At 49.2% G+C, this 142779-nt stretch overlaps 7 protein-coding genes across 10 annotated transcripts in view; 3 read left to right on the top strand and 4 right to left on the bottom strand.

Moving 5' to 3' along the window:
* The window catches only part of LOC122363201 (CRISP/Allergen/PR-1-like), a 7112-nt gene extending 2881 nt beyond the window's left edge, over positions 1–4231 (top strand). Inside the window, exons 2-6 of the mRNA XM_043332174.1 lie at positions 1425–1896; positions 2308–2395; positions 3084–3237; positions 3604–3709; positions 3970–4231. Coding sequence (XP_043188109.1) covers positions 1795–1896; positions 2308–2395; positions 3084–3237; positions 3604–3709; positions 3970–4107 — 588 coding nt within the window. The 5' untranslated portion in view covers positions 1425–1794 and the 3' untranslated portion in view covers positions 4108–4231. The remainder of the gene's footprint in view (positions 1–1424; positions 1897–2307; positions 2396–3083; positions 3238–3603; positions 3710–3969) is intronic.
* A 7451-nt stretch (positions 4232–11682) lies between these two features.
* Positions 11683–14214, bottom strand: LOC122363188 (scoloptoxin SSD976-like). The gene is made up of 5 exons (XM_043332154.1): positions 13581–14214; positions 13130–13217; positions 12617–12767; positions 12165–12270; positions 11683–11944 (listed from the first exon to the last, which is right to left on the bottom strand). Exons 1-5 carry the CDS (start codon positions 13992–13994, stop codon positions 11807–11809), a joined length of 897 nt encoding a protein of 298 aa, XP_043188089.1. The 5' UTR covers positions 13995–14214; the 3' UTR covers positions 11683–11806.
* Positions 14215–36771: 22557 nt separating this feature from the next.
* On the top strand, positions 36772–50095 carry LOC122363185 (endochitinase-like). The gene is made up of 11 exons (XM_043332150.1): positions 36772–37447; positions 43758–43867; positions 44154–44377; positions 44647–44812; positions 45167–45389; positions 45739–45862; positions 46121–46394; positions 46570–46748; positions 46981–47310; positions 49020–49144; positions 49491–50095. Exons 2-11 carry the CDS (start codon positions 43768–43770, stop codon positions 49648–49650), a joined length of 1905 nt encoding a protein of 634 aa, XP_043188085.1. The 5' UTR covers positions 36772–37447; positions 43758–43767; the 3' UTR covers positions 49651–50095.
* Positions 50096–50231: 136 nt separating this feature from the next.
* On the top strand, positions 50232–63474 carry LOC122363187 (2-amino-3-carboxymuconate-6-semialdehyde decarboxylase-like). Its single transcript, XM_043332153.1, has 8 exons — positions 50232–51299; positions 52625–52822; positions 53192–53285; positions 53614–53756; positions 61538–61760; positions 62152–62291; positions 62862–62954; positions 63144–63474. Exons 1-8 carry the CDS (start codon positions 51243–51245, stop codon positions 63204–63206), a joined length of 1011 nt encoding a protein of 336 aa, XP_043188088.1. The 5' UTR covers positions 50232–51242; the 3' UTR covers positions 63207–63474.
* A 69-nt stretch (positions 63475–63543) lies between these two features.
* On the bottom strand, positions 63544–67537 carry LOC122363186 (actin cytoskeleton-regulatory complex protein pan1-like). Its single transcript, XM_043332151.1, has 3 exons — positions 67013–67537; positions 66435–66624; positions 63544–66169 (listed from the first exon to the last, which is right to left on the bottom strand). Exons 2-3 carry the CDS (start codon positions 66622–66624, stop codon positions 64557–64559), a joined length of 1803 nt encoding a protein of 600 aa, XP_043188086.1. The 5' UTR covers positions 67013–67537; the 3' UTR covers positions 63544–64556.
* A 597-nt stretch (positions 67538–68134) lies between these two features.
* LOC122363182 (ubiquitin carboxyl-terminal hydrolase CYLD-like) lies at positions 68135–133813 on the bottom strand. Of its 4 annotated transcripts, none has more exons than XM_043332145.1 (17): positions 133610–133813; positions 131606–131963; positions 84627–84747; positions 83057–83147; positions 81305–81581; positions 78527–78741; positions 78077–78269; positions 77573–77724; positions 76906–77065; positions 76433–76598; positions 76007–76108; positions 75172–75266; positions 74634–74821; positions 74140–74248; positions 73702–73817; positions 71359–71578; positions 68135–70345 (listed from the first exon to the last, which is right to left on the bottom strand). In XM_043332145.1, the coding sequence occupies exons 2-17, from the start codon at positions 131685–131687 to the stop codon at positions 70155–70157; spliced, it is 2478 nt and encodes an 825-aa protein (XP_043188080.1). In that variant the 5' UTR covers positions 131688–131963; positions 133610–133813; the 3' UTR covers positions 68135–70154. The 4 variants fall into 4 exon arrangements, with proteins under 4 accessions (XP_043188080.1, XP_043188081.1, XP_043188083.1 ...); XM_043332146.1 differs by having other exon boundaries at positions 77573–77721; XM_043332148.1 differs by lacking the exons at positions 131606–131963; positions 133610–133813 and adding an exon at positions 91942–92246 and having other exon boundaries at positions 77573–77721.
* LOC122363184 lies at positions 104999–107178 on the bottom strand. Its single transcript, XM_043332149.1, has one exon. The coding sequence runs from the start codon at positions 107077–107079 to the stop codon at positions 105778–105780; it is 1302 nt and encodes a 433-aa protein (XP_043188084.1). The 5' UTR covers positions 107080–107178; the 3' UTR covers positions 104999–105777.
* Positions 133814–142779: the final 8966 nt, after the last annotated feature.

Genomic DNA, 142779 nt, shown 5'->3' with positions numbered 1-142779 from the left:
GCTACGTCACCCTACTGGTGGATCCAGGCGGCAGGGTCACATTTTAGGTACCTAACGATCCCGGCAACGTCCGAAATCGACGAAAATTTCTGGCTTTTCGACTTTAGAGAATAAAACAAAATCCCTATATTATAGAAAAAATTGTATTAAACGGCACGCAGTGCGTCAGGAATCTAACCAACCGCTAAAAGTGTGAGGGTCAATCTTTCCCACTAACACTGGAATCCATTAACCAACCTGCCTGAAAACAGCTCACTATCCTAAAAAGCTACCTGCCTGAAAATGACTTAAGAAACAGGCCACAGGTCAATAGTAATGAAGGCTAGGACCAGGGTCATTCCAGGAAATGTGCAGCCAATTGATAATCACAAGAATACTAAAAGTTTTGCCACGCTGGGCCACTTTTTACGTGAGTTATTTACGAAAACCTGAGGGGTGGGTCCATCTAACGGCTAACCCCTCAATAAGTGTGAGGGCTTATTGCTTCCAGTCCCAAACACCGGGGAATAAAAACTTTTCCCGTGCTCCGCCGCGTTCTCATTTGACCGTAGCAAGATTTCCTCTTCAAGAATGAACCCGTCTCCCGAATAAAATAGTCCTTCTCCGTGTAGAAGCGTGAGCGTTTGACTGATTGAGAGGGCGACCTTCCGGGACGCTTCCTTCTCAAAGGAATTCATCAATGGCCATGCCCCGTTCGGGCTTCAGTCGGTGTTCGATTATAAAAACTGCATTGTCTGACCTCATTCCGTGGCTCATCTTAGGCAACATGCGGATGTGAAATGCTCTTTGTAGATAAAAAAACAACTGTAGGTATAAGAAAACTAAAATTAGTAACGTGGTGATCGTGGAGATAGTCTGGAATCTGGATTGTTTGTGTGGTACGCTTTTAGTGAAATTTCCTCATTTGTCTACATTATTGGTTTAACTGTGTGGCCCCCCCAGTGACGCGATTTCAGCTCCACTGGGGGGGGGGGGGGGCCGCGCCCCCCCCCCCCAGTTAACATGTTAGAGGAGGCCCTGACAACGTCTATGAACTTCCTGTGTCATGAGTCGACGCTGGATGTTCGCAAGCACTGCTGCCTTTTTCTGCGTCGATTCCAAAGCTCTGGTTCGAAAGTCGCTCTGGGTCTCTTCGCAGCATCCATAGCCGCTTAACTTTACAGAAGTTTAGCTATCCTTTTGTCTGATAATTAACTACTTGCGGCATGATCCACAACCAAAACCGGCCTTTCGGCTTCTCCAATGAGCGTCCGTTTTTCGCAGGACCCGCCCGCTGCCAGCCAATCACAGGCGTTTGCGTCCACCCCATAGCCAATCGCCGATAATAATGGCCGGCTGCCGACCAATCAGATCAACTACCTTGGGCCCTCCCTGGGGCGTTCCAACAATGCGACCCTCTTTTTTCGTCCCCCATTTAAATACAGCTTGGTATCGTCAGTCATCACTCGGGTTTGCCTAGCCCGAAACTGGTTACTCTCGGCCATGACCCGCCCCGAGTGCCTTTTGACGCTGCTGCTGCCAGCGCTGTGCGCCCTGACCAGCGCGCAGATGGACAACCGACAACGTCAAGAGATGCTGGCGAGGGATAGGATGCAGTAGCAGCTGCACCGCGTGCTACCCGACCACCAACAGCCGAAGTTTGACTCTGACGACGGAGGCGACCACTACCCGGCCCGCACCAGCGACCACTACTGCAGGCTGTACGGAGGGCATTCGCTGTGTCGGGTGCCGCACACCCGGCAGAGCTGTGGCTTCGTGCGCCGCCGCCGGCTCTCTGTGGATGAGAGCGCCGCCATGTTACACAGGCACAACATGGAGCGCATGCTGGTGGCCCAGGGCCGGCGGCGCGGTCGGAACGGACAGACCCTGCCCAAGGCCGCCAACATGATGCAAATGGTAAGTAAATATTGCCTGCTTCCGTGGGACGGAGACGGGACTGTTCATTTGCGTTTCTTTAGCTTGTTTCGTTGTTGAGCGTTTTTAGCTTGTTTCATATTAGATGTTTCCTTATTATTTTTTTTTTTTTACTTTGTGAGTAATCGGGATATGTGGGGTGTGATTGATTAGGTTTTTAACGGTTTTTGTCTTTGTTAGTTTGTTGCAAATTAAACTTAATTCTTAGCGTCACGCTAAATTTGCTTTATTTTCAATGTTCATTCTCTAGGCATTGCTCGTTCAAGCCCATGTCTTTAGTGCGTGGGTACCTACCGGCAAAGGCCAGCACGGAAAGTTTTTAAATTGAACCTGCGGCTAACCGCCTTGAGCCTTTCCCCAGCTCACTCCTCATTTCACCCCTTGTTTCCTCAGAGCTACGACGTGGAGGTGCATGACGTGGCCCAGGGCGCTGCCGACCGCTGCTTGGGTGAACACGACTGCAGTCCATGCCGCAAAGTCGGTACGTAAAGAATTCAGCGATTGATAAGGACCCTTCTGAGGTCCTTATCAATCCAGCGAGACTTGTAAATTGACCACATTTAATGTCATAACAATGCCACTAAAGCTGCAAATTTTGAACGGTTTAGGGAATAAAAGTAAATCACAAAAAGTGATGTTCAAATCGTGGCATTTTTTAAGTATCCCATGTAAATGTAGCACTGGCCATGGGTGTCGTTTTGTAGAGGCTTGGCAGGGCTAGAGTCCTATACCAAAAATTTCATAACTTTTTATGGCGTTGCATGATAAGGATCTTTTTAGAATCCTTAAGTTGGAGTAGAACCCACCAATAAATTTCGGAAAGTTACACCGCGACATTGGCACTTGTAGTTTGCAGAATTTGATAAGATTTTGCCGTACGTCAACTTAGCTGGAGCAAGATAACTGAAGTCGAAGACGGTTGATATGCTATCTAATCTAATGTGCTATGCTATATAATGTGCCCAAAATAAGGAGCATTTCCTATGTACTTGAACAGGCATTTTGTTTTTGACTTGACACCACACAAATTGAAGCGTTGCACAAAATAGTGTTTTTGAGTTTGGTTTGGTAATTACACATAGGTATTCCTCATGTGCAGTGGTGGCACACCATTTCTGTCCCGCAACTGTGATACAAACTATGTATTTTTTATGTGTGTCATATTGCAGAAAGAGGAGATCTCGGGCAAAACTTTGCCGGGCACTCGGTGTTTATAAGCCCTTCCTCGCGAGAGGGCCTGCTCAAGATCGAACTGCCCCCATTGGACCAGACAGGCGGCTGGTTCATGCAGGCCGATCGTCTCAGCCCTTCAGAAGTCCACAGGTCAGTGCAGCTGAGCGGCCCAGGCTATCCTGAGCATCAGCAGCATTGCTTCGAACATCTCAGGCAATGATTTATCCTAGTAATGGGGTAGGATTCTCTCAAAGTGCGTGGTGTCTAAATTACGCAAGGGAGAATGCATTTCTCTTTAGTCGAAATGTATGCAGGTCCTGCAATATTACACGTCGGTTGTCTTAGGGTAGTTTCTTGGTGCTTGTATTTCCAGCCAACCCAAGGGTCTAATCAGGCTGGCTGGGTGTCCCATAAGACCCTCCCTCGCCCGCCCCCACGCCAATTTACCTATCAGTGCAGTGGTGCGTTTATGCGTTGTGGCCTCTCAGTCTGATCTTGTCCTCCGATCTGCGACAGGTTCCAGGGAGGCCACGGCGCTGGCCACTACACCCAGGTGCTCTGGGCCACCTCGGAGCGGCTCGGCTGCGGCTGGATAGAGCACGAGGAAAGGGGAGGTCTCTCGGTGAGTGATAGAATTAACCTATGAAGCATATAGGGTAGCGCTCTAGAATCGTAAATTCTCATCATTGCTTATGCCTCGTCGAATTTGAAGATGAATGAATACAATAATCGAATAGTTGTAGGTATTGACGATCACTTTGCAAACGCATGTAGCAAAGTCATTGCTTCAGATAAAATAACGAGTTTTCAAATTGTGTAGGTACTTGTACCTCCGTAGTTCTCAGTTCAATGTATTCTAATTCCATCTTTGTTTTGTTACAGGTCAAGCTGTTTTGCAACTACGGGCCTATCGGCAACATTATTGACCTCCCCGTGTATGTGGCTGGTGAGCCGTGCTCCGCCTGCCCGCGTGGAACAACGTGCTCGAGAGAGTACCCGGGTCTGTGCAAGCGGCTGTGAGCCGCCGAGCACGACTCGCCAGCAGCTGTCTTCTTTTTTATATTCGTTGCGTTTCGTTACTTGTAGGTACTGTTTAAATATGCCCTAAAAATTGTTTCCTGAACAAAATAAAATATTGTTTGTATTGAGATGTTTCTCGTGGTTGTTGAAGCACTACTATAGAGTGAATGACTGAAGGGAAGAGACTGGTAGCATACGCACATCAGCAAATAGTGGATTAGAGCGTGCGTCTGAAACTTATCGAATATCGCATCGCAACTTTATTCTTGCATCTTTTACTCGTGCTGTATCGAGGGTGGGAAAATGGTTCACTTCAGACTGCTTAGAGATGGGCGTCAATGCTTGGTCATGTGTTTTTGCCTTCATCGTATAGCATCCATGGTATAGCTGACTGCGAAGGGTGACACTTGTAATATTCTGAGAACGAAAGCAAGAAGGTCGCAGATGCATAATACATGGTGCTTTGAAAGGAGAATATTCATGCTTACCGCTATGCTTACCGCATCTTCAGAATTTAACGCTGCAATTGCTTCAAAATTGAATATTGCAGACGGTAATGGGTTTACTCACAGCTGATTAGATAGGCTGATCAGGCCATCCAGTTTGATAAACACTGCACATTTACCTAAATGTACCGCGGATACATGAGCCGAGTAAATGCGTATTATAAAGGGATTAAAATAATTATCAGCGAATAGGGTAAATCAGTTCATGATGCGTACTGCCTTCATTATTCATCAATGACCGTGCTGTCGAGTGTCGAGCATTTTTTTACGACTGAGCGTCATGTCAGCTAATACTCCTTTCAGAATTAGGGCAGTTTATTGCATTGAGGCTGATTCAAGCACGCTGGGACACGGGGTAGGGAAACATCAGCATGACAACGCACTTCTCCATACCTATCAGTACCGGTCGCAGGTACACCGCACTCTGGCAGCCAGAAACCGTAGTGGATTTTAGAATGTGCGTGTTCGATGGGTGTGATTGGTTTTACCATTATGCTTAAAATATTGCTGATATTGGGAATGAGTTTATATCACTTCAAAACCCTGTAGCAGTAGTCGTATGTCAAGAGCGATTCTCTTCATTGAGAGGAAATTAAACACTCACTTGCTCAAAATGGGTAATGACGTAAGGCAACTAACTCATGGTATAAGAAGATTAATGAACATATCCCTATCAGGACCAAGGTAAACGGCTACGTTCCATTGAGGCGAACATTGACATTTACCGGCAAGCAATATAAGCGCTCGGGCGCTCGCAATGGTGTGCCCTGTGATGTGTGTATGCATGATAAACATATTGTAACGGCAGTTTGTCGACGAAGGGGCGCCATTCACACTGAAAGCAAAGTGGTTGGGCGTGCAAAAATGTCTAAGAGTCCTTAGCGATTCTGGAACATTATGTCGTTCAATGGATGTTCATGAGCCTAAGCCGCGGACAAGTGCTTACTCCCACGTGTGCACGATATATGTACGCTGCCGATGGTCGTGTGACATAAGCAACAAGCACGCAATCGCTTGTTACATTTTTAACCAGCGCATGAATGGTGTATTTTCCATGGCGCTGGTGACCATGGGAGGGGGAGGGGCTCTAAAGAGCCCCACTCCTATATTCGAAACTACTGGACTGATTTTCAAAATACAAACGGCATTTGATAGCTATGGAAAAACTGTCGAATAAAACATTATTTTATTTACCTCGAAGTCAATAGTGATATCACAATGGGTAACAGTAGGTATGCAATACAAATCATAAATATTTTGGCTTGTTCACCATTTGGACGGTGACCAACGGCTTCCAAATCAGATCACTCATTTTTGTTTACGCCATAGTCAAGATATGTCTAAAATACTCGGGGCTACCGAAACTGTACTTATAATTTTCAGGTTACAGCTAGGTCATTCTAGGTCACAGAAATCTTACATAATGCACTGGTCACGTTATAGTTACTTACGTGTTTAATGTTCCATTTCGGCCAAGTATTTCGAAATAAGTGTCGTTGGTGTCATCTGAGGCCATTTTCAGCTGAAATAGCTAAGGTCATTTGTATGCAAAAAGTTTAAGTTTGAAGCAGAATCTAATCTACAAAAAATGCAGTATGAGCTCAGAAGCACGATTTTGCTATATTTTCCTTTGGTGTGCGATGTCAAAATTGTATTGAAAATGAACTTGAGTTATTGATAAGACTGAAATAGTGACTAGAAAGCGTTCCAATAACTTAACTATTTTTGAAGACACCGGGCTAAAACATTTCTAGATTTGATCATCGGTATGTGCTCTAAATCAAAATCATTCGTTTTTTAGTCAAATAGGTACTCAGCCCAATAATTCGAATACCTAGCTGATAGCTAATAGATTTGCGATATTCTCGAAAAATCACAAGACGAGTGATAAGACCCCTCCCCCCAACCCCCCAGCAGGGCGCAGTCGCTAACACGGAATACTGCCGCAGTAAGATTGTGGAAAAACAAGGACTTGATACCCTGACCCATCCTGACCGAATGACCATATACGTCATTCAGTTCGGTTCGGTTTATATATTAATCGGGCCATTTAGGAAGCCAACGCTGGTAAAAGTTCAAACTTGAGTCGCGTCATGTCCAGGTGTGGAAGTGCAAGTGCAATACGTATACGTCAAAAGCAACGCAAGTGGCGTAAAAAGATGTTTTAAGCCCCGGTGTGTGAGATTCGGCCACTGCTCCCCCATTCCTCCTCCCTGTGGGGATCCGGTGGGCGTCGGGCTGTGTCAGCCTCCTCTCCACAGTCCACTCCCTACTCATCCTCGCGGACCCAGTAGAGGACGTTCCCTGACTGTGGCGCGAAGTCGCGCAGCCACGGACTGTGCGATAAGTCGACCCGGCTGACGAGCGTGCCCCAGAAGGCCGAGTCGTCGCTAGTGGTCAGCACGTACTCCAGCTGCGGCGCTGTCGAGAAGTAGCCCAGGTTGATCCACGGCAGTCGGTCCTCGATGGTGTTGTGGTCAGTGGTCCATTCGCCGAACCGGGTCACCAGCTGGGTGGGGACGTCCGGCGCGTACCGAACCAGGGAGCTGACCCGGGGCGCCGACCAGATGCCGCCCCACTGCTGGCGGCCCGTCTCAGCCTGACCCTCCAGTCTGCGGGGAGAGAGAGAGAGAGAGAGAGAGAGAGAGAGAGAGAGAGAGAGAGAGAGAGAGAGAGAGAGAGAGAGAGAGAGAGAGAGAGAGAGAGAGATGGTGAGAGGATCCTTTTGCTCTGGGCACAGAAACAAAAGTAGGTAGCTTAACCCGCGCGGGGCTGGGGGGGTAAATTTTACCCCCCCTCGCGAATTTTTGCGATATCTCAAAAACGGCGGCGCGCAGCGCCGCCAAACTTTCAGTACCTTTTCTTACATCAATTTGACACCTTCCCTGAAAATTTGAGCGAAATCCGTCGGAAAATTTTTGAGAAATTGACGTTTTAGTGACGTCATGTTCGCCATTTTCGCCTCAAAAACGGCAAAAGTTCAAACGCCGCTAACATCTTCATTTTTAAAGGCATCAAGACGTAACAAAAAAGGTTATACGTAATTTTACTTTGTCTATCAAATGGCTATCTCGGTTTTTTGAAAATTTTGGATTTTGGCCTAAATTTTTTCAAAAAACTGATTTTTTTGGGAAAATCATTATAAAATCCAAAATTTTGAGTCTATCGAAAAAACCGGAATATATGTCAGAGAAGTGGTCTATGTGCACCTACATACCAAATTTTAGAAGAATCGGTTCAAAAATGTGGGAGTTATTCAAAATTTTATGACGTCACGACACACAAATTTTTTGATAAATGACTTTTTTGGAAGTTCTAGACCTCGTACGGAAACAAAAATAGCACCATTCGATTTGCCGTGAAAAACTGCATCAGATAGACACCTTTTTAGGCCTTAACAACCAACTTCAAAATTTGACCTCACTTGACCTGACCTTGACCTGACCTCGACCTGAAATTCATCCAGAGGTGGTCCATATCACTTATTGAGTGTGCCTATTGAATTCTATGAGTAAAATGACCCATAAAACATGTGTCGCACATGCCCTTTTCTATATTTTGTTTTTTGGTGACCTGACCTGACCTGACCTGACCTTGACCTTGACCTCTGAATGATATTGTATGCAACTAATATTGTCTTGGTAGCCTAAGAACACGTTTTGGGCGATCAGTCTCAGTCCATGACTCCATTCTTCGGCAACTACGGTGCAAGGCCGATACTGTAGAAACTTGCAATTTGTACCCTTGACCTGACCTTGACCTTGACCTCAAACTTTAAATTAAGTACATGTTTTAAGTAGTTCGTGATGAGAGCTTTCGATTGGCGTTTGAATTTTCCAAATCGGACCATTAGTTCGGGAGATAACAGGGGGGGTAAAATTTACCCCCCCCCCCCAGCCCCGCGCGTTCGGCTGGAGACCCCAGCCCCGCGCGGGTTAATATTAACTATAGTTTTCCGATATTTTCTGCGAACGGTTAGTGTAAAACGAAGTGACTGACAGGCGCTGACCTGTAGACGAAACGGTCCCCCGTCCCGAAGCTGAGGAGGCGGTCGCCCAGCTCCAGGATGGAGTAGTCTGTCGAGATGTTGGGCTGCTGCTGGTTCCTGCCGGTGACGAGGGTGACGGTGCCGTCCTCGGTCCAGGTGCTGGACACGGAGGACAGCACTAGCGTCCAGCCGCCGCCGTCCAGCTCCTGGTCACAGAGCACCGGCACCGGCCAGCCGGCCAGCTGGTACAGGCCACTGGGCGCGGCCGGCTGCTGGCGCAGCACCTGCAGACAGGTGCGCGGGCAGATGACGCCCAGCTTGGCGCCCAGCAGAGGCGCGCCCCCGCCCGGCGCGCACAGCTCCATCGTCTCCGGCAGCAGCTGACACACGCCGCCGGACACGTAGTTGAACGCCCAGCACGAGAGGTGGCCCTGGCAGAGCAGCGCGCAGTGCGTCACGCTGCGCACGGCAGCCTCTTGCAACGGTGTCGCAGAGGCGGCCACCCGATCTGGCGTGATGTCATAGCGCGGCAGGAGGCCGGCCAGCAGTCCCTGACACAGCAGCAGGGCGACCTGCAGCCGGAGTAGTCGGCACCACGCGGCAGCCATCCGCCGCTGCCGGCCGATTGCCAGTGGTTCACCCGAGTCCTGAGGTCTCCGCGCGTGAGTTCCGGCACCGGCCGCCAGCCGCTGTGGTACGGTAGCGCAGATGGCGGCGGCTAAAACTGGAGAGCGCAGTTGTGTCGCCTTGCCGACTTGCCTTTGAGCCGCCTGTTTTCCGGCACAAATACTCCTTTTCACTCCTGACCAGAATGCTGAACGGAAATAAGCTTCACCGATCTAAAGGTACTTTACTATACTGTGTTCGTCCAATGTGTAAGCAAGCACAATGTTCAATAATTGTTCATGCACCGTGAACGGTTGGCAGCCTCGCAGAGACCACGCCACATGCGACGCGCCCAGTTGCGGCCCGCGGACTGCATGCGGTGGATACTTTCGCCTGCGTGTGCGCCTGCGGGTATAGACCCAATATTCCCGCTACTGCCCGACGTCAATGGTGGACACCCAACAGTATCGCGTGCGTTACAACTGCCCAACTGAAACTGGCTCAAATGCTGCCGGAGGGAGCGTGCAGTGTGTGGGCAGGCGGGCACAGGCGACAGGCGTCGGAACAGGCGTGCTTGATAGTCACCGCCAATGCAATGCGGCCATTAAATTATGTGCTTTATATGCCTTCAGCCCAACCAGACCAGCCCCAGACGTGCATGCAAACTGCTAGGTACTTATACAGAAATGACGCTCGGTATGAGGCTTATGACAGATGTACCTATCGACTGAAAACCAGTGCCAACAGCAACGGCAAAACACTGGACTCATAGCTGGAAATGCGTGTAATGCAGTTTCAAAACCAAGAGTCTGGGCTAATAGGTATGTAGGTATGTCCAAAGGTACATATGTTTTCGATAGGCTCATGTGCCCATGTTAATTGCTTATGCATGTTATTGGGGTCAGATATGCCAGGTGCAATGCATGGAACCGAATGATGGATCGTGTTTCGTTGAACCTCAAGGCAAGCTAAAGTAACATCACTGACAGCCTCTTAATCTTCTAATACCATTAGTTTGTCTTCCGTCATTACCTACCTTGAGATATAGTGCGCCGCTCTAATTTCCTTGCAATCCAGAGAATCGCTCTTGACACACGAGAAATGATGCATGGTGATCATTTTGAAGTGATATAAAATGATTTCAAATATAAGTGATGTTTAAAGATGGATAATATAATTAACCACATCCATTGAACACTACCTACCTATCGACTGTTTCCCTATCTTTTTCCATATCCCTATCTTTTCTGGCCGCCCACGTGCCTGCAGCCGGCACTGCAGGGGCCGTGCGTTGTCATGCTGATTTTTTACCTGCCGGGTGATCGCCGTGCTTGATTAAGCGGTTCTAATAGCCCCAATGAAATAAACTGTCTTTATTGTAAAACGAGCCAACTAACATGACCTGCCTTACGGTCAGAGACTAGACAGCGGTCCTGAATGCATGATCAATGAAGTGAGTGTGACCAACAGCTCTCTATTCTATGGGCATTCGATGGGCATTTATCATTTTGAAATACACATTTACTCGACTCATGATTTGCCGATAAATATGCGTTTCGTTTCCAGACTGCGGACGGCTTGACCAGCCCAAGGTATCACCTCAAGACAGGCGCGGATACAAGGGGGGGGGGGGGGGCATGGGGGCCATGGCCCCCCCCCCTTGGCCGATTTTTTTCAAAAATAAAATAAAAAGTTAAAAAGTTAAAAAGCTGAAAAGGGGGCCTCCTGAAAATAAAGTGGCCGAAATCCGATGAGTTTTTTTTTTTACCTACCCACTTAGTTATTTCTTAGAAGAGTAGCTGAGAAGACTTCTTTGTTAGAAGATTGGTAAAGCTTTTCATAACTTGGAGGTCTCTTATACTCACAGAGATGACCACTTTTACAGGGCCTCCTAACCTGCACAGAGGGCCTCCAAGCCTGCACAGATGTTGAGATGTTGCCTGAACAGCTAGATAAGCTCAATAGACGCAGTTTTTTTTTGGGGGGGGGGGCCAACAGGTGGGATTATGGGGGGGGCCTCCTGGTTTCTAATGGCCCCTCCCTTGGAGATTTTCTGGATCCGCCCCTGCCTCAAGAATTATGTTGAAAACACGGACGTTTCCAATGCATTATGTTATGTTTTTGCGAATATTTTGGCTTCCGTTTTCGGAATGTCGCAAGCGTCTCACCCTTGGCAATCAGCACATACCGTAAAGGTAAAAACATTGACCAAAAATTGACGCCTTAAGTTCTTAGCAGTCTGAAGTAAACCGTTTTTGTTTTTCACCCTCGATGCAGCACGAGCATAAGATGAAAGAAAAAAATATGTGATGCGATATTTGTTTAGTTTCAGACGTAGCTTCCATACAATAGTAGGTATATACTATGCACGCACACTCTAATCCCCTTTATTCGCTGGTGCTGGCGAGTTACCATAGTCATCGTCACCCTCTGGATCGACGCTTAGTGCCTCAACAGCCACGAGAAACAATGCAATACATACGCCATTTTATTTTACAAGAAACAATTTTTAAGACAATTAAAAGCAGTACGAGAACCGCAACAAAACAAAGAACCAGGAAAGTTAAGGGACAGTTGCTGGCGAGCCGTGCTCGGCGGCTCACAGCCGCTTGCAGAGGCCCGGGTATTCCGTGGAGCACGTGGTTCCACGCGGGCAGGCCGAGCACGGCTCACCGGCTTGATACACGGGTCGGTCGAGACCATTACCCGTGGGTCCGTAGTTGCAAAACAGTTTGACCTGGAACAAGACAAACATAGAATTAGAATACATTGAGGTGATAATTATGGCGTACAAGTATTAAGCTTAAACTCGTTATTCTATCAGAAGCACTGACTTTGCGAAATACATTTGGATGGCAAATTATATTCCTAATTTCACAGGACTTCAGCAAGGACGATTGAGGTTTACGAATCTAGGATGCTCTCCTGGATGCTACATATAATTATTCATCACTCACCGAGAGAGCTCCTCCGTCCTTGTGCTCTATCCAGCCACATCCAAGCTGATCCGCTACTGCCCAGATCACTTGGGTGTAGTGACCAGCGCCATGACCTCCTTGGAAACTGTTGCAGATCGGAGGATAAGATCAGACTGAGAGGCTTCTTAACGCAACACTGATAGATTTATTGGTGTGAGGCAGGGAGAGGTTGCAGGCTAGAGGACATATGGTCAATCTGAAGAGACCCCCGACCTGGTTGGAAATACAAAGAAACTCCTGACCATTGATAGTGGTATTGCCGGACCTGCATACATTCCGACTACGCTACCATCAGGTAAGAAAGAATCATCCACAATTATCAACAGAACATTCTGAATCATAGCCAACGAATGATTATTCTATATTGATTCAACGAGACTAAGCAATTATACCGCCGCTCAGGACCGCCTGGGCCGTTTAGTCGCACTGACCTGTGGACCTCTGAAGGGCTGAGAAGATGGACTTCCTCAAACCAGCCGCCTGCCTGGTCCATTGGGGGCAGATTGATATCGAGCAGGCCTTCTCGTGGGGAAACAGGCCTCGTAGACCCGGCGAAGTTTTGCCCAGGATATATTCCTGATGCTGTAATATGACATGGGTATGAGAAGAAGCAAGAGTTTGGACGACTTCCAGAACAGATATGATCCTCAACTACCAAAAAAAGTTTCATAACATTCCTCAAAACAATTGGGTTATGCCTAACTTGATACGGTGCTCAAATAAAATGAATGTTTGCTAAAGTAATGATCTGTATGTATTTTGTGAGCACCTATACAAATACGTAAGGAAGCAAACAGTTTTCCGTCGAATCGCGCCATCAACGTTACGCAATATATGTATAATCCCATCAAATGCTAGTGTGCCAATAAAACATCCTTGCTTCAAAACCAGAGAGCGTAGCACTAAACAGTCCTGGGCAGAGGCTTTTCGCTGGATATACGTACCGGCTCGGCGGCATGGGAAGCAGTCGTGACCTCCCAAACATCGGTCGGCAGCGCCCTGGGCGATGTCATGAAGCTCCAGGTCGTAGCTCTGTCGGAACAAGGAGGAAAAGTGTGAGCAGTGGACCGCGGAAAGCTCAGGCGGTCGCAGGTTCAATACATATTTTCGTGGTGGCCTTTGCCGGTGTCCACGCACAAAAGACATGGGCTTGAACGAGCAATACCTAGAGAACGACCCTGAAGAATGAAACAAACCTAGCGTAATACTACGATTTTGATTAGTGAATTTGCAATAGCTACTAGCAAAGACCGTTAGAAACTTAACCGAACATTAAATATACCGAGTAACTACAAGATAACGATCAGAAGCAGGAAAAAGTATATCAAACATCAACTAAGGTAATGCCACAACCAGTCCGTCTCCGTCCCACGGAAGCAGGCAATATTTACTTACCATTTGCATCATGTTGGCGGCCTTGGGCAGGGTCTGTCCATTCCGACCGCGCCGCCGGCCCTGGGCCACCAGCATGCGCTCCATGTTGTGCCTGTGTAACATGGCGGCGCTCTCATCCACAGAGAGCCGGCGGCGGCGCACGAAGCCACAGCTCTGTCGGGTGTGCGGCACCCGACACAGCGAATGCCCTCCGAACAGCTTGCAGTAGTGGTCGCTGGTGCGGGCCGGATAGTGGTCGCCCCCGTCGTCAGAGTCAAACTTCGGCTGTTGGTGGTCAGGCAGCACGCGGTGCAGCTGCTGCTGCATCCTACCCCTCGCCAGCATCTCTTGCCGTTGTCGGTTGTCCATCTGCGCGCTGGTCAGGGCGCACAGCGCTGGCAGCAGCAGCGTCAACAGGCACGCGGGGCGGGTCATGGCCGAGAGCAACCAGTTTCGGGCCAGGCAAACCCGAGTGATGACTGACGATACAGAGCTCTATTTAAATGGGGGACGAAATTAGAGGATCGCTTTGATGGAGCACCCCAGGAAAGGTCCAATTTAGGTAGTGTCCGTCCGATTGGTCGGTAGCCGGTAATCGGTGCCGGCCATTGGCTGGCGGATGGTCGCAAACGTCTGTGATTGGTTGGCATCGGGTGGGTTCTGCAAAAAAAAAAAAAAAACGGACGCTCATTGGAGAAGCCGTAAGGCCAGTGGTGGATTATGCGCAAGTGATATCACTAGACTTTAACCCGCGCACCGACGGGGGGCGGTTATCCGCCTCCCCTTGAGGTTTTTCGTGAATAGCGGGAAAACCGCGACGCGTAGCGCCGTCAAATTGGGCATGACTATTTTTCTATCAATTTTACACATGGCGTGCAAGTTTAAACTTCCTAACTGTTAAGGTCAGGTCACCAGCTCACTTTGAATGACCCAACCTCAAGTCAATTTTTTGCAACTTTGCCAGTGTCAGAGCTACATTAGATGACGGAGACCTTTGAAAGTCGCAGGATGTTATAAGGTCAGTGGTAGCTACAATTTTTGTATCTCGGAATTTCGATATCGATGACCTAAGATCAGGTCAATTTCTCGACCTCCCCATTTTAACCCGCGCGGGGCTGGGGTCTCTAGCCGAACGCGCGGGGCTGGGGGGGGGGGGTAAATTTTACCCCCCCCCCCTGTTATCTCCCGAACTAATGGTCCGATTTGGAAAATTCAAACGCCAATCGAAAGCTCTCATCACGAACTACTAAAAACATGTATTTAATTTTAAGTTTGAGGTCAAGGTCAAGGTCAGGTCAAGGGTACAAATAGCAAGTTCCTACAGTATCGGCCTTGCACCGTAGTTGCCGAAGAATGGAGTCATGGACTGAGACTGATCGCCCAAAACGTGTTCTTAGGCTACCAAGACAAAATTCGTTGCATACAATATCATTCAGAGGTCAAGGTCAAGGTCAGGTCAGGTCAGGTCAGGTCACCAAAAAACAAAATATAGAAAAGGGCATGTGCGACACATGTTTTATGGGTCATTTTACTCATAGAATTCAATAGGCACACTCAATAAGTGATATGGACCACCTTTGGATGAATTTCAGGTCGAGGTCAGGTCAAGGTCAGGTCAAGTGAGGTCAAATTTTGAAGTTGGTTGTTAAGGCCTAAAAAGGTGTCTATCTGATGCAGTTTTTCACGGCGAATCGAATGGTGCTATTTTTGTTTCCGTACGAGGTCTAGAACTTCCAAAAAAGTCATTTTTCAAAAAATTTGTGTGTCGTGACGTCATAAAATTTTTACTAACTCCCACATTTTTGAACGGATTCTTCTAAAATTTGGTATGTAGGTGCACATAGACGACTTCTCTGACATATATTCCGATTTTTTCGATAGACTCAAAATTTTGGATTTTATAATGATTTTCCCAAAAAAGTCAGTTTTTTGAAAAAAGTTAGGCCAAAATCCAAAATTTTCAAAAAACCGAGATAACCATTTGACAGACAAAGTAAAATTACGCATAACCTTTTTTGTTACGTCTTGATTCCTTTAAAAATGAAGATGTTAGCGGCGTTTGAACTTTTGCCGTTTTTGAGGCGAAAATGGCGAACATGACGTCACTAAAACGTCAATTTCTCAAAAAATTTCCGACGGATTTCGCTCAAATTTTCAGGAAACGTGTCAAATTGATTTAAGAAAAGGTACTGAAAGTTTGGCGTCGCTGCGCGCCGCCGTTTTTGAGATATCGCAAAAATTCGCGAGGGGGGGTAAAATTTACCCCCCAGCCCCGCGCGGGTTAAGTCAATGGGGGAAAAATCAACTCCCTGTTTTCCACTAAAACGAGTCAAAATGGCCTCATATACCATACATGACTTCTTATACGATCAACCTTCACTACCTTGAGGCCTGTTTTGCTGTTGGCCAGCTGTAAGGTCATGTGACGTCATCGAAGATCACCAACGGTTTTTGCCAATAACTCCTTACATGAACGAGATACAGCCGCGCGGATGGTCTCATTGTGTTCAGCTCATCAAGGCGCATCGATTGATATACATGATGACCTCGAGGTCACGTGACCTGAGGTCAACCTTTGACCTTGACCTTCCGAGGTCAACATATATATGATTCGATGCGGATTGACGAGAGGATCACGATGATGCCCCTAGTTTGCTCCTAGCTTGACTAATTCGAACGTTATTTTAGAAAACTATCCATATCTAGCGCCACCATTTTGACTTTTTTGACCCCTGTGACGTCATCTTTGACCTGACCTGAAAATAACCCTTGTAAAAAATTGTAGACCTTGTCCGTGCGTACCCCATGCCGTTTACCACTTGTCACTATCCTGCTTCGTTCTCAAGATCTCAGGGGGGGGGGGGCGGTCATCCCCCCGTCGGTTGTAAGTTGGCGCAGACCCGTAAAAGCCCACACAAATTAGTTGCATCACAGAATCGAACCCAACTTCTTTCGGACAAGGTTACTCTGACGTCGACCTATTGGTCGACGCGATAACAGATCGTATTCGAGGCGACTCCTTCGCTATTTCTGTTTTAGTTCGATTGAGTGATAAATCATATGCGATGTAATAGGCGATTTGATATAAGCGTGATAAGATGAGAAGCTGGCTTGTATGATAGACCGGCGGGTGCCGCCCTCGCCCCCCCCCCCCCTATAGGTTTTTGTCGCGATAGCTCCGAACACGCTGGCGATAGAGAGCTGAAACTTGGCATACCTGACCTTTGATTCAAGCCGGATCTTTTGACAACAATCGCATTTTCGGGTCAGGTCAGGTCACTGACCTATGACGTCATAAGTGAACCTCTGCACGGTCTTCAGATGTCGCAACTTCGCAACGCCCTCACTGTCAGAGGAGCTTTTACAGGGAAATGAAACTTGCAGGATCTAGTATCCATTACGAGTCTCACAACTTGTATATCTCGGATTTTTCTTAAAGGTCATATGAGGTCAGGTCATTTTCGTGACCTCATCATTATAAGTCAATGGGGAAAAATGAAAACTGCTATTCTGGCGCCGGGAACGATCTCTAACTATCTCAAGCACACAGAATCGTGATTTGATGCGCTCCTTGCAAGGTTAGATGCGTCACTTTTGCAATGTTGACCTTGCGTGATGATCATATTAGCTTTTCGCCAATAATGTTGCGGGAGCTGAACACACTCAGACTCGATGCTTTACTGTATTATCGGCAGAGGCCCAAACAAGAACCACAGAGCCAACCGCTCGTAACCACGGTCTCCCTGCCTCTCTCGGGCCGCCGACCGCCCAGCCAGCGCCAGCCCTCGACCCCGCCCGAGGGCCACGCGGCAGGGGCGGCGCCGGGCGCGGCCAGCCGGGGAGGCGCCACGGGCGGCGCCAGGCATGCCACAACGGGCGGACACAGCCGCCCGTAACACCCCTCCCCCCTCACGGAAACAATCATACATTGAACAATGCGACACTTACGACACGCTATTTACATTACAACTATATACACAATCACAGCCTTCACCACCTCCACCACACTCATAGTCCCGCCTGGAACCTTTCAGGTGGTCGCGACACTCGGCCTGATCTGGTCACGTATGACATTGGCGGCAACATTCCCCTCTGAGCGACGCCCACATCACCAGATGGGCCAGCTCTCCCGAGTAAGTGCATTAGCGGCACCTCGAGCAGAACGCCATGCTCGTTACCACAGTCGCTCACGGGATCCACCCCCACGGCCTCACCACGTCCATTTGGACCACTCGGATCCTGAACTGGCTGCAAGTCGGTCCGACGAGGGATGAACTCCTTGAGGTCGTTGTGGTGCACGACGCGTGTCTTGCCGCGGACGTCCTGTATCCGGTAGGTAACTTCCTCCCCCGGTGTGCCTCTTCTCTCGACGATGGTCACCGGTCCTTTAAACGGCAGACCCAGCTTCGGTTTTCCTCCCACAGCGGCAGTGTGGTCTCGTACCCACACCTTCAAGCCCGTTGGGTACGCGGTAAAATTGAGTTTGCTGTCATGGCGAACCGCCATTCGAGCAGCTGATTGGGAGGAGGCTCTCCTCACCTGTGCGAAGACCCGCTTCATGTTCTTCAGCCGTTTGTTCAGGAAGGTTTCAGCTGGTATTGCGACTTCATCGGTTCCGTACATTACATCCAGAGGCAACCGAGGCTCAAAGCCATGGATCATGTAGAAAGGTGTGTGACCGGTGGTTTCGTGGAGGGAAGAATTGTAGGCCATGGCGTATGATCTGGTACTTTCGTCCCAGTCAAGGCCCTGGCTGTCGATGTATTTCGACACCATGTCTTTCAGGGTCCTCATGAAGCGCTCCACCATCCCGTCGCTCTCAGGATGATAAGGCGTTGTTCTAGTCTTGTGGATGCCGAGCCTCTGATACAGCTCACGCATCATCAGAGATTCGAATTGAGCGCCCTGATCTGTGTGAAGCCTCTCGGGAACACCAAGCTCCTGAACCCAGTGAAGGAGTGCCTCCATCACCGTTTCTGTCTTCTGATTCGGCATCGGGAAGATTCGTACGAACTTTGAGAAGTAATCCATGATCACGAGCACATATCGGTTGCCTCTTCTCGACACAGGCATCTCCGTGATGTCCATGGCTATTCTCTGGAAGGGTCGTGAGGTAACCTCGGTAACCATCGGTGCTCGTCTTTTGGGTGCCGGTCTGTACCGCCGCTGACACGGCGTGCACGAGGCACAGAAGCTCCGGATGTCCTCATTCATCCCCGGCCAGACGAATCGAGCCTTCACCCGGGCGATGGTCCGTCTGCGACCCATGTGCCCGCTCGATGGATCATCATGCGCCAGTCGGATGATCTCGGCCCGTTCAGTTTGAGGCACCGCCGCCTGGAACTGTCGACCCGAGGCAATGCCGATTACTCCATTCATGACGCGCACCTTGCTCCAGTGTTTTCGCAGCACTCCCCACCCAGCGAACGCTGCAGGCCTTGGCTTCTCCTTCCTCTCGTGTGCTCTTCGGAGAGCCGACAGCGTCGCGTCACTGGCTTGCGCCTGGGCGATTGGAGGGAGGGTCCGTTCTTGGACTGATTGTGACACAGCGACTGATACAGCAGCCGGTTCCTGCGTAAGCCTTGAGAATACAGCAGTTGGAGCTACAAGAGTCACAACCGACTCAGGCGAACCGCCTTCCGTCGGCGCGGCCGAGCCGCCCGCTACTGACCCCACCGTCTCCGTTCTATCTCCTCTCTCTGAGACAGAGCGACCGGGACACCACCCCTGGCCTTGGGCTTGACCAGATCGGACCGCAGACGCCATATCTGGTGGTCTGCGAGACAGCGCATCAGCGTTCCCGTGGGCCAGACCGCTGCGGATCCGAACATTGAAGTCGAAAGAACTCAGCTCGATCGCCCATCGACCACGACGTCCTGTGCCGTCTCGCTCTGCTGCGATCGATGTCGGTATGTTTGCCAGCGGCTTGTGGTCGGTCACCACTTCAAATCTGGCACCAACAGTGTACTGACGGAAATGTCTGATGCCATGAACGATCGCCCAGAGTTCCTTATCGTAAGTCGGCCATCTCGTCTGCTGCTTTGTGAGTGCCTTACTCTCATAGGCGATCACCTTTTCCTCATCTCCAATGCGTTCAGCCAGCACCACACCCACGGCAGAGTTGCATGCGTCTGTATACAGGACGAACGTCCCTTCACCTGTTGGCAAAGCCAGTACGGGAGGCGAGGACAGAGTGGACTTCAACAGCTCGAATGCAATGCGCATCGGTTCGGACCACCTGATTCGTCCCTCCTCTACTGCGGCGTCCCTAAGTGGCTTTGTAATCGCGGCATACCCCTGAATAAACCGCGCGTAGTACCCGCACAGGCCTAAGAAGCTTTTCATCTCCTCCTCAGATGACGGCTGCGGCCAGGCCAGGACCTTGTCCACGTTATGCGGATCTGGACGTATCCCTTCCTCGGAGACGAGATGTCCAAGGAAAGTCACCTCCTTGCGTGCGAATCGACATTTCTGTGCCTTTAGCTTCAGCCCGGCTTGCTGAATCCTCAGGAGTACCTCCTGCAGGGTAGCCAGATGTTCTTCCTCGGTCCTGTTGAACAAGATGACGTCATCCAAGTACACCAAACAGCTTTTGGTGTCAAGGCCTGCGAGAATCAGTTCCATCATCTTCTGGAAAGTGCCGCTGGCGTTCTTGAGACCCATTGCCATGACTCTGAACTGATGGAGGCCTTTTCCAGTCGAAAATGCCGTCTTCTCTCGATCTTCAGCCGCCAGTTCAACCTGCCAATACCCTGTGGCCATGTCCAGCGTGGTAAACCACCTCGCCCTTGACAGGGTATCGAGCGAGTCGTCGATTCGTGGGAGCGGCATGGCGAAGCCCTTCGTCACTGCGTTCACAGCCCTCAGGTCGACGCAGAAGCGGAAGGATCCATCTTTCTTGCGCACCAACACGACCGGCGAACACCACGGACTTTCGCTTTCCTCAATGACACCATCCTGTAACATCTTTTCTTTTTGTTTCTCTACCTGGTCTCGGACTTTCATGGGTATCCGTCGTGGACGTTGTTTGACTGGGACTGCATCCCCCGTGTCAATCCTGTGTTTTGTCACACCTGTACGACCAATGTCTCCCGGTCTTTTACTGAAGACGTCACTGTAGGTCTCAAATAAACCCCGTAGTTTGTTACGACCTCTCTCACTCAAGTCTGTCAGTTCTGGTGACAGGGCTTGCTGCACCTCCGGTTCCACCTCTCCAGGATCATGAGATGGATTACCTCCATCTCCACAGCTCGCCACATTGCAATCGGCACAGTCTGCCCCGGGACACAAAACACACAGGGCGTCTTCACCGCCCCCAAACGCAAGGAACGTCCCGACATCAGAGCCCTTCAAGAGACGGACGCCCTCCGCTCCGACATTCGTCAACCGGATAGGTATGGTGCCATTGGAGGCGATCACCACCACAGCCCGTGGAATCAATAGATCCTCACGCTCCGCCGTGCGGCTTGGCTCCATCATCCCACTTACCGAGCCTGCTGACGTCACAAAAGGTCCCTGGCCATCAAGTCGCTGCACCACTGCTGCTACCGTTGTTACCGAACGACCTGGTAGTGTTACTGCATCGCCAAGAATGACTCTAGCCCGCGGGGGACGGATCTCAGGGTATGTTGGAAGTGGAATCGTCATCCCTTTCATACGGATCACCCCCTTCTCGTCGTCAATGATAGTTCTGTTTTGGCAACAGAAGTCACGTCCAAGGATCACGTCATAGACCAGCCCCGACACCACAGCCAGTCGTGGACACACAATCGACTCCTCCTCCACCTGGATAGGGACATCACGGAGCACCTCAACGATGTTCAGGGGGCTACCACCAGCTCCCTTCGCGGACCGCGTCGGGGTGGTGGCCTGACAAGCCAGTTCCGTTTTCAACCGCTGCTGGAGCCCATCCCTGACCATGGAAAAGTCGGCACCCGAATCGACCAGCGCCCATACTTCGAGGCTGCCCAAGTGGACTCGAATGGCTGTTGCAGTTAATCGGGACTGGATACACGCAGCCGGCTCTTGTCCCACAGGGCCAGCTGCCCCTAGTTTTCCGCCGGCTTATCAGATGGAAGGGCTTCCCTCGACATCAGCCCCCGACGTCCACCCATTGCTGGAGGCCCCTGCTGCAGGCGAGAATGGCATGCCGCCATCCAGTGCCCAGCCTCGCCACAGAATAAACAAAACGGTTGGAGCGGGGTGGCAGCTTGTACAGCCGACTGACAGTTGCTCCGAATGTGACCCTCCTGCCCGCACGAAAAACATTTCACCCTGGTGGCTCTCGGTCCAGTTCTCGGCTGACCACGGCGTACCACCGGGCAGTCACGCCGAAAATGGCCGGGGGCACCACACCCGTAACATTTGACAGCCTCAGGCAGGTGGTCCGTCTTGGCAACGGCGAACGCCTCCAACGAAGACCGCAGCTGGCCGATCTCCTGCTGCAGCTGAGCTATCCTTGCATCCTGCTGCGACCCACCTCCTACCTCTGCATGAACAGCTGACGCTACAGCACCCAGGGGAAGGGGCCCAGTACCTGTATGCGTCGATGGGTTAGCAGCGCGTACCGCCTGGACGACCTCCTGGCGTTTATGCAGCTCTCGGATCACCGCTACAGCCGCAGACAGTGACTCAGGATTACGGTGGCACAGTTTCGTCTGGAGCCACTCATCCCGAAGTCCACATATGAACCGACTCGTCAGGGTTTTCATCACGAACGCCCTCTCTGCATACGTTTCCTCAGGACCTTTTCCCTCCCCTGACGGACCGGTAGAATGAGGGAACGCAGCCCGCCCCAGTCTCTTAATACGGTCAGCGAAGCTCTCAGCTGATTCCCCCGGCGACTGGGAGGCGCGCCCCAGCTCGGCCTGCGCCTGTAAGGGCTCGATTAACCGACCAAACCGGACCCCAAGTCCTGACTTTATCTCAGAGTACGAACTGTCACCCTGATACAGCGAATGCGCATAATCGAGTGCGACGCCATCCAGCAGAGGCAACAGCCGCTTAACTCGCTCAACGTCTCCGAGTCCCACCGTTAACGACTCGAAACGAGATATCCACCGCTCCCAATCATCTGTCTCTATACCCGCAAAACGAGGGGTTCGCGATACCAAAATAGTGTCGTTGAAATCCATGGCCAGCGGAAACAATTCACCAAATTATTCAAAACTGCACCCAGGCGGACCGCCTTATTCCTAACGTTCCCCTCAGAACAGAAAATATCGGCGTTCTATTTTCGAGCAAACCGCCCGCTTTTTGTCGAGCACAGACTAGTTACGATAATCAACATTCATGAACTAAATTTCAATAAATATCATCAAATGAAATTAATGAACTCACCCTTTGTCGTCTTCTGCAGTCCTACCGACCGCGCCAAATGTTGCGGGAGCTGAACACACTCAGACTCGATGCTTTACTGTATTATCGGCAGAGGCCCAAACAAGAACCACAGAGCCAACCGCTCGTAACCACGGTCTCCCTGCCTCTCTCGGGCCGCCGACCGCCCAGCCAGCGCCAGCCCTCGACCCCGCCCGAGGGCCACGCGGCAGGGGCGGCGCCGGGCGCGGCCAGCCGGGGAGGCGCCACGGGCGGCGCCAGGCATGCCACAACGGGCGGACACAGCCGCCCGTAACAATAACTCCCGATCCAATTGAGCTAGCGAGTCGGGAAAGCCACCAGGCTCAGGAAGATCTGCCGAATCGAATGATATGTGACATGACCTATTTCGACTAGCTTGACCTATTTCGACTGCCTGGGCTATTCAGCCATACGCGCCCTGCGGGGGGGGGGGCAGATTCTGCCCCCCCCCCCCAGTCTAACTTCCGAACCGATGGTCGTAGAAAGACGAGGAAAACGGCAATCGAAAGCTCTCAACAAGGCGGATCTTAAGAGCCCAATTTTTTGCTGAAGTAGGTCAGAGGTCAGGTCAAGGTCAGGCCAAGGGTACAAAATGCAAGTTTCTACATCATCGGCCTTGCACCGTAGTTGCCGAAGAATGGATTGAGACTGATTGCCCAAAACATGTTTTTAGGCTACCAAGACAATATTCGTTGCATACAATATCATACAAAGGTCAAGGTCAGGTCAGGTCACCAAAACGAAATATAGAAAAGGGCATGTGCGACACATGTTGTATGGGTCATTTTATTCATAGAATTCAATAGGCACACTCAATAAGTGATATGGACCACATCTGGATGTATTTCAGGTTGTGGTCAGGTCAAGGTCAGGTAAGTGAGGTCAAATTTTGAAGTTGGTTGTTAAGGCCTAAAAATGTGTCTATCTGATGCAGTTTTTCACGGCGAATCGAATGATGCTTTTGTTGTTTCCGTACGAGGTCTAGAACTTCCAAAAAGCATTTTAAAAAAATGTGTGTCGTGACGTCATAAAATTTTGAATAACTTCCACATTTTTGAACCGATTCTTCTAAAAATTGGTATGTAGGTGCACATAGATCACTTCTCTGACACATATTCCGTTTTTTTCGATACACTCAAAATTTTGGATTTTAGAACTATTTTCCCAAAAAAAGTCAGAAAATTGAGCCAAAATTAAAAAAAAACGAGATATCCATTTGATAGACAAAGTAGAATCACGTATAACCTTTTTTGTTACGTCTTGAGTCCTTTACAAATGAAGATGTTAGCGGCGTTTGAAATTTTGCCGTTTTTTAGGCGAAAATGGCGGACATGACGACAATAAAACGTCATTTTCTCAAACAATTTTCCAACGGATTTCGCTCAAATTTTCAGGAAACGTCTTAAATTGATGTTTGATAAGGTACTGAAAGTTTGACGTCGCTGGCGTAACGCGTTATTTCTGACCCCCCCCCCCCTCCCGGCGGGGTGCGGGTTAATAGAACCGTCCGGAGTCGGAGTCGAAGTTGGAGTCGGAGTCGGAGTCGATTTTTGAAGGCGGAGACGGAGTCAGAGTCGGAGTCATCCTAAAATCCATCGACTCCGCAGCCCTGCTCCTGTGTCCTTTTTTACTTTTATAATGTAGACCAGGTTGAGTGGAGTTGAATGCCGTTTGAATTTTGAAAATAGGCTGGTTACAAGGTGTCCCAAAATTACCCGAACATTGTTAATTCGCGTATAAGATAAGACAAAAATAATTGCGCTTTTTCTTTTTGTCGTCCGATATAGCCAACTTATAGGGTACCTATGAAATGGCAAATGGAATGGACACGCTAGTTACAAGATTAGCCGACAATGGTGTAAAATGGCAATCGATATTGGTTTCAGTTGTGTTGCGGGTCTCCCGAAACTGGTTGTAGGCCTGTTTTCTTTGACCTCTTGCCGAAGGATAATGCGATCATTTTATATTAAATTTACATCAAAGTGTTCGCAGACCGTAAGGTATTCTCCCTAACACAAAAATTTCTGGCTACGCCCTTGGCTACGCCACTGTTGCGCTGTTTTGACATATACGGTGAAGTTCCATGCCTGAACATGGAGCGACCTTTGACTCCTAACAGATTTGGCTCTCAAAGAAACCCGTTCATGGCTATTTGGTTCACGGCATCCAGTTTTCGTAATGATACAATATTACCGCAGTAGTACTCTGTGTTAACGGTCGTCTTTGGGGCATCACATGAAGCGGAATGAGTGCACCGTGGCTCGAAATGTCTCACACTTTGATTTTCGACTGGTGCCTTACCGTCTCTGCTGTTGTGACGTCACCATCTGAGGTCCACACCCGCCTTTTTTTTCGAGCGATTCAAAGATCCAAATACCTTCTCTATACCACAAAGTGTGTTTCAACTTACTTTTTTGTGTTGTATATGCTATGTTTTTTGCTGAATTGTAGCGATTTGCGCTGCTTTTCCGGTAGTTTGGGCATATTTTTCATGCGAGGGACCCCAAATTCCAAAATTTTGTAGAAGATTGGTACAAAGTAGTCTGATGTTTTGCAGATAACCCTGAATGCCTGAGCTGTCGTTTAGCTGGTTTTTTAGCTAGTTAGATCGGTGACGTTTATTGTCCATGCAACAAGGCAACAACCCGATTGACAACTGGTCCTTTTTGGCCGCGCCCAGGCTTGTCGATCAGGTTACCTCCTGCTCCCTCCGGCTTCGCTCCCTGATATACCTATAACTGCGCTTTGCTCACTCCTATGCATTGCGCCCTTGGCAGTGAATTTATCCGCAGCCGGATTCGTCACAATCGGATTTAACTAGATTCAAAGTGGTATAGGTCGAAGCTGGAATAACATTTCCACAACTCCGAAACCATACTAGGCCGATGGTTGAGGTAAATCTTTTTGTTGTCTGCTGATATGAGCGTCATTTTACTCCATCGCTAAGCGACCGAATCTGCAAACTTATTCTTCAGTTAGTCCAGATCACTCACTTTTCTAGCAGAGACTGAATTGATGAAAGTCCATCCCTGTTTTAAAAAGAGTGAACCAATTGAAATATGAAACACTGGGAGGCCCCACTGGAAGAATTAGAGCTCTCTCGGACTGTACACTGCGCCGGCCGCTGCGTCCACCGCCACTTTCTCTCCGTTCTGCTTCTCCCCTCTTTCTTCCCCTCTCCTTTCATCGTTTCCGTGTTCCCATACGCCATCGCTTGGCACTAACCAGGTGCGCTCCAGGTACCGTCGGACTCGAAAACACCATCCCTCGCATCTGACGCGGCGCCATTATTGTCTGGCATATTGGGCCGAACTGACCCAGATCGCTGATATATTTAGACCAGTATAACGCCTTTTGGGGCGATTAACGGAGCGAGCGAGAGGGTGGGCCTTGCACGTGCGAAATTGCGAGGGGGTACCCCCTACTAACCGGTCTCTAGCGATATGCCAAATTTGAGCACAATCGGCCCAGCCGTTCTCGAGATCTGGAAGCGGCACCCTGCACGTGCGCACGTGCAAAATGGGTCCCAACTGACTTGTGCACGGCACCCTACTAACTGCTCCGTAACCGTGTACCAAATTTGAGCGCAATCGGTCCAGCCGTTCTCGAGATCTGGAATCGACCCCTGCACGTGCGCACGTGCAGCAGCACCCCAACTCTGGCACATGGATATGTATTGCCTAGTGGGTGCCTACCTACATGCCAACTTTCAGCGCAATCGGCCAAGTAGTTACCGAGATATTGCAACAATTGCAAAACGGACACCTCTTCTGTTTGCACGTGGCACGTGCATAAGGGGTCACCCACATGCATCAGGAATAGTCCAATACTTGGTAGAAGGAATGAAGCTACCCTACAAAAATTACCGCGTGTAAATCGGTCAAGTGGTTGCTGAGATATAAGCCTCGCAAAAGCGTGACCACGGCCGGCCGCTCATACTCAGAAATTTCCGTTAATCTAAGCCTAAGGAAAGACTACGCTCGCTTCGCTCGCTCCGTAATGAGTTGGGGTTTGACGGATAGGCTTTTACGCGTGAGAAAGAGGGTAAAAAGAGTAATGGCGTGATTTTGCGGAGGAAGGGCGCCATTAAGCTGCGTGTTTTTTAACTTCAGATATTTCTGCAGAGTCTGACTGTTGGAGTGTTACATACATGGATGGTTTTTCTCTAAGGCTAGCTGCTGAATGATTGATAAGGCACCTAGCCGTTTGTAACTAGCATGCTGCCGGTTTATCATGCCAGTCATGTACGTTAATAAGTTGCTGGGGATTTTGGGTCTTTGATGGTGAGCAGCACCACCCACGTAGTTTTCACCAGCGAGGGGTCAATAAGCGCCCGAAATGCCGGCAGTGTATGGTGCCATACATGATAAAGATCGAACAGCGCTTGGGTGTGGCCATTACTCCCGCTGTAACGTTATCCACTAAACGTACAGTCCACCGCTAAAGTAATGTGCGGTTTTACCAGTCTGAACGGATGGCTTTAACTGGCGATTTTTTAATGCGGAGTGATTGAAAAGAAGACGTCAATAGATAAAGTTGCAGCTGCAAGGGTGACGATACATGTAAGCAGCATTCAAAGTTTCATTGTAGTCTGGCTAATCGTTCCTAAGCTTCAGAAGCAGAACATACTCATGACTGAAACCGCACATTTCTTCTGCTGTGGACTGTACCTATACGCGAAATTGACTGAAACGCTACCTTGGAGCGGTTAGAGAACACTTCGGAGGGTCAGAAAGGATAATTGTTTATTACAAATCACCATCCCATGTCATTTTCCAGTCTCAGGAGCTTCAGATCTTTTTCCTCAACATCGCAAACCTCCTGCTCGGGTGGAGCTACCCATGGCTCGGATCGCATGCGTACCTATAAACGAAAAATGGATGTTCGGTTATTGCTGGGAAACCTGTTGTCAAATAAAAGCAGGGTTCTTTGTTTGCATATTTGTACATGAACAGTTCGTGAACGTTTGTTTGTTCGTTAAGTTTAGTTTAGTTTATTCATTCAATCACCCACAGGCACACACCCAATGACGGATGAAGTCATAACATAAAACAATTATTACATAGGCTACAATTATTACAATTATTACGTGGTTCGTATGTTATCTGGGTGTGCGTGGCGACCTTACTAGCTATCAATATTTAACCCTATTAGTGGCAGGGGGGGGGGGGTTGTTTTTATCCACCCCTCAGGTTTTTCGGGAATATCTCCGAAACCGCTGAAGCTATGATGCTGAAATTTTCTGACTTTTCCTAAAACTAAATTGGGCACATTCCCTGAAAATTTCAAGTTCATAACTTTACCAGGGGCGGCTCCAGAGCACTGGGAATTGGGGGGGGGGGTCCTATTCGTGAAGCGAGTCATTTGGGCGAAGATCACGATGCTGCACCAGTTTTACGAACAGTGAATGAAAGGCACCATGTGATAACATATACAAAGTTATTGTGCATCCTCTTTTCACACGTTTTTGCTATAATAGGCGGATCCAGGCGTCCAAAAAAGGGGGTTATTTTTTACTTCCCAACATAGGTGCCCTGACACCGCCTATGCATGACCAATACAATTTTAGTCGTTCTCTCATAAGAAAATTGTAACATAACAAGACCATTGCCACCCTTTTTAGAAACAGTACCAACAAAAACCTTATTTACTATACTTTTTGTGTACCCCCAATCTCAATGATCTGTATCCACCTATGATTTTTGAAAATGCATATTTTTAGGATCCATGTGAATTCCTGGTTCATTCTCTATCGATCGGCAAAAGTTGCGTTAAGATTGGTTCAGAAACCTGGCGGCTGGCCGTGATAAACAGTCTAAAATGTATCTGCAATTTGCCCGTTTTTACCCCCCTCTACCCCCCTATTGACATTTTTTGATTTTTTTTATTAGAAATGTAGATCTCGTTGAGCGAAATCGAATGCCGTTTGAATTTTGAAAATCGGCCCGTTAGATCTCGAGATATCAAGGGGGGGGTCGTAAACAGCCCCCCCCCCTGCCACTAATAGGGGTAGCCAGGAGCCTGCCACTAATAGGGTTAATGCATACCCACATCAGTGACTCAATATCTGCAATGAATTTCAATAATCCATCGAGCAGCGCTGCAGGCCGTTTTCGTTCGGAGTCATCGTTATAACGGCAGTGGTGCGCCCCCAGAACGGCAGGCGATCTTTCCCCGGACGGCGGACATTTCGTATAGAGGACGCCACTCCCGGTCAACTCCTCCGACAGCCTTGCCGTGTGCCGGTGATGGAACTCGGGACAATGGATCAAGAACGTAGTAAACGGCGATTTATTTAAAAAGATGCTCTAAAGGAAAACGTTATAGCGTTCCACATAGTCAAAATAGGCGAGAAGTTGCACCACCAACACGTCGGCCCATGAAGCAAATGACAAATCGATAGACTTGTCAGGGATTAGATACTGATAAATTTCATTGTGAATTTGGATTGGTTAGATTGTGTGTGTAGCATTGTTGCATATTTTAGTTCCGATTTCGTCATTTTTGGCGTTTCTCAGAATTGCGAACGGCTCTGCTCTAGCTACGGCTCTATCTAATAACTGGCTCTCACTAAGCTCCGGCTAACTGATGAAGTCAGAGCGGAGATTTCGAGTCCACATTGCCCCAGCTGCGGCGACAGAGGGCGGTATAATTCAACGATCCTGTCTCTCTAAGTCAGCGCACGGACCGTTATGTGATCATCTGCCTCGGGATTATTTCCTCATTCTGCATTATCAAACCGATGACCGCTGGATCATCGTGATTAGGTCAGCGGCCGGTGCTGTCACCGCAGGGGAGTTGCTGGGGGGGGGGGGGGGCGTTAAACGCCCCCACTTTTTTCACCGGGCCATAGAATAAAAACGGCGTGCCGCAGGCACGCCAAATTTTGGGTATGTACCTGTAGGGCATTGTTGGAGTTTATTGTGACAAAGTTTCATAAATCGGTCGGAAATTTTTTTGAGATATCGAGGTTTTAGTAACGTCATGATTTCTGAGTTTTCGACCATAAACGGCATATGTTCAAAACATCATAAATTCACAGAATAGACATACAGACATGCCGTAAACGCCATTAGACTGCCAATAACATCAACAATCAAATGGTTATCTTCGATTATTGATTATCGTTCCGCATTTTCCAAAATCTTGAACTGAATCTGGGCAATTTCTCCTGGCTACTTCACGACCATGATACATGCATTTCTTAAATTGAACTTTTTGAGCCAAACACGTACACATATGATAAAATGAATGTAACCATCGTGTTCTACGCCCTAAATTACCCATAAAACATGTGTCACAGGCTGCGAATATCAGTTTTGATTTTCGGGGATATGTGCCTACCCGGTTGACCTGACCTTGACCCTGACCTATGCTTGACTGACCCCTACATGGAGCTGACACTCTTGTAGGCCTTATATAATGGATTGTGCACCGTTTTGACAGAGTTTATGACGAGAGGCGCCCATTGCGAAGTCCTGAAGTCCATGCCACTGAAAGCCCGATTTTGGGTGTTTGACCTGACCTTGACCCGACCTGTGACCTCAAAATTCAACATTAAAGTACTCATCTAAAGCGTCTCGTAGCGCTCTTTCGTTTGCCGCCTCGTGCGTTTCGCTTCGCCTATTGGTTCTCGAGTTATCGGCTGGGGGCGTTTAACCCGCGCCCCGCTGGGCTATTCAGCCATACGCGCCCTGCTGGGGGGGGGGGGGCAGATTCTGCCCCCCCCCCTGTCTAACTTCCGAACCGATGGTCGTAGAAAGACGGGGAAAACGGCAATCGAAAGCTCTCAACGAGGCGAATCCAAAGAGCTCAAATTTTTTGCTTAAGTAGGTCAGAGGTCAGGTCAAGGTCAGGTCAAAAGTACAAAATGCAAGTTTCTACAGTATCGGCCTTGCACCGTAAATTGCCGAAGAATGGACTGAGACTGATTGCCCAAAACATGTTCTTAGGCTACCAAGACAATATTCGTTGCATACAATATCATTCAAAGGTCAAGTTCAAGGTCAAGTCAGGTCAGGTCAGGTCACCAAAAACAAAATATAGAAAAGGGCAAGTGCGACACATGTTTTATGGGTTATTTTGTTAATAGAATTCAATAGGCACACTCAATTAGTGATATGGACCACCTCTGGATGAATTTCAGGTCGAGGTCAGGTCAAGGTCAGGTCAAGTGAGGTCAAATTTTGAAGTTGTTTGTTAAGGCCTAAAAAGGTGTCTATCTGATGCAGTTTTTCACGGCGAGTCGAATGGTGCTATTTTTGTTTCCGTACGAGGTCTAGAACTTCCAAAAAATTCAGTTTTCAAAAATTTTGTGTGTCGTGACGTCATAAAGTTTTGAATTACTCCCACATTTTTGAACCGATTATTCTCAAAATTGGTATGTAGGTGCACATAGACCACTTCTCTGACATATATTCCGGTTTTTTCGATACGTTCAAAATTTTGGATTTTATAATTATTTTCCCAAAAAAGTCGGTTTTTTGAAAAAATTTGGGCCAAAATCCAAAATTTTCAAAAAACCGAGATAGCCATTTGATAGACAAAGTTGAATCACGTATAACCTTTTTTGTTACGTCTTGATTCCTTTAAAAATGAAGATGTTGGCGGCGTTTGAAATTTTACGATTTTTTAGGCGAAAATGGCGAACGTGACGTCACTAAAACGTCATTTTCTCAAAAATTTTCCGACGGATTTCGCTCAAATTTTCAGGGAACGTGTCAAATTGATGTCTAATAAGGTACTGAAAGTTTGACGTCGCTGGCGTAACGCGTTTAGAAGTTATTGGCGAAAAACGGGAGGGGGGCAGATTCTGCCCCCCAGCGGGGCGCGGGTTAACGCCCCCCCCCCCCCAGCAAACGGTGGGTGGCGAAATACCCCAGTAACTGCTGGGTTAAAGTAACTACTTCCATGGCATTTGACATTTGCAATCAATGCAGTCGATTAGTCCCCGGTTGGCTGCGTAATCTGTTGGTAAACTATTTAACGTTTTTGATGTTTCATGGATATTATTAAGGCATATTTGGGGCAAATGCTTTCATTATTTTGGGCAGGACCACGCTGATGCCTTATGGCTATACCTGATCCTAAAAAATGTAAAGCGACCTTGGGCGGCAGACCAGTGTAACACTCGTATGCCGATTAATTATATACGCATACAGAGTGGTCATTTATGATGTGTGGCGCAATCAGTAACATTATTGGATGTCGCGTTTGAGAAATTGTCGAGAAAATTGAGAGGCTCGTAAAAATGCGGTCCTGGCTCGGCGTTTTAAATCGCCTTATACGGTCATCCCCTCCTTTGCGAATGGCATTTTGCTCGAACGCGTCAGGATATTTTTAGCGCTGGTGAATGGCACCACACCGTGGGACAAAACCAGTGAAAATACCCACTGGCAGGGAGGGGAAGGTTTTGAAGAGGGGTGCTCGGGGAGGGGCGGCGGAGGAGAAAGTGACCTGTTATTTTAAAAACACTTTAAAAGGTAGGAAGTGGGTCGACGCCTGATCTGGGCACGGAACTATGGTGAAAGGGTTGAAACGAGCGGGCAGCGGTGTCGTGCGAGCGAAAACACATTGGAGTGCTGGCGCTGGCCCCAGAAAAATGTGTCTGCTTCAGTGATCGCCACTCACCTGGCTTATCTGCCAATGTGAAGCTCACCGAAACTACGAAACTATTGATTGTTCTCTCTCTCTCTCTCTCTCTCTCTCTCTCTCTCTCTCTCTCTCTCTCTCTCTCTCTCTCTCTCTCTCTCTCTCTCTCTCTCTCTCTCTCTCTCTCTCTCTCTCTTTCTCTCTCTTTCTCTCTGTCCTCTCTCTCCTTCTCTCTCTCTCTCTCTCTCTCTCTCTCTTTCTCTCTCTTTCTCTCTCTCTCCTCTCTCTCTCTCTCTCTCTCTCTCTCTCTCTCTCTCTCTCTCTCTCTCTCTCTCTCTCTCTCTCTCTCCCTCTCAATCACTCACTCATCTCCGTTCTTGCCATTTCTATTTCCTTCCCTGTTACACAATGAAATACTTCTTTTCCAAATGGAATATCAACATTTTAATTTATTCTCGCTGCCAAATGCACGAACTCACTGAAGCGTCTGTTTTTCCCGACACCGGCTGTGTGGTAAGTGATCCACGAACTGCAGGACAGCACCACACACCGGTGACGGGTGCACCTGTCCTCAGACGACCAACACGCTGAGAATGCAGTGGCCCTAACGCGCGGCTGAGGACCGTGCAGATCTGCTCGCTAATAGCGTTGCAAGGATAAACCGCCCAAAGATCAGATACCATCCACAGGTAAACATGTGGCGAGGGTGCGTGTTGTTGGTCGGAACTGGAATATACTTCGCAACAAAGGACGTGTCAGTGCGGGAATGCTGGGTTGTTTATGCGAGAAGTCACAGAACCTTTACACGAGTAGAGCTTTTGTCTTTTGAGATTCGTCCCCAGCCCCAATGAGCTCCAGCATTGGGTACGCTTCGTGACCTTTCCTGGCGGTGCCCTCCCCGTTGTCACCTTCCATCAGCTGCCCTCCCCTCCTCCCCCACCCCTCACTTCCCTCTCTACCCGTGGCTAAGCCCTCCTGCCAGCCACCTCTCCCTCTCCCCACCATCCCTCCCCTCCCCTCCCGATCGCTCTCCCCAGTCCCCTCCTACCCTCCCCGGCTGACGGAGTGAGCGATTGTAGCCACAGATAACGTCTCTCTCGCGGCGGCCCGCAGTGCCGCTGGTAAAAAGACCGGCTCCACAGCCGGCAAGGTCAAGTTCAAGGTCAGTGACCGCGGTGGTACGGCGGTGGCGACGGCCCGGCCGGTCAGGCCGCCGGCTGCGGCCGAGACCGGCTCGAACTGTCGTGATTAAATATCTACTGCGGTTGGGAAGGGAATAATTCTCTTCCGAAGTCAAGCTAACTATGTATGTGAGGCTTGGCGTGAATTTTGAAACGACCGAGGTGTAGAAAACGTATGCGAATGCTCACTTCTACAATATTTCCGGATATTGGTAGAGCTACGCGAAAAACACGGTGTGAATAATTTTGGAATTATGTAATTGGTGCAGTTGTTGTACGCGAATATCAGCTGAGCTATAGAAAAGACGTGCTACAGCTTACGCCGCTAGAAACCTTCTACCACTAACGGGCAATATTTATTACGGCAATATTATACAAACATTGTCCATATTTCAATGTTCCATGATGTAATTATGTTGTTCACAAAAAGGTCAAGATAAATATTGACCTGAGATTAAGATCATGACCTGAACGGATGGAGAAAAGGAAAAGGCTGCAATGACAGTCACACGGTGTGACTGTAGCTTTACGATAAGGAAGGAAAAGGCTGCAATGACAGTCACACGGTGTGACTGTAGCTTTACGATAAGGTGTGACTCACACCTTATCGTAAAGCTAATAATTAGCCGGTCCCGGTCCCGTAAAGTAAATTAGCCGGTCCCGTAGCTCAGTTGGTAGAGCGTTGGACTCCGCGTGGTGAGAGCACGCGTTCCCGGTTATAACAGTCCGGGTTCGAAGCGCGACGGGCACTTGACATTAATGAGCCTCCTGCCGACAGGTATGGTTGCGGTTGGTGGTAGGCCGTAGCCAGGCGAAGTCAGTGAGGGGACCGGCCGTGCGCGGATATTGCGCACGTTCAACTTTGGACTCTAACTTCTGCCATAAAACCGGAATTTCACGATCGGAGGGTAGAGGGCAGGGTCACTGCAACAAGCTTCGGTTAGCGCCGGCTCTGTCCTTGTGAATCCTTCCTATCAAAGGGTTCGGAGTTCGGACTAAATTTATTTAAAAAAAAAACTGAACAGTCAACAGTGAGCACTCAAAGGTGAGCACATCTATAAAGTGGCTTCATCGCTCTATCAAAAGCTATTGTCGAAAAACAGCTGATGATCTTTTATGACTTGAAATGACCTTGGGAATTAGCCCCATCCCCCCCCCCGGGGCAGGTGCCTCCACTAAGGTTTTTTTCGTAATTGCTCGGAACACGCCGGAGAAAGAGTGCTGAAACTTAACACATGACATTGATACCTGAGCTTTAATTCAGGCCGGATCTTTTGACACGAACTGCATTTTATTAGGTCAGGTCAGGTCACTGACCCATGAACTTCGCAACGCCCTTAGTGACAGAGAAGCTTTCACGGGAAAATGAAAGTTACAGGACCTAGTTAGCTCGAGAGGTGTCACGAGTTGTATACCTCGGATCTTTCCTAAGGGTCACCTGAGGTCAGGTCTGTACGTGACCTCACCTTTATAAGACAATGGGAGAAATAGGTGAGAACTGTTATTTTGGCGCCACTGGAAAGATCTACAACTATCTCAAGGACACGGAATCGTGATTTCATGCACTCTTTGCAAGGTCTGATGCTTCCATTTTGCATTGTTTACCTTGCGTGATGCCATTTATGACGTCACTAAGGTCGTATGAGTTTTTCGCCAATAACTCCCGATAAAATTGAGCTAGCAAGTAGAAAAAGTCGCCAATGAGCTCGGGAAGACCTGCCGAATCGAATTATATATGCCCCTTCTGACCAGCTTCGTGACCTGAAGGACTCTGACCTGACCTTGACCCGAGGTCAACTACTTATATTGACCTCACTCGAGCAACAAGAACAAGTATACCATTCGACGCGCCTGGAGATGGAGAGCGCGATGGTGCGAAAATCGCGGCTCTGAAACCATTTTAACGAAGCTATTTACCAAAAACCGAAACCGTTCCTTGGGTCAATTGACCAGACCTCAGAGGTCGCGGGTTGACCTGAATTAGGCCAAATTAGATCTGTAATGTTTGCTGAACTTGTATTGCAGCTCGTCTCAGACTCTCAGGCCCTCACACGCCCGGCGTTCAGGCACGCCCACAGCTCACTGGCCGGGCGCAGCCGGCCGCGCCCGGTGACCGGGCGCACCGCCTCAGGGCGGATGACGTCACGCAAACGTGGTCACGCGGGGTGCGGTCTGGCGGGCCGCACCACGCCGCGGCTGCTACGCCGAGCGCTTAGCACAGAACACTACAAGAGTCAAGATCAAATTTCAAAATGGATATTTTTGCATAAAAAAGATATCGATTCGATGCAGCTCCTCACGGGGAGTCTAATAGTGGTCTTTGTTTTGCGCTAGGTGGTCTAGAATTGCTAAAAAAAAATGAGTTCAAAAATTTGACATCAATTTTGAACAGTGTCGTCCCTATAACTTGGCCAAAAAGGGAGGTAGGTTGAACTTTCGTATGTTGATAGAAGAGCGCAGGAACTATCATATATATTCCGTTTTTTTCGAAATTCGAAAAAATACTTTGGGATTTTTTTTTTGTAAGTTGTGATTTTTTATTTTGGAGGTCAAAATCACAAAATTTTGAAAAATTCGAGATAACAGTTTTGTAGCACCGTCTTTTCTTTACACGACCACATAAAGAACTTTGAAATTGCTTGTTAACTGTTTTTGCTCATTTTTGCTCGAACATGACCTCAGTTTGATCTTAATAACTCCTGACTTAAGGTAAACTAAGATTTGAAATTTTGTGTGAATGTGTCAAATCAATTTCCGTGAAGGTACTGGAAATTTAGTGGCGCTGCGCGTCGCCGTTTTCTTGCTATTCAGGAAAAACCACAGGGGGGGCCATATTGGCCCCCAAGCGGGGCGAGGGTTAAAATGGGGTACCTATCGTTGCGTCTCCTAACGGCGCACAAGCTCGTTTATCTGCGAGGCTCTTAATTAGGGGTGAAACGGCAAGGGGTGTGTAGAAAACCAGGCCCGACGAGGGTTGGCCTGGGATAAGTTGTATGCGGGCCAGGCCAGGCCAGGCCTGGAATAAGTTGTATGCATCCTGTCACCCTGATCAACCGTTCAAAGTTCTTACCCACCACTGTCTGAGGGACTTACCTACCACGGGGGGGGGGGATTCGACCCAACATCCGGATTTCTTAAATAACTCATAAACTGCTTCGGCTATCAGCGTGAAGCTTTTAAAACTTTGTCGGATATTATTTCGGCGTCTTTTTTAAAAGATTTAGGCAATTTAATCAAAATTTTCTGACAACATATGATTTTCGTCAAAAATGATATATATATGAAAAATTGCAAAAATCGACATATTTCAAGCTTATCACAAACGAAAAACGTCAAAAGAATATGCACCTACACCAAGGCTTGAACATGGTTTTCTCGGATTAAAAAGTTTTTCGACTCTAGAAAGTTAAAATCTACTGTTCGGCCAGCAAAACCGTCAGCCTCCCAGCCCCACCGCTCCCGTCAGAGCGGTGTCACACCGGGTCGAGCTACCGGGGGTTCGGGGAAGTGCGGGCGTCGGGACGTCGGGACGTCGAGACCGGCCTGACCGGCGCGGGTCGCGCAGGGTCGGCCGGATCACCGGCAGCGGGGGAGTGGGGAGGGTACCGGTCCAACCAGCTAGCCCTCTCTGTGACGGAGCGTCGGAGGGACGGTCGTGCCGGGTCGTTCGGTCACTGACCCGCCGCTGGAGCCAGTTGGACAAGAGGCTGCGTCGGTGCCGGGGTGGCATCAGACGCCACCTGGCCTCGGCTCGAACAGGTGAGTCTCGCAGCTCTCAGAGCTCTCGCGGGGGCTCGGGGCTCTGGCGTGAGCGACGCCGAACCTCCCCGCCCGGTCAGTCAGACCGTCAGTCAGAGGTTGGACAGAGGGCTTAAGGAGAAAACAGGAGCGCTTCTCCTCAGCACGGGAAAGGGAGAGACAAAAAGTGGACCGTGACGGGAAACATTTCAAGTTGCTTTGAGAGTGATCAGAGGTTGTACTTAAATCTTTGTAGTGGGACGTCATGATAAAGTAAAAATATAAACATGGAGACGTTCTTAGGGCTCAAAAGTAATGTTTTAGAAGTTCGATTTGCCGATCACCTAGTAGGTTACGTCATAGCCTTTTGGAAAACTTAAATCTTTACTTATCTAAAATTTGATTTTGAATTAATTGATATTCACTGTCAGCAAACTGCAAATGTAAAATATTAACCAAAGCAAACTCACAAGGCATCCTATGAGCTTTATGGCAGGTCCCGTTGCTAACAAATGTTTCAAGTGATTTATGTCGACCGATAGGTCAGATGATGCCTTTGACCTCCCCCCATCCTGCATTGTAAGTCAATGACGTGATATATTTGAATGTCGTTCCATACTAAACTCTTTGGATTTATTCATCCATTCCTTCTGCAAGCAATAACACAACGAGAGCCTCGCTGCATGATAATACCCAATGCATGAGTGCCAGATATTTCGACTTAGAGACGTTTTTCCAGAAAGGGTTGGTCAATGCCGTGCCTATTATATAAGCATCATCGGTAGCTAATATCGAGAGTGGCCCGGCTGAGCTACTACAGCGTAGCGGCACTTGCGTGACGTGAGAGATTGAGGGTTCCTAGCCATTCAACAGTTCACAGTCATTTAACACGCGCAGTGGAAGGGTTGCGAGTACTACGCCCAGTGGAAGGGGGGGCGGATGTCGCCCCCCCTAAGATCTCAGCTCCCAGTGGAGCTAGGAAGCCGAAATTTAGAGGGTAGGTGAAAGCCTTGGGGACCTCTGTTGTGTGTGAATTTCATGACCCTAGGTCAATATCTTCAAGGTCAAATGAGGTCAAATGTGGTCAAATCTGCCATATTAGCGATTTTTTGCGCTTACACGCCGATAACTCAAAAAGTTACCGGCCGATTTTCTTTTTTCTTTCACTATACGAAAGACCATACATTTTTGAGTATGTATGGTGAATTTCTAGTTAATCCAACAATAAATATGGCAGCTAGAAGCATGGGCGCCGCCACCGGGGGGGACGGGGGGACGCGTCCCCCCCACTCTCAGAATGGAAGGGGGACGTCCCCCCCAAACTCATTACGGAGCGAGCGAAGCGAGCGTAGTCTTTCGTAGGTTAACGGAAATTTCTGAGTATGGCGTGGTCACGCTTTTGCTAGGCTTATATCTCAGCAACCACTAGACCGATTTACATGCGGTAATTTTTGTAGGGTAGCACTAGATTCATTCCTTCTAACGAGCATCGGACTATTCCCGATGCATGTGAGTGACCCCATATGCACGTGCCAGTGCCACGTGAAAAACGAAGAGGTGTCAGTTTTGTAACAATTTCAATATCTCGGCAACTACTGGGCCGATTGCACTGAAAGTTGGCATGTAGGTAGGTATACCCAAGGCCGTATATTATATCCACTAGGCAATGCATACCCGTGTGCCACAGTTGGGGTGCTGCTGCACGTGCGCACATGCGGGGGTCGATTCCAGATCTCGAGAACGGCTGAACCGATTGTGCTGAAATCTGATACATGGTTAGGGACCGGTTAGTAGGGTGCCGTGCAAAAGTCAGTTGGGACCCATTTTGCACGTGCGCACGTGCAGGGTGCCGCTTCCAGATCTCGAGAACGGCTAGGCCGATTGCGCTCAAATTTGGCACATCGTTAGGGACCGGTTAGAAGCGTGCAATGCACAAGTTAGTTGGAGGTATCCCCTAGCAATTTCGCACGTGCAAGGCCCACCCCACCCTCTCGCTCGCTCCGTTGGTCGCCCCAAAAGGCGTTTTACTGGTTTTTATCCTACACGAAATTTGATTAGGCCCTTCGGTCCAATGAGACCATTTCAGAGCCGCAAGTATGAAAGAATTAGTGGGAGACATTGGTCGGGGCAGCCACCCCAGTAAGCCACTTGGGATGAACCCGACCAATTGAACCGGGCAGCCCAGCCCACTGGACTCACTGCACCCGGCAAAGGACTATAGCTCCAGTGGAGCCATTCCCGCATGGGATAGAGTTGCCCGTCCAGCCCGGAGCAGAAGAGATGGAACGGCCGGTGCCGAATCTGAGAGGGTCCAGGAGGTTTAGATACTCAGTATATGGGGTGTGGGCCTACATGCATTGGTCTGACCCCTGCCACCTCGGCCAACAAAATCTCCAGCTCTTATCCGACCTGTCATCGCGGAACCGCCGATTTTTTATATCGTGATCAACGTGTGTCGTAAAAATAACACGACTGGCCGAACACGGGCCTAATATATTTCGTCTAACCAGCCAAGAGCATGACTTTACACCAATCCGACCTCGAAGTCAAAATCCGAACATTTTCGAAGACTTCAACTCCGACTCTGGCCAAAACTGGCCAAAACAGTCAACTCCGACTGCAATTCCGGCTCCGACCCCACACTTCTGCAGTCCCGCTACACTAAATTTCCAGCTTCTAAGAAATAAGCTATACGGTTGACAGGACCACAAAACATTGAGGCGACTTGACTACTTGACTTGGTTTTCCTGACCTAAGGTTTTCTGGTATCAAGCTTGTTACACGGGCTGCAAAATTCGTATTTTGGAGCAGTTTTGCCTGATGTTTTTTTGCCAATTTTCGCGGCGCTTCGCGCCGATTCGTGCACACACCAAAAAGAGAGATTTGTGACTATACAACGCCCCCTCTCCCACGCTGGTATGCAATATGCATTACCTATGCAATATGCATTATCGATCATATTAGTGGCATACATCAGCAGTTATACCGTGATAGAACACGAGGCTTTGCCGTGTCAAACTGAATCGAACATAAGATGTGTATATAGGTAGGTACTCGGTGGGAATGTGGTCTATAGCCATTACTTTAAGGAAATACCTAAAGTCCACAGCATAAGTAATGTGCGGTTTCAGTCCTGGGTAGGTATGTTCTGCTTCTGAAGCTTAGGAATGATTAGCCAGACCACAATGCATCTTTGAATGTAGCTAACCTGTTTCGTTACCCTTGCAGCTGCAACTTTTTTTTGACGTCTTCTTTTCGATCACTCCGCGTTAAAAAATCGCCAGTCAGAGCCATCCATTGAGATGGGTAAAAAACCGCACATTACTTTAGCGGTGGGCTGTACCTAAACTACTTTCCTCAAACCAGTTGTTTTGCCACAGTTTTATGAGTTTTTAGACTTAAAATGGTCAGGAAATAATGAGTATTTGCAAAAGGATTTTATATTTATTTTTACATCACTATTTACCATCCTTCGTAGAGGCTACTTACCTATATTGCAGCGGAAGCTGATAACGCGCTGACCAAGCATAGTACGTAGTTCAAACCAGCTGAATGCTGATTGGCTAGCATTTTTCCGTAAGGGAATGGATTCCTCGGTAAGAGAATGACAAAGTGTAATCTATGGGTATGACTTCAGTCTTCAAACCTAAAATCGATACCGATATATTTGGCTAGGGTGATCGTTGGGCCATAAAAGCTCCTGATTTGTTCTCGTCTCAGCTCAAGCTACAAAACTGTTACTTCAGTTCAAAACCCTATGTTAAAAGTGGCATATTTGCTTTAAACGTTGAATGCATCCGACCGAAAAAGCCACGGAAAGAATGTCCAGTTTTGGGTTTTCAGTCGGTCAGTCCGTCCCCCCCAGTCAAAAATCCGTGGCGGCGCCCCTGGCTAGAAGCCTGCTAAGAGTAAGATATCGCCGGCTGAAGCGGAATCGGCCGACGCGGGAAACGCGGCAATCACAATTTTGTGTTTACACACTCATAACTCAAGTTGTTACCGGCCGATTTTCAAAACTCTTTGACCATGAGATTGCCTGTACATTTCTTAGTCTTCTCACCAAATTTGACGCGAATCGAATATAATCAGCGGTAAGGAGCGCGATGTAAAGACGGAACTGTCCCGCCCCGGCACAGTCTACAATTCAGGCGGCGCGTAACGGCTAGCGCCGGCCGCCGCGCCGCCGCGCCGCCGCGGCGGCAGGATGTTTGTTGACTTTACACCGCTGTTACTAGAAAAGTTGTGAACCGATTTTCTTATTTCTTGCACGAGAAGATCCGCTATTCAATTCTGGACAGGTAGCCAAAATTTCACATTATTATCATGTTTGCGGCGCGAGTTATTGGCGAAGAACAGGAGGGGTGGGCGAAATCCGCCCCCCCTTCCACTGCGCGTGTTAAGTTCCGATACTTCTCTGTTATCACTACCAAAGAGCAGGGGACATGAAACCATAAGATATTTGACCTCCATACCTTGGTTGAGAATGCATTGAGATAAATGTGTTCCTACTTAACACGCGCACCGACGGGGGGGCGGATATCCCCCCCCTGAGGTTTTTCGCGAATAGCGGGAAAACCTACGCGCCGCGAAATTTGGTACGACTATTCCCTCATCAATGTTACACAGGGTGTGCAAGTTTGAACCTCCTAACTTTTAAGGTCAGGTCACCAGGCCAGTTTGAATGACCCAACCTCAAGTCACTTTTTTGCAACTTTGTCACCGTGCCAGAGCTACAGTAGATGTCGGAGACCTTTGAAAGTCGCAGGATGTTATTAGGTCATTAGTGGCTATAATTTGTATATCTCGGAATTTTGATATCGGTGACCTAAGGTCAGGTCAATTTCGCGACCTCCCCATTATAAGTCAATGGGGAAAATTCAACTCCCTGTTTTTACCACTAAAACAGGTCGGAATGGCCCCATATACCATACATGACTTCATATACGATCAACCCTCACTACCTTGAGGTCTGTTTTGCTGTTGGGCAGCTGTAAGGTCATGTGACGTCATCAAAGGTTTTTTTTGCCAATAACTCCGTACAGGAACAAGATACAGCCGCGCGGATGGTCTCATTGTGTTCAGCTCGTCAAGACGCATCGAATGATATACATGATGACCTCGAGGTCATGTGACCTGAGGTCAACCTTTGACCTTGACCTTTCGAGGTCAACATATATATCATTCGATGCAGATTGACGAGAGGACCACGATGATGCCCTTAGTTTGTTCCTATCTTGACTAATTCGAAAGTTATTCGAGAAAAACTCTCTCCATATCTAGCGCCGCCATTTTGACTTTTTCAACCCCTGTGACGTCATCTTTGACCTGACCTGAAAATGACCCCGGTAAAATTTGTAGACCTTGACCGTTCGTGTCCGATGCCGTTTACCGCTTGTCGCTATCTTGCTTCGTTCTCGAGATCTCAGGGGGGGGGGGCGGTCATCCGCCCCCCCCCCGTCGGTACGAAGTTGGTCGGCAGACCCCCGTCGGTGCGCGTGTTAATATGTGGACATTATCACACTCCATGGTATTGCTAGCTAGTTGTCGTCATAGCGGAAGTTGAGAGAGAAAAAGGCAATGGCCTACCTACTCTACGCTCTGATTGGGAAGTGGGATACCGTGCGCTGAGGTCTATCTTACCATAATAGTCTCATGCTTTTCTATTCACGGTATTTAGTAACATTTATATAGTTGTACGGCAACGGTGTTGAAAACTGCATTAATCGGTCAACGAAACATTTTTTAAAAGTTTTTATTTTTTAATTATGGTCAGACTATTTTCAGATCCCACTCGCCGAGACCACACAATGCCAGGGAACGTCCATATACGTTTGTTTATTGGGGTTTCAGGGCGCGCCGAATGCCGATACAAGGTCAATTTGCGCCCAAACGTCCATAACGGACGAACTGATATGCGTAACTACATTTAGTATTCAATGGCCTTTTTTGCAGCTGAACTTCAGCCTGCGTTGCTAATCCTTTTGCAGGAATTTTAATATTGAGTCCAGGCTCATCACGATTCCCGAGCCGCCCTGCTGTGACCTTATAATGACTGTCTAGTGTCTGGCGCACCATACTGCTCCTGATGGCTGTTGGCCGCGCTGCTGACCCTATGACGCCCGTCCTCTCGCAGGTGGCGCACGATGTTGTACTTGTTGGCCGCCCTGTTGACCCTCTGACGTCTGCCCAGTCCACCCTGTGACCCTATGACGTCTGTCCTTCCGCAGGTGGCGCACGATGCTGTTCCTGTTGGCCGCCCTGCTGACCCTCTGACGTCTATCCTGCACCTGTTGACCGTCCTGTGACCCTCTGACACGTGTACTGTCTACAGGTGGCGCACGATGCTGTTCCTGTTGGCCGCCCTGCTGACCCTCTCGGGGGTGCAGCCCACCGCGCTACCAGCAGAGCCACGCGAGAGCGGACGGCTCTCCGGCGCTTATGGTGAGCGATACAGGGTTTAATCGATAAGGAGATAAGGACACAAGATTAGGACAGATAAGGATACATAACTCGTATGTACCAAAAGATATGTAGATCATAAGAAACGAGACATGGATCAAAATATACAGAACAATCATATTAGGTCGATTAATTTCTAGAAACGATTTGCCGAAAATCGTTACACTACACAGTTTCTTCTTCTTTATGTCATACGTTAGAAAAGAAAATACCGACAACATATCTACTTGGAGATCAGCTGACATTCTTCCGATTTCTTCCCCGACAGGCGCCCTGTCTCATACCGTCCGTGACCTGACCTCGCTGCCGCGCACATACGGCGAGGATCGATCGGCGCGCATCGTCTGCTACTTCAGCAACTGGGCCATCTACCGCGAGGGTCTGGGCAAGTACGGCCTGGAGGACGTGCCGGCCGACAAGTGCACCCACCTGGTGTACTCCTTCATCGGCGTCAGCAACGTCACCTGGGGCGTACTCGTGCTGGATCCCGAGGTTTGTGCAGCCTTCGTACCGCCTTCGTCGTGGCTTGATAGAGCTGATATTTTCCTAAATGTGACACAGCTGATCCATGCGGGATGTTGCGATAAAAGGGATTTTAAGAGCATGGTAATAATCTTATTAGTTATCTAGGTAAGACGGCCAATGGTTACATCTGGGAGTATGAATGTATATCAGAAACGTCGGCCATGTCTCAGCGATGAGTTTTTAGTACACGTGGCTCTCCCGAATGTGGAATGATCATATTTCCACTGTCATCACAGGTGGACGTTGAGCAGGGAGGCTTCGAGAAGTTCGTGGCCCTGCGCGAGAAGCACCCGGGTCTGAAGCTGCTGGTGGCGGTCGGAGGATGGGGCGAGGGCGGCAAGAAGTACCACCAGATGGCCACCAACCCGCAGTACCGGAAAATGTTCGTCACATCGCTCGCCCGTAAGTCAGGACATGAGGCTGAAGTCAATTGATCTATTACCTCTTTTGTGTTTTCTCGGAGGTCCTCCAAATAAAGTTAGAGGGATCATTATCGAACAGCACAAGATCGTAACAACTTGACATATTCAAATAGACGTTACAGTCTATGCGCATGCCAACTGGTGATTTAAAAATGAGTTTGAAACAGTCTATTTTCTTCACACTGTCCTTCATAATTTCTTAAAGATTCCAAATAGCTAGCAAGGCTTTTTCACTGCCTAGTGCCCCATACCTATCTTTGTATCATGGTTATGCGCCTCCTCCGCAGCGCCTGCAGCTACTCTAACCCCCCCCCCCTCTGTCCTTCGTCGGCAGAGTTTATGAACAAGTACAAGTTCGACGGTCTGGACCTGGACTGGGAGTACCCGGGCGCCACGGACCGCGGCGGCGGTTACTCGGACAAGGACGCGTTCCGACAGTTTGTCGGAGAGCTGCGCTCCACGTTCGACGCCATCGGCAAGGGCTGGGAGCTGTCCATGGCAGTGCCGGTGGCCAAATTCCGCCTGCAGGAGGGATACCATGTCGGTGACCTGTGCAGGTGAGCAGAGGAGGTCGATGGTCGGACGAAAACCTACCAAAAGTGACAAACCGATGCGCGTTATAGGAGAAACTTTCCAAATTTTTAGAACAATGGGTATCAGAGGACCGGTTGAAAAAAAAACTAAGGCGATCTCTGAATTGTTAAGCATGCTTGATTACGTTACCAGCTTTTGTCATACTCGTTCATTGTCTACGCTTCTTCATAATCTTCTTGCCATCGGCGCCAAAATTTAAACAGTTTATTTTCGGTCAGTTTTAAGAACGGTACAATTTACGTCCTTCTCTTCTAATGCTGCACGAAATACCACATGCACCTAATTTCACGCTGTTCCTTCTACCTCCCAAAGGATGATCGACGCCGTGCACGTGATGACCTATGACCTGCGCGGTAACTGGGCCGGCTTCACCGACGTCCACTCGCCGCTCTACAAGAGGCCCTTCGACCAGTGGGCCTACGCCACACTCAATGTGGTAAGTACACCAGCTAGGAGAGTTGGCAAGCGAAATGAATCTAAATTTCTTTTCTTCAAGCCCCTTGCATGTTCTTACATATGCGAACTGCAGTCTCATTCATAACCCTTCATAGAATGAAAATTTATCGGCAGAAATCATCAGCTAATGCGCCCAGCACTCCATGTCATCACATGCACTAACTGCTTTGCCGTCCACATTCTCGCAACTATGAGTTATACGATATTTCTAACCCACTGTCCTTCCACCTCTCCCCAGAACGACGGTCTGAAGCTGTGGGTGGCCGAGGGATGTCCTCCCGACAAGCTGATTGTCGGCGTGCCCTTCTACGGCCGCACCTACACCCTGGGAAGCAAGGAGTCCACCGGACTGCGGGCCGGTATCAAAAAGTGGGAGGGCGGTGGCAAGCCCGGCCCGTACACCAACGCCAAGGGCTTCCTGGCCTACTACGAGATCTGCACCAACGTGGGCAAAGATGGCACCTGGACCAAGAAGTACGATGACATCGGAAAGTGCCCCTACGCGTACCATGGTGAGTAGTTCGACTTACATCGACCGATGCAAAAATAAATATTTACATGACCCTTGTAACATTTACACAAATAGGCGTATTTTATCCAGCTGTAATTGAATTAAAAATGCAGCATTCTTTGTGCGATGAACTAATCTCCGCACGATACACCAGTGACAATATCCGGCCTTTTCAGAGGACCTGTGGGTGGGATATGAGGACGAGGACTCTCTCCAGATCAAGATGGACTTCATCCGCGACAACCAGTACGGCGGCGCGATGGTCTGGGCCATCGACATGGACGACTTCCACGGACTCTGTGGACCGAAAAACGCCCTTATTGAAGTATTGAACCGCAACATGAAGGACTACAAGGTAAGCACTGCATAGCCCAACATCATCTCTATTGTTCCAACTTCTTGACACCGCCTTCACCTATACGACGTTTATGTATTTGGCCCATTTGTGCTCCCTTTTCAGTATGATGCCACAGGCAACGAAGCCCTCATATGATAATAGATGTCCAATACAAATTGCAAGAGCAATGTTTTGGGCTATCAGTCTTCCGTTGATCGAAGTATAACCACGCGACCTCCGTCTCCTTCAGGTGCCGAAGCCGGTCGGGTTCGTTCCGAAGCCGCCGCCGAGCTGGCAGGAGCCGTTCACCATGCCGGAGCCTTTCGACGTGCCCGGCGTCACCCAGGAGGGCGCCATCGTCACCGAGGCCACGACTCCCGCCACGACGACGACGACGAAGACGACGACCACCACCACCACCACCGCTTCCTCCGCCCCCTCGGGAGCGAGCGAGGTGGAGGCGGTAGCTGCTGCTCCCGCTCCGGCACCGGCGCCCGCGCCCGCGCCGGCGCCAGAGGCCACTGATGTGCCGTCCTCCTGTTCGGATGGAGACTACTTCGCTCACCCAGACTGCTCCAAGGTGGGTCACGACACATTTCCCAGGTCACAAGATTGCGCCAGGGTGGGTCACTTCACCACAGAACCGTTCAGTGTGAGTCACTCCGTTGCTTGATTGTTTCACGGGTTGGCCATTGTCCTCCATCAGCTTATTGCTATGTGCAAAGGGTACGATTGAAAGCGTTGAGCAAACTATGTATACTTAGATGTCAACCCAAATGAAATCATTTTTTAAGATGTAAGCGATAATATAATTCATAAAACATTCTCAGCTTTAAAAATGTAAGTATATCTTTGACGCATTGACTTACTAGGCTATTTGAAGTAGACCAGGTTGTCACCACATCAGCCAATTACATAGAATAAACACTAGGTTGACCCGCGTGCTCCGCAACGCGAAAAGGGATATTTTCGATCGGCGGGTGTTCGGTTGTTCTTGTGTCGGTTGGGTTATCTATCCATTTCGGTCGATTGCTTTTTGACGGCTAAACGTTTTGGTTTGTGGAAAAAATATCCACCGCATCGAGGTGCCCGTGTCTGATAAGCATGCTTTCCACTTCAGAATCTGTCAAATGTGCTTTATAATTTAGGCGCGTAGTTTTATGACAAATTAAAGGCGTAGATAATTTTCACCAAATATCGTTTTGCAGAGGCTTGAAACATTTATATTTTTAAGAATACTGTTGCTTGTCATACAAACGTGATGATTGGATCTTGGAGAGAATTGAATGCTCTTTCCAATGATAGCATTTTCAATTGTCAAATGTATCAGGTTAAGCAGCAAAATCCGTGTACTTATTTAGTGGCACATTTTGGACAAATACCATTTAATTCAGCGATTTTTTCCACATTGTTTTTGATCAATTAGCTTTTCACAATTTTTCCATGAGAGACGGTACATTTTTATTGCTAATAGGCGCTGTTTCAACTCATTCCGTCTGACGATCACCTGAAATTAATATAACTATTCCAAAATCCGTCCAAAACGTCCATTTTTCAAAAGAAAGTGTCCTCCCCGGTGCACGTGGCGCGTGCCAACCCCTGCACCGCACACCATTCGATAGCCCGTTCGATTCTCTACACGATGCTGTTTTCCCCGTGCCGATCGGGCGCACGGCTACCGAGATATTGCACCGGGACCGGACCCGTGTCGGGCAAATTTGGCTGTTTTCGCCCGTTTTTGCCAGCCGATTAATACATGTAAAGTCTATGACGCGAATTTGCACTTTTTGGGCACGCGCCACGCGCTCGCTATCGATCCGATCGAGCTGAGACCCATCAAAGGCACGTTGTCCATCCTTGTTCTATGAGTTGCGCAAACTTCAGCGCGGTAGGTGCAACGGTGTGACCTGTAACCCGCGCTACGTAGCACCATGTCGCGACCTTCGTAATAGACAGAAACTACGTCACCACAAATAGTAATATAGATATCAATGACCTTCAAGCTGCCGTGCAGAGTGTGCAGCCATTGCCGCTCCTTTTTGCATACTAACCTTTTCTTATTATAATTGAATGAGGACTTTCGAATTGTATTACAAAGCTCCGACCGGAACGATTTCTTGTGGAGTAAAGTCCTCATTCAATTATTACATTAGCAAACTCCACATCATGTCCTTTAGCTAACCTTTTCTGTTCGGGTGTCCCGACAATATTACTGGTGCGCAGTCGCACGCAGCTCATCCTCGTCCCTTTCTGTGCACTAACCGTTCCTATTTTGATGTACCCCCACAGTACTACTGGTGCGTGCACGGCGAGTTCCAACTGAGTGGCTGTGCCGACGGACTCGTGTTCAACTTTGCCAGCAAACAGTGCACGTGGCCGGAGCTGGTCGGCGCGCAGGCGCACTGCGGGGCCAGGTGAGAAGGGGGCGCGGCTGATGGGATGGGTTGTGATTGATGGGGCTGAGGGTTGGGCTGATAGGACAGACAGGTGGGACTGATGAGAAAAGAGAGGAGGGACTGGCGGGATAGAGAGGTGGGACTGGCAGAACGATGAACGTGAGTGCGGTAGAGAGTTGCAATGGCTGACTAATAGAGAGAAATAAAAAGATATATGGATGTAGGGTTTGCAATGATAGGACGGATGATTAGAATTCAAAGATGAGCTGTCTGTCTGTCCGAACATGATCTGTCTTCATTGCCCCCACAGCATTGAGTGTTCAGCTCCAAACTGACCTCTGCTAACCCTGCTCTCCCGTATCAGGTCGGCAACTCCCTCCAACTCGGAGTACGTGCGCGGCAAGTTCTCGCCCTCGTACTCGCGGGACCCGTTCTACAACCGTGACGTGGCCGCGCTGCGAATCAGTCAGGACGTCTACCCGTCACCCGTCAGCGTCGATGAGAAGAACCTCAGGCGCTACTGAGAACCAGGTTCCGCTGAGAACCAGACTTCGCTGAGAACCAGATGCTTCTGGGCACCGGGTGCTGCCGAGAGCCAAGTGTGACTGGGCATCAGTTGCTTCGAGGAATCGGGCGCTACTGGTTTACAGGCGTTGCTGAGATCAATCTCCCGTAAGTGAAAGCAGTCGCCTGCTGCCATTGAGTTAGGTATAACGTGACGCAATCGGTTGATGTTTCCCGTTGTTGCTCAAACTTCTGTTGAGGCATTCTGTTGTTGACGACGATGTTACTCTAGGTGACGAACGATAGGGTCGGTGTTGTTAACTTTAACGACAAACCAATCATTCCAACGGGAATGCAACATGACGACAACTGATTGTTGAAAAGAAAATGTTGCAGAGACAGCCCCTTGGTTTTGATGGTGTTATTTATCGGAGTGCAATAGTGACAATACGATATGAAAATACTTATGTGTGTGTTTACCCCCGAGTTACCCGTTTACCTTTCCGACATGCTTGACGAGCATGCTTGATCAAAAGTACAAAAAAAAATAGCACGGTTCATCTCATGATCGAACAAAAGGTTATGGGGTTGTCCGGTCCTTTAGCTTTATAGCTCCTTTAGCTCAACGATCGCTTGACGCTTCCGTCGGTTGTACTGAAGATAAACGAAAGAGAGGCATGAGGAAAAGGTAGGCAATCATCTTTTTGTCAAATGCCGTATTGCGTATACTTTTTACGGCAAATTAGACCCTGCATAATCGGTTATCGAGTCATAGCAATTCGTGAAAGCCTAAATGACCGCTAAACGGCTCTTTCAGGGCACTACACTCTGTGAATGGGAACTTTGTAGACTTTTGAGGTAAACTTAACGTTATTTATTAAACACAGCGGGCTCCATTCCGAGATCTGGTGCACTTCCCGTGCCTGAGTGTCACTGTCATCAACAATAAACATAGATCAGAAGGTACGGGCTCTGGCGAATAGAAATGCAAAACCCTCACAGTGATCACACTACAGCATTGCTTCGCTATGACAAATCGCTATAACAACCCTCTTCGAAGTGTTGTGCGAGCCTTGTAGGACGATGCTGACGGATTCGGTGACATAGAAAGCTATCCGTATGCGACGTCTTCAAGATATCAAGCATAAATGAGAATGGGAATCAGACACTTTTCTTACGGACCAATGCAGTACAAATTTATGCTTTGGCGTTAGAAGCGTCGCAGGTCCTAAATCAATTTTAATGCATACGATACCAAATAAGCGTATGCATGTGGACTTCAAATCTTCACTGCTTTGCATCACCAGTTCCAGTGAAATGTATCCGTCTGGATCTGTCGTCTGGAGGCCTGGCCCGTCGGCCACGCCCCCAGCACGAGCTCAGACAGATGCGGAGTCGGTCTGGGGTCAGTTGTCCCAGACGAGAGGACGAGATCCAGCTGTGACTGGGAGGGAGGGAGAGTGGCGTGGACAGTGGGCGGAACGGACAGAGTGAGAGGGAGACGGTGACGGAGGGAGAGAGAAGGAGGGAGAGAAAGCTAGGGTAGCGGGAAAGTGACCAGTGGTTGGAGGCGGATACTAGAGAAGAGAAGAATATCCAAGACAGTGCAAACATGAAGATCGACATCCATAACCACATTCTACCGAGGACTTGGCCGAACCTGGCGGAGGTAAGGGTGATAGCACGAATGGGGCTGTTACAGGGTGTTCCAAAAAAATGAGCTTCCTAACTAATATTGCTTATATCTCCAAAACCGTATGTCCTGGGCTAATGAGAGGTCCCTTGTTGGAAAGAACGGTCAATTTCGGTTATAATAGTCTACTTAGTGTGACTCTGAATTAATACGTATTACACCGGCGGGAACGACAAATGTGTCGCGAGATCGGGTGAAACACGGCGACGGCGGTAAACGTGCATTGCTGATGGCAACGCACGACCCATATTGGAGTGTTGAAATACCTATTGGTTGAACAAGTTCACCCATTCAGTCTTCAATTTTCGTAATAAAATTCACGTGCGAAGAATGAATAAACATACGTGAACTGAAATATGCAGACAGATGTGAAGAAATTTCAACCATATCCGATACCGCTAAATGTTTCACCAAGAATTTGGTATCAAATTGTGCTTTTTACAATGCTGGCGATTGTGCTTTTTACAATGTTGTGCAGGATAGGTAACGGAATTACGGCCTATATAGATGTAATTTAATTGCTCTTTCTAATGAGTGGCTTCCTAAAGCTGTAGGATGCACGGTTGCCGAGATACAGTCGATCTTAGTTGGGGGCTCACTTTTTTGGAACACCCTATATCTTTTACCACTGGTTAGGGTGCTAACGTGATTAGAGCTATTATCTTTTATGGCAAGGGTGCTGGTGTGTATTGTGTAAGTCTGTTATCCTTTACGACAGGTCGGTAAGTGTGCTAGCGAGTGAACGTTTATCTATGCGATTGTGTACATTAATTCTGCTTGATTCGGGTTAATTTTTAGATTCTTCAAGTCAGCATAGTCAAATGTTAACTACAATGCGTGACAAAAAACCGTAATGGTACCTATGTGAAGTGTAAACACTGAGAGACTAGCACGCCAGCGAAAAACCGTGGCCGCCGTCAACATTTTTAACGTTGCTTCATTGATTATATCCACCCATAGGTAAATATCTAGAGATGCGAAGCCCGCATAATGCGACCTATTACAAGTGATCTAGGATAGTCAAATGAGCGTCCGGTACGAGTATATTCGTGAGACATCGGCTTTGGATGTGCACCACCACGTCTAGTAACATGTAGTAATGTTACCGTATCACGATTATGAGCCACACAGTATGCTTCGACAACACGACCTAAGCTCTACATGCATATTAATCGCCGCCACCCCTCACATCATTTCACAGTCCCTTCACTCCTCAGTTCAGTGCCAGTTCCTTCAGTCGCCGAACTAAACCACATCACCCTGCTGAAGCCTCTGTCGCCCTGCGCTCCCCCTTCTCACAGAGGTACGGCTACGGCGGCTTCGTCCAGCTGGAGCACAGCGAAGAGACGTCCGACTCAGCCCGTATGATGAAGGACGGGCGGCTGTTCCGGGTGGTTCAGGCCAACTGCTGGGACGCAGAGCGACGGCTGGCAGACATGGACCAAACCGGTGTCACCGTGCAGGCGCTCAGCACGGTGCCCGTCATGTTCAGCTACTGGGTGGGTGTTCAAAAGGGATAAAGGACCTTTATTAGGGGCATTCGAGAACTGACTGGCGGGCTGGCAAGTGTCAGGATCCTGAGTCAGGACAGAACGTTACTACTTCTTATTCATCAGCTGGTGTGATAAAGAAGGCTGGGCAGTGGGCTCACTGATCTGATCGATTAGATAACATGTCATATGTCTTAGTGGAGGTTATAGATACCTAGCCATCATTTTCGTTTTCATTTTTGTTCATTAGATTTCTAAACGGTCCGTATATTCGTCCGTCCAATTATGCACCTAGTCAATGTAGTCATTTATTACAATGCACTGAAAGCCGATGCGTATTGCCGTCGTTTTTCTAGTTTTGGTTATCGGCGATTCCAGGCGAAGCCGGCAGACACCGCCGACCTCTCTCGGCTGATCAACGATGACCTGGCTGCGACGGTGGCGCGTCACCCGAAACGGTTTGTTGGTCTCGGTAAGCATGGACTCATCATGCTTCATCGGGGAAAACTGCGACGGAACACATAAAGCGTGCAGCTATTCGTTACAGCATAAAACAAACCTGCCTTCGATTCAATTTATCAGCGATAACGAAGACGAAGCAGCAGCGTTGAAAGGCCGAATTCTATAGTTCATCCACAGTTTGATCAAAGGTCAAACTTCACCAAGACAAATCGTTTATAAATTACATGAGCTCTAATGATGATGTTAAGTGTCCATTACTAATCGACTCTCCTAGCCCTTCTTCGTGTTTCCTTCCCACACTTTGTCTCACACCCGATCACATCTTTCATCTCCCGCAGGCACCGCGCCGATGCAGGCGCCGCTGTTGGCAGTCGAGGAAATAAAACGGCTCACCACCGAGCTACGTATGCCGGGCATCCAGATCGGCTCCCATATCGGCGACTGGAACCTGGACGCCCGAGAGCTGGACCCCGTCTGGAAGGTAAATTGGGACCTGTCTAAGGCTCTTCGTAAGAGCTTTACGTACCGTCTAGGCTTTCGCAGGAGCTTACTCCCGCATGAACAGTGGATCCACATTCAACATCTACGTCTTTAATCTTACTTCATTTCCACATTCTGACGTATAATATATATTAACACATGGTTTCCCGTGTGTAAATGGTTTTAACGCACGACGTGGATGGATTGGAGCACGAGTGTGTTAATGCACGAGTGAAACGAGTGCATTAACGCACAAGTGCTCCATTCCATCCACGAGTGCGTTAAAACCATTTATGCACGGAAACCATGTGTTAAACTAATTAATACATGCTTAACGGTGCGAATTTAAATTAAAATAAACTTAATCCATGACACTAAATGGGCCTTTTGTGGGAATTCTTAGAATAAAGTCAATGACCCTTCCGAAAATCTTCAATCGAGAAATTCATCAATGCACGCGCGTGCACCAATTTAAATTGGTGCACGGCTACCTTCGAATTAACGCACGGTTAATCTCCAGTGAACGCACCGTAAAGCATGTATTAATATTAGTTGGTAACTTCCGGTTCAGGTGATTCTAATGTTCACTTTTTTCCATGTTCACCCACTCCACAGCAGTGTTCGCCATGGGCCGGGCCAGCCCAATGGGCCATGGGCTGGGCTGGGCTACGGGCTGGGCTGGGCCCTCAAATATGAAGGATGGATGGGCTGTGGATGGGCTGGGCCAGGAACTGTTAAGTGGAGTCAGGGGCTCGCAACTGGGACAAAAACTATAACTACATAGCTTATTACTGTGCAAGACTAAAAAACGAGTCAATAAAGCACGCATGCAATGTGCATTGTGCATGCGGCTCGCAAAATATTGTTTCTTTGCTACCTTTGGGTACCTGTGCGGTGTCAATAATTTTTAACACATTCATTTTTGACGGGCTGGGCCGGGCTGGGCTTTGACGCTTTTACCATGAATGGGCTCGGGCTGGGCCGGGCTGTAAACCCATGGGCCTGGGCTGGGCTGGACTAAGATTTTGCGGCCCGTGGCGAACACTGCTCCACAGTCCACTTCAGGCGTCATGAGACGCCGCCTCGTCCCTCTGCACCGCTCCAGGCTGGGTCACGCCGTCTTCCATTTCTTGCCAGTGACCCGCTTCTCTGCAGCCGTCCGCGCTTTTCACCAGGCGCTGTTCCACGAGCTTGTTTCCGGCGGCGACCAGCGAGAGGACAGAGGAACCGAGCAAGAGCCCCAGATAGCCGCCAGTGAAAGCCAACAAGTCCTCCAGGCTGAAAGTGGACACAGTCATCATGACGCGCCTCACTCGGGACGTCGAGAACTTGGCCTGAACGAACTGTCGATCCTTTTTAGGGACACGTCGATGCTTGAGGACCTTAGCTAGTGGACGTCGCAGTGGTTTTCTCTTGGAGCCGGGGAGAGCTTTGAGTGTGATGCGATCCTGTGCGCAGGGTCTTGGACAGTTGCAGGCTGTATCTGAGTCATCGCTGAAAAACTCCGAGGCTCCAGCGCCCAGCACATCGCAGTGACGCGCAGTGCAGAGTGGCATCCCTTTTGTAACGTTGCTTTCCATGCTGCATCCCATCCAGGCCATGAAACATTGGCGCTCGCACGTCGCAACGCTGTAGTCCGGGACTGGGTTGCATGGCTGTCGTTTCAGGTTGAGTCTCTCCTCTCGACTGATCGTTATCTTCATATTACGGTGGATTTTGTTGTCGATGACAAGCATAGCGTGGTCGCTCGGATTGTATCGAAAGAAGTCTCGTTCACTGTGGAATATGATGTAATAGTATATTTGCGCCGATTCGTCCCAACCCTGCACTGTTTCCGGATCAAGAGTTAAGTTGAGTTTGAAACGAGACAGGTCGCATAGAGCCAATGTGACGCCCATGACTCCATCCCCATTAAGGACAGGCCAGGAGGTCCCCTTCGTTCGCCTGCCGTTTTTCAAGGGGCAGAGATCGTTTGCATTTAGTATGGTCTTCATCCATGATTCACTGTTGGATAATAGAAGATCCTGAAGAGATTGATCAGAATCCACGGATTGGTGAGTTATATTTACAACAGGATCTTCACTGTGTTCTGAGGACTCTGTTGACACGCCATCAACGTATTCGTCTTCTCTCTCCTGATGTGCCGTGTAGCAATCAACGTCCACCGAGCCAGGGAATATGGACACATACGGTGGTTTGAAATCAGTATCGAGTCGAAACTGCAGGGTGGTTGGCTCAGAAAGGAAGTGCACGATTTTGATCCCTGTGAGAGTCAGCCAGGCGATCAGCAGGACCAGTTGTACCACGCGCAGCAGCACATCAGAAGGCATGTAACAACTCCAAGCCATAATTACCATGCACTCGATGAAGTCATATACGCATGGATACTTTATCACAGGCGCGATGCAGTTCTTCAGCCGCTGTCACTTCTTTTGATGAACGCGATCACGATGTTGTGTCATACACTTGGTTCCAGGTCTGATGTTCGAGGGTCTGTGTTGCTTGGTCTTTGAGCACAACTTCCAGCAGACCACTAACAGCTCTTGCCACAGCTGGCACCCACCACTGACTGCCCATCGCCCAAGTCACGGATAGGAGTCCATGTCTGAGGCAACACGACATCTTCTTAATTACATCAAGTAGGCCGGCATGGACGCAATCCATTAGAGGTAGCGTGACGAGGCGAATGAGCGGTGTCACCAGTTATCGCATTGCGTGCATATCCTGCGATCCTGCTTACTTAGGTACGTCTCAGCCGTCAGTCATGCGTCCCGCATTGCGGTTGGTTGCTATTACAAAAGGAACTCTGCGCATAGAATTCTTGGAGCTACCCAGTACCTACCACTTGATCTAATGACATTTAGAGATCGTTTTGGCGCTCTTAACCCGCGCATGACCGGGGGGGGGGCTCTAAAGAGCCCCCCTCCCGTTTTTCGGCAATACCTATCTTCTAAACCGCTTGACGAATCAACACGAAACTTGCAGAACCTTCAGCGTCATTAATTTGACACCTTGTTTGTGTTAACCCTCGCCGCACAGGCCATTTGGCGTCCTTCGACGGCACAAGGGGAAAGGGAGTGGTACGACCACGACCCCTTCCAGGGCCTCCTCTAACATACCCACTGGGTGGGCAAATGCCTACCCAGTCACCACAATTGCCCACCCAGTGGCGTCGATTTGCCCACCCAGAAGCAAATGCAAAAGTAAAGGTCCGGTCAGACGTCCGGTAGGAACTACCACTTCGGTTTCCCGGGAAAAAAAAACCTTGCTAGCAGCCAGTGCCCCAGCCCCCAATCACTGCAGTGCAAGTTATTTTTTACAATGGATGCATCTGAATGCAGGGGCGGTAGCAGACTTGGCGTTTGGGGGTGGGGGCAACTTGGCAACTTTGCCAACCCTCGGAGGGGGGGGGGGGCGGTGCTAGCTTACAGGGGCCCATGGCCATAGCGGCCTCAAAGGCCCGTATGGAACCCCAGAGGCCGATGTGGGCTCTCAGAGGCCAGTGCGTGACGCCTAAAGGTGTAAGCCATGGGTCCCCAGCCAGACAACAAAATAGGGCCATCAGAGACCTTACAGGCTGATTGGGGACTAAATAGGGCCTCAATTTGGAGCCATCAGAGGCAAATGTGGGCCTCAGATATCAGTTTGAGGCCCTTATAAGACTGACATTGGTCCTCAGAGACCGGCATCGATCCTTCAGAAGCCAGTACGGGGCCCTCAGAGGCACAAAAGGGTCAGTCTTGGATCTCAGAGGCAGAAAATGGGCCATCAGAAACCGGTGTGGGACCTTTAGAGGTCGGTTTGTGCCCTCAGAGGCCAGTTTAAGGCCCTCAGAGACCAGTACAGGGCCTGAAAATGGCAGTTTGAGGCCATCAGAGGCCGACTTAGGCTCTCAAAGGCTAATGCGGGTCCTTGAGGCAAGGATGGGACCCTCAGGGGTCAGTGTGGCACCCTAAAAGACAGGCTTGGGCTGGTGTTGGACCCCAGAGTCCAGAAAAGGCCAAGTTGAGCCCTCAGAGCCGATGCAGGTCCTTAACCCGGCAGTTGCTGGGGTATTTCGCCACCCACCGTTTGCTGGGGGGGGGGGGGCGTTAAACGCCCTCAGCCGATAACTCGAGAACCAATAGGCGCATCGAAACGCACGAGGCGGCAAACGAAAGAACGCGACGAGACGCTTCAGATGAGTACTTTAAAGTTGAATTTTGAGGTCACAGGTCGGGTCAAGGTCACGTCAAACACCTGAAATCGGACTTTCAGTAGCATGGACTTCAGGACTTCACAATGGGCGCCTCCCGTCATAAACTCTGTCAAAACGGTGCACAATCCATCATATAAGGCCTACAAGAGTGTCAGCTCCATGTAGGGGTCAGTCAAGCATAGGTCAGGGTCAAGGTCAGGTAAACCGGGTAGACACATATCCCCGAAAATCAAAACTGATATTCGCAGCCTGTGACACATGTTTTATGGGTAATTTGGGGCGCAGAACACGATGGTGACATTCATTTTATCATATGTGTACGTGTTTGGGTCAAAAAGTTCAAATTAAGAAATGCATGTATCATGGTCGTGAAGTAGTCATGAGAAATTGCCAAGATTCAGTTCAAGATTTTGGAAAATGCGGAACGATAATCAATAATCGAAGATAGCCATTTGATTGTTCATGGTATTGGCAGTCTAATGGCGTTTACGGCATGTCTGTATGTCTATTCTGTGATTTTATATGTTTTTTTGAACATATAACGTGTTTGGTCGAAAACCAAGAAATCATGACGTCACTGAAACCTCGATCTCAAAAATTTTCCGGCCGATTTTCTTGAAATTTTGTCACAATAAACGTCAAACAATTCCCTAGAGGCACTCAAAATTTGGCGTGCCTGCGGCGCGCCGTTTTTTTTTTTTTTTTTGCTATGGCCCAGCTAAAAAAGTGGGGGCGTTTAACGCCCCCCCCAGCAACTCGGGGGGTAACCCTCGCCCGTATAGGGGGGAGTCGAACGGACCCCCTCGATTTTTTTGCGAATAACTCGCGACCTGTGACCTCTTTTCCGTGACCATGTTTGGCCGAAATCGCGATTCGGCGTATGTCGGCTCGCATTAGCCGCGCGTTTGCAAGCTTTTCGTGATTTCAAACGTTCAAACATGTGATTTGATGTTGCTCCCATACATAAGGGTGGGTGTCAAGGTCACCTGAAGGTCAGGTCACGTCATTGACCTTTGGTGACCTCGGGTGACCTCGGTTCACTTTTTCGAGTTTTTTTCATGTTCTAGGCTAGTTTTTTAGCTGAATTCGAATTTAGCAACCATTTGAACATTTACGAAGTAGTTTTGGTGCCTTCGTAACATGTTACGAAGCTGTCAGAGGCGGTTGACACGTAATACGAATACCCGTCACAACCCCTACCGGTTGACCTGACCTGACCTGACCCGACCTGGTCTAAATGCTTAAAACATCATCTCTGATCAAAATTAACACTATATTCGTGATCAGCACCCCGGAAAACCACACAGCAGCCACACTTTACGACTTTCTAACAGGTCCCGATTTTCCCGGTTTTCGGGTCATTGACCTGACCTGGAAGGTCACCCGATGACCTAGGACCTTAAAATTGGGTATCATCGGCTTCCTCTCGTAACGGGCAACACGCTCGTTTTTTTCCGTGAAGCTCTAGCTTGATCAGGGGCCAAACGCGAGGGGGGGGGGGTCGTGCCGCCGAAGGACGCAATGGCCTGTGCCGGCGAGGGTTAAAATTGGGTATCATCGGCTTCCTCTCGTCACGGGCAGCACGCTTGTTTTTTTCCGCGAAGCTCTAGCTCGATCAGGGGCGAAACGGCAAGGGAGGTCCAACGCCCCCCCCCCCCTATACGAGTACCTACGTTCGCGGCTGGAAAAACACCAATACAGGGGATGGTTAAAGGCCGGCATCGGGTCTTCAGAATCCAGTGCGGGGCCCTCAGAGGCTAATATGGGCCTTTACAGGCCAGCATGGGGCCTCAGAGGTCAGTGTGGGACCCTCAAAGACCGGCATGGGCCAGCAGGGTAGCGCGCTACAAGGCCAAGGATGTATTACAAGTAGATTAAGGTCAATAAAAGCCGTATTTAGATTAAGAGGACGCGCCAAGAGTAAGCTGACCATGCCTCCGAGGCAGCGAGCATCACCTACCTATTCGATTTCTGGTTCAAGGAGCAATCATAGTAAGTTTAACTCTGCACTTTTGCAGTCTTCTTAAAATTTTAAATGTATGTAGACTAGAGATGTCAATCGGATACCAACTTTTTGGTATACCGATACCAAACTGGTACCAACTTGGTATTTGGTATTTTGATCCTAATGTTGTTGGTATTTTGTTGGTATTACGAATCCGGCTAATGTATAAGAGGATACGAATTCGGTAAAAAGTTGGTATTTCCCTCATGTTCCCAAGTTGGTTTGGTTTCGGTATTTTTCATGGTTTTGGTTGGCCTTTGGTTTGGTATCGGTATCCTGATTTTCCGTTATTGATATCACTAATGTAAACAATAGGCATACCTATAAGGTGAAATACACACGAAATACCATATCACACACGACAAACGTTAAACTATAAATGGCACAGTTGGTTGACTGTGAAAGTGACATAGGCCTTAACCCGCCCCCCCCCCCCAGTCGCAGGTGAAAATGGTTGCACCCCAAAACAAGTGACTGGATCTGCCCTTGGGCTGGGGAGCGGCGAAAAATTTTGCCCACCCAGTGAAAAATCCTTAGAGGAGGCCCTGACCCCTTCCCCTAGCGTTTGGCCCCTGATCGAGCTAGAGCTTTGCGGAAAAAACGAACGTGTTGCCCGTTACGAGAGAAAGCCGATGATATCCAATTTTAAGGTCCTAGATCATCGGGTGACCTTCCAGGTCAGGTCAATGACCCGAAAATCGGGAAAATCGGGACCTGTTAGAAAGTCGTAAAGTGTGGCTGCTATGGGGTTTTCCGGGGTGCTGATCACGAATATCGTGTTAGTTTTGATCAGAGATGATGTCTTTAAGCATTTAGACCAGGTCGGGTCAGGTCAGGTCAGGTCAACCGGTAGGGGTCGTGACGGGTATTCGTAATACGTGTCAACCGCCTCTGACAGCTTCGTAACATGTTACGAAGGCACCAAAACTACTTCGTAAATGTTCAAATGGTTGCTAAATTCGAATTCAGCTCCAAAACTAGCCTAAAAACATTGTAAAACTCGAAAAAGTGAACCGATGTCATCACAGGTCAATTGACCTGACCTTCAGGTGACCTTGACACCCACCCTAAATGCATGGAGCAACATCATATCACATGTTTAAACGCTTGAAACCACGAAAAGAATGCAAACGCGTGGCTAATGCGAGCCGACATACGCCGAATCGCGACTCCGGCCAAACATAGTCTTGAAAAGTAGGTCACAGGTCAAAGGTCATTTGGGTCAGGGTCATCAAATTTTCAGGGTAGGTGTAAAATTGAATAACTCGAGGGTACTGAAAGTTTCGTCGGCGATCGACCGCTTTTTACGCGAGTTATTCGCGAAAACTGAACAGGGGTCCGTTCGACCCCCCCCCCCCCCTATACGGTCGAGGGCTACAATACTAAGCAATAATCTTTGTCAAATTACCATGTGCTCTCCGAAACAATGTAATTATTATGGCACATTTATGCATTTACTACATTCTACATATCGACAGTTCAAATTTCTTTATCGTTCACTCCTCAGTTATACTCACCCGGCACATCCAGCACCCGTATACCCACTCCACTGCCCCCCCCCCCCTCTAATCACCCCCAGACGTGCGAGGACTACGATTGCGCCGTGTTCGTCCATCCGTGGGACATGGTGATGGGCGGCAGGTACAGCAAGTTCTGGCTGCCCTGGTTGGTGGGAATGCCCGCAGAGACCGCCACCGCTATTGTGTCGGTGCTGATGGGCGGAGTGCTGCAGCGCTTCCCCAAACTGAGGCTCTGCTTCGCGCACGGCGGAGGATCGTTCCCGTATACGGCCGGCAGAATCGGTATGTGGGGTTCCAGTATCCCTATTTAGTCTCTACTTGGTCCCTACCTGTTGTCGTCAGGGGAGTAGGTAGGAGGCGGGAGCTGGAAAAAGAGGGGGAGACGCTGTCGGAAATGAGGATAGAGTTAGGCTGTGGAAATGCTAACTCGAACGTGTTGCAAGTGCAGCACTACTGTCGTTGAAAGCGAATTACATTGAAAGGTGAGCGTAAAATTAAAAAAACAAAAAAAAAAAAACAAGAAATATACCGACCAGGGTCTAATGTTTAGTTATAATCATTTTCAAGCACGTAGACTGTGGATCATCAAGAATGATTACAGTTAAGTCCATATGTTGTGTGCGGCATCATATTTGTAATCGATGTTCGTTCCGTTTCGGTTTTTCTCCGCCAGACCACGGTTTTCGGTGCCGGCCGGACCTGTGTGCCCAGGAGACGTCAGTGCCACCTAGTGAGCAGCTGGGGAAGTTCTGGTGCGACTCGCTGGTGCACGATGCCGCTGCGCTCGACCTGTTGACAGAGGTGGTCGGGAAGGTAGGTAATGGCTTATCGGGCTATACCGTATTGACCTGGATCGGGGCGAACGTGGCTCCCGCTGCGAACCAGCTGCCTCGGTCGGAATTTAATGCGGCCAGCTGCTGGGGAAGGGCCGGCGAGTGACAAACAGGGCTGGGGCGGAGGGGCAGGGAGGGGAGGGAAGTTTCAGCACTGGCGACAGGCAGGGACCGAGAGTCCGTGGGAACAAACACCGGCAGCGGTTCCCGGGGTTTCAGTGGGTCCCTAGTCGTTCACGGCGCCAGTCGACCCGGTAAAGGTGAAAGTACCTACTTCAGGATCGAAACAATAGAAGCCTTATGGGGCGGGAGATTCGGTGTCATGAGTCGCCAAACGAATTATTAGCATTTAGATTCGGTGAATGAGAGCGTAGATGCTTTTAAAACATTTCGCCTAAAAATGGCATGATCTGGCTTTGGCATCCAATTCCAGACCTCAAATCAGCTGGAACTAATGATTGAAACTATGCCTTTACGCGGTTTATACCTATGCATTGTGCAGTGTGCATCAGTAAGGAGTAACTACAAATGCACCGTTTCTCTGTCGCAGAAGCGGGTGATTTTCGGCTCGGACTACCCGTTCCCGCTGGGGGACCTGCACGGAGGCAAGATCGTGGAAAACCTCGGCGACCCGCAGCTCAGGGTAAGGAACAAATATAAAAAACGGGTATCACATACAAACATGTGTTGTCGGCATACGGAAAACTCATCGGATCCATTATTTTGCCGACTGGCGACTGCAGGTGCCAAAGATGTAGGTATATACAATCATGTAGGTATATATTTTTTGCAGCTAATGTCACATTATAATGACCACTTTCTCTCTTTTCAGGACGACATTTTCGCCCAGAATGCACTGGATTTTCTCGGTCTGGAGAGATCCGCCTTTGAGTAAACATGTCTCGTCCCGTGTGAAGTTGTATTGCGTCAAAAACTGCATCCATAGTGCTCGCTACGTCACGGAAACAGCAAGGATCGTGACAATGAAAAGCTACCACAATATCCACAATATATGTACAATGCATATCTTTCATGTTCCCACAATGAATGCCTGCTTAGGTACGGGCAGCGGACGAGAGTGGAGGCGATTCATACGACTCTCCGCTTGATCTTCGATTCATATTTCGTATAGAGCTCGTTGAAAAATAAAGAGGCACATTTCATCTTTTTGTTGCAAGTTGACTGATTGGGACTTGACTCGCGGCAACAGCAGTAATTACGCGTTAGAAGAATAAATCAAGAGTGCAAACACGTTACAACCACCCACAAATAACGCCAATTCTACATCGAATCTACTACATCGATTTACGCCAACAGACAACCAGGCGAAACGCTTTCAGGCACAAAATCACAACTGCATTTATGCAGATCACACATGGTGAGCTCACTCGCGAGCGTCGGCTCTACCCACTGTCTTTACGGGGAAACAGCTACATCTACTGCTGATTGGTTAACGGCAGAAATCTGTGACTACTTTCGAAACCATTTCAACATACTTGTTTCCTGATAATACATGCAAACTGCAAAGCATAAATGTGTCTTTCGGTTTGCGGCGTACATGAACTTCGACACCCATGCTAGAACGGTTATTATAGTACTGAAAACAAAAGTCGACTGCGCCGAACCGGTAAAGCGTGATTGATCACACGTTATGAGACATAAACCCGATTGCTTGCTGCTGAAACAAGCTCGCCTTGCGTGTACATCATATGTATGTGTGAATTAATTATCAAGGCACTTGTAAAACCATTGCTCGCCAGGGCCAATTCGACTCATTGCCTGCTAAGTGCTAGGCAAGCCAAGATAAGTACCTAATGTCGGCTGCAATTAGCTCCCTGTAATCCTAGAAAAATACTTTCATAGCATAAGATGAGGCAAATGTAGAATGGACTGAAATAGCCCCTGCAATGATTTCTTTTATTGTACTCTATACGTGCCCTCAGCTCAATAGTGACGTCATGCAATAAGTAGCTAACTAGCTGAATAGCTGAATACACGTAGATGTATTCATGAGGCAGAGTTGCCATAGTCCATTAGCGAATTATAATTCAAATTGGCCAATAAAAATTCTAACGCCTATGATTGATAATCATCATTGGTAGGGCAATAAAACTAAAATTAAAAAGTGACCAATTTGTAATTGCGATTTTAGAACAGTTTTCCAATAAAACTACGAAAACTGTGAGGCCAAATCATTCCGAACCTGGCATCACACTCTAAGTACGCCCACCCTCACCTCCCTCTTTTACGGGATCCGGTCGAAGTCAAGGGAGCAGGTCTTGGTGAGCGACAGGCGCCGGTGCTGCGCCAGTCGGCGTCCCTCCTCCCCCGTCAGAGGGCGCCACTCGCCGCGGCGCGGGTCGAACTCCACCGCCGATCCAGTGGGCTCTTCAAACACGGGCGCCGGCTCCCCGTCCTCCTCCGACAGTGTCAGGTACACGAGCCGCCGAAAGATGGCAGCACGGTCGCGCCGGTGAGAGGTCAGCTCACCAGAGATGGACCAGCGACGAGAGGGCACTCCGCGCCCGGAGCGTAGCTGGGGTGGGGTGGGAGCGAGCGGGCGGGAGGGTGCGCTCTCTCCAGCTTCGAGAAGCGCAGGGGAGGTGGATTTTTCGGTGGAGGGGGTAGGGTCACTTGCTGGATGGCGCGGAGAGGACGGAGGCTCCTCCGGGACAGAGTCGAGGCGAGTCCGTCGTGGTTTGATGCCGGAAGGGACGGGAAGAGGACATGGTACTGGCGTGTCCTCGGGATCATTGCTGACCAGTTGGTCTTGTGTGTCACCGGACGATTCGGTTGTTTCTGGCACTGCTGAAATTTCTTCAACAATGAGGTCATTGAGGTTAACTGGTTGGTCGTCTTTCTTTTCTTCCTTCGTTGAAGCTTGGTCAGAAGTCGAAGGCTCAACATCAGCAGATAGCTCGTTGGGAAGGTCGCTTGACGCGGATGCTTTTGGAACCGAGCTGTCTTCTCTCTTTTCCTCGGTAGTTGTCTGTTCAGTCGTATCTTTGTGAGGCTCAGCAGAACTGCTAAGTGCCTTTTCATCATCGTTGTTGGTATCCTGGATGGACGCAGACGTTTCGCTGACTTCTTCAACTTCCAACTGTTTACTCTCTGCATTAGACGCATTCTTCGTTGTCAGTGCCTTCGCCTCAAATACGTCATCGCTTTCATAACCATTCTCGGTGGGTGCTGGAACAGCAGGCGCTTCATCCATGCTGGACGTTTCTGACAGCTTACTCTCCTGAGCAACTCGCTCCACCGCGCTTCGATTAGCATTTTTACATAGCTTCTCCGCTGTTTCTCCATTCACACAAACGCTTTCCTCCTCTTTATCTTCTGACTTCGAATGGCATCTTCCATTTTTGAGGATACCACAAGGAGCATGCCTTTCTGCCACACTTCTTACCTCATCTTCATGCAGAGCCGAGAGACTGCCCGTGCCTCGCGCAGAACGCCAGCCTTCGCGGAATCTCACCCTCTTCTCCTCTGGATGTTCTACCGGCCTGCCGTTCTGCCCCTGCTGAGCAGCCTGTTGGGGGCTCTGCTGGGAACCTCGCTCAGCAGCCAGCTGAATCAGATGATCCAGCAGCGGCACTCCACCCGCCTGCTGACAGCGTGCAGCCCCCTCCCGGTGGATCGCCTGGCTGGTCATCTGAGTCTCGTCCAGCGGGTCGGGGCGCAGGGCGAGCGGGCGCAGCGATACGTCCGAGTGCTCCCGGGACCCGGAGGTGGAGGTGGATCCGGACCCGGACCCGGAGCGGACACGGGATCCGGAGCCGGAGCCGGAGCTGGAGCCGGTGCTGGAGTCGACTGATTCCGGGTCACTTGAGGCGGTCGAAACGATAGAAGAACGTCGATCTATGAACAAAGAAAGGAATTGATGCAAGTTATCAGAGAAACTTTCTGTAAATGGAAAAAACAGCGAAAACATGCCGATTGATTAGGAGATAGTCATCGATATAAATATAGCCGCAGCAGGACTATAGAGAACGACATAATTAACGTGATGATTTTTCTTTGTCGATGTATGCCTGCTCTCACGGGAGGAGCTCGTCCGTGACCAGGGCCATCCTCTGTCAATTCCCTTCCCGTGCCCCAGCCCCTTGCTCCCCTAGCTCCTCACCGAGATTGACGGTGATACCGCGTCGGACCCTCTCCGCAATAATACGGTCATAGGCGCTGAGCCGACGGCCCGAGGAGCGGTGCGGCGGCGGCTGGTTGTCTGAGCTGGTTGAGGCTCGCCGCAGCCAGGCTCGACGCTTCTGCTGCTGGTGCAGCGGCTGGGCGCTGCCGCGACGCTCCTCGCTCGTCATCTGACGATGGAGAGGGGTGGAGGGTTATCTGGGGTCAGCAGGTGGTTATTAGAAGGAACAAATGGCCAGGCTGGTCATCTGGACCCAAAAGTGCTAGGAAAGTTAGATGGGTGATAGGGATTCGAGGATTTATTTGGGAATCAAGAGGGTTAGACAATGGGCAGGTCAAGCAGAGACCAGGTAAGAGTCAGTCTGTCCTTTGAAGATTGAAAAAGTGTCATGATAAAAACAGCTGACTGCAGGCTAACGATGAAGTATTTCAACCCGTGCTCGGTTAAGTGACAGATTCACCTTAGGCTGATGCCTGATGAACCAATGACGATGCAAAACCTTCATACAAAGAGGAGCTATGAGATCAATAGCAGAACCAATCCCCATCACGGCTCACCTTGTCTGTTTCCCGCTCGGCGGCCGGTTCACCAGCTCCCTTCACGATACTTCAGTCACGTCAGTCCTCGGACCACAGTCAGTGTCCCACCACGACTGGGCAATTCAGACTCAGTGACCGCTCGCTGCCACCCACAGCACTCCACAGTGTGCCAACGAACTTCAATAGCCAACTCGCCACAACACGAGGCTTACGTTTTTTTTCAGATACCACTCATCGTAAACGTAAATAAAATCTCCTACACTGGATTTGCTCGTATACTTTCGATCTTTGCAGCTATTTACAGCAACTTCTTACACACAGCCATCCACACAAGTTTTTGCACGGGATTCCCACACGCCGCCACAATCGTTCCCCAGTGGCCCTGTGCCCTCTCGAACGTCGAATGGCCCGTGCCCGCTCCAGCGGCCACCCGTACACACACAGACAGACATACAGGCACCGACAGCCGGCACGAACGGAGCCCGTATCGACCTCGGACTCTGTTGTGGTCGTCGAGCCAGTTCCATCGACCAAGGCGACGTGGCCGCGGTTCGGTTAGGTGGTGACCCCCCCCCCTCCCCACACACACACCTCACCAAGTGACCGGAGCGCTACCGCTTCCCTCGTGGGGGTTTGGTTCGATCGTGTCCGCTCCGTCCCCCCTCCTTCCTTGCTCGCCCGTCACCTACAATGTGCTATGGTCCAATGAGCGCGTGCACTCACTATATCAACGTACGACTGTACCCACGTCATGAGGACGGGAACGAAGGACATACGGAGAAGGATCGATCGGCCGAGAATGGCGAACAATGTGTGGGTGTGGGTGGAAAGGGGGGCTGGGACCCCAGTGACCGAATGCAGGTCAGTTGTCTGGGAATCGGAACAGCGCTACCGCAAATCGAAGGCTCCTCACACCTCAGGTAGTGTTATGAAGAACACCTCAGGTAGTGAGTCATAGGTACAGACTAGCCAATGCTGTCCGTGAGGCTTCGAGGAAAGGGAACTTCATTTATAAGGAACTGTTTTGGCGATGATAAGATTGTATCTACTAGTGTGACATGAAGCAATAACAAGCTGAAGTGATCTCCTCGTCTATGAAGGTCGTTATACTAGTCGCTCTAATGATCGGAAAGAAGTTGATAACTATGCTATATATTTTTTTCCCATAGGTATCACATTCGTACACCACAGTTGGGGTTAACAGCCAGCATTCGCAATCATCTGCCTTACTAAGAAAACTCAAAAGGATTACGGCAGAACAAAAGGGGAGGAGGACACATTTCTGGTCTCACAAACAATTAACGGTAGGTGAAATAACAGAATAATTCTTCCACACGGAGCACTAACGATAAAATCGATTACAACACAACATCGGGGCTCCATAGCGATTTCATCATACATTTCAACACAGCGCTATGCAAGGGACTCGGGTCCACACGAAGGAATGAATTCATCAGTGGCACGATACAATCAGAGAATCCCCACTGGGTCGGGGAAATGTCAACAGTGTCACCACTTTATATGGTGATTGGTGACATGTCACGAGAAGCGGCAATTACGCTCTGCCATTAAACATACGAATAATAATACAGTTTTCACGCCAAATATTACGAGGATGATAAGTATAAATATAAAAAGTGCAACATAACCTTGTTTATCCACGCGTCACGTTAATATAGCCGATATTATTCCATAGAGTACGCATGTTTTGGTATTCCATTGAACAAGGCATGGTCTATGTAGCAGCCATGACGCAGGTAGGTCCCGTTCCAAGATTACGGTCCCGTTCCACCCTTCACAAAATCCGTGGAACTGCGATCAAAGTAGAAAGGGAAGCGCCACACCTGTGTCGGTCAGACAAATCCAACTCCAAACGCTGCAATGTCATGGAAGCCAAGACGGGAGCTCAGAAAGGGGACAAATAATCAGGACACTTTGCAAGGAACGTAGTCATATGACCCACCTACCCCTGTATATCGAAAGATTTATCCAAACAACGTGTCCTTTCCCCAGTAAGCTCCGACAAGAACAGCAAAATATTGCTGGGCAGCCACCACTCCTGAAAACAGCTGCTTTTGTCCACGGCACCAGCTCTGCAGCGCTATGGACATTTCCATACCGGCTACAATACTCCTATTCTTTTCCATCTGAAAAGGTATCTGATTTTTTGACACTATTCAGTTTTGACTGACAAAAGCGGCGGATATTCGTAAATGGCCCCCAATTTCAACTCAACAGCTCGGACCAGTACACATTGTCCGCATCAAATACAAAAAAAAAATCAACGTCTTATTCAGGCTTCTCACCGATCGACGCTACCAGCAAACACGGCCAATTCAGCTCAGTCAGAATCGTTCAGCGCAGCCCATACGAATCCCTTGAAGAAAGGTGTGGGAAGGGGCCAGGCACCAGCCCGGCATAGCTGTCAACGCAGCTCGGTCGAAATTACCACCTAGCCCGGAGCGTGGTTTCAAATCAGACACCGTGCCTTCAAATAAGACACTATGTGTCTACAAATCAGACACCATTGAAAATAATCGACTCATGTAGCTTAGTGTCAGCCTAAGGGTCGAACTCCGAGTCAAAAGACTCTCGGTGGCTGCGAGGTCTGGGGAGGACATCGTTCTCTTCGTTCGAGGGTGGCTGGAAGGGGTAGGATGATGGGTATTGGAGAGCAGGCGGTAGAGCAGGATATTGTATATTCGGCAGTATTGCGACGGCTCACTACAGGCATACTCAGCTCACAGCTGCCTTCATTAGCAAAATGCTCGGTGGATCTTTACGGGCAGCAGCGTGGGCTAGCGGAACTATCTTTATCGGCCACAGAAAATGCAGGTCCTAGCAGATTCTACTGAATTCCACTGATTTCGGTTGTTTCTACTGGGTTCCGTCAGGTCCTACAAACGTTGAACAGAATCTACCGGATCTCGTTAACCTCCGACCGCTTGACAGCTTTACCACATCCTACCGACTTCTACGAGCCCCCACCGGAGTCTACCAACATCAAAACAAGCAACCGACTTCCCATACCACTCTTTACACCCCTCTCGTCAAGTCCAGCTCTCCACCAACCACCTTTAGCCAGCCTTGTCCTTTTCCACTGCCCCTCCCCAGTGTTGATGCACTACATCAGCTCGTCCACCCACCGCTTCCACCACCTCTACCGGTACATCATGACGTCCCTGCTCTGGTAGAAGCACATGTAGCCGTCGCAGAGTAGTCTCCGCGCGTGCTCAGGCAGTCGCTTGTCGTCGGTGACGGCCAGCAGCCCCCGCCGACCTTCCTCGTTGAGCCAGCGGGGCAGGTCGGGCACTCGTACCACCTCCGGAATGTTGTACCCGTGTGCCTCGCCTGGGGGCGGGTGGAGGGGGGGGGGGGGGTGAGTGTTGACCTCTAGGGAAGGGGTGGGAGGGTGTGCGTGGACCCCTGGGAAAGGGGGTGGGTGAGTGTGGACCCTTGTGGAGGGGGTGAGGGGGGGGGGTGAACACCTGGGGATGGGGTTGGCGAGGGGTGAGTGTGGGCCCATAGGTACGGGCTGTGAGGAAGAGTCTGGACCCTTGCGGAAGGGCAGGGAGCGTGAGTGTAGAGCCGTGGGGAGGGATAAAGGGTGAAGTTGTGTCCCGGTGGGCACTGGGCTAAAACTGACGAACAACCGTGGAAGAAGTAAGAAGCTAGCAATTTAGTTCAAGTACGAAGTGACTGTTGAGCGTTGAGCCTGATACAATCATCATATGCGCATTGTGGTAAACATTGGCACAATTGCTGCTCCTAGAAGCAGTGCTATCGTAAATAATTACGATAGCACTGCCCTTTTTTCCATGGCTGTTTCCATGAAATTTGTGCATGGCAACAACGGAAGTTCGCAGTATTCGGGGAATCGCCGGTCGTTCGTGCACAAATGCGGCGACTTGAATATGAAACGTAACTAGTTGCAGCATACATCAATTATTAATCAAGCGACAAAACAGGTAATGCCTTACATAACTTACTATTTCATTAGACAAAATGTCAACTTCGCAGAACACATGGTATTAATAATACACGTGGTCATATGCCACATTCTAGCACGGGCTATGTCCATGATTTTACAGGGCTTTCATAATACTATGTATCTTCAGTGCCCTATTTCTACATTCCTATCGCATGCTTATCAACTCCTTTCATAACTAACTCCTTGCCCTTGCCCATATATTCCCCGTCTATTTCCATCAACCTCCCCCTATCTAAAAAAAACTTCAGTCCCTCCATTCACTCTTCTCACCCTGCCCATCATCCTCCTCTCTTTCCTCTTCTCACCCTGCCCTTCATCATCTCATCTTTCCTCTCTAATCCTTTCCATCTCCCTTCTTCCCTCCCCCACCCACCTTTCCGATCGGCCATCGAGTCGAAGAACACCCATCCAGCATCCGGGCCATGTCCGGCCTTGGTGAAGGTCACGTAGTGAGACGTGTGGATACAGACGACAGCGAACAACTCCAGGTAGGTGCGCGGTATGTGCGCGTGCTCTCGCAGCTCGGTGAACTGGTGGGGCACGCGCAGCGGCTGCCGCGGAGGGTGCGACGACCGGGAACGGTGGTTGTGCGACTGTGGAGAGCGGGGAAGGGGTTAGAAGGGGGAGTCCAAGAGGAAAGCGGGTGGCAGGGTTGGGGGAGGGGGCTTAGTAGGAGTGTGTTTAGCTGACATAACAGGGGAGTGATGTTATGCAATAAGTTAGATCGTCAGAGGACTATTGGAAGTTGTAACACTTCCAAAGATCATCTGAAAAATGGAAAAAGAAAAGTGAAACAGACGGAGGAGGATTTCATGAAGGGTATACGAGAAGAATTAACAAGACAGGTAAAAGTGAGAATAGATGATAGAGCAGCAATTTGGTGCAGTCAAGTAAGAGGTCGGGACGCCAGCGAAAACCATGGTAAAGCGTCGCTTAGCCAGTTTAACCCGCGCGGGGCTGGGGGGGGGTAAATTTTACCCCCCTCGCGAATTTTTGCAATATCTCAAAAACGGCGGCGCGCAGCGCCGCCAAACTTTCAGTACCTTTTCTTACATCAATTTGACACGTTCCCTGAAATTGTGAGCGAAATCCGTCGGATTTTTTTTTGAGAAATTGACGTTTTAGTGACGTCATGTTCGCCATTTTCGCCTCAAAAACGGCAAAAGTTCAAACGCCGCTAACATCTTCATTTTTAAAGGAACCAAGACGTAACAAAAAAGGTTATACGTAAGTCTACTTTGTCTATCAAATGGCTATCTCGTTTTTTTGAAAATTTTGGATTTTGGCCCAAATTTTTCTAAAAAAAACTGACTTTTTGGGAAAATAATTATAAAATCCAAAATTTTGAGTGTATCGAAAAAACCGGAATATATGTCAGAGAAGTGGTCTATGTGCACCTACATACCAATTTTTAGAAGAATCGCTTCAAAAATGTGGGAGTTATTCAAGATTTTATGACGTCACGACACACAAAAATTTTGAAAGATGATTTTTTTTTGGAAGTTCTAGACCTCGTACGGAAACAAAAATAGCACCATTCGATTCACCGTGAAAAACTGCATCAGATAGACACCTTTTTAGGCCTTAACAACCAACTTCAAAATTTGACCTCACTTGACCTGACCTTGACCTGACCTCGACCTGAAATTCATCCAGAGGTGGTCCATATCACTTATTGAGTGTGCCTATTGAATTCTATGAGTAAAATGACCCATAAAACATGTGTCGCACATGCCCTTTTCCATATTTTGTTTTTTGGTGACCTGACCTGACCTGACCTTGACCTTGACCACTGAATGATATTGTATGCAACGAATATTGTCTTGGTAGCCTAAGAACACGTTTTGGGCAATCAGTCTCAGTCGATGACTCCATTCTTCGGCAACTACGGTGCAAGGCCGATACTGTAGAAACTTGCAATTTGTACCCATGACCTGACCTTGACCTTGACCTCAAACTTTAAATTAAGTATATGTTTTTAGTAGTTCGTGATGAGATCTTTCGATTGGCGTTTGATTTTTCCAAATCGGATCATTAGTTCGGGAGATAACAGGGGGGTAAAATTTACCCCCCCCCCCAGCCCCGCGCGTTCGGCTGGAGACCCCAGCCCCGCGCGGGTTAATACACCTAGTACTGGCGGGCTATTTCACTTAAACACGACATCAGACATTCACCATTGCGAAGCCCACGAAATTCTCACTAAATAACTTAACGCATGTTACCGTGGCCCGGGCACTTCACAGAAAATCGATATGCTCAGACGACCAGCACACACGACCAGCGAGTGTTACAGCGGGTTGAACGACATGTTCAAAACGCCCCAGCATCGCTGCACTCGGCAGGCCTAGACACGTACTAGGGTATGAATGACACAAAGCAAAGGTTTGCACCGGGTTATGCAACGCTTAAACGGCTAGGATTATGTAAGGCTGACATTTTGACAGATCGACCACGAGCCTACCAACCAGAAGCTGAGAATCAGCAAAATAAAAATCACAATAACCACACACAAGCTGGCAAAGTCTCAAGTTAGTTCAAATAACGCTAAAAAAAAATCAAAATAATCCCGTCATTCATATATCAAAGCAAATGCTTCCCAACTTCATCTTCCCTTTCCACACCGAGTCTACTGAAACGTCAACGTCGTATTCATAGTATCGGACAGCCCGGCAATACACCACAGCAGCTGCAAGCCCCGCCCGAGCCCCCAACTAACCATGATGTTGCACTTGGAGCAGTAGGCGGTGGTCATCAGCCCCAGGCCGCTCTGGTTGAAGCAGCCCTTGCACTCCCACTCGGCCAACCGGCCGCATACGAAACACTGCCGCGGAGCTGTCAGAAACGAAAGGAGAGGGTTAGACACTGCGCTGAAATTCAGTCAACGCCGGTGCGAGCCATCGGACTCTTAAAGACACGACGAGTAAATATGTCAGGAACGGAGCGTTACATCATGATTTTAAGGACGTGAATTTATTTCAAGAATAAAAAATTTGTTCACAGTCCAAAATGCCCTACTCGAATATTTGTTTAAATCGCAGAAAGATGTCGTGTTATTACCATAACATTATCTAATACAAAAGCAAAAACAAAATACAGAGAAAATATAAAAAACATCGCTACGCATCAGTAGAACACAAACGTGCCGTCGACTCACAGTTCTCAATGACATCTGTCACGTCCAGTACCATACTGGGCAGGATTCGCGAGTACATCTTGTAGTCCTTTCCGAACCGCGGCATCTGGACGATCAGACAGGACGGAATCTGGCGGCCGGAGAGAGACGGGGAGAGGTGGCGTCAGTGGCGGAAAAAATGTGCAGTACATAACTACGGGTTGTTTGAAACAGACAAGCACTTTAATTCGTTAGAAATGTGTTTTTCATTTATTAACAACCGGAGCAGTACTGGGTGGGGCGCGGGGGGGTTGCATATTGTAGAACGGTGTACGAGTGCTCAGTGCAACAAGAAAGCAGATAAACGCTTTGAAATAAGACACGCATCCGGTTTTACCGCCTAGAGTTCCTTTGAAGCCGTTAACAAATTATTCACCAACTAACTGCCCACCACATTCCTATTAATCTCTCAACCTCACTTCACCTAGTCAATCTCACAACTTCTTTCCCTCCACAGCCACCCCGTCCTCCCTCACCTCCTTGAGTTTGATGTCACCACTGCTGAAGCTCTGGTCGAACAGCTGCTGAACGCTCGGTAGCACCAGACTGTCGTCCTTCTCCACAATCAGCTGGTAGAGGTACGACTCCTGGCCGGAGGAGTAGCGGAGGAACGGGTCGGCGTGCAGCATCTGAGCCAGCAGCGACTGAAGAAACTCCTCGGGGTCTGCCGGAAAGGAGAGGGTCGGAGTTAGTTAGGAGACGGAGTTGCAACAATGGCTGAGCAGTCACTGAACATGATATCTTGTGGAGTTGATTTCACGCTGAATGGATGCATTAAACGTGGGGTGACTATCAGCGCCCCTAGCGGATCAAAGCCGAAAACCTTAACCTTTGCTTCAACATTCGCCAACTCACTCAAACGACATTGCCTTTTAGTTTGCGCCCATTTGCCGTCCATTTACCGTCTCTAAGCGCTTCTGAAATGCAATAATTCAGGCATGAAGTCCACCTCGAGCGACTACCCTTGACCGACCCTGCATTACGCTAAAACCTGTAGCGGGGCGCGGCTCTGACCTTTCTCCTCTGATGTGAGTCCACGGACAGAACTGAGAGTCTCCAGCATCTGACGGAGCTTCATCACCCGGTCCGCCCGCACGTACATGGCTGACCTGGGGTCACAGGAGAGATGGGTTAGATGGGGTCACAGACGAGCGAGCCAGGCGAGCCAGCGGTCAGAGACAATACAGCGGTCACAAACGGTCATAGCGAGAGAAACCAGGAAGCAATCATAGATAAGACGCACGAAACAGGAATCACGGACGAGACAGAGGCTATAGAACAGTCAGCGGTCATAGACGAAACATATGAGACCGAACTGTCACCCTACGTGAGAAAAACAGCCGAGACAGCGATCGCAGACTAGCCCCAAATCTTCCTCACTTGTAGGTAATTATCTCAACGTCAGACCACGTCGACCCTCTTTCCAATGATACGTAACACACGATCCATTGAATCGACATCACCGTTCCATGCTTCTATCCTCAGGATACGGAAATCCTTCTCCTCCACGCCGGAGCCCCCCTCCGGGCTGGACAGGCAACTTTATCTCATGCGGACTGCTCCCTTGGAGCGGCACCGCTGCTCCCGAGGGAGCGCACCCCGTAGCCGGGTGCAGTGAGTGCCTTGGGGCTGGGTGGCCTGTCCTCTGGACGGGCTCAGCCCCGGCGACTCACTGGGGTGCCTGCCCAGACCAATGTCTCCCTCTATATCCTACCATCCTCCCGGCTCTGAAATGGTCGCATTTGACCGAAACGGCCTAACCCAACAAAACAAACAAACAAACAAACATTGAATCGAATCTAGACTAGATTAGCATGCTATCTATATGGGCACCAGGACGCCGACCCACCTGAGCGGGTTGACGATTTCCTCTTTCAGCAGTCGCTGTACCTCCGAGTACTCGGGTATATCTCCCGGCCGCCGGGGCCGCTGCAGCAGGCAGTCCAACACACTGCCGGAGATCGGGGAACGGGGGCGGGGTGTCACACGGTGATTTAGTTAGACACGCCTCTGAGGGAGGCTACAAGGCGGGCTTAACGGGGCCAGAGGCAGACGGACAGAATGTTGTGACAATGACTCAGCAGCGTTGACAAAAATGACCAGTGTGTAGACTAATGACAGGCGAGCCTGATCAACTCAAACTAAGGTATATCGGCTCAATAAACCTCTCGTCTCGCAAATGTCCGTCTGAATGTCACTGGACTCTTACTGGAACCGTTCTTTACTGAGCATGAGTTACATGCTAGTTGAACAAAGGCATGCTTTACAAACTCACGGTGTAAAAGCAAACATGGAGAACAGCGTTGCGTCCAGATAGCATGAGTTGAGGTGGCCCTGTATTCCCTTTAGCTTGCCACAGAGCTTCTTCAGCTCCTCGGTAGATGTCACTGAGATCGGCGGCACGTTCCCGCTGATCACAGGACACTCGACGTTCCCAAACGCTGCGAGAACCGAGAGGGCAAGAGGGCACAGTCAAGGAACGGCCATTCAACTGTTCAAAATGTAGCACAAGGTGACTTAGACGAAACATGACATAAGATAGTCTGGGTAAGCGTCGAATCTCTGCCCGCTTCAACGCATAATACCCCAGCTGTCCGGCAGTTACAACCCTCTTCCTCTGACCTCCCACTGCTCACTGCCGTAAGTCGGTCGCATCATACATTCTCCCGCTAGACCTTTCCCTGTGACCCGTTTGACCCCGGGTGTTTCTCTTGCCCTATGACACGGCGGTCCCCCTTTCCCACTCACCGCCGCTATCCGTGGTATCCGCGCTCAGGTCCAGGAAGCGTCGGTCCCTACTGCAGTCGGCCAGGGGAACGAACAGCGCCTTCCCCGGCTGACAGTGGAAGTAGCGGGTGCCGTTGAACGTGCCGTCGCCGTCGCCGCCCAGCGACGCGTCGTCTTCCTCCTGAGGTCAGGCGAGGTCACAGGGTCAATAGAGGTCAAAAGGGATCAGTCGAGGTCACAAGGGGTCAGATCAGGTCACGATGGGTCAGACGAGGTAACAAAGGGTCAGACGAGGTCAAACGATGTCATAATAGATCAACCGAGGTCAAAGGGGTCAGTCGATGGGGTCATTGCCAATGTTTGTCAAACGTGTCAATTCGGATCTCTTGCTCATAAGCACGACCGCAGCCTGAACGCCTCACCGACACGGTCGTTGAGCAAACCTCACGCAGCGCTACGGAATCACGCGCATAACAGGAAATGGGCTCGCTCCAAACAGGAAACAGCTTATCAGTCATCTACTTTCCTTTCACTCGCTCGTATCCGCCCTCAAATCATTCAAGCGGCTGACTCTCCACCACAGCGTACTCACAAAGTAAACAAACAACACCCCTGAGCACGACAGGTCATGGATCACCAATTACCCCCCCCCCCCCCCCCTCCTTCTCACACCCACCAGACTTCTCACCATTTCAACGCCGGCTAGGAGGCGTCGTTTGTTGTCTCCCCGCACGTGCCCCAGCCAGCGTATGACGCCGTAGTGGGGTATGCCGCGGATGTCGACCTCGACTGCTGAGCCCACCGATACCTCCGGCTCGGTCCAGGCGGCGCTCAGCTCTGCTGAAGAAAGGTGGGAGAAGGGTATTAGGGGGAGAGTCAGGGCAAGTAAGGCGTAACAGGGGGCGACAGGTCCACCAAAGGAAAGAAGAGCTGAAATATTGTCGTAGCAACACGACGAACTTATAGTTTTTATTCAAATGTTTTTGCGTGTGGAAAGTGCCAAATCACCCTAGGAGTTAAACAAATACATGGTTTCAAAAGTCAGCATCCCAATTTCACGTCTTGTGTGTAATGTGAAGCTTTATTCTTAAAATTTAGAGGCCATCTTTCGCCTGATTCACTCTCAAAGCATACACACATTCACACGAGGCCTGCAGGTACAAAACCACTAACCCCTTTCGATTCCTCTCACCTTTGCTCTCCTGCGGCGGTGGAGGTGGCGGTGGCGCCGGTGGCGGCGACTCGGGACTGGGCGTGGCGGCCACCTTGTCCCTCCGTTTGGGTCTCCGTCGCTCCAGGGGTGGTACCGTCTGGGAGTTGCTGAGGTCAGACAGGGGCAGCTGACGCCGCCGGGCAGACGACTCTGTCCGGTGTGCCGTCTTCGCCTGGAAGGGACGGGAAGGGGAGGAAGTCAGTGAGTCTTAGCCTGACGGGACGGGAGGGAGGGAGCCAGTTTCAGTCCCTGGGGACGAGCGCTTTATATGGGCAGGATGTATCATATACGACCAACTAAAAGGGAAGAAAATAGGGGTCGTTAAACGAACAAATCTCGTAGAAAGATATAACAGGTAAAACCTACAATTATTCGAATAAACGGCGACCAGAGGTTTTTCCCTTTACCCCTCCCCGCGGCGGTACATACCTGGATGCAGTTGTCATGCTCGTTCATCAGCTGACTGAGAGTGGGCGTGGCCGGCGGGGTGGGCGTGGCCGCCAGCTGCTCGTAGGCCAGCCGGTGGAATGGCGTCATGCGGGTGAGGTCGTCGGTAAACTCGTGGCCGCGGACGGGCGCGCGCGCCGGCGCCGGAGGCCGGTCCTCTTCGTCAGACGTGTGGAGCTCCAGGTTACGGCGGCCACCTGGCGGGAAAACACGGAACTAGGGTCAGGCTGACAGCGAGGTGAGCGATCCGTAAAAAGGCTAAGTGATCTCCGAAGGCTGCAAGCGAAAGTGATGTGACTGGAAAACGTGCAAAACAGTTTCATAAGATTTGAGAAGATTAACATGAGAGTAGTAAAAGTGTATAAGAAACGCAAGATTATAACGCTTTGCAGTTTTCAGAGCCTCAACAGCAGCTCATCCCCTTGCACACACACACACCGAAAGATACACCTACGTCACAATGCGTTCAGCTCAACTACCACACATACCATATCGAAGATCTTACCAACTACCTAACTCACAACCAAGCGCAGAGCGACCACCCACCAACCACATGAGTACCGCTCACATCACATCTACTATGACCTATCACCCTGCAAGGCGCCACTGGGTCGAACCGATAGCCGATAACGGGCGGCTGCGTCCCGATCTGAGTCAGTCGGCCACCTGCGACCGAGCGAAGATCGGCTCTCGACCGATTGGTGACCGGAGCTGACCGAATGTGACTAGCGCTGACTACTGGTGATCGACTGGTGATCTTTGGTGACCGAAAGTGGCCTCTGGTGACTTCTGGTGAACGACAGCAATCTCTTGTCGCCGCCGGTGACAGCCAGTGATCTCCAGTGACCGATAGTGGCATGCATAAACTGTCAGTGACCACGAGTGACCGCTGGTAACGAAGACAGCGCCATCTGTCCACCATATATCTCCGAGATGTACTGACCGTCACACCCCACAGAGAGGCCAGCCAGTGCGGCACGGGCGCCGGGAGGGGCCGGCAGAACGAGGCGAAGGGAGGAGGGACTGACTGGATAGATGGACGGAAACCCCGAATATATCAACCAAGCAGTGAAATTTCAACATAAGTGCGGCCCGTATTGTGTAATTTCTAGCGCAACAACATGCTGCGTGTAGTCCTTTCGGTGTGAAAATTCGCGTGAACAATTTATTTGAATTATCCGAATGCATTTCAAATAAACTTACAAAATTTTTGCTTCAATATTTTGCTCTACGACAAAAGCATCAGCCATTGCAACAGCATATGAGATCACCAGATCAGCCAGCATCAATCGGAACAAAGTCCATTATTTATCTACGCTCGTCGGCAGCCCCTCCCTCTCCATTCATCAGCTGACGCCGCAGCATCTGTTTTGATTAGCTGCACGTCGTTCGGTGGACCGCATTCACACCTCACTCAATGGAGCGTGACAGGCACAGCCGGGAGTGTTCCGCGTTCGATGTCGCGCGGCCGGATGCACCCGTCAACCCGCCAGCTCGCCAACTCGTCAACAGCGCTCTACGGATGCACTGTGTCCGCTAGGTAGCGAGAATCAGGTGACAGAAGTTAAGCGGTCCCTGACATTCCTTTCTCTTCACCTAAGCGGCAGTCCTAGTTGATTGGTTTACGAACCAAGAAACATATAGTTTCTGGCGAGTCAGTAGTATACCTTCATCCCATTCTATAGATTGTTACATAGGAATTATCCGATTTTGGGACGAAGGCCGAAGCCCTAGTCAATGATTTAGCCCCGTGTCTCGGCATAGAAGTCGTGTTTTCTGCTACTGGAGCGCAATCACCCTCGCGGCGTAGCTGGTCGCTGCAAGCTGCCATCACATTACAGCTTACCACGCTGCATTAATGGGGGTCGAACGGCGCGAGTCAGCGCCCAAGGCCGCTACCGGCCATGCAAATGTCCCGAGATGCAAACAGAGGGCTCTCAAAGCGTGCACTGGACGCCATGGAAGAAGCTGTGCTGGGTAGCTGATTTCAAAGATCGTCAACGCTAATTCACGAAGTTTGCTATATTCACAATGATCTACCTATGTCAAAAGTCCCAGGATTTTACGAAGCATATCACCCGCTCCAGCAGACAAAAAGATACGGTCCCACCGGATAAAGAATATTTATTTGAGCAAACGCATTTTTTGCCGGCTTTTCACTCAAACCATCACGCATGCAAAACGACCGACGAGAGCAAGCAACTGACTTTACCTGATGCCGCTCCACATCCTTCCGGACATCAGCCTCTCCAACCGAGGGGCCTAAATCGCATATTCAAACAGTAGGGGATTCTCCCGTGGCTCAGATTGGTCTACTAAGCAGCAACAGGCGCGAAGTTTTAGGGGCCCGTTCCGTGACACAGGCAAATGGAAGAAGTAAACAGAAAGGCAATAGCCAGCCTTGGTATAACGCAAGGCACTGTTACTGACAGTAAAGGTGTGAACGAGGACAATGCTGAGCACAGCACTGTCCCGCCATGCTTAAGTACCCATCTCAGCCGAGCAGGATGTCGCCTCTTTTCTACAGATTGACTACGCAGATTAAGAAACTACGCGAGACCGCTCATGCCAATTTTATACACCACACGCCAAACAAATACCCACATGTACAAGTCCTCATGCTCATGCTCCTCTCGAAGAATAACACCACACACCACACATGCATGCCCCGTCTACATCTACAATCTACATCCATCTACAATCTACACCAATACTACCTCTCCACCTCGCCCTAGCAGAACCTGCGGCGATTCCACCCACCTGTGCCGGCCTCTGACCCTGGCCCACTGCTGTGTCTGGACCCGGCCCTCTCCGCCGACGACGGGGCTAGGTGACGGCCGGTGCCGTTCATTCTCTGAGGCGGCACCGGCGCCTGGACCGGGTCGGGGGTCGGTGAGGGTGCCCCGGTCGGTGACGAGCAGTTGAAGTCCTCGGCTCGGATCAGGCCGGTGATGGGCACGATGGAGGCGTGGTTCAGTTTGGCCTCGAACAGCCGGTGACCGCGGTAGCAGCCGTTTCCAGAGCCGACCGGGTTGTCCTGTGGGAACGCGGGGAGCAGGTCAGGGCCAAGGTCAGGGCGTGAGTAAGGGTACGGGTTACACAGGGCGAGATTTAGGACGCAGTCACAATTCAGCTAAGAACTGAAGTCATACAGCAAAACGCGCTTCGAATACAAGTTGGATCTCACTATCACACCCTCTACGAATTTGCTACGAAGGCAAATGCATGTGTCGCAAATTCGACCTCCCTTCATCAAGTCTTTTCCCAGCCTTTTTTTCTTAAACGGGGCCGCCCGTCGGCGATAAAGTAAATAAACTATGCATCATGGACTCTCCTGCTGCAGCTTTCCCTTTCTAAGCTCGTTATCTTCCCTTCCATCCCTCTTCTACGCATCCTGTCACTCTCTCCTCAGACATCCATCATCCCCTTGCATTATGTCATGCAACAACTTGCATCACCTCAGCCAACATTCACATTGCACCTCAGGGTGCAGTGGCAAATAGCCCTGTGTAGTATCTCTGCGGCGCGAGCTATTTCGACACAGCTCCACTCCCGTTCTTTTGAGTCGCTGCCGATAGCGGGGAGTGTCGCCATGTCGAGCCCCCCTCCCCCTCCCCCTCAGCTGGACGCTAAGTACCGTCTAGTCCAGAGATCTTCGCGCCCCAACTCGGACACTGAGCGCCGTCCAACGAGCGTCCGATGGCGTCCAGTCACCGGGCACAATCTCATCAACGCCGGCCATTAAAACAAATGATCCAATATTACTGACGTTCTGCCGTAAATGAGCAGCCGTCTCCTCTCAGTCCCAGTCGTAAAATTAATAAACATATAATTTATAAATGCTTAGGCAAATATATGTATAGAAATAAAGCCTCAAAAGAAAATCCCGGACTAGAAATCAGTGTAGCGTGAGCTTAATCTTAGAGCTTGTATTGCTAGGTTTTGAACAGCAGCTTGGCGTAAATTATTAAAGCGCTCCTGGCTTCAAAGATGGCACATCATCAATACTAATAGAGACAGAACTACGAATAGAATCAGTTTTAGTGTCCAACCGGAACAATATAAGCTTGATCTGGATTATGGGGTGCAATACAGGTTCAATTCAATATCGCCCAGCAAAGGTTAACAATGACCAATGATGGAGCCAGTACAAATAACGATAAAATGTCACTTTGTCCGACATTATCCATAGCCTCTGGTGACTGGACAGAGGTCACCAATGGAGCATAACATGCATACGGGAGCCGCGCCGCTGGAACTCTAGCCTTTTACTGATATTTACAATGCACTTACATTACAGCGTGACACATGAAAGGTCGACGTTAGAACTCGAGCAGTTCATAAACAAGCAACAACAGGTGTTACACAAGCACACACGACTCGACTTCAGAAAGATTGCCATCGATTCAAGATCACAACATAAAACTCGTTGGGTGTGCCATGTGCAATGTGCACTGTGTAATGCGCAGTGTGCGATGCAGCGGTGATAAACTTAGGTAGCAGGGTACTCACAAAGACGACGCCGACCATCCAGTCTCGTCCGCCGTCCTCGGCGGGGAGTTTGCCGATCCAGCCCACCGAGCCCGTCTCCGGTCCGCTGTCACTGCCGGCGGAGGGGTCAGGTCAGATGGGGTCACATGGGGTCAGGGCGAGGTCACTCAGGTCACATGAGCTGATCGAGCCCGTCTTCGGGCCGCTGTCACTGCCGGCGGAGGGGCCAGGAACGGTCACAGAGGTCACATGGGGTCAGGCGGAGTCACATGAGCAACATGACTCACATACACTCGTGACTCATATACTAGCATGTAGTTCACAGCTCGGTCACAATGATTTCAAATGTCAAACGGATCACAAGGACCACACAACGCAGGTCCGACAGATCTCGTGGGTCATGCAGGTCATGAGAGGTCACACGAGTTTAACTCGTGTGACCTCTTAACTTAACATAGTAACAAGAATCACATGACGTGACACGGGTGAAACGGTTCACACAGGAGTCATACAGATCATACAAGTCACCACCAAAAGTCAAAGGTCAGGTCGGTGGAGCGGCAGGTGGTTCAGCACATCGTGTACACATTGAACCAGTAACTTATCAGGTCAAATGACTAGTGGCAGACAATTGCTGGTGTGACTGTCGACACCACTGCACAACAAAGCAAAGCAACACAACCCATTCTCGGCGAGATCAAACGTCAGAACGGTTATAGCACCATACATCAAACAAACAGACACAGCCTCATTGGTATTCATCCTTCTATCAGCAGTCCGGCTCAACAGATCAACATGCAGCCTCCAACGTTCAACTGCGCTGCAGACCGAGCGCGCAGTTCGCAAACGGGTGCAGTCTGAATTACCACCGAATGCAGTAGCGGAGAACTGCGTACCTACTGCGTCGGGAGATACGGGACATAGGCGTTACAACATTCAGGATTGCAGCCATCACGGCTTGGATGGGTGCGACGCGACTCTTGTCATCGGTAATTTACTTGTAGGTACTGGAGGCGTACTGGACTCGAAATAGGGAAAATAAAGCCGATGACGGTCTTTTGATATGCATCGGATGCGGCATTGTCTTGATACCACTGAAATGTCTAGAGCACTATTTTGAAGCACGAAATAAAAGTAAAATATCGAAAATAATTCAGGGAGAAGCCATGCCAACACTTCTACGTAACAGCTCAAAATAAAATTCGGATCGGGTGTTGTGTTCGCGGAAATAAGACCGCATAAACAGATCACCGCGAGAAAATATTTAAAGGTCAGGAGCCTGAGCATGAGTGACTGGGACAGCCTACCGCTATCAGCCAAAGGTCACGGTATAGCCTCGTCAAAAACATCCCAGTCAAAAACATTTCATGAAGGTCGTGGCATGAAAAGCACAAGACAACATACTGTGTGTATAGATGAGTTGTGCTTACACAAGACATCCTTAATTAGCTGTAAGGTCATAACCTCACAATGTTGATGATCGACACTTTCGACAATCACTATTTCTGTGATTGGAGCATCTGTTCGAGGGCATCAAATGCACTGTGGCATGTCGCATCCCGCCCCACCACCCCGTCGTACCCCATCTCACCTGATCCAGCAGACCCGGTCTCCAACACGCAGCGGCAGTGTAGCAGCCACATCGGGCGGTGCCCGACACACATCACTGGGTACCGGTATCGGTACGGCCGACTCCACCGGTACCCGCGGCTCTGTCCGGAGAGGGGGGAGGGGAGGTCAGTGGGGGACAGGCAGCGCCTTCAGGGGGCGTACTCAGTCGCACACAGAGGTGTTGAAATCGCCCTGTGTAAATAATCAGAGGGGTATACGGCGACTTGAACGCATCATTCTCACCTCAAATAACAGGGACCCACTGTCTTGACTTACGCTGTATATATTAACTAACAAAGAGCTCTTCATAAAACTAGATTAGACATCAGAAATGCCCCTTTTTCTTAATGGCATGTATCACATCATTTCATGTGAGTAAAACGATACGATGGGCATGTCAGCTCTAGTGAGGAAAGTCATGCATAAAACTTTTTTGCGATATGGCTTGTTTGCATGGGCAGCGGCCCTGGTGTACCAATCATTAACCTTGATCTCGAATAAAACAACCTGTTTTCCAGCGGTGCAGCCCCAACACGAGCCGAGCACGCGATACCTGTCATGTTCATCAAACCTATCAGGCACCCTCGCCTGCTCCGAGGACGACCGAAACCGGCACCAAAGCGGCCATTGATACCGACAGATACAGACATCAAACAGACCACCGCAAACCGTGCCGACACTGACACCGACATGTTTTCTGACACGGGACTAGCGGAGCAGTTTTCCGGGAGCAGGCTACATTTCCTACTCCGATAAACTGACCAGAACAGATCTCTCGCTTTTCTCTCATGGCTTCCAGATCACGCACCCAGTAAGTACCTACGTCTCAATCATTATGTAGGAAATAGGAATAAGTGACCCAACAGCGGGTGACCCAACAACATTTAACCCAGCCAATGCTCACTGCTGCCTTTTTCCACTATGCAAAGTGCATTTCACACCGCTACCCAGTAGCGGCGGAACACCTTCAATTAAGGGGGGGGGGGGGGTACTGCCGACTTTTGGTCCCATTCTTTCCATGCCACGCCCATAGGCCTAATGTTAAAATGGCAAAATCAAGGGGGCACGAACCCCGGTCCCCCCCCCGCCCCACTGTTCCGCCGCCTATGCCGCTATCCAAAAACACTACAGGTTAACCTTCACCACCAGTTCACACCGCCAAATTGCAGTACTGTCCACAGCACCCATTCCATGCACTTCCCCGCAAATGGGTTCACCGCCCGACCAATACTTGGGATCAACAGTCGCTAGTGGTATCAGTAAACCACGCTCGGTGGGCTTCGAGCCACCGAACCGTTACTGCATCGTCTGACGAAGCTGCCACTTCGAGCTCAGCTGTCTGAGCTCAGTGGCAGAGACTGGCTGGCTGGCTGGCCGCCCGGTAACCACGCGCCAGGGTAAAAAAAAAAAACAGCCCAGTTGGCATGCCAACGGGGGAGTGAGATTTACTGAATGGGATGGAAATAGTACGACGGGATTCAGTAACACTCGTGACGGGCCATTGTTGGAGTCGTGACGTCTGGGCGGATGTCACACATTCAGTAACGGGTTCTGTTTGGTGTGAGCGTTGTGCATTGTGCATTGTGCACAAGTCGTAGCACGGCTATGCACCGATAACCCCTGATTGGCATCCTCACACCTACGGAGCGGCGCACAGGTTAACCCGCGCCCTGCTGGGGGTCCTGGATTTCCACGCTCTGCTGGGGGGGGGGGTGTTTGAACACCCCCCCCCCTTGTAACTCGGCTCCTGGGCCACGTAGCGATACGCTGAAGGCGGCGTTCGAAAGAGCGCAAAAAATAATGACGAAATCACTTCGGTCAATTTTTTGGTCGGGTCAAAGGTCAGGTCACCAGAGGTCATTGAAGGCAAAATTTCGCCGATTTCCAGGTCGAATGTCGAAAATTTCCAAGAAGCCAACGCATAACACGGGAACCAATAGAGCTACAGCGCCGCGGAAAAGCGCATTCGATAGCCCTATTAACGCCCTTTCTGAGTAATTCTCTCTCAGATTTGACCTAACGTCAACGGTTTTGCCTGCAGGGGGCAAAAACTGCAAAAATAGCCGATTTTTTCGAAAACAGTTTTTCTGCAATAACTTTTGACCCAAGCCTTGTACGAGCTTACTTTTACCGGCATCGTGTTTCTCTCGTCAAGACGCATCGAATGAACTATAACTTGACCTTGAAAGGTCAACTTGAAAATTTGACCTCAGGTCAAGGTCATGACCTGACCGGAAAGGGTCATGTTGCATATCAGTCGATCCGTATCGTCGAGCTGAACACATCTAAGGCGTTTTCATCGCTCTAGCATGCCTCTATCAAAAGTTATTTACGAAAAACTGTTAGATACCATTCGTGACCTAAGATGACCTCAGGGCATAAACAAGGGTCATGGACACCATTTTCAAGTTCAGTGTGTCTAAACCACTTGTAATTCGGTGTTTGGGAGTGTTTATAATGTCTTTCATCCAAAAGAGGCGCATTTCAATTTTCTCCCATTGACTTATAATGGGGAGGTCGCAAAATTGACCTGACCTTAGGTCATCGATATCAAAATTCTGAGATATACATTTTGGACATGCTATTGCTCTTAGCAATCGCTGAAAGTTTCAAAGCGATCGGTCACTCGGTGTAGCTATGACAGACATTGAAAGTTTTTATGAGGTGAGGTCACTGCAAGTGACCTGGTGACCTGACCTTGAATGACCTTGGTCTGAAATTTTTACAACATGTGTAGAATTGATGTATGATAAGGTGTACCAAAAACGGCGGCGGGAGCGCCGCCGTTTTTGAGATATTCGCGAAAAACCACAAGGGTGTTCAAACACCCCCCCCCCCCCCAGCAGGGCGCGGGTTAACGGAGCTGCATTGTGGAAATCGAGCACGAACGACAACATCACTCTGGGGATAGGAGTTTCCCTGGACCTATCGTTGGTAAGGTTTGGACGGTTGAGCATCAGCCCGGTATTTCGGCGTGTGCGTCAGATTCTCTCCTAGGTGCGAGTACAGCATGCAACGTCAGTTGTCTTATCCTGCCTGGGCCTGTCGTAAAATGACAATTCAATTCCTGACGCCGCATTATAGCTGTCTCAGTAGCCCTAGAGCCCTCAGCACCGCCCATGCCCTGTCCACTGTCTACCCGGGACGTCTGGCAAACGGCCGCGTGCCCGTGCACCCATGGTTGGCGTGGACGGGCCACATCGAGGACAGGTAACGGTCCGAAACGGGACAATTCGACAGTGCGATCTTTCATGTCTTTAAGCGTCAGCTCAGTGGCCATATGTTGCTTGTAATCGTCTACGGTACCACCATTCTAAAATGTGTTTTATGTGATCTTGCAAGCGTGCAGTAACTAGGCAGGCAGTGTTTATCAACAGCCTTTCTATGTACAGGGTGGAAAGTAATTACGCGAACATACTTTTTCGTCTTCTAGTAATGAAAAAAACGGCGGTGACATAAACAATATATGTTTTACTTTATCCTTATCTAGTTGCGATGCATTGACATAGGCGTTCCGGCATGATTTACATCAGCATGTGAAGATCTGTTGGCCAAAGCTCAGCCCACACCTTATGGAGCTGTCCAGTGAGGTAATCGGTGTTGGTGGCTCCTTGCAGCTTTTAGACGGTCTCCTGAGGAGTCATCTGGAGATTTTTAATCGAATTGAGGCCCAGGCGTTTCCCAGATCAGCTTTTGTATGTCCTGAAGAAAAACAGGTTCTCACAGCACCAGTATTGCGTTTTGTTGGCCGTGAAAGTAAGGATTTCACCAATCACGAAGAGCAGTTTCTTTGCGTCAGGCACAAAAGTGCGCTCAGTCATTTTGCCCCTTTCGTTGCACGGTGGATTAGACAGAGACACTCGTCTTGGAGGATGTTCCACCGGTTGTATACTTTATTTTTAGTGACCTTTTTTAGCGCTACACGCAATTCTGACACCACCCGGGGGCTCGTGACCCACTGATGTGTTCCTTTGCCGGATGTTTGAAGGTTGGGACGGACGGGACATAGGACGCAACAGCAGCCCTCAGAGCAGTTGTTCTGCAGGTTTGACGGATGAAACAGTTTCACAGATGTCTCACCCAACCACAAATCCAGCTGCCTGTCCTCCTCTGTCCATCTTTGATTGTCTTTGAAAAGCTTCAATTAACAATTCTGCTGTTAATTCGTGAATTTTGGTCATCCCGAGGGTTTGTACGACTTAATTTTCGAATTTTTGCGTATTAATGTGCGAATCGTGATATCTTAGATCGGGTACCCGGCCAGAGTAAGCTATTTTGCCAGTTTTCGGGTCGACTGGCGTCGTTTTGTCGCCGACATGGTGACCACCCGCCCGGCGGCAGAATTCGCCGAGGGGTTGCTGCCGCGGACGGCTTTGCTTTTTAAGTCCTCTCAAGTGTTATTATGTTAAAAAAAACGTATAATTGTGCAATGCTGGTGCTGAGACCACTAAGAATCCCTTCTCCGCCAATCCAGCGAAAATAATCATAAACGCTTTCCCTGGCAGCTCCAAATTGAGCTCTTTGCCCATTTCGGTCTTGTGCAGCGTATGGTGTCTGCACCATTTTAAGTCGAGAGGTGTTTAAGACCTTCCAGGTCATTGTTCAAAGTTGGGTCACTTTTGGTAGATGAGGCGACAACAAACACGACCAATTATGTTCCATGACAGCCCGTACTCATAATAATGCTCCACTGACGGTCAAAATTGTAAGAAAATACATGTTCGCGTAATTACTTTCCACCCTGTACCAAAACACCAAGGATAGCGGATATAGGGGACATCGCATCGTCGTCGGATCTTTGACAGAAAACATGTAAATAGTATATACGTCGATGTCCAAAGTCAGCGGTGCAGTAAGAACATATATTGAATACTGATAACGATGTTAGAGGAGAGAAAGTTCCAAGGATATTGGCTAGCACCTAGTACGACAGCGCATTCAAACGTCAAGAAACCGGCCATTCAGACGGCAGAGCAGCAAAAGAAACTAGACGAATGACCCGAATTGGGCCGGGTCGGTCGGTTCCCCATCCGGGTCCGTTTGTCTGGCGCGATTCTCAGACGCCATAAACCCAGATGAGATGGCCATAGAGCCGTTTGGATCATCCTTTCTAACGACCTCCATTTCCCGGCACCTGATACAGCCGCGTCCGCGGACCATCCTATTGACACCGTGACTTGGCGCTGCGACCCGCCATGAGCCCAATATGACCCCGTCAAGGTGACCTCGACCCGGGGTCACAGGGTCCTGCACGGGGCGTGCCGTGAGTGCGGACAGACCTGGCACTTCCACGGCACGTAACTACCTGTCAGACCGCGAGCGTGACAAACGGACTGAGGACGGCCTGTCGTCCGCGAGGAGGAGAGGGGGGGAGGGGCTCCGTCAGAGGTCACGTGTCTCTCGATCGCCAATAGACAATGACGACCGATGAAGACCACCAGGTCACGTGACTCGGAACGTGACCCTAACAATAGAGATAGGCAGAGGCGGGCAGTTGCTGGGTCAGGACACCCTGCCGCGAATCGGAATCACGGATGATGAGAAAAACTGGAGCGGGAAGGCTGACATTGAGCTTGAGTCACGAGGTTTTGCAGTTAAAAAGAACAGTTAGCGTTGCTTTACTGGTCCTGGCGCCTAGAGTTCAACCTAGAAAAAGTTTATCACTTAGCGGCATCATGCATCCTACATTAGCGAAATCATACCCATACATATTGGTTCTTTTCTTGAGTTCACATTCGTTTGCTGAAAACATTCCACTTGTTCGCGGTATGCAGGGCAACGTGCTATATACGACCAAACCAGCACATTGGCGATTTTTTGCATCTCGTGACGACAATGCGACAGCAGCGACAGTAACATGTGCTCTCGGAGCGGGGCTAGCCGAGATTAATGCCATGATGGCCGGTTCCGCTGTCACTCAGCCGTCGCCCCAAATCCCTTCCGGTCAGCCAGCGGCAGTCACAGACACCGCAAACATGCAATCCGCTAATGTTGGAGGCCGCCAGCGGGCTGGAATAAAACCGCGCTGAATCTCAGGGGCAGAGCACGTGGGATAAGCCTGACCCCTACCCCTCTCACCCCACCCCTATTGGCTCACTTTCTAGTACCCCTCCCCAAATCAGCCACCGAAACTCTAATCCTCCTCCCTGCCGAATCACACTTCAGCAGCCACGCCAGCACTTTCATCACATCTCCGTCGCCGCTCGGGCCAACGACAACAGGCGAGAATCGTCGCCAACGACGAGCGTGACGTCATCGCCGACGGCTAGTGACGTCAGAGCGACGGCGGCGGTGAATCAGGGGGGGGGGGGGTACAGCTGACAGGAGGGGGGTACCGGGGAGAGGGCGGGGTCGGTCGGCTTTGGTTATCACAGGGACAAAGTGGGGATGATTAGGGATTAGTAAGGGAAAACCCGGGAGTAGGAAAGGTGAAAGCGGTGGGACAGTAACATGGATAGAAGGATGGAGGGACGAAATTCGTTTTCTGTGGCCGATTGGAGACTGCATGCTAACATTAGGTTAAGCACCGGTCATAAAAAGCATCGACAAGTGCGTTAGAGCCATGGTCTCAACCCCGACAGTTTTGTCACTGGCAATGTTTCTGACGGTTAAATTCGCATAACAGATGCAGTAAGCTTCAAACGATGTCAAGATTCACAAGATGGCGAGCAGCATTTGACGGTTATGAATTATTCCGTTGGCGCACTACGCGTCAATTAAGACTCAGGTCGTAATGCCATTACATATTCAATAATTGATCCATAGTAGATCCATACTCGTGCGAGACAAATCGTGTTACACAGAATACCGTCAATGCCGTCTTTCTCATTTTGCTAGCCAATCAGATCAGAGTGAATCTCCAATGAGGGAACCGCCTGGAAAAGACATCCTGATTATTGATACGCCCATTCAGTGCACGTCAATTATGCGCATTGACCAAAATAAAAGCGAATGGTTGACCACAGACGCAGGACGCTCCTCAGTTGGCAACAAGACCCAACCGTTGGACCTATTCAGAATAGATTGGCCATCGCCATATAATACCATTACCATAAATCATCGGCCAGCCATTAACGGCAGGCTAGGCAGTCTTGGCAAGGGCAGGTTAGGCAGGTCAGGCAGGGGCAGGTTAGGCAGGTCAGGCAGGTCCAGATAGACCAGGTCATAGCGATAAGCTAGGCAGTTTTGGCACGCTAGGCAGGGAAGCCAGGATAGGCGGTTGGGCCGTCACGGCAGGTTAGGCAGGCTTCCAGGCAGGATAGGTAGTCTAGGCAGTAACTGCCGGCGCTACTAACCGCGAGGTGGCGTCCTGGCCCGTCGCCGGTAGCACTGGAGACGCACCACGCCATCCCGGTTGGAGAACATGACCTCGGGTCAGCGCAAACCCCGTCCAGGTCACCACTGACACCGTCCGTCACCTACTGCGCGTCGAGCGCGACGACCTGCCTCACTGGGCCTTCCTCAACGCGCACGAAGCCCCACAAGCGCCACTGTCCGCCGCTCGGTCACCACCGACACTGTGCGCCGTCAGGGGATGGGCGGTAACTCGGCAGCTCGCAGCTCCCGGCCCGCGCCACACGACCACCGTCGGCAGTCTGAAAACTATTCTGGACGCGGCTGCGGTGGCCGGCGGGGGCTCTCAAACCAAGCCGGCGCTGCGGCGAGCATAAGCAGGCGGCAGCGGCCGGCGCCGCAAGATTTGAGGGCCACCGCGGCACACCGGCTCGGCCGTCTCTGGGTTAGTGTGTCGCAGATTATGGCCAACAGATGGCAGGCGCGGCAGACGGCCCGCCGGCAAAGGTGTCGGGCTAAACGACGGCGAATCAGAATAGCGGCGCCCATATGTGGCTGATGGATCTGAAAGGTTCCAACGGGACCAGCCATTATTAAAGCGGTATCTTAATCCACCGCGGTCAGCGGTGGGTCTGGCAGATGCGGATCAAATGACAAGGCATTCGCATCAGTCTTGTAACTTTTCATCGTCATTTGCTTCGTAGCGCAGGCGATTCAAGTGAATAAGACAATTCTTTATTTCTTTCCTCTTTGCTCGTGCGATGACAAAAATCACGGAAGCTTAGTGCGATAATTGAAGCAGTTTCTACCAGCGACCTAGATTTTATTTGAAAAAAAAAAGAGAAAAAAAAGGATTAAAAAAATCAATAATTTAGGGCCTTAGGTAACGGGCATATACCTACCAAAGCAGAATGATCGTCACAGCGACATAGGCGGCGGAACGGGGAGGGCACCGGGGCACCGTGCCCCCCTTTGATTTGGGAGTTTTAACATTAGCCCTATGGGCGTTGCATGGAAGGAATGGGACCAAAAGTCGGCAGTGCCCCCCACCCCCTTAATTGAAGGTGTTCCGCCACTACTGCACAGCGACACAAAAGTAGCGCACAGTAACTGCTCTTTTTCCCGCATAGCGGTGCTAAGAATATCGATATACCCTGTGGCATCTCCCCCCCCCCTCCTACCCAGAAATCAGTATCTTCTAGCCCGTGTATGAAAACACCCCAAAATACATAAAACTCAAACCCGTTCGCATTTGACCATCCTAACCCGCTCAGTCCCGCTCCAGCCGGTCTGAACTAGATCCCACCCCCGTGACGGGTGAACGGATCTCACGTGTTTAGTGGAGCGGTAAGGCGGTCAGGCCCAGTCAACACCGTAAGGTGGAGATGTGCATAGGCGCGGAAACCGGGGGGGGGGGCAGTGGGGCAGCTTGCCCCCCCCAACTCTGGGGCCGTGGGGGCGGTGCCCCCACAACTTTGAGACGGAATGCCGCACTTTTTATGCAAATGTTTTTTTTTTCTTGAAAAAGTCAAAGGATGAAAAATAAGTGGCCTAAAACCGATGAAAAAACTAGATTTGGGGGTAACCTAGGTTTATCTCTAGTATGGTGAGCCCCCCCCCCCCCCCAGTTTGAAAGAATTTTCCGCGCCGCGCCCCTGGAGATGTGCCGCTCGGCGTAATTCAACAGCTGATCGAAGCCAAGTCGGTGGAGTGGAGTGAGACAGCTCGCCAGCTGGCGACATCTATGGAGCGGACTTGGAAAGTACGGCGCCGAGAGTTGTGTAGATGGCAGAAGTATCGTGACATCGGCCCTGAACTACGCTGGTGAATGGCGCATTCTGGAGCCCGAGTCGGTGACAAGGAAATGAATCCATGAATGAATGTCATGATTGAAAATCAAAAAGCTCTACCATATGATCAGCATTCGCTTCCCCATTCACGTCATAATTTCTTAAACAACCAGCATTATGGATTCACCAGTGTAACGCAGCAAACATGAAAACGAGGAGAAACGACGACGCACACTTTTGTCATGCATCCACCAAATGCAGCCTTGCAAACAAATAAATTCCATCCATCAAACAGGCCATGATTACTTCCCTGGCGAAGCTGACCATGTGATGTGCCCCAAAGACCTGGAGGGCTAATTCCTCCAACAATAATTTGAAATGAACAACAGGGACTTCCGAGCGGTAATGGAGCTGGTGGCTGGTGGCCCGGTGGACCTTGGCCGTGTGCGGGCTCCGCAGCGAGAGAACAACTTGGCGGACAGCTTTCGGCTGGTCCTTCAAGGAACTTGAGAAGCCTCCCGGCGACTACTGAGGCTCATCACGTGGTCACACTGATTCTGCTCCTGTGGCTCCGATCATTTGTGATCACACAATTGTACGAGTATATGATGCATAGTACCTACTTGTCGCTGTAAAAGCGGTGCATGACAAAGAATGATGGTGATGATGATGATGAGATCGTCAGCATTTACAGCAGCACCGAGTGCAGACCACAAATAGTTCTCGGCAGTGGCAGATGCAAAATTCTGAATCAACGCATCCCCTCGGCCTGACTCATACACCACCACAATGACCAAGCGATACGCGAATTCGCTTATCTCCGGCACTGAGTCACGTTTGCTGAGGCAGGGACTTCACCTTCTGTTGAGTGTTGGGTTACCGCATACATTGCACAATGGTTATCTGGGGGGCCAGCTCGGGTATTTCTTTATTCATCCTCGATGATTCAGAATCGAGATAGGTGACCCTGGGCTGAAACAGCATGCAAGTCAGCAGTTGATCGGCAAACTTCAATTGCGATTGCTTAAAAAGAAGTAATACCTAAGTGTGACTTAGGATTTTTTTAGAACCGCCGGTCGCTTTCATGGGATTGTTTGAGACTCCATGAGACTGAATTTGATCGGGCAATTTAACAACATGGCAGCCAACGTATGGAGATATGTCATATGATATTGAATCCCCATATCACATGATATGATACTCCGAGGGCCAGAGGCTCCCATGAGCCTTTGTATCGAAAGGGCATGTTCATTGGCGAGCGTTGTAAAAATAAAATAACCAAAAGGGACAGACCCTTTGTAGAAAACTACAACCAAAAAGACTTCCTGGCGAAGAGAATTGAGCGAACAGAATAGTCAGCAAATCGCCAATCACCCATAACCACTACGCATTGGAATGCATATTGCGTAACCCAGTCGTCTTTTGCTTTGGCCCATGGGCCAAAGCATCCATTGGCTTGAGATTATGTCAAATGAGGCAGCTACAGAGACACCTATCAGCATAATGAAAGCGCCGCCGAGAACAATAATGCTTTCACAAAGAAACGAACGATTTTCCGAAGACCGAGCAATAATAAAAAATGGATATTGATTTAAACTTGATTGGAGAAAGCTCAATGATTCAGCATGCAGAAAAAGCGTTGATTCCGAGCAGTACGAGGTCCACTGGAAAACATCCTAAAAGCTAGAAAGCCTGCACTACCGTTATAAAAACAATGTTTCACTTGTTTGATCAAAAGCACCTGAACCCCCTGGACAAACCCCGGGGGTCGATTCCCAGCAATCGAAGTAAAAGTTGATAGCCACGAACATTCCAAAACACTCAACAACCCATGCTTCGGGGCCCATACATGGCATCCGCCAGCACGCACAGCATTCCTGTTCCATTGTACCCGCTGTGGAAATTCCGCTGGCCGGGTCCGGAACCGTCCGGCGAGCAGGGGGCTGTGTGGACGACCGTGCCGTCCCCGGTCCGCTCGATAAACACTCGGAGCGACCCGCCACAGCGACCACCCAACTAGTCCTGAGGTGACCCGGTGCCAAACTGCTGGAAATTCCGGCACACACGCAACCCAGACAGCAGACAGCAGCGGCAGACGCGTGACCGCGCGCGCAGCAGCGGGCGGCAGCTGCGCCGGTCGCTGCGCTGCGCAGCGGTTACCGAGCGGCCCTGCTTGATGTGCGGATATTCTAAACACCGGTGGACTTCCCGACACCCCCAGGGCTGTGACATAACGCCACACCACCCAGCAGTTACCGGCTGCCAGCGCGGTGACTGCCGTAAGCCGCCCAAACACTACGACGCGAGTTGCAACACCGGGCGGGACAGAACAGGTTGGGTAATGCTGTGCTTGCCGGTGTCACTCATGCAGCATGCAGGGGAGGCATCGGGAGGATTCTCAGCCACCTCAGGCTCCCTGTGTGTCCGCCAAATCACGGCCGTCACAACAACTGAGGACGAGACCACGCAGCAATAAAGCTTAATAGGAACCATGACTCGCGAGAACAAAGAGAAAGCCAACTTTTCGAGGAAGTGTGTTCATGCAAGAAATGTAGTGTTCATGCAGACACTTCATAAAACTTTGGGTATGACACTCATCCGTAAGCCCTTCCTCATCACACAGATAACCAGAGGGCTTGATACGACCCCCTTATATGCTTAGAATACCGGGTGTCACAGAATAACTTTAAACAGTGCTCAGAGGCAGAGAAGGTCACAGAATAGCTGATCAAAGTTGCACTCAGTTTTACTGCTCGTAAATAAAACAACCAACAATGTTCTGTGGCCGTGCGGTCACGCCAAATCGTGACCTCAAAGTAATATCGTGATCTTCAAGTGTAAAATCGTGATCTGTCCGCCGCTACTGTACGCCTCTAGCGCGATCAAGCCCAGTAGCACGGTTATCGACTAAATCCCATGGTCACGGCGTATCCCTATCTGACCAGTGCGGCAGAGGGGAACACTAACAACAGCGATATGAACAGAACCGGCTCATGGGACGTGGCTGGAATTAGCAGAGGGTCTCCAGCCGCCCTCCGTGGTTAGGGCTGCGGCCTGCGAGAGAGCTCTGAGGTGTCAATGGCGTAGCTGCGATAGAGTTGAGGGTGAGATGTCGAGCTGGGGACCGAGTGAGCACAGTGACATACATATGTCCACCTTTCCCAACTCGACAGTCCACCCTCCCCCAGAATGGGTGCAGCTTTTTGAGAGCAGCTAAATCATATCCTAACGCATTTTTGGAGGTTATGGCTGGTTCAATAATATTAAAAAATTAGCTATGCTTTAACGCCTTTTAAATGAAATCAAATCAACCTAAAATAGTTTATCAAAGCAACTCCAACAGGAACCTTTCTAATAACTCTGACGGCATAAAACCTAGTCATTTGATTCCCGGCTTATTTCAGCATGGGTGTACTAAGCCGACGAACTTATTACATAACTTGTAAACCAGCTCTAATCCTGACATGTATTCTCTCTCGGAGCTATCAGAAGCGGTAAGACTTCTGGGTCTCGGCTGACCGCCTATCAAACGCACCATATTTGGACACCATACCCGCAAAGAGTGCCTTCTTTGAATGACGAGCAGAATCGCAGAAACCGTGCGCTGCCAAGAATCTGACATGCGATAGCAGGCTCGACAGCGCGTGAGCTGTCATGACGGGAGAACGAGATGTAAGGGGTGTAGAGAAAGAAGGTAATCTGATCGTGCGAATATGCTAGTCACCGTCGCGTGCCAAGTTCGCAATTTTACGGTGCTTTGTCGAAGACTGTCACATTCAGCAGCACAGCGTATGTCCAGACCGTCTAGAGTCCAGACGCACATCTACCGGCATTGGAGCACATTATGGAGCATCGCAGCGGCAGCCATCGGCAAAAAAAACTACGACAAAACGTCCAAGCTTAGAGTAGATTCTTTGTTTAACTTGGAGCTTATGTTATTGCATTGTGAAATATAGTCATCCATTTATAACAAGTACTTACAGATTCACAATTTCACACGATGAGAATATCAGTGGGACTGTAACTAATTACACTGCGTAATGAAAAAACTTAATTCACGAACAGAATAACGAAAAATATAAGACATTGCTACCAACTTGTGATTTTATATGACAGAACATGAGAGTTGCAAAAATCCAATTCACGTCAATTTCTCATGGAGCCCTACCACAACGAGACCAATCTTGCGCTCCGCGCAGTGCCACACCCCTTTTCCATGAGAGCTGGCACGTTCTGTATAACCTCATGGGGAAAGTCCGCTACCACGCACCTCCCCACTCGCTGTTGGGTGCGTTGTGGCTGCAGAACAGTCAGGGAAGTTCCGTACATCTCACGGAATGCCCCTGACTCACAGCGGACGCCGCAATCTGTTTAAATTGAGACTAGAGCGCTCGAGCTATCGCCCGGAGCTGGCTTCATACTAATACAACGGTGAGTTGGCCCACACGAACACACATTTCAGCTCTCCGGCTCGGTGCTTTTACTGGATGATGAGCTTTTCGTGCACTGAAAGAGGCGCGGGGCCGCTCGACGGAAACCCAATCACAAGCCACTAGTGAACTGCCAAGTCCACACGCGAATCGCATGCACCCAGCCCATTCCGCGTTATAATCCTGAGCTTCCGCCACCGTTCACCGCCGGTTACCGTGTCTGAGCCTCCGTCTGGGGCACCGGAGGGGTGCTGATGTCAGCCCAGACTCACTGGGCGGCGGCGGCGGCGGCGGCGGCGGCGGCGGCGGCGGCGGCGGTGGCGGCGGCGGTGGCGGCGGCGGCGGCGGCGGCGGCGGCGGCGGCGGCGGCGGCGGCGGCGGCGGCGGCGGTGATGATGGGAATGGTGAATCATGAGTTTCACCACGTGGCGCGAGAAGGTGATGGCTGGTCGCTGTTTGAGCTGTGACTATTATGGCTGCAGGGAGTTTTACTGACCGGTGATAAGTGAGGGTTCCCAGTCATTCCGTCTATGCCTTCCAAGACCACTGCTGGGTCTATCTTATATCGATGATGCTCACTTCTTGAGAGAGCCGCTTGCTAATACCGTAGAAAGCAAGTTGTGCAATATTCTGGCAGCCACACAAGTGATGGCAGATATACCACGCATAATACATATACAAACATACCTACTTCCTGACTAGTCAGGAAGGCTGCAAATGAGACAAAATTGCTGTTATACAAACACAGGCAATGTGGTCCTTTCTGGACGCTTCCCTTCATCCTACTCGATATTCTCGATACTCGATATCGATACTCGATTCGATAAAAAAAAAATCCCCGTAGGTTACCTCACACACCCAATCACATAACCAAACACGCACTGCAGTGGAAGTGGCAGTGACTTCACTGCCATCCCGCTCCTAACTGCCCAGCCGACGTGAGCAGCATTGTAATCGCGCGCACCGGGTGCCAAGGTCAGCCAGCGGACCGGCCGGCCGGTCAGCGTCGGTTCGGTGGTTGGCGACTCCACGCCTGGGCCAGGCTGTTACCCAACCAGCCCGGGACAGACGCGGAAGGATGTAACTGAGCCCAAGTCCCGCTGGATCCGGTTGGGTACGGAAAGATGGCCTGAGGTTATTGATTGGTGATTGATAATTAATGCCAATTACTGTCCCGTAATGAATGACTAATGCGGGGCATAAAAGGGAACGAGCAAGCAAATGAAACATCAAGAACGAGTTTATTGTCTCCTTAAAAAGATGACGAATATGTACGAATTTATTGTCTCCCTAAAAAGATGACAAATATGTACGAATTTAGTGTCTCCCTAAAAATATGACGAATACCATGCAGCGAATACGAAATGTGATGAGTGTGGATGGTCTTAGCTATCCTTCTGAAAAAAGCTCTGCAACTGAGTAGTAGTTACAACTTGCAGTCAGTGGTAAAATGTTTCAGTAACGTATCCAGGGATAGAGAACACCGAGGCTATTCAGTCCGCCCAGTTAGCCTTCACCTCCGGTGATGTAAGTTGCCCTTGCAAAGCACAGGTGATGCAAGACGCTTTAAGTTACCCTTAAAGTGATGCAAGCTGACACGATTGGCGATGGGACAGCCATGGCCAAAGTGACAAGTAAGCTGGAATTGCTTTGGATTATGCAGAAACAGCAGGCTTTCAATGAGTTAAAAAGGCACCAGAAATTCGCTTTTTTTGTCACGATTGTAAAACGCAGAAATGTTGCCGACGCCTTCGACCAAATAAGGATGCACTTTTGAGCGAGAAAACGAGACTGTATGAGTGTGTCATTTGTAGGACATGATTCCCTAGCAACCATCCAGCTTTTGTAGCGACAATAGCGAAAAGCGCCTCCACGAATAGATCAGACGGGAAGGAAAAGAAAAAGCATTTGGGTCAGTGTCGTTCCTTCCTGTCTTGTCGATACTTCCGGCGTTCTCACTGTTGATTGAATGTTCCGCTTTGTAAGCTTTATACCGGGTCCGGATCCAAAGTCATCATCGGTGACTCAAAGATAATCATTTCACAGACCTATATCCCGGATCCTTTTTAACCTAGCATCAGGGATAGAGAAAACTTGGGAGGTCGCTATGGGAGAAGGTAACTGTATCATTTCGACTTGACGGAATACTGAAACCATCCCTTCATAGTTATAACAAGAACGCCTACACACCTACGCAAGAAAGATGACAGCACGTTTCATTATTGCAATTATACAGTCCTTTAACAAACAAAAAACTACCTTCTCCGAGCTCAACGTCGTCAGAATCATTTCATAACAGCATGGTCAGTGGTCACCAGCCTTGAAAGTGTGCAGGTCTGCAGGAAAACCGACTGCCTATCCTGGTACGCCGCGCATAACAATCGTGCAGAGGTCAACAAAAACTTGCAATACTTTATGACAGCTACAGTCGCACATATGCCGCCATTTCAGTGACGCCTATGGGCAGGTCTCTATGGAACAAAGGGAGAGAGAATGAGATAAGGGTTATCATTGGCAGTTTATAAGCGATCCAGAGGAAGTGTATTCAACTGCACAAGTGGCCATATCCTGCATAACGCGCTGACATGCAAGGAGTTCGCTGATAGCTCTTCATTTTCAGCTTCGTCACTGTTCAAGTGAAATAATCATGTTAACCCCAGCCTTCTCTATTCACCTTCCATTGAAACAGACTTGAAACAGATCCATCGAAACAGATTGAGAAATGGGACAGACTGAGAAGAAACAGGGTTCAACAGCAACGGGTCCAGGAGAGTGACCGGGTGGCAAAGCAGAGTCGGCATACGACATCCGTGTGTTGATGGATGCACGTTTTGGCGGTCATCCAGCAGCGGCCGTGCGGAGTGCCGTGGTCCTGCCGCGGGCCAAACAGGTGATGAATGTGTCCAAGGTCAAACAGGACGGCGCACATGGGGCTCACATTAGCTTGCTGGCTAACAAGGGTGTGGTGGTTTGCTAAGAAGGCACTAGCACTACAATGAACAAATAAGGCAGCTGTGGGAAGAAGCTTAGCTTGAATAGTTGAAAAAGTGGCTATTGGGTTACGGGAGGTCACTAAGCTGAACTTGTTGCGCAGTACTATAAAACCCAATGGCCACTGGTTTAGACAACTGATAGATAGATAACTGACAACTGATAGATAGATAGACAACTGAGTGAGAAAGCTAACGGGTTAGCTGGCCAGAGTGAGCATCAGAGCACCATGTAGGCCGGGAAACTGATTACACAGACGAGTCAGCATCAAACAACGCGATGCGCACCTGAAGGGTTGCGGACTGCGGTAATGGGTAGAAGACGGTTTCATAACTTGCTGTACTCTTGAACTTAAAATCTAACATAAATAAATAAATAAATAACTGCAAGTAACCTTGAAGCATATTCAGTTAAAACACAACATAAGTCGTAGGTCCAACGGGCCAGCCAGAACTATGGAAAGTTTCGACGACCGTCCGCCTCGTTCGAGCACCTCCTATGGGCCAAGCACGGTCCAACCAGTGCTTCGTATTCGTGAGGCCTCCCACGTTCGTGACGGACCGGTTCGTGATACCGCACGCTGCCGCACCTGCCACCGCTGGCGCTGACTAAGTGACGCGCGGCCATGGAGTTCCCCTGTTTGTCGATCACCAGCTGAAGCCACGCCAACGCTCACCGAGCCGATAACTGCCATTTTTTGGGGGTGTGAACGGAAAGGCATGCCCAGCTGGTAAACCCGACAGCGCTCGCTCAAAATATCGGCCGAACCTTCAGTACTTTCTGGTGAGAATGAGTTATGATTAGGTATGTTGAAGGCATTTCCTGCCATTTACCATGAAATCTTGCAACTTGCAAATGTGAGAAAAATCGTTTCCAAGTGTCTCCGCTTCTACAACCATCCGTGGGAATGAGCCGAAACATGTATGAAGCGTAACTAGTATGATTGTAGCCTGAACTTTGGAAGACACAATGCTACAGTTGCAAGGGCGAGCAAGCTAATGCTGTCTCTGCAAATTTACTGTTCTGAGTGTTTGACAGATGGTTTCATAAGGATGAGCTCAATCTTCTCCCGTAGGATTCAGTACCCTGCAATCCTGTTTTCCACAGGGAACCCGCCGGGTAACTACGCGAGTATGGAGATCCAAAACACACCACTCACTGCGGCTCTCCATCCACCTGCCAGCACCGTGCGGTGCGCACTTTCGGCAGACAAACAGCAAGGGATGAGCGGTCCACCCGGTGGCTACAGCAGGTCATAATTGCACACCTCTGCAGTCTGCATACGACGGCAGCTGCGGAGATGGTGTTTGCAGCGGCAGGCTAAGACGTGCTGGGAAGTGCTCGGGACGGATTGGGACGGGTCGGGACGGGCTCGAACGTGTTGAGACAGAATAGCAACAGCTAACAACATGCCACTGCGATTATGTTCTATAAACCATAAATAGTCTGATGTAGAGGTGGGATGAGGAAAGGGGAAGTCAGGGACGGGTCGAAACGGTCACAGGCCACAGGTTAGGTGTGGTCGAAACGAAACACGGAATCGGTCACACCAGAAAACCGGGTGTAGCCTTTCTGCCAGCAAAAATTGCGTTCAATAGGACACAGTCGTCTTTACCCCCCTTGCTTCTTACAAGGTGTTCGGTGCAAAATTACCTTTTAAATTATTTCACAGGAATACTATATGGTTAACTGTTCTGCATACCAATGAACGCGTGTTTAAATTGTTCTCCACCATATTGTTATCGGTGGAGACAAACCTACGAGAGGTGGTTAATAAGTCAAATAACAAATTTGTATGCCTTAATGACTTTACATGTTTCCAAAATACATAATGAAGCTACGGTTCCTTGGGTACAAAAGCCTTTGCACCAGACAAAAGAAATGAACTATGAGTTTCAGCCAACAAAACCGTTACGGTGCTTTTCATCCACAAAGGTTAGGTATGCTGGCCATTATGTGATGTAACGGGATAAAAGGAAAACAGACCAACTGAAATAAAACGTTCAGACTCACAATATCTTACTGAACGAGGTAAAATATGGCCGTCACGTCGTCATAAAATAAACCGTCATCATTCAAGTCATGAAATACGCCACCCAAGCCGTGAACTAAAGACACAGTCAGCAAAAGCTGACAAGGGTAGCGGTCATGGCTTCCTAGTCCCTAGGCAAGCTCCTTCGGTCATCTGCCTGCAAACGACCGGGCTCAATGAATAATTCAAACCGGCAGAGAGATCGATGCATTATTCATCAACTGAAAGAAAAACAAGCCCTGCTCGACTCCACACCAAACAGGCACGAACTGTAGTATTCCTAGCGGAATACCCCCGCTAATAGTCGAAACACCGGGGACACAGGCCACCTATTGCACATTGATAGCAACTCTTCTAGCCACAATCACAAGGGCCAGAAACAGTGTTCGCCACGGGCCGCAAAATCCCAGTCCAGCCCAGCCCAGGCCCATGGGTTCACAGCCCGGCCCAGCCCGAGCCCATTCATGGTAAAAGCGTCACAGCCCAGCCCGGCCAGGCCCGTCAAAACAAATGAATGAAAAATTATTGACACCACACAGGCATCCGAAGGTAGCCAAACAATCTTTTGCGAGCAGCATGCACATTGCACAATGCACATTGCATGCGTGCTTTATTATCTCGTTTTTTAGTCATGTACAGTAATAAGCTATGTAGTTATAGTTCTTGTCTCAGTTGCGAACCACTGACTCCACTTCACAGTTCTTGGCCCAGCCCATCCACAGCCCATCGATCCTTAATATTTGAGGGCCCAGCCCAGCCCGTAGCCCAGCCCAGCCCATAGCCCATTGGGCTGGCCCGGCCCATGGCGAACACTGGCCAGAAACCATATTATCCTGTAACTAGATGTTTAGGTATGTACATAAACAGTTAGGATGTTATGTTGATGACAAAGGTCTGGAAAGACCAAGCTAATAGACAGTAACAGGTGGCTATTGCAGCATTTCAGTCCAGTTATCTGCCTACATTAAATAAGTATGATGCAGTACTCAGTCGAGAATGACGCACTGACATAACGCTATCCGAATGAGGTAAAAAGACGGGTTGACTGATAAAAAGCCCACAGTGCCACACGAAATGTCGAGCGAAGGCTACTCATGATCACTTTTTACCAGAAGCCAAACAGCAAATGGTCACTGCGGTACCATTGCCAGTCGCGTGAGTTCCGTTTCTGTCCGTTGCCCGAACGAAAATAACTACAAGCAGAACAAGGCCAGATTGCATCGTGTATGTGAACAATGCTAATGGATGTGGCCGGACTAATGAGGCCATTACTCATCGCAGGAGACTCGGCCATCGCAAATCATCTGATAAACACTGCGAGAAAATGAGGTATGTGTTGCTAGGCGCATCAATCAAAAGGTATTCGTCCACGGTCCAAATATGGTTTATCGACGAGATGCACAAAATGGAAAACCTACCCCCATAAACAGGAGTAAGCGCTTGGAGACAGGAAATTTCACGAAGCACCAACGATCAAAGTTCAGAAGCCAGGAAGCATTTCCAGTGCGATTGACCTAGCATAGTTGTCGACCAAATTCTTCAGTGAATTTTAGAGCGTCTTGGTGTGTCCGGCAGAGGTTGAAAGGCTGGAAAGGCACCCATCTAGCATTCAAGCACGAAGCGGAGCACCCAGACCCAGGGCATATTTTAGCCAACTTTCTCTCGCAATGGGTGCATCAAAAAGAAGACCAAAGAAAGTCGCTTAAGTGCATTTAGAAAAGCATACAGCATCGGATAACGAGAGTCAATAAATCATTGATCCTTATGAAGGCACCTGCAAGAACTTAGCTTTGAAAAAAAAGAATAAAAACATAAACGCAGAAGGTATCACTTGTATTGTCATTTACCACAAAATTTACCAAAAAATACACGTCAGCACGCTAAACGGAGCCGGCCGATACACACACAAAAACATCACACGAGCATTGCACGGCCACAGACCGTTCCACAGTGGACCAACAGTTGACACAGTAGCGGGGTACCCGACGACCAACCGGGCCCATCAAGGTGACCCAGCCCCACAACCGCACGGCGGTAAAAACTACATCATAATGAGTGTCAACAACGGCGAAAGGAAATATTGGGATCAGCGGGACCAGCTTGTTCAAAACCATGATCCCCGCCTCATGAGAAGTGTGTGAAATGTGAATTACCGAACTGTGTGTTTAAATGGGTATTGTAAAAAACACAGAGTCAGACAACTATTGATACAAGCTGTCAAGTAAAGCATTGGATGACTACCGCCTGCAGCACAAGTCTTCATATGTTCAGTATGCAGGCACTACATGAAAAAAATCATGCAATCACGACGCTCAAAATACAGCAAGAGCGTATCGGTAGGATGGGGTCAGCAAACCAGCGAACATTTCTCACACCTCACAATAACTTCTCGGCCACGCGAAAGTCAGATACCATTCACTTATGAGCACACTCAGAACACAAAATGTCAAGTACAGTCGTCACACAACACTTTGTAAAAAGTCCAGCGAATTTAGCCAACACTCGCCATCCAGTTAAAACTGGTCACCATTATAGCGTCCCAGTCACAGAGTCTCACGCGACGTTTTACTGGCTCACGGCCAAGCGCGCCGCGCTCTACCCGAGAAACGAAGGTCCGGGCCGGATCTCTCTCCGGCAGCCACCGTCGGGTGCTTCCACGAAGCCCGGCGAGCAGGGTCCTCGTCTGAAGGTGAGCGCCCCGCCGCCCGCCCTGATGGTCCGCTTGCAGCGACCGCCCTGCGAGCGGCGACTTCCGACCGCGCACGGCACCGACGGTGTTGAGAACACAGAGTTGGCGACGACGTCGTTGCAGACCAGTCGCAGTGTGGCGGGTTCGACCTCCATCCTGCCGTGAGGGCACGGCGCGTCGCTGGTGTCGAAGAGCGGGTGACAGCGGCCCGTCTCTGGCCAGCGCGCCCAGCCGTCGCGGCCGCACGGGTTGGCGACGCACACCGCCTCTTCGGCGTCCACGGTCAACTGCTGACCTTCGGCGCAGGGTCCGCGCAGGTAGGCCATGTAGCAGCGCTGCTCGGCCGGCCAGAACACGCGGCCCTTGCGGCAGTCGCACCAGGCGTCTCCAAACTCGTTCACCTGCAGCACCATGCCGGGCGCGCACACGGACCGCGAGTCGCTCAGGTTCTGACACGCGCCGTCCAGCATCGCCTGACCGAGCGGGCACGGGTAAGGTCGACAGGCAGCCACGCGCGTCTCACGGTCCAACACAAACCACTCTCCGCTCGGACAGCCGGATCGCATAGCCAGAGGCCGGCACTTGCCCGTTGACGGGTCCCGCGCATAGAACTGGACTCCGTCACACTCAGGAACCAACGGCAACTCCTTCTCCAACACCCCTTCCTGCTTCTTCTCCGGTGAAATTTTCAGCGTGATCTCATCCCTGGTCTCCACCAGATTCGCCAGGGTTGTATCAGTGCGACCCTCCACAGGATTCTCGGGTACTGGCTCTGCTACCGTCCGCTCCGTGGTAGTTGTTGTTCGAGGCGCCCATGGCAGCTCATGTCCCTCCTGGCCGGGAAATATAATAGCCGATGACGACACTGTTGACCTTCTCCTCCCGGCGAAGGCTCTGCGCGCCGGTTTGGTCTCCTCAGTGATCGAACGGCGAGGAGGCGGCGGAACTTCCAGTCGCTCCAAACGGCGGAACCGCGGCGAGAAGCCCAGTCCGTCGCGTCGCTCCTGATCGCTGCTCCCCCTCCTTGACGAAACGGACGTCCGCGTGGTGCGCGTCGGAAACCGACGGAACACAGCGCCCAGCTGATCCTCCACGAACAGAATCGGTCCTCCGGAGCGCGGCATGGCGTTCACGCTACCCTCCAGCACCAGCACCAGTACCAGCAGCACCAGCAGCACCAGCTGCAGCAGCACGGCTCGGCCGGCCATCGCTACAGCCCTAGAGCGGCACTCGACCCCACCGTCCGGCAGCAGCACCTCTCGAGCTCTGAGCGGCCGCCGCTCCCGTCCCGGCCGCTGCACCGAGCGGAGTGCGGCGGGCCAGCCAATGGCCGGCACGGCCGGCGCGGCGTCACAGCCGAGCACCGCAGTGCCCTATACTGCCGCTACCGGCCGCATCGGCACCGCTGACGTCACAGACTGCAGCTGATCGAGGTGGGGCAATAGATTATAGAGAGGTAAGCTGGTAAGGTATGCATTAGCTATTGCTCAGAGAATGATAAAAATGGGTGCTATAGCAAGGATTTTTGAACCTTTTTGAACATCATAGCTGAGAAAACATTATTAATTGCACGAATAAGACTGCTCGATTCCATTGATCTGCTGCTAAAAAAAAAAGAGATAAAAATATTCGTTGTTAGGAATAGAACGCACAAATGACATTCGTGCCACAATGAATTGTGTCAAGACACATCTATTGAGAACTTTGGGCCGCTGCTGCCATTTCAAGCACATATTTGAGGCACACGAAAACCTCACTATATTGCATGATTGACTGCCGGTTTACTATTCTCGACGTCACGGGCGTCTTATACAGAGGAATATAGGAAAGCCGCCCGTAGTACCTGGTGATATTGGTCACGCTAATATTGACCATATCGCATAAAAAAAAAATATTCACAAAGCAAAGACAATGGGCTTGGTTTGTAAGGCATAAAGTATCAGCCAAAGACTGGCCCCCTTTGTCACCCTAAGAAAAAAGATGGAGTGGCTGTTTTTATTTTGGTCCTTCAAAAGTATGGCTGATCTCTATCTACCACGTGTAACAAGAGCCAATCCTTTGCACCGTCAACCATTAAAACGGGTCGCAAATGCACCACTTATAAAGCTCATAAGAACACCCACATTGAAGACCATTATTACATCTCGTGATTCTAAGTCATGCATCTTCCCCTATCTCCATCACGTCCAGTCTTTAAAGCAAGCCATCACTGATGGCCAATGTCTGCTTCGTAGAAGGTGACGTCACTACAACTTCGAAAATATTACGTTCTCAAATGACTTATTACCTAATGGCTGGTAATCATGAAACTGAAAAGCTCACAGCCCAGGCCACCAGGGGCAAGAGCCGATAACCGAACTGCAAAACCACAGGCAGGCGAGGGCATCAAATAAAAATATGACGGCAACGCCGCAGCAGTCACACAGCAAAATAAATGACGCGTCTTGCTTCATAAATCATGTTCATGGTAAAAGCAACACATCAAGGACATTTCGCCAGGTGATAATGACTACTCATGGAAACAGCATTTGTGATGCAGGCGTGCAATATATCATCGTCTACCAACAACACCCACATTGATGCAGGTCAAATTTTTGCAGTTCACACATTCAAGGCACTGGCAACACACCTGCCTATGCATAATATTTATTGTTATTATGTGTGTGCTTCGGTTGCAAACCGATTTAAAGCACGATGAATAGCCATGCCGCTGTATAAGTAGTTCCGCCTCGTATTCCTGGAAAGTTTTCGTTTCCAGGCAAATGCTACGTTTTTGCATTGAATGCATACATACCTACAGCAGGACCATGAACTATTACATCACTGATAGAGCATCGTATAAAACCCGTGATAATTTTTACCCGAGTTTTGATGTCATACGCCCTTGCCGGTATAAAGTATTGCAAGAAGATCATGGTTTGATATTTGGGGCAGTTTGAATCACAAAAAAGTGTCGTACTTGTCGCGAGGAAGCAACACCATCGCAGTGGAACAAAGCATTTCAATCGCGTGAGCAAGGCGCGTTGGATATTCCCTGGCCTTTTTACAGCCCAACATAGGACGATAGTGCGGTGTGGTCAGCGGAATTTGGCGCTCCCGGATACTCACAACAGCTTCAAAGCACCCCACCTATGAAATATTGCAACCTCCCCATACACTTATCTAATTCTCCTAGACAAAACATAAATGTCGAAAATTCGCTGTCACATTTTGTTAACAAATGTCAGCGAAAAATGTAAAATATAATACAGGATTTGTGGTTTTTACATATAAAAAACGTTCAATTAAATAACAAGTTCAATGAGCAGTAACCTGGCTGGTAGACGGAATTACAAGACAGGGAAAATTCAAAGAGCATCGGTCTGAAAGAAGCCCTGCCTCGAAAGATGCCTCGAAAGATGTCTCGAAAGATTCCTCACATAATTCCCGACCATAGACCTCAGTTGTCAGCATGCAGAGGTCCCTGTCTCAACATATTTCAGATTTTAAATATGCCGCCGTGTCAAAGCCGTATGATGAAACTACAGCCGATTTTGAACTTTTGAAAAATGAAACGGCCAACCAACAAAAAAGTACCTAAACGTTACGGAGAAGCAGCCTGCACACAGTTAAATAATCCCTAAAGGCTCTTCCGAGTCCGACCACCACCGGTCTTTTTACTGGCTCCAAACTGTCTGACAGGCGGCTCCTCAGAAGTGGCGCACCCATGTTCAACAATGGTCTGTCGGGGGCGGGGGGACGGTGACCGATGGGGCGGTTCGCGGGTCATTGTGGACAGCCAGAAGGTGCAGGGAGCTGCAGCGTGGTCAGGCTGGGCCCAGGTGGACATCATGCATCAGCCGCAGCCAACCAGGAGCGCAGTGTGACGCTAGGAAGGCTTTGAATAGACGGGAACAGTGAATAGCACTTGACATCAGGAAATAAAACAGCAGTGAATGACATGTTTACCATCGAACTGGTCCTTCTGAACAATTGAACGTCAGTTGGATGGCATCAGTCATCACCGAATAAACCCGGGCCTCAGAGCAGCTAGCCTCAGTCAAGAAAAGAGCAGTGTAGCCTGCAAAAGGCACTTATGCATGGGTGGAGAACCTGCCCCGGCCACCCCGGCCGTGGCCGGGGTAACTTTCAGCCTACCCCGGCGCGGCCGGGGTAACTTTTCTACTCTTGTAAATCCTAAAAGCTGTCTCCATACGAGAAAAGAAAACTCATGCTCTTCGAATGTTGACTTCCATGGGCGTAATATTGCAAATCAGGTAGGTATTTACCATTTACTTAACTTGCCATAATCTCCAACCCTAAGACCCGCGTGTGGTCGCCAATGCCAAGATTGCTCTCAAATCCTGTTCAGTTTCGAAATTTTGGCGCGCCTTCGGCGCACTTTTTCAAAATTACTGCTTGACCTCATTGCCTCCAACTGACCTGCCACCAACCGCAACCACACCCGTTTATGAGCGTACCCGTCAGGGTGCTCATAAACACCGAGCGGCCATCATGCTTCGAACTCGGACTGTTTAACCGGGCCGCGTGCTCTCGCCACGCGGAATCCAACGCTCTAGCAACTGAGCTACGAGACCGGGACCGGTCGATATTCCTGGATCGACTCCCTGTTTGTATTATAAGAGCCGCCCAACATTGAAAAAGGCTACGCCCGTGGATGTCAGTGACCTATTTTAGTGCTTTGCTTGGTTCGATCTGTCAATTTCTCTGTAAAGCTTCTACTATGGTGAGTTGTCTTTTTGTAGCTATTTTGAGACACAATAAAAAGCTGAAAACGCAACATTTAGGTACTCAAAATGGCATATGGTTTGGTTTGGGTTCGGTGTGAAATTGGAAGTTTAAGTAAAAAGAAATAATAATTTAAAAGGAAATTGCCTTTTCGATCATTCCAAAAATGTTATGAATAATACGGTGTCGGATACAACGCTCATCCTTGAGCAAACACAGCACCCTATTCCATGCGTCAGAATAGGGGTTTGATGATGACCGTTGAGAACAACGTGAGTATATCGTCTTCCCGCGACTATCGGTCGCCGGCCGGGGTAACTTTTTCAAACATTCTCCACCCATGCACTTATGTGTCTGTCATAAGAGCGAACATCTGACCAACAGCTGGCGGAGGCCTGTCTACCGCACGGAGGAGAAGAAATCTTATATGGTGTATGATGTACGTCTTCGTATATCATAGACGTACAATACAATACATAGACGTACATAACAACTTCGTATACAAGACGTACAATGTACATCATATCTCGTATATGATGTACGTCTTCGTATCGTTAGCCGAAGCAAAGAATCTGTTTCTCCCCAGGCTTCCAGCACGTCGCGACTGCCTACAGCAGCCGACTAGTGGTATGCACGGTATATAGAGAACTAGGTAAAACCGGTTCGAAATTACAACACTAAGGTATTTTGACCACTATTTTCAGCTGACCTTTTAAGTCTAAAAAAGAGAACTAAGCAACAGATTTCAATAAGTTTTATAGTTTGTTACGGAGCGAGCGAAGCGAGCGTAGTCTTTCCTTAGATTAACAGAAATTTCTGAGTATGAGCGGCCGGCCGGCCGGCCGGCCGGCCGGCCGGCCGGCCGGCCGGCCGTGGTCACGCTTTTGCGAGGCTTATATCTCAGCAACCACTTGACCGATTTACACGCGGTAATTTTTGTAGGGTAGCTTCATTCCTTCTACCAAGTATTGGACTATTCCCGATGCATGTGGGTGACCCCTTATGCACGTGCCACGTGCAAAACGAAGTAGTGTCACTTTTGTAATTGTTGCAATATCTCGGTAACTACTTGGCCGATTGCGCTGAAAGTTGGCATGTAGGTAGGCACCCACTAGGCACTGCATATACATGTGCCAGAGTTGGGGTGCTGCCGCACGTGCGCACGTGCAGGGGTCGTTTCCAGATCTCGAGAACGGCTGGACCGATTGCGCTCAAATTTGGTACACGGTTAGGGACCGGTTAGTAGGGTGCCGTGCACAAGTCAGTTGGGACCCATTTTGCACGTGCGCACGTGCAGGGTGCCGCTTCCAGATCTCGAGAACGGCTGGGCCGATTGTGCCCAAATTTGGCACATCGCTAGAGACCAGTTAGTAGGGTGCCGTGCACAAGTCAGTTGGAGGTACCCCCTCGCAATTTCGCACGTGCAAGGCCCACCCTCTCGCTCGCTCCGTTAGTCGCCCCAAAAGGCGTTATACTGGTATATATATTTTTGATTTATGACCACAGAGCACGTCATGTATGAACCTGTGAAGTATTAACGAAAATAAATTGTTGGTTATCTCCGCCATTTCAAAAATTATATATCTTAAAATGCAAAGATTGTTCATGGACGAAATTAATTTTTCACAATCAAAAATTAAAATTGAAGGATAAAAAGTAATATCAAAGGCCGACACTCTTTCATTGAATTTCGAAATTATTATGGTTCTGAGCTGTTCAGCCTTCCGGACCTGCCAATGCTCCACCCTGAATTGTCGAGTAATTTCAGTGATGTGGGGTTTAAAATATGGTCAACAAATATCAAAATTGAAATATCTTTCAGATTATGTGTGTTTTGTTGGCTTTTAAACATTTAAAACTGTATTTAGTTGATGTTGAAGACACAACCGCCATTGGTGTCCTTGGTCACCCTGTCCCACTAAATGTAATATTTTTTGAAAACAAGACCGAGTCGGCATCTAAATGAATCACTAAAATAATAAAAAATACCCACATTATAACATATCAAAAAATCAAAGCTCATTTAAATCGGGAAATTTGGCAATTGGCTTCCGAATATGAAACTTAGTTTTTTTAGAAACTGAACAGTCCTGAACAAAAACAACAATATTTGGTAAAGCTGTCGGAGGTTGGCGTGCAAAAGGACTTCTTTGAAATTAAAATTCAATTTTCTTTCCAGATATGCATGTTTTATTGCAGTTTTGATGTTGTAAGCTACATTTTTCTGGTCTGGAATGTATTAGCGTCCTTCCTGCTAAAGGTCTCACTGTAACATTCAATAGAATATTACTAAAAAACAAGACCGAGTCGGCATCTATTGAAGTCACGATATTTCAGCAAATTAAATTCTCTATCTGATTAGATAACTTTTAAAACCAATAAAAATCGGGAACTCGCAGAATTCGGTGTTGAACCCTGCGGGCCATGATTTACAGCCACAAGTTGCGTACTGTAAATGCTGCTAATATACGTTTGTCGCTAGCAGACGCACTGCGTTGCATTCGATTGGCTAAGCGACGTTTTATTTGCTGACAGAGAACACTTTTTAGTTTCAAGATGTTTTCTGACTTGGTTTTTGTTGATATTGGTTTATGTTGATGGGAAACGGTAATTTTAAAACCTGTTTTTTCATCGTGGGAGATTATCAGTGACCGGTTGGGTGATTTTGTGTTTTAGCTTCTTATCTGTGATATTCAAATAGCTGGGAATGACTCAAGTTGGCCTCTAGAGCAGTGAGGTCTGAGACAAAAAGAACCATGAAAAAATGTATCAAGCAAGGCTATGTAAATTGTAATTTGTAAACCATATTAAGTATATTCTTCATTAATGATTATAAATGTTATTTATATACACTGTGATAAATGTTTTGTCTCACAGGGAAGACGTCTTGGTATCGGTTAAGCGTACATAGCACATGCCATTTGGGCGGGAACGCGTACCTATTACCTACAACCTGATCAAAAGGACCATGAAAAAATGTATCAAGCAAGGCTATGTAAATTGTAAACCATATTAAGTACATTCTTCATTAATGATTATAAATGTTTTGTCTCATAGGGAAGACGTCTTGGTATCGGTTGGGCGAACATAGCACGAGCTGCCATTTGGGTGGGAATGCGTATTAACCTACAACCTTGAACCTGTTATTGGCTATGCGCCCTAATCCACGAAGAAGAAGAAAGAAGAAGCTTGTGCTACGTCTGCCTTATCGTTACCAACGTCTTCAGTGGAACACTTTCAGCAGTGCAGATGAGAAAAATTAATTGAGCAAATATAATGTCGTAGGTACATATCACATATAAACCAGGCTACCATCAACATGTCGGGTGTAACAGGCGGATTGCGCTGAAATTTCAGCACAGTGTCCAGAGTAATGGTGAAACTTCAGTTTTTTACATTAAAGATTATAAAGAATCACAATTTTGATGAAGAGTAACCAATGAACTTGAACAGTGAACACTAGAGTAACTAATTCAACTATTTATTGTTATGCAGACTGCCCGCCAGCGGACGGAGGCCAACCGACGGACGCCGGCTCAAAGGCCAACAGTGGCCCGCCCGCCGGCCGACACCGGCCCGCCGGCCGACGGTGGCTCGTCGACCGACACCGGCCCGTCGGCCGACTACGGCCCTCCGGCTGATGGTGGCCCGCCAGCCGACGGAGGTCCGCCGGCCATTCGTGGCACGCCCGCCGACGGCAGCTCGACTACACGTCCTGGCTATGTCACCCCCAAGATTACTTCGCCCCCCCCCCCCCTCCAAGTCCCTAGGTGAGTGGTTGGAGAGTGGAGAGAACTTCGTGTGTTGCCGGGACGGGATGCCTGCTAATGTAGGTGCCGTTGCAGGGATCGTGACGTAGGTATGATGGGTCTCAGACTCGGGCTACGACTTTTGAGTGATAAACGCATAAACAGGCTAGTGTATTGCAATTACAGCGAAGTGTGCGACAGGAAACGATATGAGCTATGAGTTGTCGTCGCCGTGGCGGAAATTTGACGACCGTAGCAACCTGTGACGTCGCCGTGACTGCTAATTGACGATCGCATTGGCTCGTGTGTAACGGTCACTGTGCCTGGTATGTGACGGCCGCCGTGACTGTTTATATAACGGCCGTCGCGACCGAAACGGGACGGTCGTCGTGAGACCTGACGTGTCGCGACTCGCTGTGTCACAGGTCACCAGATGCGGGCGCTTCATCTGACGGTGTCGTCCGACGGCTCCACGGTGACCAGCGCCGCCACTGCGGAGACCATCGGACCCCGAAAATGCTGCTAGCCGTACACGAACAAAAGGCGCCAGGCACCCAGGACCAGCGCCCTGCTCCGAGGCGGTATCTAAAGAAGGCCGCATAGTGCACTTGCTGTGCTAAGGCATAGTGCGCGCTGACTGATAGGAACAAATGACGGTCAGTTATCAGATCTCAGTATGGAACTCAAGATGGTCGGAGCCGACCTGGCCCGGTGGCAGACTTGTGACAGCTCAAGAAAAAAGTGAGCTCGCTCAGCTCAACTCCGTTTTATCCGCTCCCGCTCAGCTCCCGCTCAGTTTAACACGGCTCAGCTCAGCTCACGCTCCGCTCAAACCGGCTGTGCTCCGCTCACGCTCAGCTCAGCTCAGCTCAGTTTCCGCTCAGCTCAGCTCAGCTCAGTTTCCGCTCAGCTCAGCTCAGCTCAGTTTCCGCTCAGCTCAGCTCAGCTCAGCTTCCGCTCAGCTCAGCTCAGCTCAGTTTCCGCTCAGCTCAGCTCAGCTCAGTTTCCGCTCAGCTCAGTTTCCGCTCAGCTCAGCTCAGTTTCCGCTCAGCTCATCTCAGTTTCCGCTCAGCTCAGCTCAGCTCAGTTCCCGTTCAGCTCAGCTCAGTTTCCGCTCAATTCAGCTTAGCTCAGTTTCCGCTCAGTTAAATTCACGCTTAGATCGCTCAGTCGTTCTTTTTAAATCGGACATGCTTAACCCTCGCCCGTATAGGGGGGGGGGGGTCGAACGGACCCCCTCTGTTTTTCGCGAATAACTCGCGTAAAAAGCGGCCCATCGCGACGAAACTTTCAGTACCCTCGCGATAATCAATTTTACACCTATCCTAAAAATTTCATGACCCTGACCCTAATGACCTTTGACCTGTGACCTACTTTTCGAGACCATGTTTGGCCGGAATCGCGATTCGGCGTATGTCGGCTCGCATTAGCCGCGCGTTAGCAGTCTTTTTGTGGTTTCAAGTGTTCAAACATGGCATATGATGTTGCTCCCATGCATTAGGGTGGGTGTCAAGGTCACCGGAAGGTCAGGTCAGGTCATTGACCTTTGATGACCTCGGTTCACTTTTTCGAGTTTTACATGTTTCTAGGCTAGTTTTTGGAGCTGAATTCGAATTTAGCAACCATTTGAACATTTACGAAGCAGTTTTGGTGCCTTCGTAACATGTTACGAAGCTGTCAGAGGCTACTACGAATACCCGGCAAAATCCTTACTGGTTGACCTGACCTGACCCGACCTGGCCTCAATGCATAAAGACATCATCAGTGATCATAACTAACATGATATTCGTGATCAGCACCCCGAAAAACCCCATAGCAGCCACGTTTTACGACGTTCTAACAGGTCCCGATTTTCCCGACTTTTGGGTCATTGACCTGACCTGGAAGGTCAACCGATAACCTAGGACCTTAAAATTGGGTATCATCGGCTTCCTCTCGTCGCGGGCAGCACGCTCGTTTTTTCCGCGAAGCTCTAGCTCGATCAGGGACGAAACGGCAAGGGGGGGTCCAACGGACCCCCGCCCCCTTATACGTTCGCGGCTGGAAAAACACCAATACGGGCGAGGGTTAAAAAACAGACCAACTCTTGGCGCATAAGTAAGTCTCCTCTAACAAGGAGCGAGGCAACTTACACAATGGGCAAAAGAGATAAGCTCATTAAGACCTTGAGACTTTGCGAGTCGTGCGTCTACTTGGACTCAGACTATAGTTACATGAAATGGACTGTTCTTGGCAGTGTTATCACATGTTATCAGAGTGTGCACCCGCGATGTTAACATAACATATAAGTTCAAAATATACGAACGAAAAAAGTCTGGACGAAAAAGTTTACAGACGAAAAAATGTACAGACGAAAAAATGCCAGACGAAGAAAAGTCGGACGAAAATCTGCTAGACGAAAAAAACGCCATGGAATCATCTCAACTAGGCGGTGTTTCACGGCCGAGAGCAGCACGCCCACGCCGCCATCCGCTCTTGGCACCCTGCCAGGAGCTGACGTTACATTTTGGGGTAGTGTTGGAACTTGGAGATAAGAGTTTGTTTATATCTCCATGGAAACCCCATTTGACACGTGTGATAGCAGCGTGCTGTTATCAGTGAAACCTTGAGTGAAACCAAACACCACCCTGATCTCAACCAAGGCAATGTCAACACAATTAGAATTCATAGTCGGCGTGTGAATAAGGGAGCTTTTCCCATATTATGGACATCAGAAGGTGAGAGTTCCAGTTAGCGCCTCTGCCCCACCCCACTTTCAATAGGATATGGTTGCTTAGCCCACATTCAACCAACGAAGAGGAACATTTGCTAATTCCTAATTGTAAATATTTTATGCAGAGGTAAGAACCCTTATCGATAAAATCAATTTAAATAACTGCTTAAATAACAAAGTGAAGAATGCTGAATTGTACATTGCGGAGCAGAGTGTCAAGGCGAAGCATCAAAGCCTGACAGTAGGTATTCATCTTGCAGTCAGACTTGAAACTTGAGACTGGCTGTATTAGCCTGTAAATTGGCCAAGACCCTGGTCTTCCAATTTCCATGCAACATGGATGAAATAAATTAAGCTTGATTAGTGATTAATATTGATTTCTTTAGAGTTTTGATATTTTTAAGTGCGATCACGAAGGCAGTGTAATTGCTCACTCCATAGCTAGCTCATAGCTGAAGCATCAAATCCTGAGTTAATTTCCAAGCATGAACTGAAAAGAATTAGAACTGGATCAGCTCAGCTCAGCTAAATCAGCTCAGCTCAATCAGCTCAGCTCAGCTCAGCTCAGCTCAGCTCAGCTCAATCAGCTCAGCTCAGCTCAGCTCAATCAGCTCAGCTCAGCTCAATCAGCTCAGCTCAGCTCAGCTCAGCTCAGCTCAGCTCAGCTCGCTCAGCTCAATCAGCTCAGCTCAGCTCGCTCAGCTCAGCTCAGCTCAGCTCAAGCTCATTCAGCTCAGCTCAGCTCAAGCTCATTCAGCTCAGCTCAGACAGCAGCTCAGCTCAATGCATTACAGAGCCGGCTCAGCTCACAGCTCAACAATTTGGCAAAATGTTGAGCCGGCTCATGAGCTGAGCTGATTTTTGAGCCGGCTCAACTGAGCTGATCACAAGTCTGCCCGGTGGATGGTGTGCCAGGGTTGATTAAGTGTCGAAAGGAGTGAGACGCCCAGATATGTGCAGGGGCGTCGCCACGGATTTTTGATTGGGGGGGTCGGGTTTCCGGTCTTCGTCTTGATGGGTAGGGGTGTTTTTAGCCACACTCCCGTTTTTTTTCGTGTGCCCGGAGAAAGACCTCGGCGCGCAGCGCCGCGAAAGCAGCGGTATATCTTATTGTACATCAATTTTGCATCGTGCATAAAAATCAAGCACAGGTCACCTGAAGTCAGGTCACGATGTCATGTCAAGTTCAGTTTTAATGCCTCTTAAAACTGCAATCTTGTCATTCCTATAGATTATCTCCTGACTCCTATAAGTCTGAAATTTGGTGTAATGAATGGGATTATAAGTGCCAACAGTTCATGGATCTGGGATTTTACATCTGAGAAGTGAAGTCAGGTCAAATAGGTATGTGACCTCACCAATCATGATAAGATATGGGAAAAAGCACGATGCCTTCTGCTTTGAAAGAATACCTATGCTAAAAACGCTAGATACTGTTGTAGCCATGGTACCTTGTTCATTTTAGAGACAAGGTGCAGCTAATGACCAGTGGTGACTGGAATGGTCAGTGCTTAGGTCATCAAAGGTCTCTAACACATTTTCGACAACTTTAAATGGAGACGTTGTAGAGCGATGACAGCACCTGGAGTGTGTTCAGCTCAGTAACACAGATCGATCCATATGCAGCAGGTTCTTCTCTAGTCAGGTCATGACCTTTGCCTGATGTCAAGTTTTCTATTCGAGTTCAAATTGTAAGCCATGCGACGTGTTTCGACGAAACAAAAACGATGGTGATAACATGAATATCATACACATTCACTGAATCATAGGTTGTTACATAACAAATGTTTCGGCAAAATCCGTCCGTTTAGCTGTTTGGACTCTATGGTACACAAGTCATAGACCCGAAGTCATATCTGAGGCGAAGTTGGCGAAAGAGCTTTAAAAAAGCTATCGAATACGCTGTGTTGCTGTAGGCTAGCTCTTATTCGTATTTTACGGGTCGCTAAGGTAAAACGCTTACCAACGTAACGCTAAGGCATGCTTTCGGCCCCTGATCGAGGTAGAGCTTCGTGGAAGGGCGAGAATGCTGCCCGTGATGAGAGAAAGCCAATGATGCCCAATTTCAAGGTCTTGGCCGGGTCATCTTAGGTCAACGCCCAAAAGTAGGAAAAATCTGGCCGCCTGCTAGAACTTAGTGAGCCGTAGCTGTTATCGGGGTCCCGAGTACGAGTTTGATGTTAGTCTTGAACAAAAATGATGACTCCATGCATTTTGGGTAGATCGGGTCGGGTCAGGTCAGGTCGACCAGCAGGCTTCCTGCCGGCCATCTAGAGTGGGTGACTGACAACCACCAACGATAGCTTCGTAACATGTTACATAACCACCATTTATCAAAACTACTTCAAACGGTTCAAACGGGCGCTAAACTCGAATTCAGCCCCCAAAAACACACACGTAAGTGGAAGCAAATAAAACTCAAAAAAGTTAACTAAGGTCATCATTCGAACATATTCGAATCAGGGCAATTTTTTTTTTAGAATAGGTGTAAAATTCATTAACTCGAGGTCACTGGAAGTTTTGTTGCAATATACTCCTTTTTGCGCGTCTTATTAGGAAAGCCCCAGAGGGATCCACCATTGACCCCATTTCCCCTATGCAGGCAGGTCCGAGGGTAGCAGGGCTGAGGCTAGCCATGTACCTACCTCGTAGTTACTGATACGTCATCCGACGAATCGACTGCAACCATTATTTTGACAATCAGACGAACGCATGGGTCAGTTTTGACGCGCTCGCTCATTTGAGGTATAAAAGGGGACTAGAATCATATTGTCATGCTGTTGTTCTAGCCCACAGCTTATTGACCTATAAGCAATAGGGACTATGGGAGCTCTTGAAGCGATTCTGAATCTGACCTTGTATTTGTTGATGTTGTTGACGCCAACTTCCCTGACATAATAGCTAAAAAAAGCATACTCAGCATCGCCAAAAGTGGGGGGGTCGACCCCCCCGGTTCTGACGAGTGGGGGGGGTCGCGACCCCCCCGACCCCCCCGTCGGCGACGCCCCTGGATATGTGAAGGATACGTCGATACGAGCCCCGGCTTCGACTCCCCGTCCCAAAACGATGTTGGCTGTGATTGGAGTTTGGTATCTTTACGGATTCCCCCCCCCCCCCCCCCACCCCCACCCCCACCCCTGAATTTGTGCTATGTAATAGGACGATAATGTGTCGTGGTCTCATTCTGGCTCGATATGGTAATAGGTACTTAATTGGACAGATGTTGATGGTATTGGTGGTGGACGTAAATGACAGGTTTGGCGAGCGCGAACTAGTAATCGTGAGTGCACTAGCTGCAATCAGTCGCGCGCTTATTGCTGAGCACCTGTGAGCAAGAAAATGGTATGAAAGTGGTAGTTCGTCGTGAAATCTGTGTACTTTTGGATTAAGTTTTCAGAACGGAAGGGTATTTTTGCCGTGTCCACTGCAGCTCTGGAACAGAAACATAGAGATCGGCTGTGTGCTGTAGCAGGGGCAAGTAGTCCGTGCCAAAAAAATCAAAGGTGATATGTGAATTTAAGTGAATATACCTCGCTTTATTTTCAATTTTATTATAACAGAACAAATGCGTCGACTGCTGATTACCCTCGGCTCCTAACAATAACGTTTGCAATACTGGAAAGTACATAGACAATAGATACCCTTGCGACCGACTGGCGCGATCCGAGAATCTCTCTCACTGTTTTTGCTGACCTACACACGAAAACACGGCCGAATAGCTATGAGCGAGAGCACGGAACGATGCTGGTGACTGACGGACCAGCGAAAACAGAGCTCCCGTCTACGCGCGGAACAGCGCTGATTGGCTGACTCCATTGGCTCATCAGAGTTCAGACTGTTAACGGTTGTTGCTCCTCCCTCCCCTCCCCGAGAGGGCGTAGCCAAGTAGCTTAGTTGTGTGCGCAGCTGGCGGCCACCGCCCAGTCGTCTTTTTGCATCTGTGTAACCGTTGAGTGGATGGTATCCAGACGAGCTAGGCGTCGGCGTCGCCCATCCAGCGGTCGGGCACGGGGCAGCGCAGGTGGACGGCCGCGGATGGTCCGCCACCGATCTCGGCACACTCTGCAGAGTGCGGCCGGACGCTCCACGGAGTTGCATATTGTCGATAGGCCGTATGGTGTCGTTGTCGTAATCATAAAAGCGTAAGTAGAAGGCTGAAGCAAGATAGAATGCTATCGTTTTCGAGCTTTGTTACACATAATTAGTACATAGGTATTGGCCGTTTCTTTACAAATAATATCGCAAAGCACAGCTTTATGTGCTGGTAACGATGTGTGCGCGTTGGTTGCGGCGGTAATCGTCGAAGAAATATATAATTTATGAACGTTTCTTGATCATTGAATGATAAACATGACAATGTTTGCCTGTTGTGAAGAAGACTCCTATACTGCCGCTCTATCGTCCGGAATTATTCGTGTCTGATAACGGCGATTCCGCCACTCTATCAGCTGATTTTTGTTTCCGAGTCACGTGACCAACCGGTGTCTCCCTGGTGGTATGGTGGTCAGAAAGCACATAACAAAAATAACAACAAAAAAAGAAGACAGAAACGAAACAAATGCACATGACACCAGCAGCTGAAACGAGGACACCTAATTAAAATGTAAGGGTCACACCAGTCGCGAACTTTCTTCACCTGCTGCCGGTACATCCGGCATCGTGTGACCCGAGTACACGGTGATTCCTGTGCCAGACGAGGTGTGCACCGATAGGCAAATGAGCCCCGAACATCATCAGATATTCATAGCATGTAGCATATGAAATGCTGCTTAGCGATAAGAGCATATATGCAATGAATACAGTGTCAAAATTAATCGAATAGTTACTGTAAATTGTTCGGTTAGGTAAACAATGCTTCACGCATCAAATATGCAGATCATCAACTCAACCTAACTGTAATCAAAAAACGGATGACCTGCATTGTGTCAACATATTTGATCAACGATTGAGACAGATGAAATCAGGCACTGGATAATAACGAGTTGCAAAATGGCCTAAGCCGTGCTATCGAACGCTGAGTGAGCGTACTAATGATCGCAAACTGTTTGGAGGAGGTTATGACTTATGGCTAGCGGACACAGAGGAAATTGGGGATTGTTCACAGCCTGTCTGTCTAACTGAGCACCGGAGGAAGATTTATTGCGATACACTAATAAAGAATTAGCGGTTGTCTGCTCTTGGTTATTGAGTTCCTGTTTCAGGATTAGGAACACACCTTCAAACAATTATTTCAACGGGAACAATAACAATAACTAATATAAATAACGCTAAAATAATAGTACATGAATGACACAAATGCTATCTTTGCCAAGATTTAAGAACCCCAAAAGATGATAAAATAATAGACGAGCTTTGCCTGGACGAAAGAGGACAACGGAGATGGGATACCTATTGTTGTTGTTTTATCCTTCTTAGGCTGGGGGGATCCGTGCTATCGTAAGTTATATCGGACGTGGCTGCGAAACTTCTCTCGGTACGAAACTTCTCTTGATCGGAAGAAAATCGGAGGGATGAAAAAGAAAGAGCGGCAAATCGGAGCTACGTTGTACGTAAGTTGTTTCGCAGCGTTTAAATGCCAGTTTTACTACGATTTAAATGCCAAACAGATCAGCTGACCTCGTAGTACCATGTCGATAAGGTCGAATTCCCCATACGTCTATAGTGTAAAAGTGACACTTATTGCAAATAGGCTGTCAGGGACATCTCCTCCTCTGTAAATTTGGAGGGATCATGTGTCGGCATTCCCATGTTCGTTTCGGAGTCCATCTGTTCCATTTGGAGCCCGTCAGTTGGCGTCAAGAGTTGGCGCAGCGAGCGCCCCGAAGACTGCGTCTGCGCACGAGGCTTCGCGATGCAGGAGTATTTTGACGAAATCGCCCTCGCTGCAGAAGAAATAGAGGGACTTGTTGAGAAAGAGGAGGCCGCAGTGTGCCGACGACTTTAAACTGTACGCCAACGCCAAGACCAAGGCAATCAGGGGGCGCTCAGATGATCGGGAGGTTTCAATTGATCAGGGACCCACCAGGTGACCAGGGAACCCTCTGATAACCAGGGGTCCTTCCAGTAATCAGGGACTCCTTCAATAACCAGGGGCCCCTCAGTAAACGTGGGCCACTCAGGTTACTGCAAGAGACAGGAGTCCCTTATAACCAGGGACCGGCAAGGTCTCTCAGGTCCGTTTTTGACAAAGCTGTTATTGACGTCATATGCGAGCCCTTTGCCACCAGCAGAGGGCCCTTTCAAGCCTTTTTAGGGCCGTTTAACGTCTCTTGAGTTTCCTTTGAGGCTAAGGGCCTCTTCAGCAGCCGAGGGGTCTTTGAGGCCTTTTTGAGGGCCTCTTAACGTCAGCTGAGGACCGTTGGACGCCATCTGAGGACCGTTTGGTGCCTTCTGATGGCCAGTAGATGCCAACTGAGGGCTCTCTGACACCAGCTGAGGGCACGCTGACACCAACTGGGGGCCTCCTGACACCAGCTAAGGGCGCTTTTATATTTGACACGAGCTCAGGGCCCTTTGACGCCCTTTGAGACCTTCTGAGGTCCGTTTGACGCCAGCGGAGGACCCTTTGGGGTCATATGAGGGCCCTTTGCTGCCTTCTAAGCGGCCTTTGAGGCTTTTTGAGGGCCGCTTGACGCCACCTGAGGACCGTTGCGGTTGGACTCCAGTTACGGACCGTTTGAGGCCTTCTGATGGCCATTTTGCGCCAACTGAGGGCCCTCTAACACTAGCTGGGGGCCCTCTGACACCAGATAAGGGCCCTTTAAGGCCTTCTGAAGTCCGGTTAACGCTAGCGGAGGGCCTTTTGAGGCCAAATGAGGGCCCTTTGAGACCTTATAAGGGCTCCTTGAGACTTTTGAGGGCCGTGACGGCATCTGAGGACCGTTGTACTCCAGCTGACGACCGTTTGAGGCCTTCAGATGGACTTTTGGCGCCAGCTGAGGAAGGCTCACTGACACCAGCTGGGGGCCCTCTGACACAAGCTAAGGACTCTTTGAGGCCTTCGGAGGGTCGTTTGACGCGAGCTCAGGGCCCTCTGACGCAGGTTTAGGGCCCTTTGACGCCCTTTAAGGTCTTCTGAGGTAGGTTTAACGTTGGCTGAGAGCCCTTTGAATCCATCTGAGGGCCCTTTGAGGCCATCTTGTGGCCCTTCATTTGGCCATCTGAGGGCCCTTTGACACCAGATGAGGGCCATTTGACGCTAACCGAGGGCCCTTCGAGACCATCTGAGGACCCGGTGACCCCATCTGTGGGCCCTTTGAGGTCTTTTGAGGGCCATTACAATTTCACCACAATACCCCTGGCTGCGCTACTGGGCATTTATGGACTCGTATGAGCCTGCTGGGGAACGAGATGGGCCCTCCCGGTCTTTTCAATCATTATTTCAGTTCATTTTACATGGTCTTCGGCGGTCTAAAGATTAGGGGCCCCAACTCGAATGGGGGGGAGGCCCGTGTGCCCTCTCCTGTGTGCGGCCTTGCCGACACTACACCGCTTCCCCTCCCTCCGCCATAAACGCACCGCTGCACTGTTAGGCGCCGACAAATACGGACCGGCGCCGCAACCGGCTCCCCCGCGGCCTGCCTCGCGTTGACATAGCCCTTCCCGAACACCAGTGTAACCCCCACGCGGCCTAGGTATCGCCGCGCCCACCTGTCCGCGGCGCGGCCTCTGATGGCGTATCGGATCATTGATGGTGCGATACATGTTTTGGTCAGATTTTCGCAATTAACGCGAAAAATTGCCCAAAATACTTTTTAGATTTCAAAATTGAAAAAAGTGATTACAAAAATGACGTGAAAGTGACCGTTTTCAACGTGTAAATTTAAAACGCTCTAGCGCAGCCATTTTTGAAGAAATCGACTTCAAATTTTGCACACGTGTTCATCAACCATATTTGTTTAACATATATTTCGGTTTTGTGAAAATTTTGAAAATTTCTTATATTTTTCTCTTGAAAAAGAGGTAAAGCTTCGCTACGATCGGCCTTCCGATCGACCGAGAAGATTCGTAAAGTTAGTTCGTATCTTCACCATTTGCGATACAACTTGCGTATCTACTTAGCCTACGATGTGATGGATCCCTCCAATATCTGTTCCGATTCAACTTACGTTTGATCGCAACTGCGAGGTGCCTTGCGATCACATGGATCCCCCCAGCCTTATAATATTTATCACAGTCACTTCTAAACATAAACTCCGAGCAAATGAACAATAGAATATACTAAGGCTGGGGGGATCCGTGCTATCGTAAGTTATATCCGACGTGGCTGCGAAACTTCTCTCGGTACGAAACTTCTCTTGATCGGAAGAAAATCGGAGGGATGAAAAAGAAAGAGCGGCAAATCGGAGCTACGTTGTACGTAAGTTGTTTCGCAGCGTTTAAATGCCAGTTTTACTACGATTTAAATGCCAAGCAGATCAGCTGACCTCGTAGTACCATGTCGATAAGGTCGAATTCCCCATACGTCTACAGTGTAAAAGTGACCCCTATTGCAAATGGGCTGTCAGGGACATCTCCTCCTCTGTAAATTTGGAGGGATCATGTGTCGGCATTCCCACGTTCGTTTCGGAGTCCATCTGTTCCATTTGGAGCCCGTCAGTTGGCGTCAAGACTCAAGAGTTGGCGCAGCGAGCGCCCCGAAGACTGCGTCTGCGCACGAGGCTTCGCGATGGAGGAGTATTTTGACGAAATCGCCCTCGCTGCAGAAGAAATAGAGGGACTTGTTGAGAAAGAGGAGGCCGCAGTGTGCCGACGACTTTAAACTGTACGCCAACGCCAAGACCAAGGCAATCAGGGGGCGCTCAGATGATCGGGAGGTTTCAATTGATCAGGGACCCACCAGGTGACCAGGGAACCCTCAGATAACCAGGGGTCCTTCCAGTAACCAGGGACTCCTTCAATAACCAGGGGCCCCTCAGTAAACGTGGGCCACTCAGGTTACTGCAAGAGACAGGAGTCCCTTCTAACCAGGGACCGGCAAGGTCTCTCAGGTCCGTTTTTGACAAAGCTGTTATTGATGTCATATGCGAGCCCTTTGCCACCAGCAGAGGGCCCTTTCAAGCCTTTTTAGGGCCGTTTAACGTCTCTTGAGTTTCCTTTGAGGCTAAGGGCCTCTTCAGCAGCCGAGGGGTCTTTGAGGCCTTTTTGAGGGCCTCTTAACGTCAGCTGAGGACCGTTGGACGCCATCTGAGGACCGTTTGGGGCCTTCTGATGGCCAGTAGATGCCAACTGAGGGCTCTCTGACACCAGCTGAGGGCACGCTGACACCAACTGGGGGCCTCCTGACACCAGCTAAGGGCGCTTTTATATTTGACACGAGCTCAGGGCCCTTTGACGCCCTTTGAGACCTGAGGTCCGTTTGACGCCAGCAGAGGACCCTTTGGGGTCATATGAAGGCCCTTTGCTGCCTTCTAAGCGGCCTTTGAGGCTTGTTGAGGGCCGCTTGACGCCACCTGAGGACCGTTGCGGTTGGACTCCAGTTACGGACCGTTTGAGGCCTTCTGATGGCCATTTTGCGCCAACTGAGGGCCGGGGGGCCCTCTGACACTAGCTGGGGGCCCTCTGACACCAGATAAGGGCCCTTTAAGGCCTTCTGAAGTCCGGTTAACGCTAGCGGAGGGCCTTTTGAGGCCAAATGAGGGCCCTTTGAGACCTTATAAGGGCTCCTTGAGGCTTTTGAGGGCCGCGTGACGGCATCTGAGGACCGTTGTACTCCAGCTGACGACCGTTTGAGGCCTTCAGATGGACTTTTGGCGCCAGCTGAGGAGGGCTCACTGACACCAGCTGGGGGCCCTCTGACACAAGCTAAGGACTCTAAGGCCTTCGGAGGGTCGTTTGACGCGAGCTCAGGGCCCTCTGACGCAGGTTTAGGGCCCTTTGACGCCCTTTAAGGTCTTCTGAGGTAGGTTTAACGTTGGCTGAGAAGTGAGAGCCCTTTGAACCCATCTGAGGGCCCTTTGAGGCCATCTTGTGGCCCTTCATTTGGCCATCTGAGGGCCCTTTGACACCAGATGAGGGTCATTTGACGCTAACCGGGGGCCCTTCGAGACCATCTGAGGACCCGGTGACCCCATCTGTGGGCCCTTTGAGGTCTTTTGAGGGCCATTGAAATTTCACCACAATACCCCTGACTGCGCTACTGGGCATTTATGGACTCGTATGGGCCTGCTGGGGAACGAGATGGGCCCTCCCGGTCTTTTTAATCATTATTTTAGTTCATTTTACATGGTTTTCGGCGGTCTAAAGATTAGGGGCCCCAACTCGAATGGGGGGGAGGCCCGTGTGCCCTCTCCTGTGTGCGGCCTTGCCGACACTACACCGCTCCCCTCCCTCCGCCATAAACGCACCGCTGCACTGCTAGGCGCCGACAAATACGGACCGGCGCCGCAACCGGCTCCCCCGCGGCCTGCCTCGCGTTGACATAGCCCTTCCCGAACACCAGTGTAACCCCCACGCGGCCTAGGTATCGCCGCGCCCACCTGTCCGCGGCGCGGCCTCTGATGGCGTATCGGATCATTGATGGTGCGATACATGTTTTGGTCAGATTTTCGCAATTAACGCGAAAAATTGCCCAAAACACTTTTTAAATTTCAAAGTTGAAAAAAAATCATTACAAAAATGACGTGAAAGTGACCGTTTTCAACGTGTAAATTTAAAACGCTCTAGCGCAGCCATTTTTGAAGAAATCGACTTCAAATTTTGCACACGTGTTCATCAACCATATTTGTTTAACATATATTTCGGTTTTGTGAAAATTTTGAAAATTTCTTATATTTTTCTCTTGAGAAAGAGGTAAAGCTTCGCTACGATCGGCCTTCCGATCGACCGAGAAGATTCGTAAAGTTAGTTCGTATCTTCACCATTTGCGATACAACTTGCGTATCTACTTAGCCTACGATGTGATGGATCCCTCCAATATCTGTTCCGATTCAACTTACGTTTGATCGCAACTGCGAGGTGCCTTGCGATCACATGGATCCCCCCAGCCTAAAAAGATTATTAAAACGATGCGGCATAAAACCAAGCATTCGAAAGCAAAGCACGCATGTCATGTAACCACAGAATATACGTTGGTCTTTCTGTGGAACAGCCAGGTTACATAATGAAATTCTAGCATGAAAATACTGATGAAATGGAACGCAAACACTTACAATCATTCACCCTCACAAACAAATCCTCTTTTGGACCTAAAGAAATTAACCACAACCCCAGCTAGCACGCAAACTCGCTCGTTGCCGGACCTAGAAAGACCGATAACATAGAAGAGCGTTCCAAATGTTAATTATAAATGCTAAAAAAGACAACGTCAACCAAATGTGAGGCAGGTCGCATGTCGCACGATGTGACCCACCAACTGCCACCCTCAGTGGTCAACAGTTCTGTGAGTCTTGACTCATGAGGAGGCCGCTAATTCGAAACCTTTTTCCCATATTATTGGACTCAAACGTTGAGAGAAGCAAGCAGGCACCGATGACTTCATCGCTGACGTCTCGTGAAACGGCTAAATTAGGCAAAATGACACCTATCCTCAAAGGCTTGCACATCCTGCAAGGAAGTAACCATAAGACCCAACACCGACATAAGCGTGACCATTGTGATACCAGGAAAAACGCACGCAAAAAAAAAAACTATGCCCTTGGTGGAAAAATCAAGGTCCATTGGCGACATCAAATAAACCGCCAATCTACCAAAAAAATGCACGGAGAAACACTCCTATTTCAAAAATGGAGTAAATGTATGACGCCATCGTTACAAAGCTCCGGAAACTATCAGGAATGCTGGCAAAACTGACGCCTTTTCCTCGAAAATACTTTGAGCGCCTCAGCAAGGATATACGCGCATTTCCGTATCGGTACCTGGAACTCAGCAAGTGCATGGGCACACTCGCATTACGTAGACTCGATTCATTCACCGAAGAACGAGCAAATGCGACACATCTGTCGAATATCTATGGCAAACATAGGAATGGAAGTGGTTTGAATCCTACCCTAAATATTTACCAGAAGATCCCAAAACTAAGCAGTTACCAAACTTCAAACGTAAAAAAAAAACGTTGAGAGCTTCATCAAACCAACAACTCGCAAACGAAAATTGGGGGTCTTTCAGCAATGCATTGCTTGTTAGCTCCATTACGTATCTTTAAACCGACTGCAAATGCAGAAAGGTGCATAATTATGCGATGGTATATTGGCAAATTGCGTGGTTCGAATGACAGACGGTCAATGCGAGCCTCCTAGACCATAAAGCATCACACACAAACAAAAGAATATCCGAATTGGGTGCTAGCAGCCATCCACCGATATTTTCAACCGTAAAATATGATCGGATGCGGTAAAACCATCAAAGTCCATGGGCGTGTCACACCAGCCGATGGGATGGGCCAAACATAAGTGTTCGTAATTCCACTGGCATTTTTATAATTCACTTCACAAGGCCTACCGACCAGCAGCTGGCAAAAAGCGATCACGGGCTTAGCGAAACCACAAAACCAGTCCCATGTCGACTACGCTACAACGAAGCAGCGGCGGCAGTCGACCAGCAGGTTTGGGCATTGTCTAAGCAGGTCCGGAAATGCCGCCCCGGTCCCTGCCAGCACGCTATGATGATACATGGCAGTGCCAGTGACAAGTGGCCGGACTGCACCGGAGTGCCGAGTTTGGTCGATTGGCCACCAGGTGGCACCACCAGTCCGGAACACAGCGGAGAAGGGGGCGTGGAGCATTGGAGGAGTATACGCAACCGAAGTCGTGACGTCACGATAAGTGGCTGGGGCATAATCAGCTGACGGCCCCGTGCTAAAGCAATGGGGCAATATTTTGCCGATCTTTCCCAAGAAAACTGGACCTAGTTAGATAGTTTTAGTAGCTGAATTTAGGACAACGATGTATGATCTATTTTTCTATGAAAAAATATTGCAAAATCTAACGACGCAAAGCACAAAATTTCGTGAAAACCTAATTGGCGGCGAAATTGACGCAGAAATACAAAACATTTTAGATCAAGAGGTTAAAAATAATGGATTTAAAATAAAAAAGATTTTCAAAATAACTTATATGGTGAATTTTCTCCTTTGCTTTTTACAAATAAAAAATATTTATCCAGCTCAAACTCAAATATGTCAAACCTTACGCATCAAAATCCTCCCGACGCGGTCACAGTTCGCATCTCAAGGTCATGTATATGGTGCGTCAAGTTCGCCGCCCGTAACAATTTCGCGAAATTCGGTCCTTTCCGCTTTGAAACATAGCATTTTTTGGGCGTAGAAAAATAGAATATACTCAGTTTACCTAGAAAATGGCCCCCAAACTATCTAACTAGGTCCAGTTTGTTCTAAAAATGCTGATAAAATTTCGTCCCATTGCTTTAACACAGGGCCGTCAGCTGATTATGCCCCAGCCACTAGTCATGACGTCACACTTCGGTTGCGTATTGGATACGCGCCCTAATCCACGAAGAAGAAGAAGAAGAGGAGGAGTATTGGAAGAGTAGTTGGATGCGGAGTGTTTGGAGGAGGAGTATAACGGCGTGGAGTACTGGAGTTGGTAAAGGGGCCGAAAGCGATTAAGGGGCGCCATTGCCAGGCGACCCATATGACTGGGTACGAATGTAGGCCGGATGGTGTCCCTGTCCAGTGTCCACTCACCACCTCGATTGGTGGATGATAGCTGTTAGACACTGACAGTGAATGGTCCCGACATATGGTCACGCTCACGGCATATTGTTGTTTGTTGTTTGTTGGGGGTTAGGGGCGCGCCTCACGGCATATTGTGGTTGGCGTAAAACTGACTGGGTTTTATGTAGGTGTGAGCAGCCCAGTATCCGGATATCGGCTCAAATTCATGGTCGGAAAATTAAGAATACTGGGCTTGAAACTGCTGTAGACCTGTCACAGCTATCGTTTGAAACTCATCTTTGAATGTTGTCCGCATACTGAACAATGATCAATGATTCATTTAGCATCAAATGTATCCGTAGATGGGCCAACAATGTTATTGAGGGGTTCAACTATAGCCCCCACAACGATCCATAGCTAATCGCATAATTTGACCCCACAACGGCTCATTAACTTTGGCATCGTCAATCGGTGCGTAGCAGTGTACCAAAATCATATTTTTGCTTGGGTGTCAGAGGGGAAAATTGCTGACCAAAAAAAAAAGAAGGATGAGAGTGAAAAATTGTCGGTCAGGTAAGGCCCAAAAAGAGTGGGAAAATGATAAAAAACATTAATCTATCTACAATTGTGACAGATGTAAAACAACCATTCCCGCAATTGCTCCTTCTCGGTGGGATTGGGAGTGGAAAATTGGGCTTGAAAACTGGAGGTGAGAGTGGAAAATGATTTGCATTTGGATGTCGTTTCCCACCCACATCTACAAATTTTGGGACACTGGTGCGTAGGGTACCTATAACAAAAATGTGCGACTGCTGCACGACAGAGGAGATCACGGAGAAGCCATGGTCAGCCTACAAAGCCCAATGAATGACTTGATGATATACGTGCCTCTCGTCACACTCCCACGGCAGCAGAGGCGGCGGTCGACTCACCTGGTGCGGGGTATCCGTGCGCCGAGTCCATCCGGCGGTGTCTCTCCGGCCAGAGCCCGTGGCCGTTTCTGGTCCGATCCATAGTCACGCAGTTCGCGGCACCGCTCTCACAAACGCCGTACACACACTGGTCTGTTGGCAAGTGTTACACTTCTTGGCGGTGGATGCCAACAAAGATCATGTTCCGTTTCTCGTTCAGTTCTTTACCGCTGAGGGAAAGAACTGCTCACTGCTGGCATCTAACGGCCGGGCGGCGAACTTTCACTTGGAGTTATTTCTCCAGGTGGCAGCAGCTTATCTTGTCAAGCACTTGCAATCGTAGATAAGGTCCCTTGCTGATTGCACACCCAGCGATACACTGAAACAGAAACTTCATTGTTCAACAATGTCATGTGCAAAGCAAAACAGGCAATGAAAATACATCCACATTTGTCAATTGTGACAGGGGCAGGGCACACATGACATGTAGGTAAATCCTGGGTAAATCCTAGGGTGCTAATTAAAAATGGGGCCCTGATTATAAGAACAAAGTAACAATTGAAGACACCAACTTCAAATTACAATAGGTTTGACCATCCAGCACAAAAGCATGATAGATCTCCATGCAACAAAAATCAGTTATTGGGTGATGTAAAAAACACCTCTGAATTCCAAATGACATCATCACACTGAATTATGAAATGAACACTGCCATAAAAACTCTGGAAGCACACACAAGAATAGCTAGGTGTCTGAAATCCATGCAAATGAACATCACTTTGAGAAGAATATAATGCTCAGGTGAGGCTGACAAGGCAAGGCTCAAATGTGACTGTGAGGCTCAGCATTGAGTCTACCCACACTGATGAGATGACTAAACTGGATGTTACTGGTCCTAGCATTAACATAAAAGGAAGTAAACAAGTCATGATTGTGTTAGATTATGATAAAATGAGCACCAAATGCCAACACATTTAGAATACATTAAATTCATGCTGTAGAGTACCAAAAAATCCACAGGTTCTGGCAATTACTTTTATCTTTCATTTTCCTTCATTATTTTCCAGACCAAGGGAATCATAATCTCACATTTGATCATTCCTTTGTTCTCCTAGCACTTAGCAGGTTAGCAGTTTCTTACTAATACCTATGCTTGTAATTTGTAGGTTTAGGTGAAGGCTAAGGCTTGGACTGTAGGTAAGCATAGAGCCTGAACTGTTCATTCTTCAGCCATTCCTGACTCTTGGCTAAAAGGCTTTTGCTTTTTGCTCAATTTATCTAAAAAGCCTACCAAATTTCAATCAAGCTATGCTAATTCACCTCAGTCTCCATGATTGAAACTTGAACTTGGCTAGTAGCTTGACCTACCAGGTAGTAATTAACCAGTGAGTAAGAAGAGAGCTACCTATCTTTGAGAGCTAAAAACCTGCTTGATATCTTTAGCATAACATAAGGACATACAAGGTATCAATTATTAACTAAAAACAGTCTTAATTAATCTAAATTGCAAATTAATCCAGTCCCACAAACTCAAACTAGCCCAAACTAGTATATCAATCAATCAATCAATTTATTATGCGTCTTTTGTTGAATCAAACTTAATGCATACGGTTTGACTTTGACAAAGCTAGATAATTCCCAGCCCAGCTCAAGTGTCTGCAGCGTCTGCGACTCCCACGGTCACAAAGGCGGGGTTTAGCTGGTGCGTCACACACTAAATACTGCAGGACCCCAAGTTTGAAATAATCAAAATCTAAGTCATTGAAATGAAGCCATATTAAACCCTTCACTCATGATGTCTGATGAACAGTTGCGGCGGAACATCTTCAATTAAGGGGGGCACTGTTGACTTTTGGTCCCATTCTTTCCAGGCAATGCCCATAGGGCTAACGTTAAAATGCCAAAATCAAAGGGGGGCATGGTGCCCTCCCTGTTCCGTCGCCTATGATGATGAAATCCACCATCACGGTGACTATAAATATGAAATCCTGGCAAAACATGAAATGGTCAAAATATCAATCTTACCTTAAAATACCAATATCGCCAACACTGCCAATAGCCAATACTGCGAAGTGGCAATATTCAACCAATACTCAAGGCCTAGGTATATACTGGCTAATGTATATAGGTATATCTCCCCAAGGTATATCAAAATGTATATACTGCCTTGCTCAAAGCCACACATCAATCACAACAATCCAAATCTGAATCTTCACCAAGGCTATATAAACCAGGTAGAACGTTCCCGACGAAAAAGTGGTGACAAGCGATAATTAGTAGCCGCGACCCTCACTTGTTCAAAACTATATCCGCAAGCAGCATTTACAGGCTAGCAGAAATCGACCAATCGGCGTTCGGCAATACTCGACGCTGATTGGCCCGATGCTCGTGACGAAATTGCGGGGGACTGTAGCTATTCCCCTATGGCGTTTAATAGACTTACGGCTTTTGAAGGTGATTTATACTAGTTTTTGTTGGGTTTGAGGCCATTTTTGAACTTGGATATTCTTTCTGTGACTTTTGACTGTGTAATAACGACATTTAGTTATAACATTTCTATATACTACCGGTGTCACATCGGCCAAAAAGGCCGTAAGTACATGGGATAGACGGACCACTGCTGATGGGGCCACACATGCCTGCGTGTGGTCATCGGAGGTCCATGAGGGCTCGACATAGGCCCTTCATGGGTCGGTATAGGCTCGGTGGGTCCAGTGCAAGCCTATCAGGGGCCGGTGGTGACCCAACAGGGCCCAGTGGCATATAATGTAAGGCTGTCTAGGGACGTTGAGGGCTCATGGGGACCATATAGGACCAATAGGGACCACATAAGTCAATCAGGGGCCATTTAGGCCAATAAAGGCACTTCAGGGGACTTGAAAAGGTCATTCAAGAGCTGCGGTGGGCCCATGAGGGGACGGCACTGGTCCAGCAGGTGCAGTCAGGGGATGTTGTACGGGTTTCTCAGTGGCCCATTTGGGCATATCAGTGACCAATTTGGACCCAGCAGGGGGCTTTGTAGACCTATCAGGGGCTGATGATGGTTCATCAGGGGCCAGCGTTATAGTCACACCTTTCCATGCTTCTATCCTCAGGATACTGAATTCCCTCTCCTCCACGCCGCAACCCTCCTCCGGGATGGACAGGCAACTTTATCTCATGCGGGCTGCTCCCTTGGAGCGGCGCCGCTGCTCCCGAGGGAGCGCACCCCGTAGCCGGGTGCAGTGAGTGCCTTGGGGCTGGGTGGCCTGTCTTCGGACGGGCTCAGCCCCGGCGACTCACTAGGGTGCCTGCCCAGACCAATGTCTCCCCCTAATTCCTATCATCCTTCCGGCTCTGCAATGGTCTTGTCGACTGAAAGGGCCTAACCCAACAAAACAAACAAACAAACAGCGTTATAGTCCATCGGGGCACGGCATATGCCCATCAGAGGTAATTGCGAGCCCACGCTGAACAATGATGGCCCTTCAACAGCCCCTAATGGATCTACATTGACCCATGGGCCATGATGTGTCATGTATGCCCCTATGACAGGCCTACTCAGACCCCTGATGGACGTTCCCGGCGTCTAATGACCCTATACTGAATGCTGATGGGGCTCTAAGTTTCTCCAACAACCCTTCGTCAACCCATTATTACCATACGCTGGCACTAGGGGCCCCACATCAGCCGCAGGGCAGTCCGTGCCATGACAGCATGTCTTTTCGGCCGATATTACATCGGTAATATTTATTAAAATCATGATTTTATGGTGTCATTATATAGCTAACAGTCATAAGAAATATATTTCAACTCGAAAACAGCTCCAAACAGCATATAATTTTAAAGAAACCCCTCCGAAATCCAAAAGCCTATTCGGGTCCATAGAGAATAACTGCGGTCCCCCGCAATTTCGTCACGAGCGTCGGACCAATCAGCGTCGAGTACTGCCGAGCGCTGATTGGTGAATTTTCCGCTAGCGTGTAAGTACTGCTCGCGGAACAAGAGTTCGTCGACAATCCTCCACAAACGTCTGTCACCATTTTTCGTAATGCTAAACGGCCGGAGCGTACCCCCCTGATCTTCACCACTGAACTCTATAAAACGCAGTTCACACATGGCCGTCAGTCTGTCGGTGTCGGGCCCGTCACCGTCGACCTGACGGCCTGCAGCCCGTCAAACGAAAGTTGAGATTTGGTAGCTCCCATTGGCTGCCATATGTTGTGACAGAAATGGCGCACCATTTTCGAGATGGACGCAGATGGGGGAAGGGGATGGGGCAAGGGATGGGGGAGGGTAGAGGCCGAGAAGTAAAAAATATTCTGTGAATTACAGAAATAAAATACCACGCTTTTACATTTTTATGTCAAATAATGCTGCGATTTTATTTTAATGAAAGACACATCGGTTCGCTGAACTAAATCAGGGATCGAATCTCAAGATATCGTGCCGTAATAAACACTTTCATCTCAACAAATGGAAAGAAAATGATATAAATTATCTTAAAAATGCATTTAAGCTTCATGCTGCATGATAACGTTCCTTTTCCTCTTCCTCCAACACGCAGACATTCAAACCGACGGGCCCGTCACCGTCAAAAGTTGAACATTGCTGAACTTTCCAAAGCGACGGCCGTCAGGTCCGGCGCCGGCGCAGTCAGCTGTTGCCGGCCGTCAAACGCTGCCGGTTCACACATGCCCGTCGACCTGACGGCCGTCGCTCCGTCGGTTTCGGCCGTTTTGACGGTGTCGGGCCCGTCACCGGCAGACCTTACGGGCAAGTGTGAACTGCGTTTAATGTGGAATGCGCATCGGCCGCCAGATGGTGTCCAACGGTGCCGCCATGTTGCGCAGACCAGAAAGCGGCCGCCGCCTGTGTTGGGGAATAGGGAATTCGGGACCTCGATTTACGTTTGCGGTCGCTGCATCCGTTACGTTCAAGCTATGTGGACACGGAACCCAGCATCTTACGCAGAATTGAGTGGAAAACAAGATGAAATCCTAAAAAATCCTCAGATATAAGGAACTAATACGTTAAACCCTTATAAGTCAATGGGGAAATATGAAAATTGCTATTTTGGCGCCGAGAATGATCTGAAACTATCTCAAGCATATAGAATCATGATTTCATGCACTCCTTGCAAGGTTCTATGCTTCATATTTACATTGTTGCCCTTGCGTGACGTCATTTGTGACGTCACAAGGGTCACAATTTTACTTCAATAACTCCCGATCAAATTGAGCTAGCGAGTCGGGAAAGCCACCAATGGACTCAGAAAGACCTGCCGAATCGAATGATATGCGACATGACCTCTTTCGACCAACTTCGTGACCTGGGGGTGCTGACCTGACCTTGACCTGAGGTCAGCACCCTAAGTTGACCTGACCCGAACAAAAAGTATATCATTCGATGCGCCTGAGCTAGCTGAACACGATGATGCCAAAATCGCGGCTCTACGGCCATTTTTGGCGAAGTTATTTACCAAAAACCGAACCCTTGCCTTAGATCACTTGACCTGACCTCAGAGGTCACCGGTTGACCTGAGACCTGTACAGCGGGTTCCTACCAGTCACTCTGCATTATACTTTGCCGCATACGACCACTTTACCGCTTAATTCTAGTTAAATTAGCGGCGCATTAGCGAGGTGGGTTCAATCAACCCCCTCGGCCGGGGCAAATGTAGGTCTGGCGAGTGAATTTAAGGAATTCTGAAGATACGATCGTGTTCCCCATTCAATTCTGCGTAAGATGCCGGGTTCCGTATCTACGTAACTTGAGCGTAACGGCTGCGGCGGCCGCAAACGTAAATCGAGGTCCCGAATTCCCTATTCCTCAACACAGGCGGCGGCCGGTTCTTGGTCTGCGCAATATGGCCGCCACCGTTAGACACCACGGCCAATAGGATTGAAGCGGCATTGCTCCCCTGTGATCTTCACACTGAAGTTTACTCTTCGCCATAAATGGCGAGCCAACGACAGATCGCTGCTTGACCTTGAAAACAAGTCCTTAAAGTCCCTTAAAGTACTGCTATCATAATGATACCACACAATACTGTCTAAAACAATAACAAGATGGGGGTAAGTTTACCTATTAGTCAAGTAATCTTGGGTAAGATCAAACCTAGACTTTACCGACAAGATAATGAAAATTTATGGAGCATATAACTACCAGCAGATCGCCTCATCTTTGAAGAACGAGCAAATAATAATAGCGAGCCTTACACGCACACCGCACAACTCAGCGTTGGTTCACCTTGATGACCCGAGGTGACCTTGTAACAGCTGACCTGAGGCCTCTTGCACCAAACTACCTAGCTAGGTAAAATCGAAAAACCGGTTTCAGAATAAGCTAATCTAACGGTGGTAAATTTGTTTGCAATAGCCCAATACATAATCCTACATGTGCTTGCAAAATTTTGCATGCAAATTGTTACATTTGAGACTTGGACTGGGTATACGATGCAAAATAATCCAAGCATTGGTGCAAGAGGATTTTGGTGCAAGAGGCCTCAGACCCAGTTTTACCCGGAATGACCTAACACCAGAGGTGACCCCTTTGACCTGGCCTGACTCAACACCAGACGTGGCCGCTTTGACCTAACCTGACCCATGTGACCACTGACCATACGCGTCACGCGACCTGACTGTGACTTGGCCTGACCCAGCGTGACTTATGTGACCTGAAATAACCCAATGTAACCCCTAGCCTGGCCTGACCCAGCGTGATCGAAGAGGACCCCTGTGAACTGGCGTAACCAATAACCCGTGACCGTAGCGTGAACGTTTGACCGGAGGTGACCTGGCCTGACCAAGCGGGGCCACCCAGTAAACATGCCGACGTCGGCCCAACGTCGGTTCAACCTCGGCCCGACATCGGCTGGACGTCGGATATGCCCGCATGTTCCGACGTCCAGCCGAAGTCCAGCCGACGTCGACCAACGTCGGGCCGAGGTCGTTTGCCGAGGTTGACGAGATCGTTTGTCGTTGGACCGACGGGGCCGACGTCGGCATGTTTATTGGGACAACGCGCCAAAAATATCAACCGGCGGCAGGATTCGAGCCCCCCAGTCCCCGACGTCGGCATGTTTACTTGGACAACACGCCAGAAGGATCACCCGGCGATGGGATTCGAACCCCGTGTCATTTGAACGCGAGGTTAGTGCGCTAACCACTACACCAAGCAGCCGGATAGCGAGTGTAGTTTGTTTTGTTGGGTTATGCCCTTTCGGTCTGACAAGACCATTTCAGAGCCGGAAGGATGATAGGATGGAGACATTGGTCTTCTTGGCGAGCACCCTGGGTCCAGTTCATATGGAGTCCCTGGTCCCATTGCTGTTACGTGACACTTATTGGAAAGGGCGACCCCACAATGGATTCATATAGCCACTCTTACACACCTGCACCAACGTTTCCCAAAGTGTCCCTTTGATAAGTGGCACTTTGGCAAAGTGACACTTGCCGACTGGCCTTTCTATATAATGAACTGGGCCCGGCCCTGGTGAGTTGCCGGGGCTGAGCCTGACCAAAGGCAGGCATCGGTAGGATTGTGATTGCAGGATTGCAAAATCCTGATTGCATTCCCTTTTGGTGGATTGCACCTGGATTTGAAATCCATTCCAAAAAACAGGATTTGATTGCGGATTGGATTGCATCATACTTCTACCTTTTGCAATCCAATCCGGATTGTGTTTGATTAGTGCTCTAAAATGGTTTGTTGCGATTGAAAATTATGAAATCGGCTTCATCGGCTTAACGTACTTTGCCATCAATGGCTTTACATCGAAACTTGAAATAATTTAAACGCTTTTAATTTAAACGCTTAAAATAATATACGCTGATGAACTACATAGAAAGGGCAAAATTACGTATTTGAGGGCGAGTTTTAAAAATATAAAACACTGGTTGGGTAGAGCTTTAAATGTTGGGGTGTTTGAGGCAAAAAATATTTCCCATAAAATACTTGTGCCTTAGATAGAAATTACTCGCAAGACTAGGTACTAGAAATGGATGATTTGGGGATGGAGGCACGGCCCTATGCCCCCCTCCCTCCCCCAAATCCACTAGTGCACATAATAATACAACAGGATTGCAAAAAAGGATTGCGGATTTGATCACAACCCAAGTGAAAAAAAGGGGATTGCGGGTAGGAATGCAATCCACTTCGGCACTAGGAATGTGGATTGGGAATGCAATCCTTTTAAAAAGGATTTTACCGATGCCTGACCAAAGGTTAGGCCGAGCAGCCCCAAGCGGTCACCGCACCCGGCTACGGGCGAGCTCGGCTTACGGGCAATCCCTGGGATAAAGTTTCCCGTCCAGTCCGGATTCCTGAGGATATTTTGGATACAGAAGCTCTTTATGAAACATGAAACATGTATTTTAAATTATTTTAACGGTCAAAACAGCGGTCGATGTCGGTCCGACGTCGGCCCGACGTCGGCTGGACCTCGGCTGGACGTCGGTACATGCGGGCATATCCGACATCCAGCCGACGTCGTGCCGAGGTTGGACCGACGTCGGGCCGACGTCGGCATGCCGATGCCGAGTTGCCGACGCCACCCCGACGTCGGTCGACGTCGGGCCGACGTCGGCATGTTTACTGAGCAGTGGCTACCCCTGTGACCTGGTCTGACCCAGCACGACCGGTTGATAACTCTGTGACCTGGTCTGACCCAGCGGGACCGGTTGTTACCCCCCTGACCTGGTCTGACCCAGCGTGACTGGAGGTGACCCCTATGACCTGGTCTAACCCAGCGTGACTGGAGGTGACCCCTATCACCTGGCCTGACCCAGCGTACAAACTGTGATGAGTCCTGTGACCTGGCCTCACCTGATCGTGCCCATTGGCGACACCTTTGACCCAGCGTGAATCCTGTGACCTCAACTGTCCCCCTTTTGAACAAAATTGCTGACTCAAACTGACCCTTCACAAAAAAACGAATTCACGCCATCGCGTGCATAACACTTATACTGATCGGGTTAAAGTTGATAGCGACTAGTGAGCGAGTGTCATGTGCCGGAAAAGTGCAAACTTTCGTCATAAGACTTAATTGGCGCCGGACCGGAGTGTTTGGCCCACCCTCCACCCTCACCTCACCCCTTGCAGTTTTCGCATATATCAAAAATGGCAACGCGGAGACTTACCATTTTTACACAACTGTTAGTGCCTCTTTTCTGCACATGTTGTGAAAATTTCAACCCAGGTCGCTCAAGATCAGGTCACCAGGTCACTCCAAGTGACCCCACCTCAGAGAAAGTTAAAATGCTCGCATAGCTAGGACCAACTGAATGCTCGCTTTGAAACTCTCAGCGATTGATAACAGTAACAGTATATACAAAATGTAAGTATACTCACCAGCCGTTCTCGAGATCTGGAAACGACCCCTGCGCGTGCGCACGTGCAGCAGCACCCCAACTCTGGCACATGGATATGCAGTGCCTAGTGGGTGCCTACCTACATGCCAACTTTCAGCGCAATCGGCCATGTAGTTACCGAGATATTGCAACAATTACAAAACTGACACCTCTTCGTTTTGCACGTGGCACGTGCATAAGGGGTCACCCACATGCATCGGGAATAGTCCAATACTTGGTAGAAGGAATGAAGCTACCCTACAAAAATTACCGCGTGTAAATCGGTCAAGTGGTTGCTGAGATATAAGCCTCGCAAAAGCGTCCGCACGGCCGGCCGGCCGGCCGGCCGCTCATACTCTGAAATTTCCGTTGACTATCTACTATCTACAACTATCTACCAGTATAGCGCCTTTGGGGGCGACTAACGGAGCGAGCGAGAGGGTGAGCCTTGCACGTGCGAAATTTCGAGGAGGTACCTCTAACTGACTTGTGCACGGCACCCTACTAACCGGTCTCTAGCGATGTGCCAAATTTGAGCACAATCGGCCCAGCCGTTCTCGAGATCTGGAAGCGGCACCCTGCACGTGCGCACGTGCAGAATGGGTTCCAACTGACTTGTGCACGGCACCCTACTAACTGGTCCCTAACCGTGTACCAAATTTGAGCGCCATCGGTCCAGTCGTTCTCGAGATCTGGAAACGACCCCTGCACGTGCGCACGTGCAGCAGCACCCCAACTCTGGCACATGGATATGCAGTGCCTAGTGGGTGCCTACCTACATGCCAACTTTCAGCGCAATCGGCCAAGTAGTTACAGAGATATTGCAACAATTACAAAACTGACACCTCTTCGTTTTGCGCGTGGCACGTGCATAAGGGGTCACCCACATGCATCACGAATAGTCCAATACTTGGTAGAAGGAATGAAGCTACCCTACAAAATTTACCGCATGTAAATCGGTCAAGTGGTTGCTGAGATATAAGCCTCGCAAAAGCGTCCGCACGGCCGGCCGGCCGGCCGGCCGCTCATACTCAGAAATTTCCGTTAAAGGAAATAGTTCACTTTCACGAAATTATTTTTTTTGCAATGGATTTGTGATTTTTTATGTTCAAAATGATCAGCAAAGAAAATAAAACCTTTTTACAGCAAAATATTATTTTCTATATTTTTGATATAGGAAGAACTTTTCAGTTTCTGTAAGGCACCGCGATCCAGTATGAAAAGAGCATGGGTCCCGAAAATTCTTCAGAACTAGAGAAATTATCGCGGCCACCGGCATTTGGGCGATCTGCTCGTGCTTTTGTTACTGGAGCGCCTCACTGGAGCGAATTTCTCTAGAGTTCTCGTAGATAATTTCTCTAGTTTCTGAAGAATTTTCGGGACCCATGCTCGTTTCATACTGGATGCGAATATATGCAAGGCACACATCCTCAACGCAAGACACATTTTTCGGGACGAGAAATAGAATATCTTTGCCTAGGGTGATCGTTGGGCTGTAAAAGCTCCTGATTTATGCTCGTCTCAGCCCAAGCTACGGAACTGCTATTCCAGTTCAAAACCCATGTTAAAATGTGAACTATTTCCTTTAATCTAAGGAAAGACTCCGCTCGCTTCGCTCGCTCCGTAACTAGGGACTATCCCATCTTTAACATGGGGTTTGAGTTGAGATAGCCAAGTTTGCGGCGAGGTTCAGAAACCACTATCTATCTAGGTTGCAACCCCCGCGGCCTCTTGGTGTTGAAGGAATTTGTTCCCTTCATTTGAAAATGGGCCTTGTGCAAGGCCCTATCTTCAACATGGAGCGACCGTTAGTGTGACGTCACCTTGTTTAGTCATTCTGATTTAAATGGGTTTGTTCGTTGA

Source organism: Amphibalanus amphitrite, unplaced genomic scaffold, assembly GCF_019059575.1.
Source record: "Amphibalanus amphitrite isolate SeventyFive unplaced genomic scaffold, NRLGWU_Aamphi_draft 000609F_arrow, whole genome shotgun sequence".
NCBI lineage: Eukaryota > Metazoa > Arthropoda > Thecostraca > Balanomorpha > Balanidae > Amphibalanus > Amphibalanus amphitrite.
The sequence above is the reverse complement of the archived record's forward strand: the minus strand, read 5'-3'. Positions and strand labels throughout refer to the sequence as shown.

Bases quoted from the DNA above. Each gene is read 5' to 3' on its own strand.
- LOC122363188 (XM_043332154.1), bottom strand. From the start codon at position 13,994: ATGACCCGCCCCGCGTGCCTGTTGACGCTGCTGCTGCCAGCGCTGTGC. The intron at 13,218-13,580 runs GTAAGTAAATAT...TTGTTCCGACAG, and splicing joins CCGCCAACATGATGCAAATG to AGCTACGACCTGGAGCTTCA. The intron at 11,945-12,164 runs GTGAGTGATGAA...GTCTTGTTCCAG, and splicing joins AGGACGGAGGAGCTCTCTCG to GTCAAACTGTTTTGCAACTA.
- LOC122363185 (XM_043332150.1), top strand. From the start codon at position 43,768: ATGCTGTTCCTGTTGGCCGCCCTGCTGACCCTCTCGGGGGTGCAGCCC. The intron at 44,378-44,646 runs GTTTGTGCAGCC...CTGTCATCACAG, and splicing joins TACTCGTGCTGGATCCCGAG to GTGGACGTTGAGCAGGGAGG. The intron at 49,145-49,490 runs GTGAGAAGGGGG...CTCCCGTATCAG, and splicing joins CAGGCGCACTGCGGGGCCAG to GTCGGCAACTCCCTCCAACT.
- LOC122363187 (XM_043332153.1), top strand. From the start codon at position 51,243: ATGAAGATCGACATCCATAACCACATTCTACCGAGGACTTGGCCGAAC. The intron at 53,286-53,613 runs GTAAGCATGGAC...CATCTCCCGCAG, and splicing joins GAAACGGTTTGTTGGTCTCG to GCACCGCGCCGATGCAGGCG. The intron at 61,761-62,151 runs GTATGTGGGGTT...TTTCTCCGCCAG, and splicing joins GTATACGGCCGGCAGAATCG to ACCACGGTTTTCGGTGCCGG.
- LOC122363186 (XM_043332151.1), bottom strand. From the start codon at position 66,624: ATGACGAGCGAGGAGCGTCGCGGCAGCGCCCAGCCGCTGCACCAGCAG. The intron at 66,170-66,434 runs GTGAGGAGCTAG...CTTTGTTCATAG, and splicing joins CGGTATCACCGTCAATCTCG to ATCGACGTTCTTCTATCGTT.
- LOC122363184 (XM_043332149.1), bottom strand. From the start codon at position 107,079: ATGGCCGGCCGAGCCGTGCTGCTGCAGCTGGTGCTGCTGGTGCTGCTG.
- LOC122363182 (XM_043332145.1), bottom strand. From the start codon at position 131,687: ATGGATCGGACCAGAAACGGCCACGGGCTCTGGCCGGAGAGACACCGC. The intron at 83,148-84,626 runs GTGAGATGGGGT...CTCCGCCGGCAG, and splicing joins GACCGGGTCTGCTGGATCAG to TGACAGCGGACCGGAGACGG. The intron at 70,346-71,358 runs GTGGGTGGGGGA...ACCCGCCCCCAG, and splicing joins CTCGATGGCCGATCGGAAAG to GCGAGGCACACGGGTACAAC.